Below are 115,022 nucleotides of genomic sequence, written 5' to 3' on the forward strand. Positions count from 1 at the left end.
ACCATTAACCAACTTCACACACTAACGTTAAAGGTGCACTATGTGACTGTATGGGTTACATGTTACTTCCTTGTTTCAAATGTACCACGGTGAGTTATTAAACTTAAAACAGTTACACAAGTTACAGTTCAAGGGTCTCATTTCTAAAAAAATATTCAATTATTCATCATTTATTGAACATGTTTGGATTTCCTCAAACCTGATTACTTCACATGTATGAAAGTTCTGGATGCATGCACTCTTCGCACAGTAAGAATGCGTGCTTCCAAGGTATTTTTGAGGATTAAAAACAACTGTAATTATATAAATACACAATGAGATATGCTAAATTCCATACTATAGAAAATTCCAGGCAACACATTAACATTTCCATAAAGAGAGGCACCCCCTCGATCACCAGAACAATTACCAGTACATAGTGAACCTAAAAAGAATTCTACTGTAATGGGGAATAAGCACTACTAAATAAAAGTTTTATTACTGTTTTTACATAAACTGTTATAAAGGAAGTTGATAAAATAATTATTCTGGATCAGCTTACAAAATAAAATCCATGTAACCCCTCCCCCAAGACAAAGAATTTGTGAGTAAATCAAGGATGCTCTAATGGACCAGCTCATTAATTCAGTTAAATGAACTGAGAGATGGGATACAGGGTGAACTGAAGAGGAAAATAATATTTCCTGTTACAGTCTATGGAAATATCTCATATCTCTCCCATTTTCTAATTCTTGTCTACTCCCAAATATATCCTATGTTACTTTTCAGAATTCAACTGTACAATCATTTTGGTTTCTTGCGCCGATTGCTGGTTCTCATAATTGCAGGGTCAGTAACTTGGGCTCCTATGTGCTGTGCTTTGGCTTGGAAATCTAATGCTTTCTGACACAAGCAGCTCTGTCAGGCCAGAAACCATCATTCTAGTAATCCACAAGTCACTGGGTTTGTGGTTGCGTGAGGGCCCTCATTCGGAAACCGCATTCACCTTCTTAACCTGGTGCTGAAAAAGGTCAGAAATAATTATTAGTGTGTTATGTATGCATGGACTATTAAGATGACTCCAGGAAGCTTACAATAAAAACAGAAAGCAGTTATAAATAGACATCAGGGTTTTAAGTGGCATTTCAAATTATAATTTTAGGCCAATATCCTCCCTGTATTACCATGTTTTTTTCTACGGACATGGATGTAATAATGAATTATAAACAAATACGGGAGAGAGAATCTGCACTCACTCATGCCCTCTGGAAGTCAGTAAGGTCCCACTGCTAAGGAGACACTAAATCATGGCCTCAGCTAAATTCTGTTTAAATGTTCCTCCAATCTGTTCTATTTAAGGTCCTATATTAAGCAAAATTGACCCTTGTGAGCTTTAAACCATGTTAGAATGTTGTTACTTCGTCAACATACCCGGATTTGTGTTTTGTTTCATTCACATAGGTTTGAGTAACTCTTTATTATTAGTCTGTCTACATCTCCAATGCTCATAATGCTCTGTTCTACCTTGTGATGTTATGTAGTGGTAGTTTTCAAGTTAACAGCTACTTTTTACATTTTGTTCAGCAGAGATGAGCAATCCCAGGCCTGAAATTATTCAAATGATTGTACTGAAAGTATGTGGAGTTTAAAAACACAGTGGAGAACTTCCTGTATTACCACATGACATCATAAGGTGGAACAGTGTTTTCGTTTTGAGAGAAGAACTCATGTTAAATAAGCAGGATTTCTGTGTTAAATATGCGTGAATGAAATGTAACAAAACACAACTCTGGGTAAGTTTTTGATGAGGAAACAACATTATAACAGATCAGAAACCATCGCAATATTAGCCTTTTGAATGTAATAATTTATAAAGATTCAAATGTTTGGTCAAACGTGTGTCAGTTTTGCAATGTCACTAAAACAGCCATTACTTCTGCTATTTCTTTACATCCCCAGATCGGTCCAGTCAGTCATCTCTCGAAAGCATAATGTAAAGAAGATATAAAAAATCTTGTTTGCTTTCTGTGATGCTATTTGGCCTTTTCCAGTCATTCTTTTACAGGCACATCACTGAATTGTTGCTTAACCTGTGCAGTGAACCTGTCAGAAGCTATCTACCTCCTTCCATCCCACTCTGAGAATACAGTAGGTACTTTTTGGGCACTGCTTTGCGATTCATGAACAGAGTTCCAGCCCTTCCAACAAAAAACTCCATAAAGCTTGTATGAGGAATTAGATAAAAGTGGGCACCAGTGCTTACTCATCTGTTAAAAGCGGCGTGATCTGCAAAGTTTGTACGAGAGGGTTTTTGACGGTGCCCTGCTGCTCTGTCAGAGCAGCACATGCTCTAGGCACTGGCATCCCCTATTGCCTTCCAGGTCATTGGCCAGGCCCGGCGGGTGGTCAGCCTCCAGCCCCATGACACGTCCCTGGTTCACAGCTGGATCTGTAACAAGGTATCATAGCAAATGAGTCGGTAAAACATCACTGGTTTGATGCCCATGAAAAATTGTCATGATATCATTTGTAATATGGACTGTAGGCTGGCGGAGTGGGCACAAACCCCCTCCAACACCGCTGCTCACGCTGACCTTAGAACAAGTGCCTGGGGGAATCGGTCCAACCTAATGTAAGGAGGCAATAATTAAACATCTTGTGATTTTTTACGGTGTGGGCCAAGGTGTTGCTGTCTTAACATGACAGCCTTGTGACGTATTGTCCTATTGTTGAATTTGAGCACTGTATCTTATAACATTAGACAGACAAGTGCTGGGGAGATGTCGGATTAAGGTGTTATAGCAATGCCTATTTGGAACATAGCATGTCATGTTCAAGTGTAATTTATAACATTATAAATTCCTTACCAATTCCTTACCAGTCTAATTAAATAAGGATTTAAACTTCCTAATAGCCAATATATATTTTTGCTGTATATAAAACTGACAGCGTTTCTACATTGCATGCCAAAACAATCAATGACACATATAATTAATTACAGAAATTTTTTCTTATAGTGTGCTGCAATTGTAAAATTCAAATAGTAAAAGTCAAAGCATACTTTACATCATATACTGTATTATGCAATAAAGTTACTTAAGCATATGATCCTTAACCTTTTTGTTGAGAGTACAGTTGCTTGTGAGCCAAAGTCCTGGTTTGATGGATGCAAAGAATAGACAAACACGAGCTTCCTCTAAAACCACAATGGAGACCTTGGATCTAAATGTCATGGTTTCATAACGGATACACTGACATTTGTGTGATGGGATTTAGCCATGGGTTAATATAGCCATTGCTGGCACACTGCATTGATGTCCATCTCTCTCGGGCTGTGAAGTCTATCTCACCTTTTTTGGCACCCTCAAAGAAGTTTCCTTCAAATGGTTTGTATTGGATTCAACGCTGGTTAAAGCCAATTATTTTGTCAGAAAAAAAAACTGTTTGATATGTAGGTTTGCTTCATACGATGCTAATGTGCCTCAGGAGCTGCTCAGATCATTGGTTTTTGGTGAGTGTGAAGCTGAACTGGGGACTGTAGCGGGAAGGCAGGCAATCAGCATTAAAATCAGAGCCATGTAAATCTAATCAATTATACAGTTTTTCAGATAAAATGTTGGTAAATCAAAACACATTTTCCAAAAGTCACAGTATAATGAGAAATTTAAATTGGAAACAGAAAGCATTTGTTTATTATAAATGCCAGGGAGCGATGGTGACTCGCCATCCATAAATTTCCTTTCATATTGCTTTTATCTATGACTACAGCTTTGGCACTGGTTCAAGATTTTAATGAACCCAGACTTCTGAGGCATCAGGGCCCACTGATGCATTGTCCATTTGTATCAGGGCGTACAAAGAGGGGACAAAGAAAAAATGCTATTGTCTTTGACATATCTTTTTATATGCAAGTGACTTACAGAGGATTATTTGATGATAGCAAATAGACTTGACAAGAATAACATATTCTGGTATATTTCATTAACTGTCTAAAATGGAGTGGTGTACATGTGCATGTGCATGTCTGTGGTCAAAGGGTGACTTGAATGAAAAATTATTTTCTTAGCTCTATGAGAAGACAGACAATCCTCCTGCTCTGGCGCGACCTGGTGTCGGCTCCTTTCTTGGTCTCGGAGGTTCCTAGGGGAGACCAGAATGGAAGTTGAGCATCTTGCTGTGATCCAAAGAAAGTGTGCCAAATGCTATCAAAACTGGATTAGTAGACAACAATTGTGTTCGATGAACCAAAGGGGGAGGGAACTGAATAGTTTCCAAGTAACACAGAAATGGAATTTTCAAATAGAATAGACATTTTTTTCCCTATCCCACAAGAATCATTTATGTAAGTTAATAATAATAGCCTATATTTTTGTTCATATTGTGATCTTATGAATTCAGGTCTACATATCATATATTAATGATTCAAGTTGAGATTCAATTTAAATATAGGTGTCTTATTGGTATTGTGCATCCCCATGCCTGTCCAGTGAAAGATGACATTTAGAATAGGTCCCCTGCTGACTTAATCATGGCAAATATTGTGTGTCATTGCTGCACTAGGACCTGGCTGATGGTAGTGGTAGTAATTCGCCACTGCTGTGAGAGGGAACTCCTAGGGTGGCACGCACTCTCTCTTTTATACTTCCCTGTCTTCTTATGTAGTGGGGTTCAACCTGTCTCTGTTCCTCCACTTTGAAAAAGCCAAGTCTCTGAATGAGGACACCATCTGTGATCATTAAGCACAAATTAAGTTCAACCTTTGCAAGTACATTCACATTTCAAGAAAAAAAAAAAAAAAAAAAAACATATCTTAGCACGCTTGCCATACTTTTACTAATTGTTTTGTTTTCAATCCCCACATGTGCTCCTTTCATCCAGACCCCGCCCCTTTTGCTTCTACAGCCAATAGTGAACGTCAACTCTTTCCGGGAGAACGCTGCTGCAGCCAATCACCGCTCTTTGTGTTCAAGGAAATATGGCTGCGCACATAATCAGGACTACCAAACGACTTCTTCCACAGTGAGTCTCAACAGTTTTGATATATAATGTCTTTTCTCTGCACAAAAAGCGTTTCTGGTGCGCTGAAAAAGAGATCCCCTCTACCGTACTAGCATGTGTCTGCGTGCCAGTGCTTTTGCTAACTGGCACGTGCAGGTCTGTGGGCTAAAGGTTATGCCGACTCTTCCAAGGAAATGTAAATAAAGAGTTTGGAGGAGCTGTTATTGCGTTGCACAGTAAATCAGAAATCACCCAGAGCATGAACTGTCTTTATTGCGCCGCGTAAATGTTTGGTTGGTGCTCCTGTTCTTCATTTTTCTGTTTTTCTGTTTACTGTTCAAAACATTTTGTAAATTGATGTCTGTGTCCTTTTTAGTTCATTTTAGCCATTTCGCTTTTTGTGTTGGCTTATTTGTAGAGTATAACACAATGGATCTTTTACAACATGCTGACTATTGCTTGCTACTATAATTTTGAGACTACATTTTCTAAGAACAGCCTGGTCATTTTTTTTGGCGGGACAGTATGCATGCCTGTTGTCTGTTGTACAGTAGTTAATCTTTATTCTCAAAATGACTACATTAGGTGTTAATTGAAGCAATAATAATAATAATAAATCATTTTTAGATGTCTGCGTAATTCCTCAGTCATCCTGGTAAGATCCATAGCAGTTTACAGAATTCAGAGTTTTTCTTTTGCTGCATATATTTTTTTAGATCTGACATAGGTTTGGCAAGTAATAGATAGCCTGCACTATCAGTCATGCGATCACAATGTAAAGTTTTCATTGTTCTAATTGTGGAGTTAACACCCATTGTTGTACTAAAATGTGACAAGAACATCATAATAACTTTTGACAGTTTGAGTGTCAGTTGTAAAAAAATAAGTGTGTTCAATATTGTATTAGGCCTATGTGTCTATACTAGTCAACAACACTCTGACATGTGGCTCTAATTCAAGACACATGCATTTCCAGAGGCACAAAGCTGATGATCCTGCGAGAGAAGAGTGTGAAGTGACTGTCACGCCACGCGCTTGTGTCCAGTAGTGTAATGGACTACAAGCACCATGATTTATTACACTGTCTCCATGTTACTTCATGGTGATGGGCTTTATGTTGATTTGCAGTGTTTTCTATGGTTAAATGTAGCTGCTTCCCTGGCTGTAGTGGAATGTGTGTGCATGTTTTATAGACAGCCCCGAGCCTGCGCGTTGGCCATGGCAGCGGGCTGCTCTTTGTCACAAACACCCTCATGTCAAAGATTCAACAGCATCCTGGAGGAAGCATTGAGTGGCGCTATGAAGTCGACAAGTGATGAAAGTAGCCTAGAGGTTGTCAATTAAGCGAGCCAAGGCCTGGACCTTATAAGTTAATGGGCAGTTTCCCCTCTCAGGGCCTGCTAGGGCTTTATAGCACAGCTTATAAAAACCCCAAGTGTAATGCACCCCTATAACGTTTTCAATTAAGAGAAAGGGCATAACGCAGCGCAGACACTTGGCAGTCATGCAAGAATGTTAATAAAGTGACATTTGGCATAAATTGGGAGGAGAATTTTCAATTGCTCCAGTTGTTTTAAAGCAGCAGCTACTGTGCAGAATTTTATTTTGATGGCACTTCATGCTGACTAGAAGCATTACAGACTTCCTGGTGTCTTCCCATTACCAGTTCTTTTCAGCTGGGGCCGTGTGGATGCACGCCCTCAAGTTACAAGCCCAGCGTTTTCAGTTGTAAAACAGATCAGAAACAAGACAAGGTTGCGTTGTAATATACATTTGTAACACTTTAGTTAATTTATAGATGCCATAAATCTAAATGAAATCCTCAGTCAATTACACTGATACATGCTTCAGGCATTACTCTAATTCAATTTTGTTGTAGTTCTTTATTAGTGAGTCCAGTCCTCACGATGTTTTAAGTCTTTTCTCGCAAACATACACAGTAAAAGATATTCTGTAAAATTTGGTTGCACACCTCAGTTGCTTCAAGGAGTATGCTTGCATAATATTCTTCACTAATTAGATTAATAATGATGATTATTTTTTAATTTGATCATGTTTATGTAAATAGAAAAAAGACAGATTATGCTATACTTTCACACTTCTTATAGTAGTTTGTTGTAGTTTTTATGCATCGTGCAGGAAAATCCACTTTATAGACAAATTCCCACACTTAGTAGTGGCTTTTGCCTGCCCCTTATCCTCATCTGGTATCTTCAGTGGCTGATCTCAAGCTTCAAGTAAGAAAATAAATGAGTGTTGAATAAACAGCACTGTGCTGACACCTCATTTCCCCATTGATTGGTGGTTAGAGGTGTGTGGCCATAATCCAATCAGGCAAGAAAACAACCATGGCCACTATGTAACCAAATCCATGTTGTGGGGTAGCCTGGCATTCCCAATACTCAACTTTCATTTTATTTGCTCTGTTAGAGACTTTTTTTCATGTATAACATTATATCCACTTTAAATTTTTATGGTTTAGATTCCTTCCAACAATAAACCTCCTTTTACCGAACCATTTCATTTTTCTTTTGAAATTTGCTACAGCACATTAAGCTAGCACATGTTGCAATGAGAAAACACAAATCTGGGGGTCCGGTCTGGAGCCAGCTGAGTAAACGAGGTGCAAGGAGCAGAGTGGGATGGGAAGAAAGACAAGAGAAGCCTATACACTTGTCCTATAAACGACCAAGGTGGCTGCATACGGTCAGCAGATGGACGTGTCACCCTGTATCCCCAAAGGAATCCAAAAGAAAATAACCAAAACAAGTGTCTGTGCACCGGAGCCCAAGCCTTTGATCAGCTGCACTTCTCTGCCTTAGGAGATGAGTTCTGAGGAGCCTACAGCGCACATGGAATTGCATCTGTATAAACATGGCTGGCTGGAATGTGTGAACAATTCAACAAAAGAATTCTGTTCTCCAAAACTCTGCTAACGGTGCTTTATTTGGTGAGTTTAAGCAGGATGGTCAGATTCAGAGAGAGGCTTTATAGAAATTCACCATATTTCCATGTTATTTACTCACATAAAAACAGCTGTTGCAGTGCTGTCGAAATGCTATTGTCAATAATTTGTTAAGAGAAACACAAAGATTAGTGCTTTTAGACTTTCAATAGATTTTAAGCTTAAAATATATTCTGTTTTGTTCGAGCTCAAGTCTGTTGACTATGTATTTTATACAAAATTCCACTTCACACTTTACCCTTTCTTTTTGCCAGGTTTGATTCTTCTCACGGCATAGAGGTTGGCCCATTGCCATGGTGATGGTTTGCTTGCTCTGGGTTGATGAGGTGTAATTTACTCAGCATTTCCTGTCTGATACACTGCGCCACAATGATTAGGAGACCCACTTTTATAGTGCTTTGTTAAGGAGAGCACGTCAGCACAACGTGTGTGTTGGAGATATTCGGTGTTGGCTTGTTTGATGAGGCACACTGTATGTTCTATACTAAAAGGTGAGCTGTTACTTGTACCGCACTTATAGAAAAGAGCTGCAATTCCACAAGGAACCTCTAGGTGTCTGTATTGTTGCTATAAGGAGATGGGTTTACAGTGGCTGTTAAGAGGTCAAATTTACTACAGTGTTTACAATCATAGTGTTATGCATTAATATGCATGGTTTATAAAAAGTTGACATTGCTTTTATAGTTTATTGTCTGTCCATTTTCAATTCATATACTCAACATTAACACAATATCATTAGTAGTAGTAAGAAAATGTTTGGTGATTTTATTTTTGTAGTGGAGATGTATTTGATACACATGCTCTTGCTCACATCTTAGTTCTGCTTCATCAACTATCATTCATCACTGTCAAGTAGACAGTAATTCAGAATTTGTTGTGAAACATAAATGAATATTTAGAAAGCTTTGGCACATTGAACATTTTGAAAGTTCTTGAGTCTCATCACTGGCACTAGTTTGCAGACAGGCTGCCTCCAGTGAGCGTTCCTCTTCATTAGAACCAGGTTTAGGTGCTACCACACACATTCAAAGAGCAGGGCCATCCTCAGCATCAAAGGGGCCTGGTACACGGGGTCGACTGGCTGTCTGTCTTCCCATCAGCGTCTGCTAATGAGCCATGCCCAACACGTTTCTCAGACATTGATGCTCCTCTTCTTTCCTTTCACTCATTGACAATTTCTGCTACATTAGCCTCTTTCCCCCTCTATGGCATTGGTAGTATTTGTTTGGCTGCTGGGTTTTGTTTGTTTATTGTTTCCAGATGGCAGACGCAGACTTCATTTGTGTGGCTTTCAAGTTCCCAGAGAGCTTTTTACTGCCTTGGCTCAAGCGCTTATCCTGCTTCCTCCAGCCAGGCTTTATGATGGGCCCTTTATAATGTTGCAACTGGAAACAACTGTCAGTGCCAGTCTACATAACACACAGCTAGTCACATACAAGACATGTTTTCATCACTCCCTTCAACTTTTCATCAATATAATTCACATACTGGTGTTCCGTTGAGATCTGGGAAATTGTGCTGTTCAAAAGTATTTTTCTGAAATGCTCTGATTGAAAATAAGTTAAAACATATTTTTAGAAGCAACCTCAGTCAACTGTCCTCTGAATTTTAGTACATAAATGTGATCATCTTTAGGTGAAATGCTGTTTCTATGGATGCACAAGCAACACGTCTTTCTTAGCTATGATGATCGATATCTGAAAATAGTGAAATAAAAATACATTTGAAAAACAAACTTGCTGTTAAAGTGAAACTGGTTGTTGACATGGAGGTTATTATGAGCTGTGTGTGCTAACAGTAGTGCTGCTGTTTTTCAGGGCCTTGCTGAGTGTAGTCTGGGCATCATTAGGCGCTGTGACATCACTTATTTACAGGAACCCGGGAGGGCGACTTGCCCAGTAAATGTGGGGGGAGAAACCAGCGCACGTCTTTACTCATCGGATGCGGGTTTTAAGATGGAGTCGTAATCAAAGCTCCTTCGCTATATAAAAACCTGCCCCTTCGCCTTAAGGAGGTCTGTTTTGTCCTGGCTGCCTCTGAATGAGTGATTACCCTGGCATTCCGACCTGCCTAATCCCATTCCGAGAGGTGATTTAACACAAAGCAAGGTTGGCCAAAGCTCCTTCTCCCTCCTCACAACAACTACTGAAAATCGCGTCAGCCTCGTTTTGGCCTCAATGGCACAAGTCACAAAATGGTGACGGAGCAACAGACCGACAAGTGAGTCAGCCAACACATCCTTTGAAACAAGCACAATGTTCTTCAGTCTTCTTTGCACCCTTGATTCATTAGCACTGATGTAAAGCTTGTTTGGCTTGAATTTAAACTTTTCCAAAATATAAGTTTCAAGTGACAAGCTTAAGTGTGGTTGGCTGGAACTTGAATCTTCATGTAATCAGTGGCGTTTGTGTTTTACCAGCAGTAAGCGCCCGGTTCGACCAGTTAATCTCATCAGGGTTTGGGCTCTGGTGCAGGGGTGAGGGAGAGGACAGCGTAGCATGACCCACATCTCTGTGCCAAGGATGGCTACTACAGCTCTCCACTGTGTAGAACTTCTACAATTTACTACGGGGCCCATCGCCAGTTTACTACGAGACTGTCTGGCTCACTGTGATAATTCAAGTACTAGGAACTCAAAGGATACAGCCATTCTCACCAAAGAGGTACAAATATTTAGTATACTTTTAAAAATGCCTGTCCCAAGCCCAGATAAATTGTTGAGATATATAAATCTCATTAGGTGACAAGTTATGGGGCCTGTTAGGATAATTACTATATCGGCTTGTTTAGTACATAAAAGCTGAAACTATATGTTTTGGGGCTTAGTATTTACTGTATGTACAATTTCAATGCAAAAGTGGGGAGCTCTGGGGTATTTTTGTTGTAACCCAATAACATTTTAACTGTATATCTCTGTAGCAATGTCTCATGCTTCAAGATTTGTTATCGTGACAGACCTACAAGTCATTTATTTTGGCAGTGGTTAAGCTGGTTCAAAACCTGGAAATCTTGAATGAGATTACATTATGAGAGAAATAATCAGTGAATAACAATGAAGTACTTGTGGGTGCTTTTCTATCTTCTCTTTTGATGTTTTTATTGAGCTATATCAGATTCAGGCCCAGTCCATATCATCCACTCTGAGCCGCCCTCTGTTGTACACATTGTTGTTTTAGAGAACTGACACTGTTGCGTTTGGTGGGCTGCACCCTTGGGAGGTCAACAACCTGCTCCATCCTCTCTTTAACTCTATCCCTCCATTGCACTCCTCTCCACACAGGAACCCGTCTGCAGCTGGCCGTTTGATGGGCTAATTTGAACCAGTGGATATTTTTGAGTCATAGCATCTCCCTGACGTCGAAGTGAATGTGTTTCTATGGACACCAGGGCATCATAAAGGAAGCTGATTTATGTGGGGGCTTTGGGGTTGGATAGTTTTCCTATTTTTCACTGATGATCTACTCTAAATATTTGGTTTTCCATTTCATCACAGGGCTGACCATTGATATGAATGCCAGGAACAACTCGCACCACCCCTTTGTGAATACCTCTTCACCCACAGTTCATGTTCAGACCAAAGAAACACTATGACACAATTTATAATACTCATTGGCATTATCTGAGCTCATTGAACAACCATTTGTTTAAGACAAATTCAAATTAATATTTTCTTTGTCAAAAAAGCAAATGAAAACTTTAAAAAGAGCCTATTTTAGTCATAAACAAAATAAAGTTCTAAACTATGAGTAAACATGTTTAAGTAACCTTTAGAGTTGTAGGCCTTTAGTCGTTTACTTGAGAACTCGCTCAGTGGTGTCTTAGTTGACTAGTCAATGAATCATTTTATTTAGATTATAAATTAGTGAGTGAGTTGGCTAATGATTTGATATTTGATATGATATATAGGCATATAAAACTCACATTAATATTACTTTATACAAATACATTGTTTCCTAATAGTTGTTTTTGCATGAACCCCCGCACAGGAATAGTCTTATGTGTGCAGTCTGGCTCAGATAAAACTAAAGAAATAGTATTGACAGCTTTTATCATGCCCCCTTTTTAGTTGACAAATTGATTGGTAGGACATGGCTTTAGTTGACCAAGTACTTCAGTCAACTACAGCCATAGTAATGCTTTGCTTTGCTAGGTAATTATTTTGAAATGTCCAGGTTAAAAAACAGACAAAATATAAAAACATGACAAGAGGCACCTAACCTCCTAGGAGACAACTGTACCAATATTCTCCATTCAGCATGCACTAATATTATATATATATTAAAAAAAAAGATTAATGAAATTACAGTGGTAGTAAATGGCTTCTCTCTTCATGAGAAACAATACTAGTAATGAGTTTGTATCTCTGTGCTTGATGTCCATGTGTCATTGTAGAGTGGTATTAGCAGTGACACATTTGACCATGAAAAGTGACCTGAATGAAATAGCAGGTTGTGGCAGACTGAAGTCAAATTGGAACGCCTTTTAGTCCCATCTTGCGTGATGCGGTACTTCCTCGGCTTTTGTCTCTAGTTTGGGGCACAGCTGTCTGGTTAGGTGCTCTCCTTGGTCCCCTCCCAAAAACCTCAGGCCACGCGCCGCTGCACCCAGGGCCTAAATAGGAGCATTAGACACACTGTGTTAGGGGATGATGGTGCGGAGCTGTGGCTGCACATGCGTGTCTTGTCCTTTGCTGGAGTCATGCTTATTATGAAGTGCACACAGACCTTAAGCTGCACAAGTTATCCTCTGCTCGCCTTTTCTCTATTCTTTTGTGTCCACTCACAATGTCCTCCCAGCACTGGCCTCTGTGACCCCTCTGCTTCAGACCTGAGCTGAAAACAGACCAGTGCTCTCTGCTCATATGTAGTGTTTCACTTTTGGATTATGCACCAGCAGCATCACACCTCAGCAGGGTACATCCAAACATGAAAATTAATTCACAGTTAAATGCTGCTATATGTATTCTGGCAAAGGGAGCTGAGAAGAAATCAAACACAGGTTTACACCATTGAACTAGTCTCATGCATTAAAAAAGACAGCCTTAAGGCACAAGCAGAATGTTCATTAATGTGCAAAGCAAATGGACTGGTGCTCCCACCCCAAACTACTCAATTGAACCAGCCTAGCATAGCCAGGGTAACTGGCTGCCCCAGTGGTGGAGGCTCTTGCGATTTGTGGAAATGCAGAAAGTCAATGTTTCATGCCCAATCAACTAAAATAAGAATAAAGTCACCAAAGCTACTTTCCAGATAGAAGTAGAAGATGAAGCTTCAATCTATGAGCAATGATTTTATTGTTGTATGTTTTAATTTAACAATATTATGAGTTTATGAGTATTATTTAACTGTACACTCTGAATCTTTAGCATGAAGGTACTTGAGCATGACTTTGTCACACAGCGATGCAAAAGGAATGGCCCCCTGATGGTTTGGAATGCACCCAGCTGGCCTTTAAAAGGTGATAATTGGAAAATACAGGATGAAGCCACAGTCAAAGTGGAGAGCTTGTGGGGCTCAAAGTTAGCCATAGCTAAGGTAGTGAAGACCAAAACACTATCATAGATAGATATCTGGAGTTTTGTGTTTTTGAGGTCACTTCTGAGCGCCTGATGCTGAAGTACACATTGTTCAGTGGTTTAGCGTCTGTGTCTGTGTTGGGAAGGAAGTGCACAGGGTCATAAGGCAGAGCAGGAGCTCCTCCTGTTACACAGCACAATTCAAAGGACTTTATCACCATCTCCTTGTGTTAGCCTATAGCTCTGCGTACGCTCAGACTGCATCCGGCCTGTACTCTTCAGGGAGAGGAGGGATGCAGCTCTTTTGAAGTGCAGCTTTATTACGGCTTTACAGTCAAATGTGAACAGAGTCACAGGTTTGATTTTAGTCAAAACAGCTTACACGTGTCATCAACCATGCCCTGTCAGTTTGCAGATTTCCATGCACTGTGTGCCTACACCCATTCAGGGCAGTGTTCAGGAAAACCTTTATAAACTCAAAATGGAATCTGTCTAATGGCTTCCTGTACCTGCTGCCTGTGCTGTCTAAAATAGTACATGGGCTGTCTGACCCATCCTGTCCTCACTTTTACCTCCTGAATTCAGTATTGTTCCATTTTGAACAGGGCTGGACAATATGGCTATAAAAATAAAATCACACACTTGGATGATTACAAATCAGTTTTAATAGAAGTCAGAGCAGGGACTGCTTATGGATGATTCTATAATTAGGGGAAAATTTCATGTCCGCTCACTCTATTTCTGAATTGTACAATTATTTCCTGGAAACAATGAGAGTTTTTACCACTGGTCCATCAGAGCCTCTTTGGACAAAATTTAGTGATCTAATGACATTATTAATTATTGCAGAATCAATCAATTTATATGCTGAAAATAGCATTTTTTGCTTGTCTGCTTTTCAGAAAAGACTGATTTAAATGTTTTAAAACTTTTGTGCCCATTACTTGTATATTGAATACTTTCATATATGCTCATCCAAAAATGCTTTGTCAACTGGGTAATGCCTTGGATAATCCCTCATAAAACTGCAATGATTCACTCTCAATTCACAAACTCAACACCACAGTGAAGCCTCAGCCTTCCTGGAGTGATATCTGAAAAGAGACTGCTCAGGTTTAACCTGCATCTTTGGAAGAATCATCTTATTTTACTGCGTACCCAGCTTCAGAACTTTTCAGATGTCAGCTGGGTAATGCACATATTTGTGTAGAATTACATTAGATTTTAGATTTGGTATCAGGTATGGAATGATCTTAATAGCAGCAATATGTCATGGTAATGTTGGGGTTGTCTCACCTCTATATTAAGCACAACATTCTAAAATGTCAACCGAGTAACGCATCAACTGGGTAACACTTCCCATAGACTCCATTATAAAATCAGCGTTATCCAGTTGACATTGCTGAGATTTAGTCACAATTGTTTTTAGACTTTTGAAGCAGATACATTGATTTTTCTTACTTTATCTGAAGTGTTAAATGAAAAAAAATCATGTTAGATTATAGATTTCAACAAACACATTTGAAAAATACTCATTATCACAGACAGCAGAGCGTCAGTTGGATAACATTACCCAGTTGACGTGTTTTCTATATAATCTGGATCTTTTTTGAGCCATAATTTCTTAAATATTTGGTTGTACTGCATAAAAAATGACACAGGGCATCACTCCAATAAAACCCTTTACCAAAACACAAAGAACAATATGTATAATTTTTATGCATGAAAATAAGTATCAGTCATGGTCAGTATTCTGCCTAATGAATCATTAAACCGTTACTCAGTATTCACAGTTTTAAAACTGTCACAAAAAAAAAAAAAAAAAAAAAAAAAAAGAACTACAGCCAGTGCCAAAAGGACAAAAAAACTTTCAAACAAATGTGATATAAAAAGTGTGGTACTTTGAGTCATATCAATATAAAATGTCAATGGCCCATTCCACACCTGAAAAATTAGTTATTTAAACACTTTTATAACATGGAAAATTAAAAAATAACAAAAGTTTAAGATGGTCAAATCATTCTTTATGTGTAAAATATGTAATTATTTTAGCAAAAAAACAAAACCTATTTTTTCCACTTTTTATTGAAGTTAAATGTACCCCTAATTATAGACACACCCGTATAGTCTTTCAAACAGGAGAAGCTCTTTACATCAACATTCTTATCATGTCCTATTATTTAGGACCTTTTAAAGGGCTTTATTTATATTTGCATTGATAAGTAATCTAATGTAGTTAGTTTAAATTAGAATGAGTCTAATTTTAACTAAATTTAATAGCCCAATAACCCTTCTTTGCAAGTAAAAAAAGTCTGTAGTAATCTTGTTTCATAATAATCCTTGATTTCACAATTTTTCTAAATCTTGATTATTAAATCATATATATATATATATATGGACTATTGCAAGAGTATGTCAAACCAGTCTCAGTTTCTACTACCTGTTTATCACTTAAAGCCAAAAAGAGATGGATAGGCTTTGTCTTGTCACTTTCACTAAATATTTATAATTTTTACAATATTTTTATTGCATCAAGTTCACCATAAAGATCAGTTTCAGTGATGCTTCATGTACAAGCTGTTGCACAAATGTAACAGCTTGGATGGGTGGACTTCTCCTTCAGGCTGTCCTTTACTTAGAACTTAAACTCTTCTCCTTTCAACCGCAACATATCACCAGCCCTCCTCTTGAACATGTCCAAGGCCCTCAGGTTGTCAAACCCAACTGCTTCTGAATGGGCCAGTGTGGCACCTTGGTTAGTATCCAGAGTCACATTCTCTACTTTGTCCTTTTACCACAAGAAATGTCATTGTCACTTCTGTTTTTCCATAAAACTCTAGTGTAAAGTTGACAGCTGGCAGTTGTGGTCTTTTTACACATTTATGAGCGTCATTGAAGCGGCATTGGGGATGTTGTGGTAAAAACCAGTACAAGAATTCTCTCCATGTGGTGCGCACACTTTACATGCTCTGCTGGCATCATTCACATGCTTTCTTATTACAGCTTTCCTCAAGGAGGAGGCTGATTTTAAGCTTTTTAATAACTCTGTGTTTATTTAAATGTGTATTTTTGTATTGATAATTGTGTGCAGAAAGTGACTAATGTGACAGAGACAAAAGATGTAGAAAGTGTTATCGAACCCAACCCTGGTGTCAAATATGAATGACATCCAAGGTCTAAGTGCACTCTCAACTCGTAATCCTTTTTTTTAGTGGGGGTGTGGAGGGGCTCTGGGCAGCTACAAGGGGGGCTGTGGCCTATATAATACTTCCACAGTTTTGGTAGTCAGATTTTCAAGAAACTTCCTGGTGTGTCAGGATCAATCCAGCCTAAGCCAGTCTTAATTAAAGGCTTGGGGCTGGGCAGACGTTGAGGGCAAAAGGCATCCCTGTCGCTTAAAAGAATGAAGTGTCCGTCATCATGGCACTACAGGAGGCATCAGCTTTATTACTTAAAATTCCTCTCTAAGGAGGCATGCTACGATGGGGAAGGGACAGACTGAGTGCTAGTACTTAAAAAAAATACTCCCATAGATTTCCAAGATAGATTTCCATAGATTTGGGGTATAGATTAGTTGTGGAATGTGTGTGTGTGTGTTTTAATTTATTTTAAGATAAGTCTTTATGGCTATAGGTTTCATGTTGTTTGTAAAATATCTTAGTTATTAGCAAGTTGTTGTGTAATTTACCAGTATTTACCTATATTGATTCACAATTTTCCTTATTATCAATAACGTTTATCTTACTGTATTAAAATATTTAAACTTTTAAAATAATAAAACTAGTCCAAAAATTACTGCATGTACTGTATTACACCTGATTATTTCAGAGATGTGAAGATAAACTGTGCCTAAAAATACAATGCAGTTCTCCTTTTCCACCACTTGGGGGCACAGACAACTTGCATGGTAGAGAGAAGCTTTGAGCCAGAGCGTGAGTATGAGGGGGTCCATTAATTAAAAGGAATGTGTTCCAAAAGTCTCCATCATGACACATCCTGTCCCACATGAGAGGTAGTACGACTACAATCCACAGATGTCCCGTTTTTAACTACTCTGTTTTTCACCAAACTCTAGTTTCTCTCCAAAATCCAAACGTCAGGCAGACAGCACCATTGCATGTTCTGGTCTCCTGAGTGGATCTTTCCAGTACACCCATCTGTCCGACTTTTTCCAAGGTCCAAGGAGGGGTCCAGGGGGCGTGTTTGTGCCTATGCCGAGAGGGGAGGGGGCGCAGGGCACATATCACATTGTAGGCCAAATATCCCCATAGTCTGATGTAGTGTCTGATCTGATTTCATGTTCAGATCCAAATCCAGGCACACCCCAGTCCAGACTGTCATTTCAAGTGGATATTGTTTGTTATCCATGACCAGTGCTTCATTCACTCTTGTTATGTGTACTACTGTGGGTTTTGTGTTCTTTGATAGTCGCTCAGGCAGGTTTTTGCAGTTCAAACTGAAGTATATTATAAAAAAAACATATAGGGAAGGATCCGGTCCATACCTCGCAGTAATTAAACAATTGATATTCACAACAACAGAACTGGAACAATACTTTTTTCTTAACATATTTCTTAACATATTTATCACCCCCCCACACATAACATTCTTTAAAAAAACATATTTTTAATATTTTTTTTATCATCTGTTTGGGCTTAGACTGTAACTGTACAGTGTTGACTCAGGACACCAGGCATCAAAATTGTTATTATAAGATTTTTCTGGTATCGGTACTGTACTATCCTAACTTTTTTATGCCTTATTGAAACTTTGTAACATTATTCATCTCTAGTACCCAGCCCCAACAGTAGGTAATTTTAAATTGTATATTATCTTTATATCAGCAGCTTCAAATTCAGAAAATAATGGCTTGTGCAGATTTTTTTTTTATTTTTAGGTTTTGAGCTTTCTGGGATGGCGTGCCTTTGATCTTTAAGATGTAGGGTTTAAACTGCCATTCAGTCAAAAAGAAGATATTCATTCTTTGTCTCCTCTATCTTTTTTTATTCTGAAATTGAGGGGTTTTTGCAGCCGTATGAAGACTAGTCAAGTAGATCCATTTATGCAAGTGTCAAGAAGACTGTACCAATAAACACCGGTTTCTTTGCCCGTTTTTGAAAGCCCACTTAAATGTAAACAATCATTAATCATTCCAGCTCACTGTCTCCTTTCTTTTCTTCCCACAGCCATTACGACGGGCCCCTGACATGGGTCCCCAAAGAAAGAGCGGCGGCCCCTCTCTCTCTCCTCCTCCGCCTCCTTTCACTCGCACACTGTAATCCTGACACCGAAATCCACCCCTCAGAGAACAAGTGTCAGAGCGTGCAGCCTGTCTCCCCTTTTAGCCCCTCTGGTTAGCATGTTACAGAGCGCTAATGTTGATGCAAGTGACAATTTACTACACAATGATCAGAGAGTTTGGTGCTTGTACTCTAGCCTCACAGCCCTTTGCTAAAGAGATAAGTGACTGATCCTGGCGCTACTGGGGCTGTGCAGATGACAGATAGCCACATAAAGCAGGACAGCTACTTTGGATGTAGCTTGCTTACGCCAGATGTTGAAAAGCACCACTGCGTATTTGACTTGCTAATACCTGCTATTTTTAGATGTCAACGCTTTGAACCTGGATAGAGAGTTTTATCATTTTACATGTACTGTATACATAAGAAGTTGTTTTATGTTAAATGTTTCTCTTTGAAAGTAAGATCCAAGCTTGAATTTTTATCAGAAGGAACTCGGTGGGGGAATACCGGAGTTGGGTGAGGGGAGATGAGCGTATTATGTTTGGTGGAGATTTGCGAGTATGGAAAGTGGACACATTGGTCGTTTTAAACCAGGTCTGGCTCTGAACACTTTGGAGTTTGCGTTTATTGACCACCTCAGGGCCCCCACTGTCAGCTAGTGAAAACATTACCAGGCATTAAAGGACTGGAGCTTTTGAACACAACTTACAGCTCACCTACGCTTGCTCCTGTGGCCTGTTGTCTCAGTGTTAATGAAATGCAATAGAGGTAGTTAGAGGTAAAAAAAAAATTCTTGTAATTATAAAATATCAAGTGTAAATAAAGTATAGTTTTACAGATTCATCTGGACAAAACATAGGGGGCAGTATGTAAAAAAAAAGCCTCATATTGGCAGATTCCAATTTTTGATTCAGTTTATTTGATTATTAAAAACTAATTCAGTTTGTTTCAGTATTTATTCCCTGCACATAAACAAAAAGACAGTATTTTTTCTTCTTTCAAAGTCTGAGCTACAAAACACAGAGGACTGGCTTTAGACGTCTCCATTAGAAAGAGTTTAGCATTGATGATTAGAAAGCCTGAATGTCAAAAATTGTATGTGTCACATATCTAAATCTACAGATAATTTATGGATCTTTATTGATCCACAGGTAAAATGTTGTGTTTCATGATCTAATAATATAAATCTTAATGTAAACATTAAATATTCTTAATGATGAGGCAAAATATTCTCTCATTGATAATTATATGTCATATGGGGCATGCAGATGAAGTTAACCGTCCCACATGTTGAAAGAGGGAAGTTCAGGGGTCAAATCCTGAACACCATAATATTCATCTACACTAGAGTTGTCTCCCGTTCCATTTACTGCCACGGTGACCCTCTCACCCTGAGCTCAGCGCTGTGATCCTGCATAGCTGCCATAATGAAGCAATATAAGCCTGCTATTTGCTGCTTTACAGCTTGTTTTATGAAGGTGAGCTGACAAGCAGCTCCCAGAATGGTTCCTGTCACTTTAACAGAGAACATTACCAAAAGAAAAGAGGTGCTGTGGTGGGAGGGCAGGGCCGGACGGAGAATGGGCCAGGGCCTTTATGTTGGCCTGGCCTGAGCTTTGATGGGTAGAGGTCTGGCTGCAGGCTATCACTGGTACATTTTACGTCTTCCACCTTTTGTTGCGGGGACATTATTGACGTTTGACCTATGTTCTTATTCCCACCTCCTCTTCACTAATCAATTACCACATCGATCCATTAATCAGACTGGATGATGGTCAGTGAAAGAGTCAGTGGGCATGTGTGAAGAATTGTGGGAGAGGCCTGGGGCTATCATGGAGGAGGGCCTTCACTGGTGGAGCACACTGTTCACTTTTTAACTTAACAAGTAGTACAAGCTTTCATAAAGGGTAATGTAGGTCATATTTGAGGAAGACCAAACCAAATTTCTATGATCACAATGGCAGACATCCACTCCCACGTCCTTCTGTTTGGTTATTTATAATAGAAGGAAAAACACATTTGCATGAAACCCAACTGAGTGAAAATTGCCAGGAAGCAATATTATTAACAAAGTGTTAGTTACTATGCCTTCTCAAATGATGGCGCAAATATAAGCAGCCAGTGTGTCATTAAAAACAAAGGCGGTTTTGAATGAGAGCAAACATGTTTTTGTTGGCCTGGCTGTTTCCATGGAGGTTAGGCACCAGCATAATTGTGTTTATGGCACAAACAGAAATGGATCTGACACGCAGACAGCCAACAGATCAAAACGGAAACTGCAGGAGCGGAACCCAACATGCTTTGATTAGGTTTGGTTTTGGTGTCTGGGTTGAAGGCATCACCCCAGCCCATCACTGACCTTGCCAAGTTATTTGCCAAATGGGACACAAAAGATTGTAAGAAAGAATGCTGGACTGTAAAGTCGTTGTTGGCTGATGTCGTCCAACCCCTGGCAGGCTGACCGGGGCCAGCAGACACTCGCCCAGCACTTGTGGGTTTAGTCAATTGAGAAGACAACTCTTGTGTGGATTTTTCAATTCTTCAACGTGTCATTTGGCCGAGAGTGCCATTGTCCTGCAGCCCTTTCTCCTCGCTCCTTCTGCCGAGACGAGTCGTGTCATCCCCTCGTGATCAGCACTTTTGTTGCCTTTGTTTTTGGGCCTACCTCAGAAGTCCATCTTGTCTTTTATGTCCCTGCCTTTCATGCATAAGGGAACAGTTGTGGCCTGTTGTGGGGCTGTTCCACTGCATTTCCACCAGTGGGGTTTCCTTTCATTCTCTTCAAAGTACTACAATGGGGCTCTGAAGGCCTGAATGGCCAATGCAGAGCGCACAATCCTACAGAGCCCGCTCATTTTGTTTTGCCAGAGTCAATAAAAATGCTAAAGTTAAAAGCTAACCCCCTTGTGCCCTCCTCCAATGGACTGACTTCTTTGACCTTTTTCAACTTCCCTCTCAATTAACTTTTAATGATAAATTCATTAATGTTGATAGTCATTGGGAATCATGTGTGAACAAAAATATCCATTCAAGTACTGGATGTAGCTGTAACTAAACCTACTCCTACAACTCAATACAATGAATACACATTTCTACAGAGCTCTTTGTATGAAGTCAGATGTATGTGGTGAGTTGAGTTGTGCGCGATAAGTGTTCCTGTGAGGAATTAATTCAGAGGCCTACTGCCAAAGAATATTGTACCACAAGAAAGTTTTATGAGCTTTGGGCAGGATTACACATAGTTTGGTGTTGGCTACTGAAGATAACATCATGACTTCATCGTCATTAATGCATAAAGCAAAATTAATGAGAGGAGAAATGTTGGAGAGATCATAGATGGGAGGAGCTGTGGGGCTTGTTTTGATTAGTAGCAAAAGGTGGGTCATGTGGCAACAAAACAAAACCTAACCCTAATTCACAATTTTTAAAGAGCCATTCAATCTTAGAAAACTTTATATTTACAAATAAAGCCATTTTCTTCTTCTGAATAGTTTCTGAAACCACCTGTCACTCACTGAGGCTGACCAGTATCACCCAGCCGTAATTGAAGGCATAGGTTACAAAATGCTTAAATGCAGGCACGTACAATTTTCCAGTAATTTTGATAATGTCTTTGAAATCTACAGAAGTCCTCAGGGATAACATTTATAAACAAAACATTGGGGGAAAGTACTTGAAAAGTGTGTTTGTTTTGTTGCTTTTCTGTGTGTCTGGTTAATTATTCAGAGATTCTCTCCCATCCAATTGTGTCCACAGACCCGAGGCAGTGTAAAAAAAGCATCTAGCAGACTCATGCTGAGAGAGGGGCTTGTGTGGGGAATGCCTTGGCCCCTGTCTTCATTCTCCAAAGCAGAAGTGTCAGACAGGCAGGTGGACACGAGCCTAGGTAAATATTGATGACTTTTTGACCATTTTATTTCCCACCTGCCGACAACTCTCTGCTGATGGAGCGCTTGTTTATGCCCCAGCTCTATCGATTTCCAACCTACTCTTTATTCATTGTTATTTTCACCAAATTTAATCTGGAATCTTAAGCACAGAAACCCAGACACCGTAGTTTGCATATTAAGACGTGGCTGATTATTGCAAGCCCGAAACACAGATCTTTAATTTTGTGCATTTTCGACACAGCTTCGGACTGCATCCCCACGCTGGAGATCATTTGGAAAAATCTACATATTGAAATGGAGACTGTTTTTGAGTGGGCTTCTTGTTATCTGGGGTAATTTGTGTGGTTGGATGAATATTACTACCTGAATTAGGCTATTATTGTGCCAGGTGGAGGCCGTTGGTAGTTATACAAAGAGCGAAGCTATGATAATGAAGCAATTACCCTGGCTTTCATAATGCAGCAATGACAACCATCGTAAACAATGGTCAATCATGGTCATTAATAAATCATGTTTATTTAGACAGGGTTTTACAGTTGTAATAGGAATGTTTCTCTTGTGTGAGTCAAGTTTTACTGGAAGTTTAAGGTATAAAGCTGTCTTGTCATCTTTTATAATCTGGACAATATTAAGAAGTGTTGCAAAACATTCTCTATGTGCACTTAAAATTGTGAGATTATTGTTTAGTTGTTTTATCACAATTTGTTTAGTCTCTTGAAAGACACAATATCTCTAGTTTTAGTTTTCCTCAGTGCCTCCCAGTCTCTAGGCATCCTGGTCCACCCAAGCTACAATGGACTTGTCTTGTGTGATACCAGTGATACTTGCAATGGAGAGCAGTAGGTGTGATGCACCATAGTATTTGTGTTTTAATGTTATATAATGTTATGTTATGTAATGTTATACATTATATTATTATGTCTCACAACACGCAATGAAACAAAATAATATTTTTTCTGTTTGGTAACTCATCTCTTGTGTTTCCCCCATCTACAGGCCTGGCTGAGCTGTTAATAAGAACCAGCTCCATTTGCACCATATTAAAACCCAGGCTCTTTGCTCTGATTTCAGACCTGTAAATGCTGTCACTGTGGTGAGGTCGCAGCACTTTATAGCAGTTTATAGCTACAAATGCAGCCACACTAGTTTGTTGTTATAACTCACTAGATACTTGCAATTTGCCCACAAGGCAGTTGACATAGTTTTTTCTGAATATTCTGATATCAACCCAATTGGGGCAATCAAACATAAACTAGAACTCTAAATCCAAGTTTCAGTTTTAAAATAATTCAAAACATGCTTTATTGTGGTGCAATTTTTGGCAAGCCATCACACTTCAAAGTCTGTCTCCTAATTTTCTATTTCTTAAGAGTCATTTCCTCTTAGTTCTTGGCTTTATTGTGTAAAATGCAATCACCTTTACCTGCCTGGAAATTGAATTTCAAAAATTGCCCTACATATTTACCTGGGAGCGATGAAGTGGAATTGCTTCAGGCATTGTGAATTGTTTGCAACAGCTTGCTACAAGCTCTTCTCTTTAGGCCAGATTAAGTTTGGCTGTCTGGAGGGCATGTAGGAGCCCATTGACAGGATTAAGTAGCTATTGAAGTGACTTTAGCTCCTCTAACTCTCAAAGACAAGACAACAGAATAAAGCCTACTCCATTTGTAGAAGTATACCTCTGTCTAGGCCTTATTCCCTTTGTCCTCTAGGCAAAGAAGGGCACTATCTGCATATGTGATCCCTCAAAGGCTTTTGTAACCCAGAGAGTTAGTAGTGGGAGATGTGGGTTCTCTGTAATTACAGATTTAAATGCAGATTGACAGAACGAATGATTAAGACAAGTGTGCAGTCCTGATGATTGTTGGTGTGTGCCTCTGTGTGGGAGTGTGGCCATCAGGAGGGGGGCACACACCAGTTGTGCCATGCACATGTCTGAGCACTGAGACAATACAATACAAATAAGAAGGCTCTTTTTACAATAGTTTTTTAACTATTGTAAAAAGAGTCAAAGTACTAAACAAACATCAAGACAAAGTACTAAACAAATACAGTTTGTCACATGCAAACTAAGAATCCAAACTGGAATTGTGACAGTGCTTGACAAATTGTGGTACACGCACCACTGGTGCTACCCAAGATGGCTCTGGTGGTATGCAAGGCCCTCTGTAGTTTGAGACAATTCTGTGAATGTTTTTGTTCTCTTGTGGGTTTTATTATTTTGTTTATTTGTGGTTTAGTCTCTTTTTTGACTTGGTTTATCTTAGGCATGGGATAATAATAAAATGTATACTTAAATAAATAGTGGGATTTTTTTTCTATTACCTATATTATCTCAATAATTACTGAACCAGAACTTATCATTTTAAAATGTATTTTACATGAAATTAATAATGATTTGAGAGCACATATACATAATGTGTCCAAAGGACAGTGTGTAACACAGGGGTGTCAAACTCATTTTGATCCGGGGGCCGTATCCTACTTTGATCCCAAAGGGGCCGGATCAGAAAACTCATGCCATATAAAACCCAAAAATAGCAATAAGTTCAAATATTTGTGCAGAGAAACACAAATCTATTACAGATTTTTTTTTTAATTGATGAACTCTTTCTTTTACAAAATATTATAATTTTATGAACAACCTGTAACTTTAAGAAAAATGCAATTTCAACACAATGTTTTAACATTAACTTGTATGCAAATAGGAATAAGTTAATTTTTCTTGGAAAATTCTGCACTTGGCATCTACTTTTCTCATTTTTGACATTTTGCTGATGATAGTGTCACAGTCAACAGTCAAAATGATCGTCCTTTAAGAACATTTGGAAAAAGGCAAGTCTTCATTTGTGCTGCTCTGGTGGGAGGGGCCACGCACAGAGGCTCTGGAGACGCTGCTATGCTAAGCGGCGCAGAAAATTACCAATATTTTAATAGAAAATATAATTAAAATATTTTAGTAGAAAATCAGCCGAGGGTCAGATTAAAGGTCTTGGAGGGTCAGAGCCGCCCCCCGGGCCGTATGTTTGACACCCCTGGTGTAACAAAATGTCAGAGTTTACATTATTCCTCATTTGGGCCTGATTAGATCTAACAGTACCTGGAAAGCCAAGTGTTCTCGTAGGTGGTAGTTGGAGTGAAAAGTTTGAAATCAAATCTACACCGCAAAAACTGGAGGGTTAAATTTGAGGGTAAAATATTTCAGAGTTGCTTTTAACACAAAAAGTGTTATTTTAACTATTGGATGGTTGAATTCACCCTTTTCATATGGTTGTGGTGCCCATGGGCAATTCATTTTACTCATCTGCGTGAACATATACGACCATTATAGCAGTGAAGAGGCACATAAAGAAATAAACATAAAGGCACTTTGGATATTGTCACACCTTCATTGTCACTTTATGTTATATAAAGCTATATTGCTCTGCTTTATAACAGCAGGAGCTTTGGCTCCTTGCTACTCTACATGGATGTAGCATTTGTAATATGCTGCATCTTGTGCAGTCATTAACTCAAGATCAAGGTCACAACAATACAAGCAAAAGAGCTTGTACTGGTAGAGCTTAAAGTAATGTTACTGTATTAGCAGTTGTAAATAAAATTGGATCTGGAAGCTGTTAAAGTACTGGACATTGCGTGTAAATGTGCTTTTTGTCTTTGGGGGCCTTTCCAATTGTTAAATAATGAAGGATTATTGTGAGTGAGCTTTGCCAACACTTGTCACCCCATTTGCACCTTCAGACCTGCCTCCATATTCAGTAGTGTGCGAGTATTAGCATATGAGTGGTGAGTGTTTGGGAGTGTTTGTCCTTAACAATAGTGCTGAAGTACAGGTCAGTGTCCCTCATCCATGTCAATAGTCCTCTGAAAAGAAAACTTAACACCTTAAATAAAACGTTTCCAGCCCCTCTCCCTCCACTCAGCCATTTCCTCATGTTTTTACCCCATTGTTTGTACAGGCCTGGGGTAAAGAAGAGAGTAAAAAGCTGATGTTTTTTAATATATATTAAGTAAATTACAAAACTATTTACTTCATCATACTAACTTAATTAATCTGTGTTTAAAACAGGAATATCATAGCCCAGATTCTTGATTTGTTTAAAGAGAAGAAAGACACAGCTGTATCTAGAAGAGTACCGGAAGAGTAATGTGCAGTGGTATTCTGTGTCAAAAACAAGAACTACATTCATTCATACATAAAATAATAAATTATTACTTTAGCCATTGGGGACACTAGAAAGAAACTATCCCCATACTTAAACTTCGGTCTACTAAGGGCCTGTATTACCCAAAATTAACTCCTGTGAGGTTTAAGACATGTTTGATTGTTGTTACCTCATGAAAAATATCCGGAGTTGTTTTTTGTTTCATTCACACATTCTTGAGTAATCCTTTATTATTAGTCCATCTACACATCCCAACAGAGTGGAACAGAGTGTTTTCTAGTTGAAAGAAGAACACAGCCTAAATATGCAGAGTTTGTGTTTTAAACGTGTGAATGAAACAAAACAACATTAATACAACATTATAACATAGGTCAGAAAAAAGCGTAATATGGGCCCTTTAAATTTGTTAAAAGTATACCATATATTAAATGTAAGGGCATTCGTACTTTTCTGACCTGTCTTTGTTCTCTTTGTAAGAAACATGGTAGATATTGTGTCTGTTTTTCTTTTATTAAAATGTGTGTGTTTGTGTTGACAGGTGTAACAGGCAGCTCCAGTCTTCAGTCTGGCAGCTGTTTGGAGGAGTATGTCGTCATCACCACTGCTCGGGCCCCTCGCTGCGCTATATCCCGCGCAGAGCCGTCCTCTACTGCCCCGGCAATGATGAGCGAAAACTCAGGAAGCTGGCCTCGCTAGACGTCGACTGTGCCGTCTTAGACTGTGAAGATGGGGTAGCCCTCAGCAAAAAGGTACACAGACAGACAAGTGTATGTGTGTAATAGAAACACAGCATGAAACCCACTGATAAGAAACACAACACTATGTCAGTTTTCTATGTTTCCGTATGGCAAGAACTCTCAATTTGTGAATGCAAGAAGCTGCTGCACTGCTTCTGAAGATGCTATGTTTTAATTATAGTTATACATGACATGTTGGTAATGAATCCGTCTTGGACCTTTTTGACTGTCAGCTGTAGCTATGCAGCAGTAGATCAGTTGTTATTCAAGGGAACTGTTGTAGAATGTAATCATCAGTTTCCACCAGAAATCATTATTTTCAGTTTAAAAAAAAAAACTTTTTTTTGCAAAATTCATATACTGAATGTATTATTAAACAAATATTTGGATGGGACACAAGCAAGTAAGAAGTTAACCTTTGCTTGATTACATTTTACCCTTTGTTAAGTATTACAAATCAATTTAAAGCTGTAAATTGCTGTATGTGGGCTGTGGTCATACATACATTTCGTTTGTGAGTTTAACATAAGGTTATTAATTTGAATATCTAGATAAGTAAAACAATCTTTTGAACCTTTAATCTTTAATTTCTACCGCCCTCCTCCAGACAGGTGCTCGGGCTTTAGCCAGGTGCTTTTTCTTAATCACTGAAGGGAAAACTACCTAAGTAAGATATTTAAAACAAGCGCATTTCTCCCCATTATGATCACATAAAGGCAGTAGCTGCCCCCTACGTGGGCCCTTTAAAACAAGGTGACCACGTCCCACTGGGTGAGCAGCGGGAAAGCACCAGATGCAGCAGGTTAAAAGCATTCTCCTCCCGCCCACTCCTCCTCCCCATTGGCCCACATGAACTGCCCATGAAATCCTGATTGGAGAGTGAGAGAAAGAGGAGAAAAAAGTTAACAAACAAAAGGTTTTAAGCCATGATAATAAAGATGATTGATTCGGCTTGAGGCTGTTCCTGTAGCCCAGACAAAGACAATGAGATGATGATCGTGTGACTGACAGGCCAGAGCTGTGACCCTGCGTCGGAGTTCGGAGGATGCCAGTCTCTTTATGTGAGAGAGAAATGTGGAGAGGAATGCAGCTCACAGCATTTATTCAGACGTGAGGAACTCAGATGTTCGTCTCTACAAACACAGTTCAGTTATGTTCTGTTATTTAATTTAAAATGTTTGAAGAACTAATACAAAAAAAATCTAAATACACATAGGTACTATAGACTGAGTACATACAAACTTGTCACAGTCAATAGGCAACTATATGATGATAAAAAACTACATTATTCTTTGCAGTAAGCATACAATTGAATATGTGAATGAGTTAAACTACTAAAAGCATACTATTGAATGAATTATGCATTATTATCCTCTTTAATAATACTTATTTCTTATATTTAATTGTGATTGTCCATTAACAAAGACTCAGCAGCATGTATATTTTCCTGTATTTAAAAGAAAAACTATTCTTCAGGCACTTTCTAACTTAGAATGTCACTCAGCAGGTGGACCCAGCATTTAGAGTAATTGAATTGAAATGCCGACCATTAAACCAGTATGCAGTAGTGGAACTGTTCTATGCATAAGACACTTATTACTTTTCAGTCTATACATTAATGCTATATCCATTAGAAGTGTGCTACTAAGAACCCATTTTAGCTCTTTTTCCCCTGAAAAGAGTCTAGCCCAGTGTGTGTCAAACCTGTCGCTTTTTCTCCGCATGTGTCAGGTCATACTGTGTAATATAAAAATTAGTTATTTACTCGATAACATAATGCACTCTTCCTACGGGCACCCTTTCTTCACTTCCCACACACTCAGCTTCATTCTCTACTGTGGCAATTGGAAATCCACGGGGGTTGTTGTGTATTATTTGATTCCTTCACTTAAGATCATTCACCAGATGTTTGTGTAGAGGCTGCCCAAGCAACCCTCCTGGTTCCTTTTCGGAATTCATCCTATGATTTTAAAGAAAATATTTCCACAGTGCAAGGTATGAATAACAATATTCAATAATACTTATATTTGCTATATTTGAGCAATCCCTATTCATACCTTCTTTTTTTTCCATTTGGGGTCAGCAAATCAATAAATCTATGCCCAAGCTGAAGTGTGCATACAGACCTGGCAGACCTGTAGGTTATGCATGATACTGCCTTCATTAATTCTTTCTCTTTTCTTATTTCACTCGCTACTTTTACATTTCCACAAAACTCTGTTATAAAGGAAGATACAACCAGGCAATTTAGTAGAAAATTAAGGTCAAGAGGCAAAATTTTGGACTGGAAAATTTTTGATCTGGACAATTGCAGGGCCTGCACTTTTTTTGAGTTTGAGAATCTGTTAGAACAGTGTTACAGTGATCATACTCTTTTTGTAGAAGACAATGAAAGATATGTTCCTACTAAATGAACCAACTACTGTTCCAACAGCGGGTGGTGCTTGGTCAGGTGACATCTGAGCTAGCTTCGTTGCTAGTCATGCATGGATACACCTTAAATTGAAACCACACTGTTCATTAATATATTCTTTTCATTATGTGTCACCTTCACCTTTGGCACCTTACAGGCCAGAAGATATTCATGACAGAAAGTTCTTGGAGGAGATGAGAGGAAGAGTAAAGGCTAGGAGCCACCCAGAGCTTGCTAACTGTCAGCGCAGAGCCAGAGGGGAGGCAGACAAGGCTGAGTGCTCTAACACTCTTACACATATCATCATATCTGTATGATCAGTGGGGAGGGGGAGGTTAAACCAGGAGCGGAACTGACGGCTACACCTGTCCTCGCCGTGTTCCCTCGCTCTCCCCTCACTCGCCTCTCGCTCCCCGTCACTCCTTACAGGGTTCCCAGGGTTAAGATTGTTTATTTCATGTTTTTTCTTTCTCTCTCAGTGCCCTAGGTCCTGCAGCGTTCTACCCAGCCTCTTTTCCCCACATGGTTCCCTCTCTCTTCCTGGACTGCCCCCTCCTCACTGCCTGCCGTAGAGATTCGCTCCTAATCCCTGGAAGTTTGGAACTAATGAACTAACTGCTGAGCCGCTGCCACGGAGCTTGGTCCCAAACTATACTGTACTTCACACTCGATTTCCTCTCCAGATGGCACGGTGGCGCGGCCGCTACAGCAGGGAGCACCTCTTACACACCAGCACGCGCTCACCACGCATACAAATACACAGGAATATGCACATCTCCACAGAGGCCCATCAGCCCTTTGTCAACGTATATCTTGGATTTACTTTAAAAACTTAGCACACATCTGTCAGTTTCTTAAATACTTTTCTATCAATCAACTTATAGCACATTACAAAAGTAAATTAATATATTATAAATTTTATATATTTAATTTATAATAATTTCTTAGGACTGACTCTTTGGTCCTACACCCAGATTTACAAGAGGATTTTATGTGTGAAAACATTCATAAACCCAAGCCAAACAATTCAGTTGTTGGGAATATTCATATTTATTGCCAATCCAGTTTCCATTATCAGTGTTGTATGAGGATGGACACATTCTTTGTTTGATGGAAGACATCACCCGACTTCAAAATGCATGTTGATAATCCAGTACAAGGCATTTTGAAGATTAATATAAAGAGGCTCTGTTATCATGTGCTCCATGGCTTCAGCACTCTGGGGTCTGTGGATGAACCGTGCTTGACACCAGTGTTTTTACCATAATATATTCAGCCAACTGTCAAGTGAAACAACCCCAGCTCAATGCTCACTGTAGGCAGATCTGCTCTCCATTTAAGTGGATTCAAATGACTAGGGCCTTGACAGAAAGAACTCCTGGGAAATAATGTTAACCAGTTGAATTATGAATACTGAATATTTCCATTTAGTGTGTGGCAGTGCGTTGTTGCATATACAGGGTCTAGTGTGTGTGCTTAACACCTCAAAGGGCCCTGGAGACTGGAGAGAGAGTCCCAGTCAGAGTGCCAAGGCTCACACAGGGGATGTAAGGCGCTCAGCCATAAAATAGACCCTGTCCATATCCAGAGCAAAGCAGGCATGTAGTCCAAGGCTCCACACTCTCACTGAGGACTGTGTGTGGAGCTGTCATGTGCTGCTATCGATCAGGTCCTTTGGGAGAGTATGATGGGTGAACCTGAGGTCAGGGTGCACACCGGAGTGGTGACAGCAAGTCATTAGCATTCTGGGATGGAGGTTGGGTGGGGTTGGAAAGTTTATTTTATACAAACATTTTCTGCAGTTATGTATAGCAAACAGGTGTTGAAATTCAGATTTTCTCTTTTGCTTATGTGATGACTGCATTACTTGTAGTGGATCTGGGTGTAAAATAGCTTTTGTAAAATGACCACATTTGGCACTTTGAATGACTTGTTTACTGCACATGGAGCCCTTTGTTGCCCTCATCCCACTTTTGTACATTTTGTACATTATATTTGAAAGGGCTACGGCACTGTGGCATATAAGGTACTGAGCTTTTTTCTCCATGCGAGAGCTGGACTTTTCATGTTCCCCATATTTAGGTTACTGTCTTCTCTAGTTTCTCCACCAATAAACAACTTCAACAAAAGGGTCCCACTGGTGCTCTGGATACCTTGCATAACGGAGTCTCAGTGGGAAAGTTAGTTCCTATGTAAATAAATTGTTAATATCTTTTTCATTATACTTTTCAGATTTTTTTCCATTCACTTTATATGGAACTCAAGGAAACTGGGTGTGTATTTGAGATATTCCTCTGTAGAGTTGTTTGGGATCTCGTATCATGTCTTGAACTGTGGCCGAGTTTTGGGGTAAAATGTGGACATTGGGTGAACAGAGCCATCCTCTCTCCCTCGCTCATTATCCTGTTACAGTCTGGTGTTTTCACTGGCACTATCACAAGGCTGCATGTCTCAGGCCAACATGGGCTATGTAACACACCCAGAGCTCAGGAAAAAAACCCAGCCTGATGAAGTGATGATGGAAGAGTGGAAGAGGAGAGCAAGATACCACTGCACCATAGAAGCAGGAAAGAATTTGGCGCATGTGGATTTAAGTGGTCATAGCTTTGCAATTTGTCTTATAAGTTGTATGTATGTTACAGAATTTGTGTTTCACCCTTCTATATTGGTATATGAATATGTTAAAGCTCCTGTATTATGCAAAATTTACTCTTGTGAGCTTTAAGCCATGTTCAAAAACAAAACATCAACATCAAAAACACACCCGGAGTTTTGTTCATTCACAAGTTTGAATAACCCTTTAGTATTAACCTACCTACATCCCTACATCTCCAAAGCTCAAAATGTTCTGTTCCACCCTGTGATGTCATGAAGTTAACAAATACCTTTTACCTTTTGTTCAGTAGAGAAAGACTATTCCAGGGCTGAAATTATCCAAATGATTTTAGTGAAGGTGCATGAAATTCAAAAACACAGTAGAGCACTTCCTGTATTGCCACACAACATCACAAAGTGTTTTCCGCTTAAGAGAAAATCTCAGCTAGAATTGCAAGATTTGTGTGTTAAACCTATGTGAATGAAACAAAACACAACTCAGAGTATATTTTTGATGAGGAAGCATAATTATAACAGATCAGAAATAGCTTAATGTGGGCCCTTTAATATGTTGGTTGTTGTAGAATAAACTGAAGTAGGCAGAGAATTGTAAGAAAAGGCATGAGACTAGAGTTCTTACACAGGAGGTGTTTATTTACCATCACTACGTGACCTGGGACCCAGAGATACGAAAGCGTAACTCTGGCTGTGCTTCTGTTATAGGGAGTATTATGCTTTATATAGGCCAAGATAACAAGGGCAAAAATGGTAGGATAATGAATTTTCTCTGTTATTATTATGTCATCATATTACACTGTTTGCCGTCTTTTGAGTGCTTCTTCAGACATGAGGCTTGCAGATTATAATTGAGCAGATGTGATGATTCATTTTCAAGGCTCATTTAGTGTACAACGAGATGAGTACAATGTGATGTGAATGACTTCCATATTTACTTTGTGCTACCTCACTGGTTTTGTCTTGTTTGTCTGACAGGAAGCAGCTAATACAGTGTCTTTCCACCAGACAGAATGAAGGCTAAAATCTTCCTCCGCTTTGACTGTTATCAGTGTAGCCTGAATTAGTCAGTCATCTCGCCCAGGTTTTTGTGAGAGTGGTGTGTACTTGTCAAAACCTGAGATAACTTGAAGTCTGCTAACACACATATATGCATGTCCTGACAGCAGTCATAAGCAGTGACAGTCAGTCTTCACCTGCGTTACTACAGCTCATTTGAAACAACATCTCAAGTTTCACAGCAGGAAGCAAAGAGCGCTTTCTCAGAAAACAGATAAACAACCTCCTAGTGACTCATGATCTCCCACTCTTTACGACAGCAACATTTTGTACAACTTTTATCAGATTGAATCACACTGAAAATATCAATGCACAAGGAAGTCCTCTTGGTTTCAATATGCTTCATCTCTATTACCATCTCAAAAACTAAAGGATTCAAATTGTGAGACAAAGCATGCATGCTCAAAATGTCTTTTAAACCATGCATTTGTAGTTTTGACAATGATAGTTATAGTGAAACAGGAGATTAAAGTAAATGCCCACAAACTGACATTGCATCATTGGGTGAGATGCATTCATATTGAAGAATTTCTAGCTGCGTGAAGAAACTCCTGAATTGCTTTACTATTACAATGTGGTTGCCTTGTTTTATAGGTAAAGGGTTTTCCTCCTTTGTATTTTAATTCATAATTCCTTCTGAAACTGAGTTCTTTTGCACATTTTCTATACTGTATTATCTTTATCTTTATAGTAGCTAGTTGTGTACTGCATCTGAAGCATATTGACTGAGAGTCCTCTGAGGGCATATCCAGAGGCAATGTTTGACGCTACTTGTTTTAAACCTCACGGCGAGCGTGCAGGACGTTGCTGATCTGATGTTGGAGAGGAAAGTGCCCCCCGCTGTGGCCTGTACACAGAGTGGTTTGGGCATTCGTCTTGATGTGGCGTCTGCCCACGCTGGTGGTCATGCTGTGTCACGTGTCCAGCGCTCTTGGTACGATCCTTGGAGCTTTGGCCATGTTAAAGATATGGCCCGGTTAGCCTGGCAGGTCAGCCTCTCACACTTGAAAGGCCTCTCATGTGCATCTGTGTGTGCTCTGTCCTGACTGGCTGCCTGGTGCACGGCTAGCCCGCTCACTAGCCTTCCCCTGTGTCAGTGTCTAATGATGGACATGATAGAGGGAATCAAAGAGGAGATGGAGCTGACGTTGGGGCCGCCGCTCTGTGGGACACCAGGTGATTGGGGAGGCAGCTTTGAAGCAACTTGTTGGATGGCTGTCTATTAATGTAAAATATCTCTTTTTCAAAGGACTTTATTCACGCTCAGAGTAGCTGCGCCCAGAGGGGTCAAGGTGTCTGGCAGAATAATCGTCTTCGCTTGAGAAACAGGGTGCTAAAAAAGACATAATATTTCAGAATGTCCATATCCTCAGTCCATTTTGTTTCTAGGTGGAGTTAGGCCACATTTACACAAGGTAAAATATAAATCAAACAGATTTTGAGTCTATGGTATCAAGTTGTAATGTGGTCAAAGTTGAATGAAATTCTTCAGGATTCACTGATATAGATTGTTCTCTCCACTCCAAGATACTTCTGTAGCCACAGCTGCCCTGTTATAGACTGTTATTCTGTGCCATCTGTCCTTTATACCAACACTATTCACAAGGGCTGCCACAAGTTAATTGATGAATGAGAACTAATCAATTATTGAAATGGTGATTGAATAATCATTAACTGGTTTATGCATAGGCTCTAACGCCCGGTGTACACTGACTGCAAGTGTGGTACTTACAGCAGGTTACTTGCAGATTTCCTGTTATGGTAATAACAAACAAATGACACTGTAAATTTGCAGATGTTGTGTTTGTGATGAAAACGTAAAAATGTGCCTGTAAATATTTTCCATCTGAATGTCCTCAAGTGGCTTTGCTGCAGCTTTATTTATATTTAGGGTACAATTTAGAAAAATCTCATTTTCACTGGCCTTTGCGTTGTAAACAACTTATCAGTTAATCGAAGGACCAATCACTAGGTTAATTGATTTGCTAAATAATTGTTAGTTGCTGCGCTTCTACTTGACTCACTGACACAATACTCAAGAGGTCCAGGGTCAGCGTAACTTTCCTCAGATCAGATATCTCTTGTCACTTAAAACCACTCAATGACAGACACAGTTTTATTCCCCAAGTAGCAGGTTTATGAATAGTGAATTACAGCTTCATAAATTGCTCCATCCGTTTTAAGTTACCAAGATACAGTTACAGGTCTATCTGGGCTTATGTGGGCGACAGTAAGACAGACCAAACAGAAGGTTATTGGCCGACATGGGTGAAAGATCATAGTACTTACTCATATGGTGTGACAATCCCTAATGTCTCATCCTATACTGTAGAAGTGACACACATGATTCTCCAAAGCTAAGCCAGCCCATGACCCCAATAAAATGTGCACGAATCTTTGATATGTACTTTGATACCATATTTTATTGATACTGGAGGCGCTTCCATAATATCATGTACAGTTCTGCATTCCAGGAGATCAGAGAGAATAGCTGTTCCCTGACCCATATAAGCTCTGGGTCTGAATTCGTCCTGTTTGCCTTTTACTAGAGATAGGCTGCTTAAGTTATGTCTGTCGACGGCTTTCTTTAATGCCCCCTGCTCACATAAAGTCAGGATTTACTGCGGTAATAATGAGTCTGTTTGGATAGTCTACCCTTCTGTTATTAGGTCATAAAAGTGCACAGAAGGTTTAGAATTGGCATCATTTATGAGGTTAGATTATGTGAAGATGGGTTTTACAAAGACTACGATCATCTGTATTACTTACAGTATGTGATACTGTGCAAAGCAGCTCTAGCGTATGGTTCATAATTCCCTAAGCTGTAATCGTATTGGTACCAGCCAGACTACTCCGGCATCAATCAGTGAGCAAATGTATCTATTAACTTTTATGTTACTATTAGGTAAAGACATAAGCCATAAAATTGGTGAAGATTAGGCCTGCCACGATAATTACTATACCAATGTATTCTTCAATATATGATAAATGGAACATTTTGGTGGTCAATATTTATCATCTATACATTTTCTTTGCCCTACTGAGAAATGCTTGCTTATTTATATGATAAGATTTGAGTCTTAGAAGATCGAATTAATAAATTCTATGACTCATTGCAGATGCAAAATAAGTAATACATTGTAAAGAGATTCTGCTATTTATTTATTGTAGATCATGATTTTTTATTAATGTTGTAGATTTAGAATAGTTTATCCGGTTTAAATCTTCTCACGGGTTGTTGTATGAATGGCATAAATTAGTTTTATTATTATTGTTTATCATTTATATTTAATTCAGCTATATATTTACTTCAAAAGTTGTTATTGTGTAGGTCATTTTATGTCTACACTTCACATTTTTCTTTTTGTTCTTTTATGCAAACCAAGTTATTTTAAAGACTTACTTGCAGGTTTCTAGTCAGGCTGGCGCCACCTAGTGCCTCCGCTCAATTTCATTTCTCTCCCGCGACTAGGTCAGGAATCAGAATACACTAGAGGATTCGCAAAAACCAAAAAAAGTTCGGGCACCAGCCAATCAGTGAAGAGCCATACATTCTGTTTTGGAAATGATTCTCGAGATTGAGGATTTAAAGCCGAAACAAAAAGAATGTTGTTGAATTTTATCAAGAGGAAAGATGTTATTGTCCTTCTTCCTACGGGATTTGGGAAAAGCTTAATATACCAGTTACCCCCGTTAGTGGTGCTTTACATACTGTATGTCATGATCATATAGCAGCGACTGGTTAAATTAAAGAAGTACCCGCCTACCACTGAACGAACAAATTCTAACTCTGTGAGGTCAGACGGTTTCTACAAAGTGAAACCGGCTGATGAATCAGGCTTGCAGGTTTCTTCCACATCCATTGATGGTTAAAGGAGCACTGTGTAACTTTTCTAGTGTAGAGTCCACAATCTATTTGTCTTCATGTAACTGTTATCGCATTGCCCAGAAATGTTTCACGGTATTACATTTGTCTTTCTTCGTGAGAAAAGCGTGTGGCGGTACCAGACCAAGTTATAAATCAAATCTATGTAGAAGTGACCACACTCACTATACGAAAACATGCTTTTTCTGTGTAATATTTTAGCATTAGAAAGTCAGTGGTAAATAGATATTAGATTGATAAGTTTAATGCCTCACTATGAAACTTTTCAGACAGCAAAGGAGACCCAAACACCCCTTTAAGTATATCAACAAGTCTCCATTTTTACTATGAACTACGTTACTACTACAAACATCTCCTAAAATATACACAAAATATTTCATAGGTAGCTCATTTTCCCAGTATATTTTGGTATATGTTGTACGGTCACTCCCTGCTCACCCACATAGCAGCCCTCTGTGGTTTGGCTCTCTGATCTGACTTGACATCTCCTAAGCTTCTGTTGCCTCTTGGTTCTTAAATGGGACCACATTTCTCCCTGAACGCCACTCTTTCAGACCAGTCCATCTCCATTTCTCTCTCCTCTGCTCTCTCAACATCTGCTTTGAATCTGGCAACGTGTGCTACTGTGTTTTGGGTCTAAAGGCCTCTCTTTGATTTTTTTCCCTACTTTTCCGGTCCAGCTCATACAATGCTGGTTTAGGAAGACTTCCAAGGTGAGCTGTGCTTTTTTTCTGGTGTGTGAATCAATAGTTTCTCCAATATAAAATCAGTTTGGATTCAGCTGAAAATTTTTAAGTAAAGATTAATCATAATGACTGAAATTACATGCATTTTTGTCTATTAAAGTAGATCTTTTTGTCAGATAATAATGAACACAATAAATGGAGCATAAAAGAAAGAAAAGAAAAAAATCTAAATTAACCCTGAATTGTTCTTGTTCTTTCTGTTTGCAGACAGAGGCGAGGGAGACCATACCCAGGATGCTGGTCGAGCTGGATCTTGGCCGCACAGAGAAGTGTGTCCGGGTGAACTCAGTGTCCAGTGGTTTGGCTGATGCTGACCTCCAAGTCCTTCTGCAGGCCCAGGTGCTGCCCCCCGCCATCATGCTGCCCAAGGTGGAGAACACAGACGAGGTGCAGTGGGTAAGAGCCTTCATTTTTAAAGTCAATATGTTTAAAAATAGGACACATCTTGATTTACACTAAAGTCAGTGACCAAAATTCTCAAACTTATGCTTTGGTGATATTTTGCAACATAAAACAAAGGCTGACAATAGTAAAATATAGGCTTTGACCGAATATAAGTAAATAAAAAAAAATTAAATAAAAAAATTAAATTACCAGTTCAAGTAGATTAAAGTTTGTGAGTTGCTCAAAAGTGACAGATGAACAAAAACAAAACTGGTAAAATAACTGTCAAACATGTCTTACTTTTTCTGAATTCAGTCAGAAGTAAACAGAGGAAAGCCACAAAGTTTTCATTGCATCAAAATTTGAACTTCCAGCCAAGGTTTTGACTAAAAGTGTGATTCAAGAGGTAAACATCTGCCAAGACAGCTGAGTTGTTCCATTTTCTATTGCCAAATGTCAATATATTTTACTCATAAAGAATATATTTTACTCATAAATGCCTATCAAATGTTATTAAAAGCTAACATACTTTTATTAGACTTAAAAAGGCAACAACAAACAAAAGCATAGCTACACTGAAACTACCAGTGTTACATTTCTTCTTCTTCAACATGTACTTTTGCTTACCTATTACCTCGAAACTAACATAAATCTTCTGATATTTAGACTGATTAATACTGAACACTGAATGGATCTAACTACACCTAAGTTTAAATAGGGTTTCTTGCCCCTCTGGCCTTTCTGTAAAGAGTGCAGCCTGAACGTCAGAGCTAAAAAGGTCAGGACACAGTGACATCATTAATACAGACCTGGTGTATCAGATACATGTGGTAAAACTAACAAGACAGCACAACACTTTTTATGCATTCACTTGTTCAAACTAAATGTTTAAGAAAGAACTCAACATTTTCCAATTAGCCTATTCTTCAGCATTATGAAACGTCATATAAATATAGTCGTACATGGTCTTGGGGCAGGAGCAGGAAGTTTTTAACTAGTGCTTTTAATTAGAACAGGTCTATTTCCTGCCTGGTGCCCTTTCTTTCTTCTGACTATAATTGCTGACAGGTGTTCAATGAAAATCTCTCCTCCCTCTTCCATTTTGTTCATGTCTCACTCTACAATGTCATTTGGCATATTGATATTATGTTATGTTTATGAATATTTATAGACTTAGCTGAGCCCTGTGAGCTAGCCTGTTAACTACCGATTATCCTTCATTTAACGCTTCTATTATGAACTGACAAAACAAAGAAAATGAGTTTGTATTTGTTTATTTTATACTTTTAGGGTTGGGTCTAGTGATGGTAGTTTTGTACAAATAATAATAATAATAATAATAATACACAAACAAAACACACTGCCCCCCCCAAAAAAAAAAACAACAACAACAACAACAACAACAACAAAAAACAAAACAAAACAAAACAAAACAAAACAAACAAAAACAAAACAAACAAAAACAAAAATGGCATATCTTCACAACTTAAGATCTGATCTGATAAACAAAATAAAAGCCTCCGTAACACTTTCAAACTGTTCGTGTTTGCTCTTCAGTATACATTATTCTTTCTAATATGAGGACAAACATCTTTCACATGCACTGACCTGTAGTCCTGTAGTTATTTACCATAAAATATAATAAATATAATAAAATGAAGTAAAAATTCATTCATTAAATAAAGCCTTATGCAATATAAGAAGGTGAAGTGTTGAAGTCAAATAATTTAAGTTGAGTACCGTAATATGGTTTTAGGTTACCCTAATTCAATTTTCTTTATTTAATCATAGGTTCAGTTTAAGTTATGATAAGTTATAACTTTGCAGTAACTTAACTTAATAAATCTCATGTAATCTATTTCATCATAATTTATAAGTTCGCTGATCCTATCCCAGTGCCAAGTCTATTTGTCTTGTCAGAGCAGCCGTAAATCCTCTTGCTTGGTTTTCCTCTTTTTTTTTTCATTGATATTATCCGCGAGAAGCTCCGGTCTGATTTGTGGCTAAAAGATGGACTTGCATGTTTCCCTTTGTGCTGAAATCTTTAAGCTGGGCCTTCCTCCTCTTCCCCCAGCTCTTGTGTGACTGACAGCCCTTATTGGTCCATAACAGGCGTAACTCCCCTCCTTTGTCTAAGCAACAATTCTCACACACATTCGGAGCCGTGTGCGTTCTTTACCCGTCGCACTATTTGGGACTCAAAGCAAGTCCCCTAGACCCTCCTCCTGTCTCCTCCCCCTTTTTTCTCTGGGCTTCCCCTGTGTGAAATGAACACTTCAGCAGGCCGGAAACATTTAATCTGGCCTCCTTTTGAAGAAAATTAATTGAAACTTGTCCCACTATAGGCCCTATTCTCGTGGTCAATCTCGCCCTCCTTCTCTTTTCATGATGGGCTGGTGGAAATTGTCAGAGGGCTTGTTTGTAGACGAGAGCTTTTGAACGACAAGAAAAGGAGGTTATTTCTTCTGCGTCTTTTCTATTTTTAATTTAGCAGTGAATAACGGCTAAATGAGGTCCTAGATTTGAGAGCCATTGATGGTTAATAATTTCTTTACAAGGACGAAGCACTAAAGATCTACTTGTACAGCGTAAATGAGGCCCTCGATGTGGAGAATGGGCACAGAAGAGCAGAAGTACACCAGAATAATAAAACCCATTCTCATGTGATTTACTATTGAGGTTAGTGCTTCAGTGTCCTGTGTTGGCATTAGTTTGTTTGGGTAACAGTCTTTGTGGAGCCAACTGAAGCTCTACACATGTCAAGTATCAGGCCTAATGTATCTTAGGTTGTTTAGGTTCTATTTATTTACTTTTGTACAGAAAACTCCCTCCTCATTATAGCGCTCCATTGTGTAATATACCTGCATATGGTGTACTATTAACTCTACCCCTACAATGCCTTGGCAAAGATTTGAGGTTTAAGCATAAGTGACTGAGTGACTGTTTTAGACTAAAAACATTTCTGTGCAGCACATAGGCCTGTAACAGCACATGAACACGGCATCAGCTGAGATGGTTGGCGCCAACTCCAGATTGGTGTTTCGTTTTCTAACCCCACCTATGCTTTTTACCATTGTGTTTGTTGGCAGGAACAGCTTGTATTCAATATATTGCATACTCAGGGAAACAATGTGTTTGAGAACGAATGGTGTCTTTGAAACTTTGCACCAAAATGTATGTATTTGACAGTGCAATGTGTTGACCCAAAGTACAGTAGTGTTTATCTTTAGATACTAAATCCAAATGTCTCATTCTCCTTTTGCCCCTTTGGGGGCCCAAACAACTCCCAACTTGTAGCTGTGCAATAATCAGCTGGCTTTTCCGCTGCCATAACTCGCATCTGCCCAGGTCCCAGAAATAGGTTTATCCACACCCTCTTTTCACACTCCCGGTTTAAGCCCCGCCTCTTCCTGTGTTTTAAGGGGGTGCAGTGTATTATGCTAAGCCCCCAGCGTTAGTTTTTATGTTGCCATAGCAGCCCTGCTCCCACAGGGTTGTGACCTCAGATGATTACAGTACAAAGCCTATTGGGTCTCCAAAACCTCTTTGAAGATGAAAAGTCTTTGATGGTTTGTATTTATGCAAATCTCTCAGATATTATTTATCCAACTGCGATTGAATGGAGAGATGATTAAAATTGCCCCCATTTTCTTAAATCCGTCAATTGAGGCCCTGTTTTTTTTAGGTGAACAAGAGTTTGTAAGTGCCAGGGTTATTTGGGTGTGCATTTTGCAAAATCTTAAAGCTTCACCTGAGGTTTTGTCCAAGGAAAGAGGACATGGAGTTAGACAATTCTACCCCTAGTATTTTTTTCTTTCTTTTTTTTAGACTTGCTTTCAAAGGAAATATCTAGCGGAGGGGGCTTTTGTGTGTTTCCAGATGATAGATTTTGGAATTTGGGCTACCCCACTGGCAGTCCTGGGCCTCGCTGTGAACTGGTCTGTTGGAAGAAGAAAAAAAATGGAATGCTTTGGTCTTCAAAGAATTAAACTCAGTTTTAAAGCCCTACTTAGGTGAGCTTGCATATTAGCAGGAGTCGTGGGGAATAAAGGCCTCAGCAAAGTGTCACATCACACTCTTGATTGTGGCTCGGGTCTCCCTGTTCGCCACCATGGAGGGTGCCAGGCAAAACTGAATAATGTCGCTGGAAAACACTCAAAGACATACCCCATATCTTGTTTTGTCTTCTTTTTATTCAGAATTTAGTTTGGTGGCGTGTGCAGGCTCTCTCGAGGGAGCTGTACTTGTCTGTCTAGAAGACTTCAGACGAGAGGGAACCCTGGTGATAATGTAAAATATTTCATTGAATTTGCTTTTCTTACTGCTGCCGTTCACTCTCGCCCACATGATCTGAAGTGTGTTTTTCAATGAGGACGCAGGAATACAGGTAATGGAAGTGCCAATATTTGTATCATGACTTTCTTCTCTTCATATCTCAGTGATTTCAAAAGTGTGTTATAGTACTAATGACTCACACAAATACTTCATAACTGCCTATGATTTTCCCCCATTTCCTTTTTGAAACTAATACAGCATTGATAGTCTGGAGCACCTGCTGAGTGAGCTTCAAACATAACAAACTGCCTCAACAGCTTGTTGATCCTGGTTATTTTATGTTAATTGGGTTAAAGTGAGTGATAAGCACTGCAAAGTATTCAAAAAAGAAATTATATGACAATATACATGAATGGCATACTGCGATTGGGTTTGTATTAATAAAGATGCACAATAACTTCTTTGGTGAGGGGATATTATTCATTGTATTATTCATGGTTTGATATAATACTTTTATACAGATTCAGGTTTTCATTTATTTTGTGTGGAGAAATTTGGCTCTGAACAAGGGTCAGTAGCATTAACATAACATACAGACATGACATAACAAGACACACTATAAAAACATAGAGAACTGGACAATATACAATCATTAAAGCTCAACACATCAGTCAGTCCATGTCACACAGGGAGTATATCCTGTATATATTTTAGAAAAGTATCCCGTCACCCTCTGTTGTTTAAATAAAAAAGCATTTGGTAACATAAATAACATGCACCTATCCATTTGTATTAGTTTGTATGTACTGTTTGAAACACTTTTTGCCCCAAGTTCATGTTGTACTCCAGCTCCACTCCAGTGTGGTGTGACAGTAAATACAATGAGGCACATTAAACACTATTTAGACAAAGTTAATTAATCGTAATCCTCTGGAGGTTTAGTCCCCCATTTCCACGTAAACAGTGAGTGCAGTTAATGAGTGGAGATGTTGTTCTTTGTGTTTAGTTCTTTGACAGGTTTCAGCACCACTTGAAAGGCCGTCCGCTGACAGAACCCATTCGCCTGGTCACCTTTGTGGAAACCGCTGTGGGCCTGCTCAATTTTAAGGTAAATTACAAACAATTCCCGCCTCCCAAAAACTGCATGCGTAAGAGGTTTTGGGCTGTTTGTCCATTGTTCACTTTAGATTAAAGCCCCCATCGGCGAAACAGGAGCTCACCACGTGTCCAAATACAAAAAAACATTTCAAAGTATTCGGACAGTCTATCAAAAAGCACGCCTTTTTCTGTCTGCCTCTGTCTGTTCCTCTGTGTCCCTTCCCCAGACATGTTTTAATTAGAAGTCTATTATTGTAATCATAGTGAAAAGTTGTTATTAATATTTTGGCAGCATCAAAGCTACTGCAGCGTGACCTTCATCTGCATGGGGAAAGTGCACGATTCGGGGGCATTTTGGGGTGTTACAAGCTGTCCCCAATCCTTGTTCATTTGTCTTGTACTTTTCATTTTGGTTGCGTTGCCGTTTGAGTTTGTGTACAAAAAAAATGTGTGTGCGTTTGATTGCGGGGGGGAAGGCGGCTTTGTATGTTTTCTTGAGAACACCCTGTAACTGTGCCCAGAACGAGCCCTGGTTCTACTCACGCAGTCACTCGCACATAAAAAAACAGTGGCACAGCTAGTGGTGAAATTAATTTGGAGTCCAACAATGGCATGAGACGTGTTCCTATTGTTTCATGTGCTTCACAAGAGACAATCACAGTCCAGTTATTTGTCATTCAGTTGTAATAATTGTGGCTGCTGATTTTTAATGATCTATTCTGTTCTACTTGGGAGCTTTTTCACAATGAAGCCCTGCATATTTTCTTTATCTACAAACACCATTGCAAATTAGGACTCTCTTTATATTGCAAATCTCAAAGATCAATATTTCATTGACTCAAAACATAAAAATCGTAGAAGTTGTTGAAAATATTAACTAATGTTGATTATAGCAATATACCTCAATACGGACAACAAATACCATTCAAGATTATTGTCTTCTAAGTTTATATTTTTGTCTTCCATGATTGTAAATCCAATATGTCTTTGTATATAAATAGAATATATATTTTTTCTGCAATTAACCATCATCATTTGTTTTTCTCTCCAGGAAGTGTGTGAGAAAGTTCATGAGCTCGCTCCTAAGGCCGGCCTGCATCACGATGGCGTGGTCTTTGGTTCAGATGACTTCTGTGCCAGCATAGGTATACAGTACTTTGTTGTGTTGTTGTCTCTTAAACTGTTTATACAATCTTTAAATCTCTAGTTCGTTGTTGCCAGGTGCTACCCGGACAAAAGACGCCAAAGAACTGATCTATGCCAGGCAGAAAGTGGTAGTGACCTGTAAGGCGTTTGGTCTGCAGGCCATTGATCTAGTCTATATCGATTACAAGGATGTGGACGGGCTGCGGCAACAGGCCCGAGAAGGAGCTCTCATGGGATTTACAGGTAAAACTTTTTTTTACATGCATTCTTATCTTATTCTTCTCTATATGGTTATGTTTGTCATCAGTTACCACTCACGATACACCTTTAGCATTGTTAGTAATGTTTTTTTGAAATGTAATGTCAGGTGTGTTACAAGGTAGTTGACATAAACTGAGCCACCTCTACACTAGCCCTGTGTGTGTCAGTGTAGCCAGGCAACGCTTCACTGTGAGTGTGTGTCCTGCAGACTGCTTGTAGCTCACCACTGACCGCTGGACATCCTGTTCCCAAATACTTACACCAGGGATGTATCTATTTTGTTTTTATTAATGTAATGTCAGTGCAAGCAATTATATAGTAAAGATACTGTACTGATCATAGTATGCTATGTAAGTATTTAAACCAGTGCATTGCTCTCCTAACCACTACAGACCTTGTAGATTTAGGTAGTGGAACAGCACAGCCAAAATCCTACCTGTGCCGTAATTGACCTTGGCACCACTTAAGCTTTACTGCTCCTATTAGCACTGAGCGCCAAATCACTGGTAAGACATGAGGACACTGTGTTCTGGTCACCGGGCAGATGGGAATGTATACTTGGCAAATATCAAGCTCTATATATTAGTTTGATATTTTTAGACATCCTTAAATTGTGTCTGATGTTTTCACTCCACTATGAAAGCAATACTACAGATTAATGTCAAATCTGTGTCTCCCAAATCCTCTGTTCTGTCACCACATTTCACTTCCGTCCTTCTAGACCTTGCCCATCATTCGTCTGAAAGCACTTTGCTAAATAGCAGTCATCCAATGAGCTCTGGACCCCACATGGCGGGTTTTGATTGGCTGTGGGGCAGGAGTGATGCATTTTGGGAGAACCAATCGCCTGTGACCAAGGGTACCTGAGTAGCCCTGGATGTCTTTTCACTGCTCTGATATCTGACACATAGGACATTCTAAATGCCACAAGCCTCTTTCCCTCTGCTCTGTACAACACATTTGTTGCTGTATATTTAGTAAATTTGAGATGCTGTACACTGTATTGTTTTATGCTGACATTTTGCCTGATTACATTACTATAAAAATGAATTAAGGGATCAACTCCATACATTCCTTGAGTACCTTTTATTTCTTTTTTTAAATATACAGACTGATTTATTATTGATGAGAGGACAAAGCCTGTATTTTTTGAGTCCCTGCTAACTTCACTGAAATAATTTTATAACATTAATTTATCGTTACAATTTTGATCTGACGAATTATGACATTGCCATATGCCCTTATTTCAAACTAGTGTTATAGGTGAACAGGAGGTAAACACTTGGACTCAAGATTTTTTTAAAGGATTTGTTTTTATTTAATAAAATATCCTGAGAGTGTGTGTCCAGCCTTTTATGTCTTATGCAGTGATAAACATATGGTACTTTATATTTAGCAGATTTGTAGCTATTCTTAATATTATTAGATATAGAATATTTGGTTTTATATTATTATTATTATTTATTTTCACATTTAGCTTTAAACATGCATACCAAATCATAATGTGAAGTGCTTAGTGATTTGTTGAATGTGCATGACTGGGCACAGTAATGCTTGAATGGAACGCAGAAAGCCAATGGAGCTCAGTGTTCTACCCGGCAACAGGAAACATCAATATTCTATATAGAACTGCTTTTAGACTGTAAACTTCAGTACTTTATTTCCATGATCCACATCTAAATGACCAAAAAGGAGTACATCCTGGAAATATCTTTTCTCATATTGTGTTTTTTATGTTCTTCTGTCTTGGCAGGAAAACAAGTGATCCATCCAGGGCAGATTGCAGCAGTGCAGGAGGAGTTTTCTCCCAGTCCAGAGAAAGTCCAGTGGGCCACTGAACTCATAGCTGCTTTTGAACAACACCAGAAGGAGGGGAAGGTATTGTACAATATTTTTGTGTACTATAATATTTTCCAGTTGGTGATTAGTGTTTAAAAAGAAATTATTATTTTCCTATTCTGAAAGAAAGTCTAAATGCTCTCTTTACTGTGTGTCAGCATGGCATGATGTCTTTCCCTTCTCTCTAAGTAATCCTTTGTGTGCGCTCTTGCACAGTCCTGTAGTTTTAAAGAATACATACTGTACTCCCTGGGTGATTGCTACAGATTCATTGGAGATAGAAGAGGAAAAGGTTGGAGGTTTTTCGGGGGGTCGGGCAATTAAGTGTCCAATATTATTGTTCCTAATTTAGTGCATGGTTGGACTCTGTGTGTTGATCTCTGTGGGCTATCTGCTGAGGTAATACACAATCTGCCCACAGTTCCCTCCATGCCAGGGCTGCTCTCAGTCAGCACTGCCCGAGGGAATCATCTCCGGCCCAGCCCTCTGCCATTCTCCATGTTTAATGTGTGTGGAGCAGGGAATGAAAGCTGCAGCCTGTAGTCAAGGGCCACATTTTCTTGTCATTACACAAGGCAGGTGCTTGCCTTTTCAAAATCCTGACCTCAAACTTTTGACTCTTTTAACCAATGAATTTTATGAGGTGTAAATCTTTTAAGAAGAGATAAAATAATGTTTTGCAATGCATTTTTCGGTGTATGAATGACATGAACATGCTGTCATCCAGGTAGGGTACATTGCAAAATATTTTTAGAGCAAAACAGCAGTTGACAGAATGCATTTATAAAGTGTATATCTTTTTAATATTCCAAGGTAGAGTCAGTGCCTTTAGATAATCTAAAAGTGTAAATGCAGCTGCATCTAAATTGGGCTGAGTTCTGAGTTGTGTGTATGTATAAAACATTGGCTCAAATTGTGTGTGACTTTTTAAATTCTGTGATGATCTATCAAAATGTCACATATTTATGGTAATTACATTAAATTAATTTAAATATTGACCTTAATTGTCCTTTCTCTTCACTTTGAACTTTTTGTGCAGGGTGCTTTCACATTTCGTGGCAGCATGATCGACATGCCGTCTCTGAAGCAGGCTCAGAACATCATCACATTGTCCACGGCAGTGTCCAGCAAATAAGTGAACTCCGGTGAGAATCAGAACACCTCCTCTGCTTTACCAGAAAACGGACATAGCACTGGCAACTTGGACATGGTGGACTATAAGAATAACATTACCTGATAATGAACAATGTAGTTTTTAAATAATGGGTTCTGAGACTGGTAATCTCCCCTTCATAAACACCATATAAATAAAACTCCTAATAATGGTATGGCTGCCTCGTGTTGCCACTTTCCTTGGACACTTCCAACTGGACGGGACATATGGTAAACAAATACAACCAGCTATACACTCAATCAATATAACTTTTTACACATCAAAGTTGCAATATTTTGTTCAACTACAGCAACTTAAGTCATGACAATATTTCAGATTTATCAATAAACAACAAAGATGCCTAAGTTATCTCCCCTATCTTGTCCCTATAGTTGTTTTTACCCTTGCAGCGTTCCCACAACCTGTCTACTTTTCCAGTATAGACATAGACAAACTTTATTGGTCCACAAGGGAAATTATTTAGACACAGTAGGTCAGACATCACAATATTATTACAATAATGAAGAGCAAAAATATAAATGGTGATGATAATAGTAATAATAAATTAAGAATAAATAGCAAAAATAACAAGAGACTATTGTCAAATAATGCATCCTTATCTAAATGTATATGCACAAGTACAACTTAAATAATACATCTCAGCTATATACAAGAGGCTGGAAGGAGAAACTGCGCAAAGATGAAATAATGATTTACAGGATATAGAGTTATCTGTTACATTAAGGTGAGTTGTGGTACAGTTGTATGAAGTATGGTATGTAGTCCTGTATCTTTCACCGTCTGAGCGAAGCTGCAGGAGTATACCCACTTGTAAATGAGTACAGACTTGACCACTTTGTTGTGTTGTTACAAATAAAGGTACAATAGGGCACTTGTGCGCGCCTGACTTCCACAGACAGTGAAGTGGGTGTGATGTTGGAGTGAGACAGATTAGTGGCCATGTTGCTCCAGCAGACCAGGACTGGCCCTTTGTCTCTGCTGACTGCGGATGGAAGGATAATTGGGGGGGTGTTGAATGGTTAATAGTGCCATTGGTGACCATGGTAATGAAAAGCCCGAGCATGCCTCCCCCTGCGCCCCACCTCAGCCCTCACTGTCCCCCTCGTCCCGCTCGCTCCTACTGTATGATCCATTGTGTCTGGGGCCGGAACTGGAGTTGGGTCCGGGGCAGAATCACGTCACAGTTGCTTTAAATAGGAATATTTTCATGATTTTGACATTTTTAGCCTGTTGTCACAATTTGTTTATTTATTTATTTATTTATTTATTGAATGGGGCATTAAAGAGTAAAAATGCAAACACAATTCACAAAACTGTTAAATTCAATGGCAGCTACACTAACATTAGTTATGAAGAGCTGGATAAATAAGTACTTTTGCACACTTTCCAAATTGTTCCCAGTTAACATTTATAACACGTCCATAATACTTTTATTACCATCACCTACTGGGACAGGCCTTTTAGTGTCTTTTCACAACTTGAGATGTGGTGTCGCCAGATACATATACCAGATATAAATACTGTATATTTTTGCAAAGTAAACATGGTTCAAATATGATTGTGATTTTATTCATTCCCTCATGTTTCGCATTAGTTTATTAATTATACACAACAAAACACTAATGATTTAAAAGGCTTATTCTTAAATTGGATTGCAAATATTCACTCACTCTTCAACAGAGGCTCCCTTGGTGACTTCAACGTTGAGTCCAGAGTTTGATGGCGCTATTTCCTGGGCTGCATGCCACCAAGAGAGGTATTCCCCCCACAGACAGGAAAGCAGATCTCAAAGCAGAGGAAGTTGTGCAAGACTACATACTGTGATTAAGTACAAACTAATAATAGTAATGAGGGTTACAATGCCAAAACATGCCCCTTTAAGGTATCACATGCAGTTGTTGTTATCTTATTGTCACATTTCCTTGCTTCTAAATTCTATATTACATTTCTATTCTGAGAGGAACTGGTTAGAACTCCTCAGTTTCTTCTTAAAGCTCACACCTTATGTAAATACATTTCGCCATTTCCCTCAGAGTGGTAGATAAATTACAATTAACACGATTATAACCTCACTAAATTGTGTCAGGAATCAATTAGGCTGGGAGCGGTGCGTTGCGCAGGGGCCTGTAATGTGTTGCTTGAGATTGCTTTTCATAAGTGATGAGGGGGAGAAGGCACGTATGCAAAACACTGTCAGAGGAAAATTAAAATGAAATGTTTTACATATTTTTCCATTAATCTAAATGAGGCCCGTGTGGCTGGGAGTCTTTTTTTAATTCGCGCCCGGGGATGCCCAATAATAATGACTTGATGTTTTAATAGACTTCTAATGACGATATATGACAAACTAATTGCGCCATAAGAATATTTGAAAGCCATAAAATAGCCTACAACTTCATTGACCACGTAGAGAAGTATACAAAACAATGATTTAAATCGAAGATCCTTTCATATTAATTAATGCTGTTTCAATATTGTATTTCATATGAGCTAAATCAAATTATTTTTTGGACTTAATGTGTTCCAACTTAATGCTGGCTCTTTTATTAACTGTATTTCCGGAAATGTCTTCTCCTTTACGCGCACAATAGAATAAGAGAACTCTACCAAGTTATTGTGGCCTGTCAACGTTATTATTTCCCTTTGAACGTAACTGAATGGGTCTGTTTCATTTTTTAAAATTAAAATATGAATATGTGTCAACTAAATTTGCGTTTTTTTTAAATGATTATTATTATTATTTTATTTTATTTTACGCATGCCATATAATCTGGAAGGTTTGTATTTATTCGCGCTCCTTTTCCCTAAATTGAGATTCGTATTCTTGCACTTTCACATTGAGCGCGGTGGTTTAGTGTGGCAGCCGCCGCGCCCTTTGCTGTCTGTCTATCTGTGCCTCTGTCTGTCCGCCTCTCTGCCTGCATGAGTGATCCACATCATGCGCACATGTGGACCATTACTAACTTCATTTGAGGCGAGCTTTTGTGCTCCGCGTCACCAGACTTCATGGTTGTAATGGTACCTTATTTATCATCATTGCAGCCAACCTTAAAACCCATTCTAAAAAGGCACCTTAGGCTGTTTTATTTGTATTACTCATTCTTTATTATAATTTTATTTGGTCTTAAATCTTGAAAATGTGAATGCGCTTTGCACTGGTACTGTTTTGTAACGAAGATCAGGCCTTGTTATAGGCCATCGTTTACCCCCTATTCTTGTTCCTATTTTTTGAGCTTCTGACTTAAAAATAAAGCCAAAGTCAAAGAATATCCCAGCAAACGATGCCCATATGTACCTGTGTGTATTGAAAGTGTTGTTCTGATACCATAAAAGAGAATTTTACAGGCATATGGCGTAGGTGATTCTACCTTGCGCACTTTCCTCCTGTCTCCCGTCACTGTCCCTCTTTTTAACGGGACTGAGATCAAAGGCGCGGACACATCTACAAACCCACCCGCGCGCGCTTTGTTTGCTGTTGCCAGGAGTGAGGAGGAAGACTGAGGAGTGAGGAGGAAGACGACTGAGGAGCAGGAGGAGGAGCGGCTGACATGGTAATGAGACTTGTTACAGCGCGCGACAAAAAGTCTCCGCAACTTTTTTGGACTTTTTTTTTTTTCCTAGTGTCCATCTGTCGTGACGCTTTTAAAGTTAGTCTGGCTCCAACTTTACTGTGGCCTGGGTGGATTAAATCACTGTGTAATTTGATGAACTTATTTAAAAAATAAATAAACGAAATAGAGATTTTTATATGAAAAATCGTGATGCAGTTTTGGATATTCGAGCCTAAGGTCTAAGCATAAAAGTACGAAATCTGTTTCTACGACGTACGCCATTATGGCTTATCTCTAAAGAAAAACTTAGCCCAGAAAAAAAAAAACACGTTCAAGTTTCACATCAAAAATGTCCCACAGAATGATCTGCTAATTGTTTGCTGTTTTATGGTGACAGAGGCTCCCAGACTACGACACCCACAGACCAATAGAAAGTTTACGCGTCCGGGCACAGACACTTTGAGGTGCAGGGAATAAAGACAGAGAGAGGCTCGTAAAATGCTGCAGGTCGCAGAAATTTGGAGCCGGACAGGGCTCGTAGGGAGCACCGTTCTCACACCTGTCACCAAACACACACTTAAACAATCCCAAAACAAACTAAGATAAAATAAATCATAGGATATTTGGCTAAAATATTATTCCTTCTAACCTCGTCGCGTTTGGGGACTTATCCAAAAACCGCTAAAATAAATAAATAAATAAATAAATAAATAAAAGATAAATAAATAAAAAAGGATTAAATGTATGGTTAGTCTCTTTAAAAAGTAAAACGTGGACATGTCTAAATAATGGTCCTAATTATCCAACATTTTGGGCTTTTTTTTTTTAAACAAATTGTTTATTGTATTTTTATAGTTAACGGTGCCCCTTAATCCTCGGGCCTTCTTCCTGTTCTCCCAATTACGTCTTGGTCCGCCTCTCATTTCTTCATTTTTCCTGCCTTTTTTTTTTTTTTTTTTTTCCTTTTCTTTCTTTGGCGCGGAGCAGGTGGAGGCCGCGCACCTGCACGCACAGCTGCGCGCACCTTGTTATTGCTGCCGCTGCGTGACGCACATATGAGCGCAGCGCACAGCCAACAACACAATCCAGAGACAGTCTCCAAAGGCAGCTTTAGCAGAGGACAGTTAGTGAATAAACCACTCACATATGTAATGGATTATCTTATGAAACGTCTCCGGTTTAAAAAGCGCGTCTTCTCTCAGTTTGCTTGTATTTTGTCATGCTTGTGCGCGACACATTCTAATCCAATTAAAGACGATAACCCTGGACTCACATTATTCTCTCGCCCCTGTCTCCTTAGACTCGCTGACAGCCACTCGTGGTTCAGTGTGAAAGAGAGTCAAGAGCCTCCTCTCTTAATCCTGACCACGACTAGACGTGATTGAAAGACTAAAGTAAGAAAATGCCTCATTGGCTCTAGTCTTATGTGTTTTCTTTGTGCTCGGCTCGGACCTTTTTGTTTGCAATATTCATCACGTGTAAAACTCAGTTGATTTTGTTTTTTGAATAGGGACAATTTATAAAGTAAACATGCCCTTTTTAAATGTTAACATTTGAGCAGAGCTTTTTGATAAAAGTTTCAAAAGAATGCCGTAATTGCACACACCTCTACATTGTAATTGTCTTTGGTCTTACTTTTTCTTTTTTTATACTGCGCATGGAGTCGCAGTAATATATTATAGGTGTAACAAAATGACAGGTAATTGACATTAATCCGCTCGCTCTCAGACTCAGGGGGGATCTAAAGTAAATGGGGATACGGTTAATGAAGCACCACTTGCCCTTTGCATCTCGGTCACAGTGTGCAGCGGGAAGTTTGCAAAACTTCTCTTTTTTGGTTTGACATCGGCCGCTTTCCAGCCATGAGTCTCATAGGCCTAATATGGTGAGATTTATGATCGGGGCATGAGTGGAGAAAGTTTGTGGAAACGAGCGCATTATACAGTGTAAATGATGACTCAGTTTGTTTGCATGACATCTCCAATGGAATAGATGCTTTCCTGAGTGGCTCCAATAAAGCGGCATTACCATGTAGAGTTGCTCATACATGGCCTTGTTATTATGCTTATTAGGATTCACATCGGCGTGTGCTCTCTATAGGAGAGTGACAGACAGGCAGAGGCCAGGTGGGAGAGGTGCACTGCAAGTGAAGGCACTCGTAGCTCTCCTCCGCGCGTGCGGCTACAGGGGCCCGCGTAATGAGGGCACCTATGGGGACCTCCCGGATGGAGAGGTGTCCTGACCTCGCCTCGACCGAGTTCACAATTGGACTACGTCGACACCCACGTCCCCCCTCCTCTCTTTCCCCGAGCAGTGACTGCCAGAGCACCTCGTCAAACCGAGAGTTCAGGAGGGAGCGCGCAACTTTTTGACAACGATAATGATGTGCGTGGTGATGCTGAAAATGTTAGGAGGGGCAGTTGTAGGGAAATAAGGCTTTGAGTGTCTTATTTTTACCTCAGGACCTATTCACTTGTGATGGAAGAGCAGCACGCCAAAAGCCTCCCACTGAAATGATGAATACTTAATCTCCTGGATAGATTTCACCATCCAAGAAACCCTTCTATTCACGGGCTGTAACCACAAGGCAGATATTTTTTATCGAATGTCTTTGCTTTAAACAATTTGAAATCATGCGGATGAATAGAACATGGTCCACAACTCAGTGTGCACGCCTTCCCATGGGGTCATTTGGTTTTTTTTTTTGGTTTCTGCCATAGTAAATATCAAAAACCTTGCATAAAAAATCGCCAAAATCTTTGAAAATTGGAAGAACACTTCAGCAATCAACATTTATGAAACTTTTCACTGTCACTCAAACATTTGAGCAATTTCATGTCAGGAAGAGACAGAATAAAAATGATCTCTTCATTTTCTGCATATTTCCATGAAGCCTGTAGGATTATCTCATGTTCCCATACTTACAGCTCTATGTCCTATCAGTCATTCTAATAAAGGCTCAGCATCTCTTCAGGTTTAGTGTCACAAAGATGGATAAGCTTTGATAGTTTGTGAGGTACACTGTCATTTACAACCGCAAATGTCTGCGATGGGTCAAAAGGTGTTCATCCCCAATGGAGCTGCTCTAATTATACAATTAGTCTTGTGATTGGGATGGTCCGTGGCTAAGTGTCCTGTGGGATACCAGACACATTATGGCTGTCATCAGCATCTTCACAGTGAGGAAAAGAGGCACATTGGACAAATAAGTGTTATGGTCTAAGCAAAGAAACATTTGGAAAAGGTGCTTTCATTGATAATATCAGATTTTATATCCTCCATTTTGATGAAACTGATTAATGACAACTTGACCTTGCATGTGCACACAATAAAATGTTGAGCAAAAATTGAGAAACACTTGGTGGCGCTCTCTATATTTGGAACCATGATTCTGAACTGGAACTAGTGCATTTTCAAAATAATTGTTTCCAGCTCTTGATATGTTATAATGTTTTTGTGTAAATTCAAGTGGGCTTTGAATCCCACGGTCCCCCCATAAGGCTCATGGACACAAGTGTAGGGCATCTATGCATTTAATCATTCGTATCATTCACTCCATATGCTTCCTGTAGGCCCATTGGAAGACCCACTTTCAAGTCATGTCTCTTTGCCTATCCAGCCATAATTCCTTTCTGGCTTATCCTCGGAAACATCAAACAGCGATATTTCGGTGTGCTGTGCGTTGCCATATCTGTTATTGTCAAACCTTAAATGTGGAATGGCCTTGTGATGTTCCTGGTTGCACACAGACCACTCCATAATGTCCAAAGGAGGTCTTGGGGTTGTGCATGGATGAGGAGGCCACAGTCCCACCACAGTTAAGTATATTTACTGTTGGTGCACTGTCTTATCACGTTGGATTAGAGCTCCTACAGTGAGACTAGAAGCTGGGGATGATTGGTTACAAACTTTTGCCATAATGGAGACGCAGGTACATTTGAAGACCTTCAGATGTTGCCTTATCTTTTGTGAACACATATTGTCTTTTCATTTTTTTTTTTTTTTCCATTTTTTTTCAAAGTCCATCTGGCTCCTGCCTTTCACCTAACCCTGACCTCACCAATTCACCACTGCTTCCCAAGGAGAGCCGATCCACCAACTCCCCGACTGTGGTAGAATGATTTCTCCTCAGCTCTTAAATGCTGACCTTTTGGCAACAAAACAGGGTGCATTTGAGGCCAGGCGTCTGATGTGGCAAGCACTCTGCACGTTCTATTTGGTGCGGATTCTTATCTCAGGGCACAATAGGCAGTGGTAGAAGATATCCTGATGGATGCCATATGTCTTAATGTCACAATTGTACGGTTATGTTGGACATTTGTAGTGTATGGGTCTTATATGTAACTTTTCTGGTTCAGGGACTGCCACCTGGGAATGTTCCACAGTATAGCTTGTCTTTTTTATAAACTCTTTTATGTATTCAGTTACAGGTGTTTTTATTGCTAGAAATTTGTTGAAAAATATGCAGGGTCACTTCTTTATGCTCTTGTATTTAAGTTGATTGTCCAACCATGATCCTTTGGCATACGAAACATTAAGTTACAGAAGACCATGTTTATTTATCCCTTTCACAGCTAGAATCTTTGGAGCAGTGGCACAAATTCAAATGCTGTCCTCTCAAAAGTCCATTTGTTACTCTTCGATAAAATATTGACTTCTTCATTTCACCTTGTCCCGCAGTCAGTCCCAGTCCAGTTCCCAAGTACACTGAAGCTTACATCCTGCATTTAGAGCCTTTTAGGAAAGCCCTGTCATTGAAAGTGAATAGTGAGTAGCTACCGCTTATGTCGTTTTTAGTGTGTGTCCAGCGATATAGCCCAGGTAGCAGGGCCCGGCTCACGTGGTTGTCCATGGATGACCTTGCTCCCCTCACCTACCCTACTGCCTTGGAGTGGCTCCCAATCCCGGGATGGGGTTTTTGGATCAGAACCAAGTCTCTTCCCCCACAGATGTTACTGAGCCACCCAATATTATGTCAGTTTGTGAGGGATGTAGTGTTGTATATGTGTGGCAAATTGATTTCCTGAAACATTTTGAATGAACTTGACTTTGTGTGTTATGTAAAGCTTTTATGGATCTTATGATCTTTCTTACACAACATACTGTTTGGAGAGCCCTGCCTCAGCACACCCTATTTACTTACTGAAACTTAATTTATATTTAACTAATATGCTAATTTCTTGAGTAAGTTCGTGAAGAGAAAAATACTAACTCCAAAAAGTAACACACAGACAAAACAAAAAATAAATAAATAAACTTATCCCATTACTAATTCTTCAGCAGTTTTATTTTTTCACAATTCACATGTGACTAGATCATGAATCCAAATAAACTGTGTTGCAACCACATATCGGATTATTTTTGCTATTTAATTTATTCTGATGTATAATTAATAATTCTACGTACATTCAAATATTCAAAACATTTACAGGCGCCCTCGGTTACACATCATTATACATATAACATACTGTTTGTTGTCTTGGAGTTGTGACATGCTCAGGTGGTAATTGATTTAATGAAGATCCTATGAAAGTAAAAGCACGTACAGGTCAGCGGAGTGACTCCCCTGCGCGCCTATTGTCAGATGTATTACTCTCTGGGCTCCACGGGGAAAGACATCGGGGCTAATAGGTGAACGTGCCAGAGCGCCGTGTTCAGTCCCCTCCAAAACGGGACAGGAAAAGTCTGCTCCAATTTCACCAAAAAGTCGTGTTTTGAAATGTATCCAGTACCTTCCAGCACAGACAAGTAAACGACCTAAAACACTCGTTAGCAGACTTACGGTTTTCCTCACGAATGAAGTGACATCCAAAGTAACCGGTTGCGCACGGACTTGTAGGCACAGTCCAACTCCATGGTGAAACTTTAGATGGGCAGCCAGGTAGGACGGCTTTGGGATAAGGAAAAAAAGTTGGCAAGACGCCTGGTAAGAAATGTGGGCCGTTGAGACTGGTGTGTTTGTAAGAGATGTGGCGGAAATTATAAACACATCATTAGTTTAAATAGACAAGAAACACGTAAAGGTTACAGCCCTTTGCTTTGTAGTGTAACTTCCCTCTTTAAAACTGGCATGACATGTTTTAATTCCTTTTTATGTATAAATTCATTTTCATTCTCCTATGCCTGGACAGTTGTATTCTTGTGGTCACTGAGAATGTCAGTTTCCAAATTATTAACAGATCTGTACTCTCTCTGCGTTAATAAAAATAAATAAAATAAAAGGTTTGCGAGTAGTTTATTTTCAGCATGTTAATCATTCTCTGTTCTGCGGCATTAATTGGCAGTGAGGCTGTGCTGTTAGAACTTTATTCAATTATCTATTAACAACAATGGTCTCTTTTTGGTTCATGTTTTGGAACCTTTTGACTTGGACTCCCGGTACGGTCTTTCCAAATACAGGCTTCTTCTTACATCGCAGAAGCCTCTCATCTTTCTGTGGTTTCTTGGATTCGGTAAGTTGCAATCAAGGCGTTTTTATCATCGTTACTGTCGCGGTTTTTGACGCAGGTGCACGGATCAAATGACCTGTTGTCCACGCTCCTTCTCCTTAACTTCTGGCTTCTATAACGAGACTATTTTGTGCGCAGTGCTGGCGCCATTCAGGAGATGGATAAAGCTTGTAAAGTCTGACAAGACAGCGTTTGTTTTGCCTTTACGCTCGTCTGAGAAATTATCTTTCACCCTTCTGAAAAAAAACGTGCACAATTGAGAAGCGGTGGCCGTGTTCTCACTGCCGACTTCTGGCTTTGTCCCTTCTAAAGTGGCGTCTGTGTGTCTGACTCTGCCAGTTACTGATTTGCAGGCAGTATGTTAAGGTGGCCCATGTAAGTGATTTCCACGGGCATCCCACTAAAGGAGAACAAATCGCTGACAAAGGAGCGCCTTTCCCATTCAGCTGCGTCGTTAGGACAACCAAAAAGTATTCTTCAGATAATAAGTTCTACTTCAAAGCGTTTCCCAGTGAAGGGTGACTGCTTCACTCCTTTTATTAAGTCCGCCTCTTTTCTAACGCCCAAGGAACTGTCCTCTGGTTATTTTTCATCATGTTTATTTTGTAGCATTCATTGAGCTCTTGTTTCCAAACAGGACTTACAAGAGCCGAGTCTTCGAGGCCCTTAGTGTTATAAAAGTCCACAGAAGAAAGGCTGAGCGGAGGCCGCGAGTGCACGTGAATGAAGGGTTTGATGAAGTGACGAGGAAAGCAGAACCTGAGCTCAAGATAAACAGTGCTCTATTATTATTTGAACCTTTTATACAGTGGACTGTAATATTTTACATGTCCATTCAAAGTGTGCATAAAAGGGGCATTACGCAGCCATCCACATAGTCTCATATATATTTTTAATAATAAAATGTTTATGTATGCTGGTTTATATTTTATAGTTTCCTCGTGCTTTGATTCTCCTAAATGTAGTGGCACATTGTGGCTTTTCCAACAAGACATGCTTCCAAATCGAGCGTCTCCCCAATTGCTATAGAAAAGCTAACTTACCATGAAGAGTGTTCCTCTATTTTCTCTGAGTCTCTTTGATGTGGTGCAAGACTCGCGTTGGTCAATTTTCATTCTATAGGCTGGACAGCAAGATTTTTAATGGATGGAATAGAAAGGCGGCTTGTTTTAAAGGCTCTATACAAGGTCCTCCTTATTGTCACGTATCTTTTTATCTTTTATTTGGCCTTTGAATGATCCATGCCTCAGCACCGCTTTGTGTTTCTCCCGCTTCACAGGGCCTACAAGTTTTTGACTCAATAATAAACACAGAGTTGGGCCGAACAGGCCCTTAGACTGGTCAAATGTGGACATAAATAGTAGAAATACTAAAAAAAAAAAAATTTTTTTTTTTGTCATAATATTATAAAACGTTGCATTTACAACACATTCAGTGCATTAATTTAAAAGTATGATAAAATCACACTGGTGATTGCCATATTGTATTCTGAGTTTTATTATTAAAATTTACCATTATTTTTGTGGGAAATTAAAATCGAACACAATTTTTGCACACTTATCCACATCCTTGTTTTTTTAAGCACCATGCACCTCAAAGAATGAAACCACTACAAAAAGGCATGCCTGAAAAGGAATGGAATGTTCACATGAATCTGCCTATTCAAATAAATGCTCTTTACCCACATATAACAATTATAAAAAATAATCCAGTACTTTGATGGACATTAACAATAATATTAATGAATAAAACATCATACTACCATAATCACCAGAATGGTTATTATTATTCTTTGGTGTTTCTGTAATTCCAGTACAACAATAATTATTACCAGCAAATAAATTACATTGTACAAAACAAAACAAAAAAAATCTTCAAATGAATAAAACTACACAAACATTCAGAAGCCTTAGTACAGTTACATATATACAAATCAGGGTTTAAGTCTGTGATGTGGGCTTTTAGGGTCTCCAGGGACTCAACACTTAAATCAGCGTGTGTTTTTGCATAAAATATAATCTTAAATAGTTCTTAAATATTACAAAATTCCTTCCAAACACATGTATTGTATAAATCTGAAAAGATAATTCACAAACCCTAAATCCCATAATCTCTTCTTTTGTACCACTGTTGAAACACACATTTTAATAAAAAGCATAAAAAGATGCCGGCTGCTTGGCCACTTGTAACAAAGTGAGTTTGCCCTTGTGTCTGGAAAATGACAGTGATTGATCATGGGCCAGTTATGAATCTGCACAGGGATGATGAGAGGTCATTCCGACAATGGCACTGGAGCGCACCAGTTGAATCTTAATATTTTACACAAATATGAAAATAATTGAAATTTGATATTAAACTGTGTTCGCTGTGACACCCTATATGGTCCCTTAGACAGATGCTTTAAACATTTCATAGTACAAGAATCTCCCTCTTTTGGTTCAAATAAAGCACTTAAGGCGGTATCATTTTTTAATTGAATTTTTCATACTTAAGGCTGAAATATCTCAAAACATTCTCATTGGGTTTTATTCATTCTAAATGCAAGTCTGTTGGTCTTTTTAAAATAATTGCTTCTTTTAGCCTTGTTCATCTTGAACATAAAGGGGAGTATAATGTTCTTATGTCAAAATGTATAGCATTAAACTACAAAATATGCTTATCTTTTAGCTCTCTTTTCTTAGTCCTGACGATAATAATGCCCCTAAATCACAAAATCACGACAAGAGAAGAGCACTAAGGGGGGAAATATACTTCACCTGTTTAGTTTTGACTACATTTTAGTCAGTATCTAAAATGAACTGAGTGCTTTTAGGGAGGGATATCCCAAGTGCTATAGGAAGCCACAGTGGACTTGATACTGTATGGATGAAGAGCTGATAAACACATACAGGCACAGTCACGTGGTTGTAAACAAACAGCGTCACAGCATCGTCCGGGGGTCGGAGTTTCTGAAGGAGTCCTCATCGTCTGACTCTGACGTGGGCACGTCGCTGGAGGGCGTGTGCATGTGATTGGGACCCCCGCTTCCTTGGCACACGTACCACTCGTTTAAGTTGGTCACCTGGGGAGAGAGGTTCGACGAGCGGTTCCGGTGCGTATCTGAAGGCGATAACGGGTCGCCCAGGGTGTTGGTGGATGCAGAGATGTACGGCGTGCCAGTGGACGCGGGAGGTGGAGATTTGCAGTGCACTTTCATGTGCTTGCGCAGGGAGCTCGGGTGTGTGTAGGACTTGTCACAGCCGCGCACTTTACAGTAGTAAGGCTTATCGCTGGTGTGCACGTGAGAATGCTTCTTCCGGTCGCTGCTGTTTGCAAATTTTCTGTCACATCCATCGAATTCACACTTGAAGGGCTTCTCTCCTGATAGGGGAATACAAAGAAAAATAACTATACAAATCAGTCAGGAGCCTATGGTAGTAACCAAATAATAATATATGAACCTCTTGTCACAAATCAGAGTTCTTCTTCTTCTAGGTAATTAGGTAATTTTGCCTTTTATAGTTGATATTATTAATAATTATAATTTAAAAAGTCTAACTTTTAAGCACGAGTTAATCACCTGTCAAAAAATAACAAACAGCCTAAACTATTTTCAATTAGCCCACTCACACCTTTGAGTGTACACTACGATGCTCCATACAGTTAATTACACGATGCAGCACTTTTTTCTTCCTCCGCTGGGGCTCCATCTCAGTTTAGTCGTCCACACTCACTCCCACTTGTCCAAAGCATTTTCATGTGTGAACACGTGTAACATGCCTTAAGGCCCTGTGGTTACATGTAGACTGTGTCTGTCTGGATATGAGGGGAGTACAAGCAGGAGGGGCTGCGCTCTGGAGACCACCAGAGCACGTTTAGTCATTACCCAAAACATGTTACTTGCCAGGGAAACAAATGTGATTTTATTTTAAAGGTGGGCTATTCCTCAAACATAACACAAGTCTGCATTATAGACTAAATACGCGCAAGTTATGTATATAAAAAAAAAAAAAATCATTCAAACATGTTAATAGTGTAAAACAAAAGCACAATATGAAATGTTATGCTAAAACTTGACTACGGGCCTACTTGACTGTTATAGTCTAAACTATGATATTAAATGAGTAAATACTTTCTGTCAGAGGAAAGTGCAACATTTTTTACGTGCCATTTCTTTTCCTTGTGCCACGCGTAGTGTTCCATGTGTACTGTCACTGTCATAAAAACTAACACCATGTATACACATGCTCAAGTAATGTTTACTTAGCAATTAAACCTTTCAATGTTGTATGCAAACAATATTGTGCACTTGTATCAAACTTCTCTCAACTTTTATAACACGATTATTAATGCAATTTATTTTATGCAATTATTTTTAGTACATGTTTACAGACCTGTGTGGGTCCTCTTGTGAATCTTTAAATTCTCCGAACGCGCGAACACTTTTCCACAGCCGGGGAACGGGCAAGGGAATGGCTTCTCTCCCGTGTGAACTCGTATGTGATTTATAAGTTTATACTTTGCTTTGAACGCTTTTCCTTCTCGGGGACATTCCTCCCAAAAACACACATGGATACTCTGCTCAGGACCACCGACGTGCTCTACCGTTACATGGTTTACTAGTTCGTGCATGGTGCTGTACGTCTTGGAGCAGGGCTTCTTGGGACTCTGTGCGTCCTGGTCGATCCACTTACAGATGAGCTCTTGTTTGATGGGCTGCCGCATGTAACGTAGAAACGCGCCTGCAGCTGCTGCGTGAGGAGTGGATGCGATGTTAAGATTCATGGAGTTGTACGTGTGTAGAGAGGAAGGTCCATAGTGCTCCGGCCTATGCGCGCTGAAGTGATCCGGCCTTGGATAGATGTCTGCCGGCAAGCCCAAACGCATCTGACCGTTGAGACCATGGTGATGGTGGGCACCTGGGGACCCCTGCTCATGGAGTCCAGTAAAAAGGCTGCCACTGTCTGCGTGCCCGTACGCACCTGTTGGGGAAATGAACATGCCATGGTGATGTGGGGAGGAGGCGGAACTATGCTGGTCGCCAAGCGCGTGCATAGCAGAGGCTGAGAGTTCTCTCCTGAGGATGAAGTCCCTGCTGCTCGAGTAGCCTGAGTGGGGGTGGTGGGCCACGGGGAAACCGACCGTGTGCGTCGCGTTCTGTGTCGCGGTCTGGGCTTCAGGATGGTGCTGGTGGTGGCTCTGGATGTGCTGAGACGGGCTAAGTTTCAGAGCGTTTGTCTGTGCCATGTGCTCGGGTCCAAATGGAGTGAGCGCCACTCCGGGGTCGTTGGCCAGCTCCCCAGGGTGGAGGTGGGCATGGTGGGAGAGAGGGTGATGCCCCCCTAGCCCCGGGAAGCCTGTCATATTCTGATGAGGAAGGGCTTGAGTCGCTGCCAAATCCGCTAATCTTATCGTTGGATTCCTCTTGCTTAAAGGGGGTTCCATAACTACTCTGACAAGTCCATCCGCACTCCGCGATATTGTTTTTACACCACACCTGACTCTCTAAAACATTAGGGGAATATGTATATAAGGGCCTATAACTTCTTATGTCCGGCTTCTAACTCTGCTTGCTCCTTTCCCCACTCTGTCCTCAAGCGATTGGCAGAACATACAACAGTTGGAGCACACAGTGGGGAATACAGTTTAGAAATGGCACTGCGGGTATTGGACGGATTTTGGTGACTGGCAGTTAGGAGAACGAAGCGATTGGCTGTCGTTCAGCGCAGGGGCTCAGCAGGGTTCCGCCCCCTCACTCTCTTTATCGCTGTCGACTCCAAAAAGTTGTACTCTACAAAGTTGCCAGCGGATCTGTTTTCATCTCTCCGCGCCTTTGTGTGCGTTTACTCCTGGACCACTAATGTCAATGTGTTTATGGGACGATTACGCCCAAAATTTCTTGAGTCCTGGCTCGGTTCGTCCAATCAGCATTTGAAGTCACCATATGTGGAGAAAACTGAACCGTCCTGTCCCAGAGACCGATCTGGCTGCAGTGATAGCGGTAGATGTGTCAGAGGCGCCACGTTTAGTTATTTAATTTACCTTTCAGACTAACAAGCGTTTCAAATAGCGGTGCGTTAAGACAAAGTAAGTGTAAAGTCACACACGTGTAAAAAGCGACTACTTTTTAAAATAAACAACACGCACTGTTTAGGATCTTTGCGCTAAATACGGAGCTGTTTTGCATTTTGGGGGGAGACGACACAGATGTGATCTGCAGATATATACAGTATTGTTTTGTGATAAATAAGTGCTTGACGTTATTTAGCGAAAGTTTACTTTTTGTCTGTTGATTCTATTGAACTTATGTAGAGTCAAACTATAATAAAGGCTATTGTTAAAAATAATAATAATAAAATAAAATTGCCTGAGTAATTTGTAAAATATAGTGTATGATTAAGTAGTCTATTTTGTATTTTGGAGAATAAAAAATACCAGGAATGAAAATTTAAAAAAAGACTGAAAAAGATAAACATGGTCCATCAGCTGCTTTCCACATGTAGTAGGATCAGTATTTTTATTTTGTAGTTTCGGTTGGGTGACCATGGACCAGTTGGTAATTGTTAAATTTTACGCAACTTAAATTGTTGTGTTTTTTGTAAACACGTTATTTAGGAATTAATCAACACAATAAAATAAATTAATAAATACAATAGCATAACTTATCTGGAAAACACTGGGTTATTGCCTTGAATTTCCACTTCCAGAGTCAAACGGAAGCCGACCTGTTCCCTCCTTCTTCCACTCTCGCTGCCTCCTCTTTAAAACAAAAGCGCTTTGTCATAAACGGACTTATTTTACCAAGAGGAGTCAAGGGGGCAACATATGTGGTCTTAATGGGTCGGAGGTCAAACATCCATGAAACACAAGGTCATGAAATGGGCACAAGTAAAAGTTGTGGTGTGTCAACATATTGATACTGTCACATAACAGAGAGAAAGATATAAACGACTCTTGGCCCCTAAGATTGTCTGCAGGCAGAGTGTGACCAGCGCTCCTCACTCCATTGATAACCACTTCCCACATTCACTGCCAGCTTTATGGTTCATATAGTGATTTGTGTTACATGCCTGGGCTATATATCAGCCTATATTTCCTGTGTAAAACCTGTTGAAATGGTCTTTGGGGATAGCACAGCCCCTTTCTTCTACATGCTGAAGGGACAACGCATGCGTCCCCATGTATGAGATTTTTTTCTCATGTTTTAAATTTCCCTTTCGCTTCACTATGCTATCCACTGAAGGTTTTGTGGTTTTGCAAAGAAATAAAGAACTTCTTATATGAGGTCGGTAGACGTGACTTTGAACTTGGATCAGCTCCTGCGCTTCCTGTGGTGCAGTTTGAAATAGACTTGGGGGAATGGCACGCACACACACAGATGCACGTTACGCATAACGCAGAGCCCCACACAATCCGAGCTAACGCAAGACATTAAACAAAGTTTGAAAACGTTGCCCATTTGTCTTGCGTTAGTCAAGTGGCATAGGAGAAGGAATGGGACTTGACTGGTGGCGTGAGTAAAATGTAAGTAAACCTTTTGTGCTAAATAAAAAACAACAATTGGAAAATGTGTTGGCTAGGCCTAGTCTGACCATGTAAACGCTGTGCTGGTGAAAATTTAAGTAGACAAAATAATTATGTGCCTAATTTCATTTCAATAACATTATTTATACATGACAAAATGTGTCGGGGTATGCCTTGCGTTCAAAAAAGGGTTTTGTGTGTGCTGTATGGTTAACCAACACAAATGTATTCCATGCGCCTGCCACCGCCATACCGTGTTTCTTAATTGGTGTGGTGATTTTCGAGAACCACCAAAGAAGCACAACCAGTAACATATGGAACCATTAAAGACTGCATGTACAGTGCGGCGTGAGCACCTCTTAAGGCCCAGATGTGGCTCTACAACTGCTCCAAACCCCCAGCCAAGCCGTTAAGATTTACAGCATTTGGACAAAACTAATATATATGCAGGGGCAGTTAAATTATATCATTTTCAAAACTATGTCTTCTTTGATTGAATACACTTGGGAAAATAAACTCTAGAATACAAAATACTTGATGAGTCTCTGAAAGCTTACATAGTCGAGGCAGTCTAATTTTATGTAGCCTATCCTAAAGGCGTCATCTAATTACCAAGTGTTTGTGTACAAGCCTATTGTTATAGCCTATTTAGAGTTAGTTATGTTGTGCGCATGTGTGTAGGTGTAAGGATTTACTGCATTTCTTCTAGACCTATCTCTTTGGTCCAACGTCTTAATTTTATTTTATCGTGAGAAATAATTACACATTTGTAAATTATGAATTGTTCAGTAGGCCTATGTCCTATTTCTGTGTCCAAAGTCAATAAAAGTCACATTCTATTCTACGCAAGTTGGGGCGTACGTGACACCAAATACAAAATAAACACTCTTGTCTCTCGTACTGATCCTTTCTCCTGTAGCCTATTCCCCCAAACCTTCTCCTAAAAGTAGGCGGTAATTATTAGTGGAAAATGGCGTTGCACTATTAAATCGTCCCAGCGCAACTAGCCATTGGCCGGGCGCGAGGGATTGATGAGATCCGTTAGCCAATCAGAACGCGGGATGCGAGTGGAGGGGCTCCAGTTAAAGGGGGCGGAAGAAGAGGTAGAGTCAGTCCACGGAGAAAGAGGGACCCTCTACGATAAACACTGCGAGCTACAGAAATATATAGCCATCGGAAGAGCAACGTTTGAGATGCTCCAGCTGCTCTTTGGCGAAGGACACCTAGTAAGATAATTAATTCATTTAGTGCTTTTTAACCAAGGAGCAGTGGACACAAGGAAAGTCTGTCTTGTTGTTTGGATTTTTTCTTAGTCTGACGTTAAAGTCGCATTTATTTTTATTTTCTTCATGCGCGGACCACTGTTTTGACGCACGCCTGATGCTGGTTAAAAGGCTGGAAGTAAAGGCGTTGCTTATCAGCACCGTGTGATTTCTCGGTTTAAAACTTTCCACTGAACTGAATTAAAGGAAAGTCGATTTTGTGAGAGTGCAGTCATGTTGCTGGACGCTGGTCACCAGTTTCCCGGACTGGGAGTGAGTTCGTTTGCAAGGCATCACTCCGCGAGCGACATGCAGGACAGAGACTTGGGTTTGGCTCAGAACAGCTTTGTAGACTCGGCACACATGGGTGCCTTTAAACTCAACCACGACCTCTCCCCGGGACAGAGCTCTGCGTTCAGCAGCCAGGCGCCCGGTTACCCCGCTGCGGCTCTGGGCGCGCACGCTCATGTCACGTCTTATGCTAGCTCCCCTTTCAACTCAACCAGGGACTTTCTGTTTCGCAGCCGCGGCTTTGGAGAATCCTCTCCGGCAAGCGGCCAGCACACTATTTTTGGCCCCACGGCGGGATCCCTACATCACTCCCACTCAGACACTCAAGGCCACATTCTGTTCCCCGGGATCCACGACCAACACGGCACCCACGGATCCCCCAATGTGCTCAACGGCCAAATGCGCCTCGGACTACCCGGCGAAGTGTTCGGACGCTCTGACCAGTACCACCAGGTGTCCAGTCCGCGGACCGACCCCTACTCCGCCGCTCAGCTTCACAACCAGTACGGCTCCATGAATATGAACATGGGTATGAACATGGCAGCACACCACCCCGGTGCCTTCTTCCGCTACATGAGGCAACAGTGCATCAAGCAGGAGCTCATCTGTAAGTGGATCGACCCCGAGCAGCTGAGCAACCCCAAGAAGTGCTGCAACAAAACTTTTAGCACCATGCACGAGCTGGTTACGCACGTCTCTGTTGAGCACGTTGGCGGACCCGAGCAAACGAACCATATCTGCTTCTGGGAAGAATGCTCACGAGAAAGCAAGCCTTTCAAGGCCAAATACAAACTGGTTAATCACATTCGGGTCCACACGGGCGAAAAGCCGTTCCCGTGTCCGTTCCCCGGCTGTGGAAAGGTGTTCGCTCGCTCCGAAAACTTGAAGATCCACAAACGAACGCATACAGGTAAAACGACAACCATTATACATATACATTTACTGTAATTAATGCATTAGGTCATGTTTTATAATGAGGCTAACGTGGGTTGTCTAGAACACGTTAATAATTATTAGATTATTTTATTTGCTAAAGTAACAATATTTTCCAAGGTATCAAAATGCATACGTGGGAAATTGTAATTACGCACCATGTTGATATTACGTATTTGTACCATAGATACATTTACATGGATTCCATGTATTGTGTAAAGTTTGGAATGAGGTCAAATATGACACAGGGACAATGCAGGCCAAACGATCCAGGAATCTTTAGTTATTCTAATTTTTATCCCAACTTTTCCCTCTAGAAATTCACTTCATTTGCATTGCATGGCATTTGCAATTCATGCATGCCTTAGAGTCCTCTGTTGTGTTGTAGATCCTCTGCCCGCACTGTTTATGCGTGCCTTTTGTTTTTCATGGTGCGTTTTCCCCCCTCTTGAATGGGAGCTTATAAGGTGCTAGACAGGGCCATTACCAAGCTTTCACATTTGGACTTGTATTTTCTTGGGGGACAGACTGGCGGTGCCATGCCATGAAAATGGTCAGGTGTTAATTAGATTTTTATTGTCTATTTTAGCAAATGGTGTGGGGTTTGAGGGATGAACTTATGTCCGAAGTTTTCCATAAAATATAATTTAAGTCTGTTTAGCCTACTTCTTATTAAATATTGTTTACTTGGAAATGTTTCTTTGAGAATGGGTGAATATCTGTGTTAACATGGTCTCCTTTGCCTTGCTACAGGAGAGAAGCCTTTCCAGTGTGAGTTTGAAGGCTGTGACAGGCGGTTTGCAAACAGCAGCGACAGAAAGAAGCACATGCACGTGCACACTTCAGACAAGCCATATCTCTGCAAGATGTGTGACAAGTCCTACACACACCCCAGCTCGCTACGGAAACACATGAAGGTAAATAGCCTTTACTTCTTCTGTCTCAGTTGTTGTTTTAAGTAATCACACTAAATCCAATTTCCAATGCAATCTGATCTAATGTATTTCTTTAATCTATTCCAGGTTCATGAATCCTCTCCACCCGGCTCAGACTCGTCCCCAGCTGGCAGCTCTGGTTATGAGTCGTCCACCCCCCCAGGCCTAGTGTCCCCCACCACAGAGACCCAGAGCAACACAACCCTGTCCCCTGCCTCAGTCGTGCACAACTCCAGTGGACACAGCACCCTCTCCTCCAATTTCAGTGAGTGGTACGTGTAGGACTCTGGCTTGAGCCGAAGCCACACACACTCTTTAAAACAAACACAGAAAAGCACTGGACCATCCTGCACGAAAATGGAACACGTGCACGTGAGAGGCACACAAATTTTGTTTATTTTGTATTTTATTATAAGTCTCCTCATGTGAGGGGGTTAATCAGAGGAAATATGTATCATATAGTGAATAATGTAAATAAAATTGGAAAAGCCCACTTGCCCATTGGTTGTGATAGTTTGTCTGTCCTTGGTGTAGATGTCCCTTCAATGGTAGCTATTTCTCTATTTCCAACTTCTAGTGCACATATTCCGATAACGCTGTATCATGTTGAATATTGTGATCTTAAGGCAAACTGATTGTACTATGCTAAACATCTATGAACTGCAGAGTGCCAAAGTTAACATGGAACTGGAACAGACCACAATATATTGCTTGTGAATGTACATTTGTTTTTATTTAGTTCGGGCTTAACTTGTGATGTTTTGTGCTTTGCAAGTTTTGAATTGTGAATACTATCTGGAAGGAAAATAAACGTTGTGCCGTTGGGTTTTCTGTAACTACATTCTTCCTGTTGTAAATACCAACTGCCATATTTATCCATTTGTAATTAAATTATGCTATTTACTTGCTACAGATAAAACAGTATTTATAAAGAATGTTTCTTTACTATAAATATGTACATTTACGAGCTTAACATGGGCAGTTGTTTTCGATTTAATGTGCTTTTGTTCAAAGTTTTAAGAGGTGTCCTTCCTAATTGTGATAAAAATTTTACTGCATACGAATATAATAAAATGTGTTGCAAGTATAAACATGTATTCTAGTGGTTATTTTGAAATGGCTGGTGGTCGGTTAAAAATGTAAAGCCGTATTGCGCAATTTAGTTTATAGAGTAACACAACTGAATATGACACTAAAAAATGATGCAAATAAAATAGAAACAGGGTGAAATATTGTGGCTGTATTTAATAATAATAATAATATAATATTGCATTTAAAAAAAAAAATATCAGTTCTCTAGACTGTCCCACTCACAGCTCCACCAACAAAGTGAACTTGAACTTCTCGTTTTATCTCATATGCAATTCCTTTCACTTGTTGTTGTCTGTGTTTATTGGATGTTAGGATCTATGTTTTGCGGGTGATGCTGGAGGACGCATATCTTTTCCAGCTACTTTTCTCTTGTTGACCTTAGACAGGAGTTTGAATGATGTCTTCTGTTTGAGACAAGATTCTGTGGCGCGTGAATGGCTCTGGTGCACGTTTGTGTTAACTCAGTGCTGCTGGTATTGCCGGTGCTTTCTGTGCTGTAGGCCAAGTCTTCGCTGTCGCAGCAAGTGGCTCTGTGTGTGCGTAAGAGGCTGGAGGCAGTGTGGGCTATAGTAGCTGCTTACATTACGCAGCTCGTATTGGTGATGCGAAAAATAAATATGCTAATTTGAAGTAAACATTGATGCGAGCATAAATAGTCTATCTGAACGTACTAGAGCGAGGGGTGTATTTTGTGAAGTGTAATTGCATAAATGGTTCTGTACCGAGGCTCCCCGTTCAGTGGCTGGCCCCGTGACCTCTTGCCGGAGGAAGGCATGACCTATGGGGAGTGGGAAAGGTCAGCTGCACACAGTGCATCGATGCCGGTTCCTGTTCGGCCCCTGCTGTTGATATCGATCCATGGAATAAGAAGAGTTTTTTTTTCTTCTGTCTTTCCCAACTGTTTGCTTTTTCTCTGTAGTCTAGTGTAGCTGTTTTGTACGAAGTTGCTCCTTGATGTTTGCGTTTTGTGGTCATGTGCTGCTTTCTCCCAAGTACGGAATGTCCCGCTTTGAGTAAAGTTTTTTTTCATGTCAAGTAAAATATGCTATATATTTAACCTAATTAGAGTTATGAGTTAAACAATGGTTATCACAAATATTACTAATATTATATTACTAAATTCATGTTTGGCTTCAAAGATACATTACAAAGTAGAGAGATTTAAAGTGTGCTCGTTTATTCTTTTATTATCTTTCGTCCCTATAGGCCTAACTCTTCATTCTTTTACTGATATATGTGTGCGTAAAGTGTGTCTTCCTCTTGTGTACGCACATAGGTTTTCTATATGCTGATGATTGATATAACACCAATATTAGTCAATTAAATATTTAAATGAGATGTATTTTACAAGTCTTCTCTTAGATAATGTGTGCGCAGGAGCAAATGTTTTTGATGGTCGCTATAGTCACGGGCACCTGAGGCCAAACTGCGCACCAGTGAGTCTGACGTCCCCTGGCTCTAGGCCTGCTGTAGGGCCCCAACAAGCACACTTCACCTCATTTATACACACGTCTATAGGCCTTACTTTGTTTAGTTCTGGAAATCTTATATTTTAGAATACTGGTATGCCTTCTGGTCACACGCAGTTACGCAAAGCTGACTAAAATAACTTTATTGCTTTTAATGTTTTTGTACCAATACATCCCACGTTTAATTAAATGTCTTTATGTAGTTTAGTAAGATGAGCTAATATAAATAAATAAATAAATAAACTCTCAGTAATTGTCTTGTTTGGCATCTGTCTCACGTAATGTCTTGTTTGGCACCTATCAATAGCTCGGTAAATCTACTGTAGCCAATTAGACATAATGCAGGATCAGACTTAGATCGCTTGGTCCCAAATTAACTCTAAATTCTTTGGCCTGCTCCGCTTATCTGGAGTCGCTTCCATTAAAGGCATGTCGGGCCTTTGTTTGGAGAAAAACTTTAAAACAAACGCCATATCCTCTGATTCATTTGTGGAGCTGCTTTAATGAAACGAGTGTGTGCGTGCACTTGCGCGGACCTGGAACCACCGGTCATCCGCGTGGTTCTGGGTCAGCATTGCGCCACTCTGGAGGAAAAGATACACTGAATACATACAACTTCAAAAAGAAATAGTTTAAGAGAAAAATGTATTATAGTGATTTATGTATTATACTGATGTATTACAAAGATTTAGTGAAAAGTAGCTCATAACAATGACTTTGCAATAACCAAAACAGCTGTAGCTGTAGTTAATACATATTTCGCCTAATTAGTTATATTCCTGTGCTGTTGGTTTCTAATGATCACTTTGTATGTTTGTGTATGCTTTGTTTTTTAAAAAAATATGTATGTATGTATATATAATGTTTTTTTTTTTTTTTTTTTTTTTTTTGGCCCATTATTTTTTTCTCCCAAAATCAAACAGAGACCACAGGGGCAGAGGTGCAATGCAGTGTGAAGTCTGCATTTTATTTTATTTATTTATTTTTTGTATTTCAGTGGATTTAAGTATTGCATTTGCTGTGGTTCCAGCAGTGGTTTTGCTTTGCACTGTCTAATTCTGGCATAAGATACTGAATAGTTGATTACATTACAGTCCTGGATATGGGACATGTGAGGGCCAGTGTGCACAGCATGGTAATTGACAATGTTTTTATTTTTTTTATATAAAATGGCATGGCACTAATATGCTTTCTATTCACTTTTTTTCGCACTAAATTCAAACATAAATGTTGCTTTTGTTAACTTTTGACTGAAACAGTTGTTGTCTATCTTGGTATTTGTGTGTAGGTCTCTTGCCTGTCTCTGGTGTTGAACTATACAGTGTGGCTTCCTGTGCACCGCGGCTCCATGGCCCTTTCATCTGAGTTCAGCCGACTTCTTTTCTCACACAGATGAATGTGTGTGTTTTTTTTCTCCTCCTCAATTCTGTGAAAGAGCCGGAATGGCTGTCACTTCTCCTGGCACCACGCAGAAACAAACAGAGCCCCCTACTCCTTTAAGGAAACTGGTGCAGGCACCTCCCATCGGACACAAACACTACACAGGAGTCAGATGCACAAATAGCCTCAAAAGCTAAACACTCACTCCTTTTCATGCACAAAGTGCTTCACTGTGATTGGCCCATCGCTGCAGTAAGTGGAGATGCCATACTCCACTTTGGTATTGCATTCTCCTGTCTATCCCAGAACAATATGGTAAAAATTAACCCAGCAATGTAACCAAACAGTTGTTGTTTAAATGGTCTTATGCTCTTGCTGATTTGGATCTTTTAGTACAAAGCTAGTTTTCCTTCTCTTGACCACAACAGGTGTGTGTCTTCTAGCTCAAAACTATAGGGGGCGACAGTGGCTATGTTCACATGCACACCAAAATCTCATTTCTGGACCTTTAAGTTTATTTAAATTACACTATGATCAGAAAGAAATGTGATTATTTTGCTGATTACATGTGATTTTAATAATCTTATAATTTATAAAAATGTATATGATTTGGATAATCAGACTTAGAGTGTGCATGTAAACACTGCCAGTGGCTCCGTGGGAAGAGCATACACTGACCCAAAGGTCAACCAGTCGAACTGCGCTCGGACCAAGTATTGTCATTGTGTTCTTTTGAAGGATATTACACCCAACTTGCCTGGTATGAATAGTTTAAGTGAGTGATTTTTTGGCGGTCCGTGCAGATGGCGCAGACTGACAGACTTGCTTCTTGTCAGACTAGCCCAGGGCAGATATGGCTGTACTACCAGTGAGTGGTGAATGAATAATGACTATGGAGTGGTGATTTGAGAGGTTTGCCTGGGCTATAAAGTGCAAGTGTTAGGCATTATTATATAACTCTTTTCCTAATAATATGTCTAACCTCAACTTCATTTAAATACATTTCCATACAAACTATTGAAATTTAAATTGGCATTATGTGTAAACCAAAATCACAACTGTTGGGGTGTTATTTTTGGAATAGTAGTGATAGGGGCTGGCATGTGAATCCAACAGGTGAGCTGGAGGAATCTGTGCAGGTTCTGACTTCAGGTTTGTTTATACATGAAAGTGATAACTTCATGACTATTGGCAAGTATAAGTAAATGCTCCACTTACAACATACATACACACAAACATACACTCTTGTTATTATTGCATTGACATTCTACTTGAGCTATATATTTTAAATTCAAAATTTTTAGGCAACATTGTTATTTCTGTAGGGCTACTACCAACAGCTCATCTCTCAAAAGCACAACTAAGCGACCATAAGTGCCTCATAGACCCCCATTAACAAGGCCACAGCACATGCAGACTGTGTGTTGGTGTACTTCCTCTAGACGCACACAGCCAAGGAAATTTTCAATTTCCCCACACCTGTAAACATGCTGTTTTACCTCAGACGCTTTGATCTTCAAACAGAGCGGGCCTGCCCTGGGGACCCGGGGAGGAGAGGTGATTGGGTGGTGCTCTGTTTTATAGGAAGCCTTTGCCACAAAGTGGAATATTCCTTCTGGCCACTTCAGCTTTTAATATTTAAGACAAATATATGTCTTATATGTTTCTAAGAATGATAGAAAATCTGGAACATATTGATATTTTGGTAGCACCTAAATAATAATTCTATAGGGTCTTCCACTTTGCAAACTATGTATGAGTGCATTCTCTCTGGTGCATTGAAAATAGAGCTTTATAAGTCTAAAATAGAGCTAGACCCCAGCCATTTGTGAGCTGTGAGGGAGCTGTGAGTAGAAAATACATCATTTTTATTACACTATAATAATATAAAGTAATATAATTTTCTCAAAGAAGACTCAAGAAGGTAATCTGCATTTGCTCTTTGACTTAAAACAGTAATTGGTCTTATTTTGTATAATAAAATTCAATGTAATATTGACTTTTCATGTTCATTTTGTTTTTTGTTATTGGGTCAACAGTCAACTTTAACATGTTATCTAAGCAAAAATAATAACTTCTCGTTCTTAGTTCATTGCCGCTCTTGAACATTCATTTTGACAGATTAGAAAAGTTTCTCAAGTATTGAGATGATTTTTTTGGTCATAAAAGACTGAACTAGAGTGGCCCCCTCCCTTGGCTGTCACTCATGTAGTGTTCATATGTGATCACAAAGTACATTTACGAGATGTGACATCCCAAGCATCTGTCACCTGCTACCTTTTCTCTTCACTTTATGTTTATTGATATTTTTCCCTCAAATCTTACCAGACAACCCCCGTGACATGAGCCTAATCTGGTTTGAAGAAACATTTTCCTTCAATTTCCACCGGGATGATTTTATTTATGATGTGTTGTGACACCGTCATGTCGACTGTTTAAAGTCGCCTTTGACTTCACACTTTTTGTTTTACAAAAGAAATAAAAGGGGGCTGGGGTCCAACTAAGTACTGATAAAATGACATTCTGAAAGCCATAAACTGATAAGTGGCCTTAATTCCACAAAACTTGAGTCTTTAATTTGTAGTTTAAATAAAGACACAGTATAATGTATAAAACTAATCTGGTGCTAAAATAGAGTTTGTCATTCAATTTGACGAAAGCAGCAGAGGCCCAGCAAATTGGAGATAATTAAAACAATTCCTAATACATCAGCAAGAGATTAATCTTAGGCTGGTCCTAGCTTTGGTCCCAGCACTACAGTCACCCGCTGATCCTGCCCCCATGGGGTTGCCCCAATGGCACTTAAGTTTGGGTCAAATGCAGAGGTCAAATTTTCTCTACAAGGACAATAACACACCAGTACCTCAATTATCGAATGTTGTGATTTGACTATATAAAACTATAATGGCAACTATATAGGACTTTTTCTTTTACACTTTGGAGCCCTTGGGTTTCTTGCACATCTGTTTGCAGAAAGGCATGCTAAAGCTCGATAATTCAAGGAGTTCAAACTTAACATTGTCCTAATGTCTGTACTTATTTCAAATTTGATCTAGAAGACAACCATTTATCAGACAGAGAAAATATCTACTCCGGACTCCTTCACTTTTGTGTAACATATATATATTGATTCTATATTTCATGATTATTGTTGATGGTGCAAGAAAGTCCTGTGCGTTGCCTCCAGGGTAGTCAGTGCTAGCCTCCTCAGCAGGAGGCCGCTCCCCGTCGACTGGCCCTCTCTCTCTGGAGCCTGTGTTGCTCGGCTGTACTTGTGCAGCTAGTGGGCTGGAAGAACATAATTTGATTGACTTGCAGCTCCCTGCGAGCGTGTTATTTTTTCTGGCCTTGTACCTCACAGTCCCCTGACAGTGCAGGACCTTTCTGGTCAGTGAGTGTATTGACAGCTAGTCAGTTAGCACTTGACATGTCAATGCCCTGTCCATTCTGCTCCCATTACGTCCGGTGTGTTTTTGTGTATTTCTCAGTCTCTGCATTGATTTCCCTGTCAGTGATGTTACAGAGGTTGGGAGATTCTTTGAAAAAGTTGAAGCATCATGGTAGCAAATGATGACAGCTGTTCATTTCCATACCATATTTCTCCCCTTCTTTATTAAGCTGCAGAAAAACGTGTAAACAAAATGATACATACTACATGAATGACTATGAGAAATATCGCCACAGTGGGGTTGTTGTAGAATAACTGCTAACCAGCATTTTATTAGTTTTTTTGTACCTAAACATCCCTTGTTATCTCACCTTGATCCTGAACAAATATTGCATCTTGTTATGTATATACCATTTCTCTGCTCATTTACTATAACAGAGTAAGCTAACTATTTGGTGGGTAGCAAAATAACTGTAAGCTTCTAATCTACTTCGACATGTAGTATTTAGCATGGTGAGAATAAGATTGGATAAGATAAGAAGCTTAAATAGTCATGTACTTCTTAAATATTTTCCGTTAAGCTGTCTGTTTTATTTCCTAATGCTTTTTCAAAATACAGCCGTTTGGTGTTCTGTGACTGGCAGAAGTGTATTTTGCCACACAACAGCAATAACACACCTGCAAATGTGTCAGATTTGTCAGGTGTCAGGCCCCGCACATGTATTTTTGACTACTGCGTGTCTGTGTTGTGCAGAACATGAATATAAACATGAATTTTCAAACTCAGGTCTTTCAGAAAACCATGCGCCGGCTACTCCCCTCCCCGCGCCTGTTTCTTCTTCTATTCACCTGCAAAGGAGGTGTGTATGGGTGTCTGTGTATGGGTGTCTGTGGGCTCATTCTGGTGCTCCTGGTGAGGTCCGGGAGGTGCCGTGAGGGCCTCATGTCCCACCAACACTTGAGAAATAAATCAGACACAGCCCTGACAGCCATTTATGGTGAAGCAGGAGCTCAGGGAATTACAGCCACCTTCATTGTATTCATGACAGGGATTTTCACGCTTGTCGGATGAAAACGTCCCTTGTGTAGTAAATATTTGTAAAGTGTCATCTGGAGCTGTTCTGCAGATGTGTCCGAGAGTGGCCCCGGGGCCAGTTGTGTTACGGCTGAGATTTGAGATGGCCCCAAATAGGCCTGTCACGATCATTAAAATATTGATTTATCGTTCTGTATATGAAAGATAGAGAAATCATTTTTGGAGGTCAGTATTTATTTAACTACAAAATCACTTTTTGTTATTTTTCTGTGCATCAATATGACGTGATGTAGAAGGCAAAATTACTTCTATTGCTCACTATGTCAATGCAAACTAACTGCTAATTTTTTGTTGGTCATGTTTCTTTTTACGATATTGCTTACACTGAGTGGTTTTTGGAGAGAATAATCCTTCTTAATGGTCATATGTCAGTGGCACAATTTTGTTTTTATATCATTGTTTATCATCTATTTTGTTACCGCGACAGGCCTAGCCCCTAAATATTCTTGAATCTTTATGAAGCATTTTAGTTTTGTCCTTTCCCATTTTTAATTCATTAGTTTGATACTTGGCCTTTCTATAAAACATAAACTTCAGTCAAGTTTAATGCGGGCTTAACCATGTGTGTTGTCTACCAGTTTTTAAATCCAGCTCTTAACAAAATCAGACTGCAATATTTTCACTCTGAAGTAACAGAAATCAGAGTATTTCCACTCTCATTTGCACATGTCTTCCTTGCTGTTCACATACTGACGTATTGATGAATGTACTTTATCTGTGAAGTGTGAAGCTGTGTAAAATGGGCGAAGCTTTAACAGTGGTACCTGTGGGACTTTAGGCCTTAATCAGGTGGAGTTAGCATGATGACGATTGTGGCGTGTTAGCACATGTCTGAGGCAGGCTGCAGTGGACAGACAGAGGGATGGATTAGCTAGCTCCCATGCTGATCACTAACTACCAGCGGGCCCTCTCCCTGTCCTCCTGCTCAGTGGACCCCTCATTATAGGAGCCAGCAGAGAAGTAATGCTTAGTGTACATATGGCGGGCTTTAAGAGTGGTTTGAGAAAGTAAGTGCTTCGTGGGTAGATCAAAACCGACTTTTCCCGTTTCCCAACTCAGGGCCTTTAAATTTGTTTGAGCTCTGAACATCTTTTATAAAATCTTTTATTTTAACAGTTTTAAATATTTGAACTTTTATCAAAGCTTATGAGGAAATTCAGATATTTGTAATTGCCAAAAATTCAGATATTATTACTGAAAGAACATACACGTTTGAGATACCGTAACAGCTATTGAAAAACTGTAAAGGTTTAATGGCAATAAAAGTAAAATTGCACTTTTATCCATTGTGCACTCACAGCCCCTGCAAACCCTACCAAATATACAGTAAAATAAATTACTGCAATAGTGAGGATGTGTTAAAATGCTGCGTTCATGTTCATGTGGTCCTCGAGATCTCAGTGAAAATGTTTGTCAGAGTTGAAAAATGCACATGAATGCTCCCACAAGTCGGAAAAACATCTCAGTAACTCAGGTGAAAACGATCGGGCCGACTTTACCACCTGACATTACCTGCTGTGTGAACACGGACCGGATTCAGCTGATTTTTCACTTTATCTTAAACATTTGAGCTAACTTTGACTAAACAGAATCATGTTTACAGAATTATTGTCAGTTGTAGTTGTCATAAGAGCAGCAGATTTGCACAAGAAAGACCCAACACTACAGTTAAATTATTGCAGAAAAAAATTGCAGATAACGTTATAACTAGCGTGGGCAAACTCAATTATTTTATTATTTCTGACAAAATCCTGACATTCTGAGATAAAAGCACATGGATTCAAACAAGTCGGAATCCTGAATCCTGAAGACCACATGAGCGTAGCAAAATTTGGGCATGAACAAAATAAGATGGGTAGAGCTGGAATTGAACCACCATCCTGCTAAAAAAGGTTAGTTAGATCAACTTATTACAGTTCACCCATCATTTTCAAGAAATGGTAACCTATTGTGTCTGATATTTGTCTGATTCAAAAATGTGTTTATTATCAATTTGATGAAAGCAGCAGAAGGACAGAGTATTAAAACAGACGCTAATACATAAACAATAGCTTCATCTTAGGCTAGTCCTCACTTTAGTCCGATTCTACAAGTGAACACAAGAGCTGTTCTGCATGCACTCTTTGCTGTTAAGTTTAGACAAAAGCATGATGAGAGGAATAATCATGAATAAATATGAATATACCCACCAAATCCCACAACTGTCCTTTGCAGAAACACTTTTAAGGTCAAAAATAAGTTGTGTGAATTCCACTTCCTCATCATGACTTTGCTGCATGACTTTGTTATTAAAAATGCATAATGCTTACAAACAACCTCTAGGAACAAACCACAATTTCCACTTGTCTTTCAACCCTTGTGTGTGTAAATCATGCTTTCTGACCATGTGTGACCCTGCGTTGTCAGGGAAAAGTGCACTGTAAGCTGGTAGGCATGTCAGGCCACAGTATGGGGTCCTTACTGGTGCTCTAATCCCAGCCATGGCCTCTTAACCTCGCGTTCTCCACTCCCATCGCCGCTCCGCCTGGGCCTGACAGTGGAACATGGAAAAACAAATGGAGACCTTGAAAACCATAAGGCTCTTCTTATTTGCCCTCTAAGGTGTGTCATTTTGTAAAAGAAAGAAAAAACAGGAAATATTTTAGAGTGTTTCGCTACATTTAGTTTTGTTCACAGAAGTTGTATCTTTGGAGTTTATATTCACTCTCCACCTAGGGAAGCTATTGATTTGCTGTTTGCACAAGGCATCTCATCTGTGATCCAGAGGCTGGGGCTTTTTACCGGAGATGTTTTTACACCTGTCAGAAAGTCTGTTTAAGATGCATATGGGAATGGGATTCTTATGCACATGGACTGTCAAAAGAGCTGTATTTATGTTATTTAAACAAAACTAATTTTGAGTTGCCCCTAAGTTGGGGCACTGTGTCAAATCAAGAACAAGTCTGTTTCTGGATCACATGGAGCTTCAGGCTTATATAATAGAGTTGCACATGTTGCTCTAACATTTATGCATGTGAAAGCTTGACAGTCCTTAAGATGCACAGTAACTAATACAGAGGGAGTTAAAGGTGCACTGTAACTTTTCTGGTGGACGGTTCACCACCTGCTTCCATAGAGATGATATTTATCAAAAATACATGGTGATGTGGTGGTGGGGTGTTTGTCTCCATGGTAATAGATATGTGAATGCCACACTGTGAAACATTCTGGGAAACATAACATCTGAAATAATAATATATCCATGGAGGCAAACAGGTTGCATACTCTCCATCAGAAAAAGTTCACCTTTAATCTAACAAATTTATTGTTTTTTTTCCCCCCTAAACTTAATTTCGGTCCTGTCCCTCACAGTAAACTCCCCCTCTACATCTCCACCACTGGCTCTGCGTCCCTCCTCTCCCCCTCCCATTTTACTAATAAAGCAGCATTCCCTGCTGATGGAAAATTGTCGGTTTACCTCTAGCCGCGGGGAGCCTGGCAATCAGTCCTGAGAAAAGCGGTGCCAGGTTAACCTGCTGTGATGGTGGACTCTGGGGACAGTGCCCCACCTCAGCTCCACACGCAGAGGCTGTGCTCACCAATAAGAGCCATGCCTAATGCACAATAGACTTGTTCTCAGCCACTACAGCATTATGGAGCTTCTGCTCAAACCTGTGCATGTGCACTTTGCCATTATTCCCACATCTACTTTGAGTGGATTTTCATTTCCATCAAGGACAATGCTTTCTGTGTTTTTAACCATTTTCTACCACTTCCTAATTTGATGTGAATAGTTGATTGTTTTGATTGCCTCTCTTTGGGCTTACAACAATTTAGGCTTAAACCAACAATAGCACCATACATTAGAAGCACAAAAGGAAAGCATTTTTTCTGTGCCAATCTGTTGCCTATCTCCTAGAGGAACTGTTAATGGGACACTTACAGTATGGGGGTTCGCAAGTCTACGAGAGGGAGAGATGCGCAATAGCAAGGTGCATTCTACACCTATCTGTGGTGAGGCCAGCCATGAATATAGTGAATGGACTGGTACAAACAATAGGCAGTAATCCAGAGGTGTACTCCGTCACTTCTAATGCAGATGCCGCTCTGAATTGAACCGAACGAGCGCTGGAATTGGACAATTTGTGCGTAGTTGAATTTCAATTCAGACAGCACACAGATACATTTACATCACAATAGGCTAACACCAATCCAGCTGCAATGCAAATCCACTGTGTGCAGGTGAAGTGTGTTTGGGAACAGGACTGCTTTTGTTTTGACATGTTCTATACCGTATCTTTCTTTCTTTTACATGCTCTGCTTACGGTTAAAACTATCCTTATTTAAACCTGCTTCTGTGATCTATTTGTCACTTTTTCTGTAAATCCTAATGTTTATCCAGCATTGTTTTAGTGCATGAACTGAAGTTAGGCCTGTCACGATAATTACTATATCGACACATTTTTCAATATATGAAAGCTGGAATAATATTTTTTGGGCTTAATATACTAGATAGTATATTGTGTGTCATTTTCTTTGCACTACTAGGAAAGTTTTGGTTATGTTTTGGCTATATGATGAGATCTGAGCCATAAAAGGTTGAATAGATAACTTCTTTGACTCATTATAGATGCAAACTAACTTTTTTTTAACCATATTGTACATTTAGAATAGTATTTGTGGTATAAATCTGCTTTTGGTTATTGTGTCAGTGGCATAAATTAGTGTCAGTATTCTTTATCGTCTATATTTACTTCAGCAATATATCGAACTTCAATACTTATTATCGTGACAGGCCAAACTGAAGTTATTAAAATCTATCTGTGGTGCTTTGTGAAAGTGGCCAACAAGTGCTCCCTAAGCCAGTGTAGTGCGCAGTATAGATGATGGGAGATGGGATGCTGAGATGATTCCTCCCCTGTGAGCTGTTTTCTGTCATTAAATTAGCTTGTACTCTCTCCACTCGCTCCGCAGGCCCTAAATCTGTTTGTATTTGTGTGAAAGGGGCTGAACGATGTCGTGTTCTTACTGTGATTGTATAGCTGTCTCACTATGAGTCCAAGCATGCACACAAAACGTATTGTAGTCTATTTACAGAACAGTATTCAGATGTCGTTCAGAACACTTTCATGTACTTAGTGCCTGTTACACAGTTTTAAATAAATAAACTGGACAGTGGGATATATTGGGGAAAAAAACAACATAAATTTCAGTACTGACATGAGGCAAATTGGAAAACTGTTGGTCAAAGGAGTTTATGGACAGATCTTTGGAGATATAAGACTCTTAAAATGACATCTAAACAGCAAAATCGTCCATTTCTTTCGGATCATCTCTCCTTACTCACATCACATTACAATATGCCTTGAATATAAATAATCTTAAAGGTCCTTTATTACACAGAATTTACTCTTGTGAGCTTTAAGCTGTGTCAAAAACACACCTGAAGTTGTGTTTTGTTTCATTCACATGTTCGAGTAACCCTTTATTTTTAGTCTGTCTACATCTCCAAATCTCAAAATGCCCTGGTCCACCCATACACTGTATATGAGTGGACACAGCTGACGCACTAGCCACCACTTGCCAAATAGGAAGTTTGCCAGGAGGCTCTTCCAGCTCCTCCTCACCCTGGCTCCAATTGACTTACATTAAGATCTTGTCGCTACTCTCTCTGTACCTGCTGCAGTAAGGCTTATCATTTTGGTCTTAAACAATTCTTATTAACCTGCTCTACATGATCCTGATTTTTTTTTCTTTGCTCCTTTGTCCGTCAAAAAAAAAGCCTATTTATAACATAGAACCTGGCTCCAGATTCACTCCTATAACCATTAGCATCGCGAGCCTCATTTGAGTGGTTCTAAACACTTGTTGAGTCCACTTCTTTTATTCAGTCTATGGTTCCACCTTGTGATGTCACATGGTGCTAATTTTCAAGTTAACAGCTACACTTTATCTTTAGTTCAGTAGAGATGGGCAATTTCAGACACAGTATCATTATCATGGGCTGCTGTATTGATATATCAGCAAGAGATTTTTATGAGTTTTTTGTATTGCACAAAAATTTTCTTTCTTATTTACTGTAAGGAAACTTGTTTATGCAATACACTTGAACTTTGCACAGGTAGTGGTTTAACAAAAAAATATTGTTGCTAAAATGTGTTTGGGTCTTAAAAATAACAATATATCAGAGAGTATCATGTGCAATATATTGATGATCACACATATCGTATTGTATCACAAGGGACACTTCGATTCCCGGCCCTAATCTTTATATATTGTCCAAACATGTTAAATCTAATTACGTGATCCATTCATCTGTATCACTAAGGCTCAGTTAATATTGACCTTACTTTACTGCTGGCTCCATTTGGAAGTGAGCCTGCACTGACACTGTTCTGGGATATTTATTGCATCCCTTTTAGTCGATTCATTAAATTATGCCATTCTGCCCAGGGTGCCACTGCTTAGGCGAAAACAGCCCCGCTCTGCATGTATAAGCACTGGTCCAACTTATGCTTCGATATGGCTGCAGCAGGAATATTTTTGACTCTTTGCACAAAAAATAGCTTGAAATTTTGGTGAGGATTAAATGGGAAGAGGCATCAACCTTGTTAATTGCAAGGTAACAGCACTTGGGATTAGTGTGGAGATGAGACCAACGTGTAATCATTAAAAGGCTCCCCTCGGTCTTTTTAGATGTTGTAAAACACATTGTTTTCACACTTACTGGTGACAAGGTTTTTTTATCCATTCCCATCTTTTCTTTTCGCGTGTTAGCATTTTTGGTGACATAAGTGCGACAGGCGCCTTCTCTATTGTCTCTTGCACATCTGCACAGTCCCGCTGTTCAGTTGAGTTCACAGGTGTGCACACGCTCCGCTCCGATTCAACTGCGGAAGAAGAAAAACAAATTAAAGCTGCAATAAGTCATAACAAGTGGTTTTCTACAGTCTGGGCTGAATGCTGAATGTGAGGAAGCAGGTTAAATAAGTGAAAATGAGAGAGTTTATTTCAGAGTGAAGAGATTGTTCTTTTTATGGCACTCAGAACTTTACTTATGTTAGATTATATATGCTGTGGTGCAGGTTTCTACAGAGGATTGAAATAAAGTTACATTGTACAGCTACCAACAAATAATATTGAACCTGACAATAGCACAAAAAGAATGAGAACTTTGTACATCAATTACTTGAGACAGGTGCATTGGAGGAGAGGGAGCAGCCCAAGAACATAGAGAAAAATCCGACACACCGTCTTACTTGCAAATTGTGAGATTTATGAGGACAAATCATGCAACTTTTCAACACTAGTTTGGTTAAAAAATGTTAGTTTGCAAAAATATCAGTTGGGCCTATAGGGTTTAGAATAATAAGTGGTGAATCCAATGGGTTTATTAGTGCTGTCATTATAGAGGCCATGCTATTTTCTGATCTACTGTTGTTTCCTCATCAAAAACATACTTGGAATTGTGTTTTTTTCATTCCCATGTGTTTAGCTCTCTAATCCTGTATATTAAGACTGAGTTCCTCTATCAAACTGAAAATACTGTGTCCCACCTTGTGATGTCATGTGGTAAAACAGGTGCAAGTGCTCCACTGGGTTTTCAAATTCCATATACCTTCACTAGAACCATTTGGAATTTAGCCCTGGGTTTGTCAATCTCGTCTGAAAGGAAAAAAGGTAGCTGTTAACTTGAAAACTACCACATGACATCACAAGGTGGAACAGAACATGTTGAGCATTGGAGATGTAGACAGACTAATAATAAAGAGTTACTTAAACACGTGTGAATGAAACAAAGCACAACTTCAGGGTAACAATATTATAACATGGCTTAAAGCTCACAAGAGTCAATATAGGACCTTTAATGACTGAGTTTGTGTTAAAATTTCTGGCCTCAACTTCCAAACTAATTGATTAATGAAAACAAATAAGCCCCCATTCCTCAGCACAGAGGATCACACACACAGCACAGAGGAGCAGTAGGCCACACAGAAACATAATTACCATTTCCTCATTTTGATGACAAAAGAATAGTATGGCCTACTTTTCTCTTTGAATCACATTGAGTTGCAAATTCTCTCTGTTTGGGATGTAATGCATGCACTGGCCATATCAGATCAATCAAACAAACTGACTATTGGGAGTTTTATTCTCCCTACCAAATTATTTGCTATCTCACAAAGGTGATTAATAATTGTACACATACTTAGCCTGTTTTTAGGTAAAGCATTTGCTGCAACTCAGATTATGAACATTTGAAATTTCTCTTTGTTGCTGAGGGACTTTACCTCAGTGTAAAGCGCTCTGAGCTGTATTTTATAAATTTGCTGCAAAAACTTAATAATTTTATCATCATATTTTGTGTTCTATTCATGTACTTCAATTAAAAACAGTAGGCCAGAGAAAAAAACAAACACCATACAAGATGTAGAGAAAGTTTCAGTGGTGGTCATCTGGATAATGTTTTTGCTATCAAGACCAAACAAGATAAACAGAACACTATAACACAACGGAGAAGTTTACATCTTTTAAAATGTGATCACTAAGGAGGAAATGTTGAAAGAGGAGGTACATTACTTCTGTAGAGTATAAACTGCTAACACACTTATTTTAAAAATACTATATTTGCCAAAACAGTGCATTAAAATGTTTTATCATTTTCATTTTTGACACTGAGTCTCCCCTCTCTTTGCTCCCTTTGCAAAGTCACTCCCCCTTCAGAGTGCTTTCTCAACATAATCTCGCTAATATACTGCACATCACATCAGGTTTGTTAAGGTAATGTGTACAATTTTGCATCATATTTTTGTATATTTATGTGGGATTGTCATGTGGAATAGATGAAGTAGACTTGTGGGCTGAGTATTGCACCGAATGTTACAGCCAACCTTAAGGAGAGTTCAAATAGGGCTTTAGAGAGATCACTAAAACACTCGCTAAAACATGTATCGATCTAAAACCTCTTTAGGCATATTTTTGTTGAGAGAACAACTTTGTAACATGGGAGAAAGCTCAAAAAATCTACTTTGGATAAAAAAGAGTCTGTTAATGTGCCTTAATCTTAGGCACAGTGCTCTTATTGTACTCCAAAGGTCATACTTTCATAAATTGGTTTTACATTTGTTGATTAAAAAAAAAAAATCATCCAGTAGTTACACTTTTGGTGAGCAGTGAGGACACAGGTTGAACTTTAGCCTCTCAAAACAAGTGAGACTGAAGGCCTGAGTACGAGCTGTGCATGTGAAAGGGGACTTGCATATTCTCCAATATGGCCACAACAAAAAGAGACGGACCACAGCAGCTTAGAGCGTCAGAAAACCGGGCTGCCTTTCTGCATGGAGGTCAAAATGGGACTGAGTGAGGGGACATGACAAGGATGCATTACTCCTGTGCCCAAAAGCAAATGGGTTTTCAATGGAGTGAAACAGAAGGTGCCAGAGTTACAACTGCAGATGCCCTTACAACACGAACAAAGGACAAAATACATGGGGGGTAATGGGAGAACACGGTAATGAATGGCAGATGGGTATACGCTGATGGAGGTTACCCAGAGAGCCTCTCACTAACACAAGAGAGAGCCATGATTCAAAATGACACACGACCCAGAGAACGGTGCTCACATGACAACGCTAAAAATATAACACACTAAATATAGGGAAATCTGTAATCCTGATGAGTTGCATGTAAATAAAAATCTGTTATAATTCTGGTAATATGGAAATATGGAAATAAGGAATAGGATAAGAGGTAGGGGAGCTGACTTAATCCTTTTGCTAGAATATTATGCACATTACATAACATCAGATGGCCAATTAAAAGAAATAAGACATGATATTCTTTTAAATGTTGTACCTATCTAGATTAATAGTCCAAAGTTATTTTCACATACTTTATGCTTACTGCCATGAGTGAAAGTGCATTCCGCTACTTTCAGGGGCCACAGCAGAGTTTTGCCATCAGAGTAATGCTAATAACGACTTGCATGCTAAGCACTTCCTGATTGCCTGACAAAAACACTTTATAACTAGATGCCAGAGGTGGGACCAAGTCATTTTTTTGCAAGTCTCAGGTAAGTCTCAAGTGTTTGACCTCAAGTCCGAGTCAAGTCCCAAGTCAAAAACAGACAAGTCCAAGTCGAGTCTTGAGTCACTGGCCCATAAGTCCAAGTCAAGTACTAGTCATCTGCTTTAAGCTTCAAGTCATTTCAAGTCTTTAAACCAAAATACCAAATGTAGCTTAGATTTTTGCAATTTATATGAATTTTAAACTAAGTTGTACTTAAAATAAATCATAGTATATTTATATATGAGTATTTATAGAGTATATAAGAGTTGTAGAAATGTAAATTTTTCATTTTTAAATGTTTTGACAAGATCTTATAGTGAATCATTACGGACAGAATAGAAAGAATTCAGATGTAAAAGTACTTCTCAAGTCTTCTCAAGTCACAGGCCTCAAGTGCGAGTCAAGTCCCAAGTCACTGACCTCCAAGTCTTAGTCCATTTTATTAAGTGAAATCTCAAGTCCTAAAAATAGTGACTCAAGTCTTACTCGAGTCCAAGTCACGAACTGCAAGTCCCGAACTTCTGCTAGATGCAGACGACTTATTTGGACTTGAAAAGCTACTTTTACAATATATTTGTACTGTGACCAGACAAAATTATTTCAAATACCTGGGAAGAAATCAGATACAAGCCCTTTAATCTAGTATATATTTTTGTATTCTTTGGTCTCATATGCCAAACCCTCATAAGCACATTCACCGCCATCTTCCTCTTGCTCCTCTGCATACAAAGGTATATATTATTGTGAATTTTTAAAGGCAGAATAAATTATTTGACAAAACATGGGGGATGTGAGGGAACAACAAAACCACTGCGGGTGGTAATTCAGAGCAAAAGGGAACGGAGACCAGCTTGTGTTAACTGAGATTAAGGCTGGGTGGCTCAAATACAGTGCACAAATTCCACTGTCTTCTTGGCTTTCATGTGGAGGATGAAAATGAGATGTGTTCAACCAAGTCGTGCAGTGGCAATGTGGTGATAAACAAACAACACAACGCCACGTGAATACCCAATTAGTGGTCTGACTGAAGCCATAATAGCATGTTTGGGTTGGGTTTGGGAGGTAACCAGAACCCACTGCTTAGTCACTCTACATGGAACCAACGCTGGAAATTAAAGTTCATTATACCCCATTGTTGGCTTTATTGACTAGCTCAGAGATGGATTTAAAGGTAGACTATGTAACATTTATGGTGGTGAGTCACCTGCTCATCTGCATGGAGATGATATTGCTTCTCCTGGAATATTCCACACTATGGTATCAAGCTTCTCCATGGAGAAGAGAACGATGTCTGCAGGCCAGACTACAGCTCTATGAAGAGGTGACCCTTTTTTTTTTTTTTTTTTTTGTTTTTTACAGTTGTTTTATTAATGAGCAAGAATATACCTGTAATTGAATAAATACAGGTTATGCAAGTGTATTGCTATATTGTGGGACATTTCAGGCAAAGCAATAATATGTCCATGGCGACAAGCTGGTGGCCCTCCCGAAAAAATTATAGAAAGAATGATTTTTGCAATTTGGAAAAGGACACTGACAACATTTAAGGCTGAAAATATACACAGCACGGAATTTACAATTGTATATATTGAAAGTAATATTTTAATCAGAGTGTATGTGACAATTCTGGTGTTAGTAGGTTTCTTCATGAATGCAACAGTATTCTTTACAGTGCATGGACTGAAGGTGGAATCTGAGGACAAACTGTGCTCTTATTGTACAAACTTGTAAAGATTTGCTTTTTGTCTAAATTGAGACGTTAGATGAAAGTCTTAAGCTCCCGTAGGACAGAATCGTCAGCTTAGTACAATGCCGCTGTTTACTTTGTGAATATGTTTTGGTCTGTATTGGATCAGTCCCTCAGGTTTTGTATTTTCCTGTCGTCTTTTGGCGACTAGCAGCAAGAAACAAGTTTGTGTTTGGAATAAGCACGTGTCCTTAATTGCGGAGTTGATTTGGAGCCAAAATTATAATGGGGGTCAGACAGGTTTACTGTTGGAGTAATTTGAACAGCAGTCCAGAAACATCTGCGTTTTTCCTCAGTTTGCCCTGTATTCTGACTGTTTTCAAAGGGGAGAGTGTGTTCAATAATTAATGGGCTATTGCTCATTCTTTCTATACACAACCGTAGCTTTAGTTTTCTACATGGTGTTAAATCCAAAGGTTGATGATTTGGTCCCATCTCCAACCATATCCTCATAACATTGTGTAATTTGGCAAGACAGATCTTCCTTGCCCATGGAAGTGGTGTGTGAATGATTGATTGGTTGGTTGGTACACTGTCAGTCCCACAGCAGAAGTGCTACTCCCATATAGGGAAAAGAAATAAATATTGGCCTATAGTGGCGCTTTAAGAAGTTTGTCAAAAAAATATAAATCCAAGCTATTGTTATATTAAGATGAACTGCACTATACATTACTGATGACATTTCTTGTGGAGAGCCCCCATTCTCTGTTCAGTACCTGTGCTGTTTTAAGAATGTTAAGAACACGGCAAGGTCTGGCAGGTTTATTTCAAATGGCTAGATGTGGCAATTTGTGTCGGACTGAATATTAGGCTATGTTATTAGGTTATTTTTTCAGACCGTTCAATACACGAAAAAAGGAACATAGAACAAAATGCGAGAAGGAAACAGCGAAGGCGTGCACACGAGCTACAAAACACAAAGCAGAATAGGAACAACTCAAATCGGCCATTTCTGACCACTGTAAAAGAGAGAACCACATTATGGACTGGGATGGAGCAAACATCATTGGGACAGCGGAAAACAAACATCGTCGCTGGATTAAAGAAGCAATCGAAATACAGAAACGTGCCCATAGGACTATAAACTGGGACGAGGGGGCTTTTTTACTCTCACACACATGGGATACTGTCTTGAGGAAGTCGGACTGCAGATGGCGCTGTCATCTTGCCTCCACCGGTAGGAAGACGGCGTCAAAACCTGTTTAAGTCAGCTGACCGGACACGTCACAGAAACATCACCTGACCACTCTGAGGAAGACCGCTAGTGAGCAGTCGAAACTGTCGGGTATGAAGGTCTGAAAAAAGAACCTAATAACATAAATTTTCAGAAGACCAAATTAACCTCATTGGCTTTTTAAAGGGCCCATATTACGATGTTTTCTGATCTGTATTATAATGTTGTCCTCAGACACATACCTGGAGTTGTGTTTTGTTTCAGTCACACATGTTTAACACACAAACACACACAAAAGGTTGAATTCTTCCCTTAAACAGAAAACACTGTGATATCATGTGGTAATACAGGAAGTGCTGTTTAAACTCTAAACACCTTCACCAGAATCATTTGGATGACTTCAGCCCTAGAATTGCCAATCTGTGCAAAACTAAAGGTAAAAGGTAGCAGTTAACTTGAAAGCTACCTCTAAAAGACACCATAAAGTGCGAGCGGGAGATGTAGATAGACTAATAATGAAAGGGTTACTCAAACATGTGTGAATGAAGCAAAACACAAGTCTAGGTATGTTTTTGATGAGGTAACAACATTATTACTTGGCTATAAGCATCAATTTAGCATAACATAGGACTTTTAAATCTAAATTGTGTGTGATTTGTGTACGTTTAAGCTGTAGATCATACATTGAACTGAGTTAAACAAAACTGTATGAGCAAAAGTTTATTTCCCCATATAATATAGCATGTTTTCTTTGCACATTACAGAAGTGCACTTAAATAGCAGATGGCCCTCATTATCAAAGCCGCTCACATATGCCGCCACACATGCAAACTCAGAGTATTCAGAACTTAACTAAGACTGTGAATATGTCTGAGTACAACGCTGCTCTCGTAATCTACAGATGTCAGAGTTCGCACATAATGGAGGATGAAATTATCTGCAGCTGCCATGGGGGCCTTTTAATTCCCCTGTTCTCAATATTATCTAAGAGTAACTGTCTATTCCTGTGCCCAGCCTGTCAAGTTTCATTATCATTGTTAGATTAGCCTCTCGTCTTCACACACCTTCAAGTGAAAATAAATTGAATTCCACTTTTTCCAATACTTTACCTCTCTCACTTCGACCATACATAGACACACAATGCATGTTTCAATAACCAAGTCTCCGGTTTCCTGCTTTGTGCATTAACCTTTGCAGTGGTATTTAATTAAAGATCCACACCTGTACCACCGCCTCCTCCTTGCTCCCCCATTCTTCTCTCGAGCCAAGACTAACTGAAGACCGGTAGTACATCCGTGGCAATTAGCATGACCTTAGAAAGTCCATAAGTTTATTGGCGCCAACCCCCCCCCAGCTCGTTTCCCGGTGCCCTGTGGAATGGTGGGCTCTGGTGTGTCCTTCCAGCTGACCCTAGCTAACAGTGGCTAACCGCGCAGTGGGGTCCAGGTGATTATTGTTGGCCCAGGCGCTTGATGGGGTCCTAGGGGATCACATCAGGACGCAAGGAGAGGTCAGGAGGTCCCTAGGTGCCTTCAGGGGGCTTCCGAGTGTCCTATCCCCCAAATCATAGTCTTGTTAGAAAAGGAAAGGGGGCATGCAATTAAATGTTTAGTTTCAAAATGGTGCTATTGTAATTTACATCTGAATTCTTTTTTATTTAGTTTTACTGTGGGATGAGAGAAACCACAAATTGGTACAAGACGCAGTATTAGATCCACAAGTAGAGCAAAACTAAATTTAGGCATGAAAAAAATATTGTTTACATTTTGTTCATAATTTTCTAGTGTGCTTTTTTATCATTATCATGTTATTTTCAATAAAAGCATTTTTTCCATAACAAACTCTTTTTAAGAATATTGCTTAGGCTGTCTTATTTTAAACTGGTTGCTGATATTACATGTGATTTTCTTGTGGATTTTTTATCTTGTGAGATCTTGTAGCATGAAATCCCTCACTTTGAGTAATGACTTTTGGCAATTATCTGGCTTTATTGTTGAAAAATGTCTTTATTTCACATTTTTGACTATACAAGGTTTATAATCAGGAGTCTGAATTAAGTAGGGGGTAGGTGAAAACAAAAATTCAGGAGCACACAAGCTTCAACGCAATACAATACAGGATTACCCAAAAATGCGTGAATCAAACAAATTACAGCTCTGTTGAAGCTAATGATGAGGAATCGCCTGTCCCTTTTAAACATTTTATTGAATATGACAGTGACTTAAAATGTATAGAGACATTTTTAAGAAACAAGCAAGATTTAGTTCAATCTTAAATGTAATGATTAACATGATATTAGTAGTCTAACCTGAACCTGTGACATTCTGTTTCACATAGAGCAGATCTCAGTCAGAGCCTTGTCAGAAGTGCTTATAATACAGCACGGTGCCTGCAATAACAGTGATAGCATTTATTGACCAGATAAATAGCTGCTATAGACTCACAGCGCACACATGATTAGCCCCTCATATGAGCGCCCATGCACACGACTGGTCTCTCACTCGCTCACACACCTCCGGCCGCCTCCATGGACCCCCCGGGAGGTCAGGAGCACCAATGGACCCCCCACACCAGTGCCCCGTACCCCCGCTGCTCTGGCTGCTCGCTGCTATCATGCTGCGCACATATTCCCGTCTGCTTGGATGGCTCCTTGACATGGTGTTTATTTGGATTGGCAACTTGTTTTATTAGAATCGATATGCAGCGGAGACAGAGCCAGACAGTCAAGATGAGTGTCTGGAAGCGGTTACATTTTTTGGTAAAGTTTGGAGTAGCCTCATACTGTACCAACTACTGCTTTGGGCCTGTTTACTGTGTTTGTAACTGTTTCTTTTCAGTAGTAGCTCAATTGCTTTCAAATCCCAATTTTTTGTACAGTGGTTGTGGCACAAAGTGTAAATTTTTATAACTCTTATCCATCCGATATTGACAACTGTTTTTCTTCTTCAGGTTGACAATAAATTAGTAAATATACAGCAATTATGACTGTGTGCAACCTAGAGAGGCTATAAATTAGGAATATTATACCTCTTATTGATTGTGATTATGGCACTTTCAAACATTTTCTTTTCACAAATTGTATCTTTAGTTTAATACAAGTGTGAAAAATACTTTGAGAATTAACTAGATTTTTTCAATATTGCTGTTAAAAGGGCTTGGAACACATTAGGCATATTATTATCTATTTCTCATTTGCTCAGTTTAACTATAAATGTGTTTCACGGATAGTTAAACACACACAATATTAGATCTCCGAACTAAGTATCTTCTCCCAAATCTTCATAACCCTCTTTTCATTTCATCTGCTTGGCAAAATCTGGGCCGGGTTGTCACTAATGGACCATGTGGTCACGAGAAATGCATGAAATGAAAAGCCAAATGAGGCCGCCACCGTACCGAGGGCTGAGAGGGCTTTTTTGTTTTGGTGATTTCAGAAATTTGCATGATCTTGTATTTAGACCGAATGAGCACTGCGGTGGAAGCACTTGGCTAACCCTGCAGATCCGCCAATAGAGGGCTAATAAAATGTCATCAGGCTGAAATAAAGAGTTAAGTGGAGGAGAAAAAGCTGAATATTCACACTCATTTGGCCTGACACCTGGGGGACGGCAGTCACTGTTGATGGCCACATTGATATGCATTGTATTAGGAGCTCCTCACCCGTGCACATCAACAATCAGCGGCTTTAACACGTTGCCTGTAATTGAATTAAGGCTGCGATTGTCAGGGTGAAAACTTGATTTGCACACACATACGACAGGCCAGTTAGGACCAGGATGCTTGTCGGCGCATATGCACACAACACAAGGGTCAGTAATTACTTTAGCATGGGTAATTAGACAACTGCAATGGTTGTTTTGGCTGAATATACTTGGATAGTACAGCTTTGTGAATAACTAGGAGATGCCAAATGATATTACAGGCAAAAGTTGAAGTACAGTACTTAGACAAACTATTAACATTTATTAACACTTTTCTGGTGAAGGGTCCACCACCTACTTGTCTCCGTAGAGATCTTATTGTTTGGCCTACAATGTTTCATGGTGTGACTTTCAACATTTCCTAAAATTTTTTCAGTACTTGCTCGAAATACAATAATTCCTTTTGTGAATAGGGGCGACTCTCGTCAGATCTGAACAGTAATGTTGTGTAGTGCTAAAAGTAGCTTGGTTTCCTTGTGTTAGAAAGCTTTAGGCTACGTTCACACGACAACGCTCCTGGATTTTTATTTTTTTTTTGCGGGTAAAAAAAAAGTGCGTCTACACACGTGTCGGATCAATAAATATTCGCGTCCAGACGACAACGAAGCATTGAGTGAAAACGATATAATACATCTGCCACACCTGTATGTGGTGCTGTTAACAATGATAATAATATTTAATAATGCAGATCTCATCACTGTTTTTTTTTAACTTTAAGATAATTTAGCCTGTTTTAGATGTGTCCCAGAAATATAGCTGTTAATGTTAAACATAAGTTTTACTTTTTAGCCCTAAGATTTGGATGAGAATTATTATAATAACTTGGTCTCCAAATCCAACTGTTTAATTACTCATGCATAATCTGTGTGGTACGTGTTGTTAGTATTAGCGCTAGCAGCGTGTCTCGGTTTCTGGGCGACGAGAGCGGCTCTGTAGGCTACACCTGTCCCATTTCGGCAACGGTCTTGTGGTCCACGGAGGCTAGTTGGAGGGCTGCGGCCTGCGCTGCATTGGAGGAACCTGGCAATGACGGGGTTTTGACATCATTGTTTTCCAAAAGCTGCATTTTGCTTGTCCACAAGAGAACGTAACGCCGGCATTTTCAGATTTCTCCACTCTGGAACTCGTTCTCAAAAAACACAGTTTTTGCCCACCCAAAATGCCGGTTCCGAGTGGACGAAAGGCCAAAACAAATGCAAACTTCACCGTTTCAACCAAAAAAACCTTGTTGTGTGGACAGGCCCTTAATCTATACTGAGGAACATTCTAGACAAAGCAATAACATTTCCATGGAGACATCAGTAGGCAGACCCTTCGAAGTGCACCTTTAAAAGTGAACAGCTTGTTTGCCTCCATGTGGATGTAATTATTTTGCCAGGAATGTTCCACAATTCAACATTAATATTTCTACCTTGCATTTCTTAAAACTCAGGTGTTTTCATTGCAAAGAAATGTCTTGCTCACCTTTCCATTTATCTGACCTGTAGTTTGGCCTGTTTTTCTCCTTGGACATAGATATGGTTAATGTCATTCTGTGGAACATTCTAGGCATAGAAATCACATCTCCATGGAGACAAGCAAGTGGCAGACCCAAACCAAAAGTTAGATAGTAAAAGTGCAATTTGTAAGTTTTGTTTTAGATTGTACTTACCTAACCTTACGTGTTGAAAAGAATGAAAGACTTATCTCCTCCGCTAGGGAAACGCATTTTATAGCTCAAAGTGTAGAGCTAAATTTACACCCAAATGAAACAGACTTGTGTTTGGATACATACTAGTATAGTATTTTTTGAAAAGCCACTGCTGTTAAGGGAGTGATTTTGCGCCGGAGGACAGCTCACGATCCAGCCGCATCAGTAAACATATGCAAATGACACAGTCCCACAATCAAACATTTCTAAAATCTGTGGTCATCTTTTTAATCTTTGTTTGAAACATGTTCTTGGTGGCATTTGTGCAACATTAAAGCGGGCCTGAAGGAAAAGGGAAAGGCGAGGTGATGAAAGTCTTGTCAGGTTTTCTCTGAGCGAGCCCCATCACTTTCATTACACAGGGCTCTTGTATCTGCTCTAATGACTGCTGTCTTTAAATACAGAGCTGTGTGCATTTACAGAGGCCTGCAGCATCTCTATGTCGCATGGGATTGGGATTATTTTAATAGGTTTTACATGCACAGTGATTTGCATTATGGTCTGACTAATACAAATGCTTCTCCTGTTGAATCCATTTAAGTGTATGTAGGCTTGGAACAAACTGAAAGATAACCAGTTGATGTTAATATCTGTGGGTTGTGTTGTTGATGCCTCTTAGCCAGGATTCCCTTAAAAAAGAGATCTTTGAATTTATGTCCAAAATCCGAAATAGCCAATATGAGCTCAGAGGTAGAAATAAACGTTATGAAATTTTGCATATCTGTAAAAGAGGAGGACCTCTGGAACAACTGTACAGGAAACCTAAAATTGTGCACCACTCTCTTCCAGTTTATAAAGAAGTTTAAATGTTTAACTCTGGGCAGATACAGGAATAATAATACTTAGTTTGTGCTGTAGTACTTTTTTGTACTGTTACTGATTTGTAAGTTTCCTCTTGCTATATTTCTGAAGATGAACTGGTGTCAAGATGATGCTCAGATAAAGGAGTAAAGGGTAGGCATAATAAGCTGAAGCTTCAGTTTACACCTTTGCGGTCTGTGTATGTTAACTATGTATGTGAAATAACGTCAGAATATACCTGTGACCGAAATCAATCAATCAATCACCTGAATCTCAGTGGGACTTTCCTGGTTAAATAAAGGTTAAATGAAAGGAATATAATAAAAAAAAACTGTATATATTTCTGTTGTGTGCATAAAAATCTACCACAGCTGCACAATGCCAATTACAACCACTCTCATTCTTCCTTGTAAAGATTTGTGATTGTGTAACTGATCATTGTAAGTAGTATTAAGTTAAGTGAAGAATATGCAAAAAACGTGTGATTTTTACCTGTCAGAAAGGAGCTGTTTGGTGATGATTTAAGTGTGATATTTGGATTACCCCATACTGTGGCATAACAATATGTGGCCATCATCATCGTGTTTATAGTTTGGCAACTAGAGATTTAGTTTAGAAACTTGGCTAAGGGATATTTTGGCTTCAACTTAGATTTTTTTTTGTTATTTGGAGTATTATAACTACCATTACTACTACTACTACTTTTACTATTACTTTTGAAACCATGGTTACATCTTCTGCAATGCATCCGTTATTTACACCATACTGAATGTGGTCCAGTTTGTTGAGGATGTGAAAAGAAAGTAAAACTACACTATTTTAGTATCTTAAAGGTGTCACTTGTGTAACTTTTCCAGTGGATGATCTGTCAAATACTTTTCTCCAGGGAGATGTTATTGCTTTGTGTTGCGGCCCCAGGCCTTGGATTGTCATTTGTTCTGTGTGTTCTAAATTATTCTGCTGACACACCTGGATTCCTGCTGTGGGAGCCCTCGTTTGTGATTGGTGGGGCAAGTCTACGCCCACCTCACCTGCAGCCACCGCCCCCTATTTAAGGAGATTGCCAGCACCTGTTCGGGGCTGCAGGCCTTGGTGGCCAGTCTGCCATTTTGTGTTTGAGTGTGGTTTAGTTTAGTTCTATTTTGTGCCTTTTTTGATTTGGTCACTCGGTTCTGTTTGTGGGCTTATGTGGTTTAATTTGGGGAACTTGTATTTTGGTTTCATGTGTGTCCTTTAATTTTACCACTCGTTTTTTTCGTAAGCCTGCGTGACCCCTTTTGTGGCACAAAACTCTGTTTATTCTGTTGTTCTGTTTCTTAGGTTAGGTTGTTTTTGTTATATTTTTAGTGTTTTGTTAATTTACCTTTTACCTTCCTGTTAATTAAACATTATTTAATTTATTCCATTTCACATCTTGGTTTTATTTTTGTTACTTCCTTCACCCCAAGGAGTTGGGTCATCACACTTTGTCTACAATGTTTCACAGTAGAGTATTAAACCTTTCTATCTTCATGGAGACCAAACCGGACCAAGTTACAAATCTGATCTTTGGAAAGGCACCCTGCTCACAGTCAGAATGGACTTTAATTTTTTTTTCTAGTTATTTTTGAGCTATAATACCACCTGTAATTTAATACATGTAAGATTAAGCTGTTTAATGTAAAACTGTGGAACACTTCAGGCAGAAATGACAAATCCAATCCATAGAACAAGAAGGTAATGGACCCCGAACCAAAAAGTTACATAGTTCAAAGTTTGAAAAAATTGTTCCAAAGACGATAATGAGTTATTGTAAGTATAATTAGGATTTTATTTTGTTCCACACCTGCACTAATTTAGGTGTTATTTTATGAACCCCCTCATCACGTCAGTCTCAGGATACACACATACACTTGTATAAATAGACTAACACTCTCCCCGGGGAAGCCCTTCGTTCGTTTCCCAATTCTCACCTACTCCTCTTTTTGTCATGTGCCTCTCATTTGTCACAACAGTCACATGTTACACTTGTACTTCAATTTGATGTGTGAGATGCAGTCAAAACCCGGCACACCAAACAACCCCCTGCCCCTCCCAAACCTACCCCTCCTTACCCCCCCTTACCCCACCACCACTGCAGTGCATGTCGCCCCCATCCTGTAAACTCAGGCAATCTGCAAAGAACAAACAAAATCAAATCAGTGTTTTGCATGCGCCGCTCATCCCACCAAGTTTCCCACTGCTAGCATAATGATTACCTCCTTTATGAAAATGGCCGCTTAATCTAAACTGGAGCTTTTCGCCTCCTCTTCCTCTCTCCTCCCCCTCTCCAGGTGAGCTGTATTGCCTTTTACCTACATCCCAAACTACCAGGCCATTTATTCTTTTGAAAAAACTCTGTTCATCTCACAAGCTGCAGTTTCCTGTGGGTTTCCAAAAGCAGAGAAGGTGTGCATGGAGTGAGGAACAATGGCGCCTCCTCCGTGGCCTTTTGTACCCCCTGAAGCAGACTTATCTTTGGGATTGTAATGTAATGAGTGGCCCCTTGAAACAAAAGGCCTGACAGCTCGAGCTGCTCTGTGGCTCCCTGGGACCCAAAGCATTGTTATTAGAATCCCCAGGAGTGTTTGTGCAGAGCGGGCACACTCGCCCCTTCAGGAGCCTCGCTCACCATAATGCCACTCCAAATGAAATCGAGGCTCCAAAACAAACAACCTATCCAAAATGTGTCAACAAAACAATAAATAGTCCATTTCAAAACTGTTTATTAAACTAAAGCTACAATTCAGGTAATACTGATATTTTCTTCTGATTTGAACTCACTAACCGATCTGAAGTTGGCATGGCACAACCAAAGATAACAAGGCAATATGGTCCCAATTCAAATGTATTTACAAGTATGAGGTGAACACATTTTACTTCCAAGTGAAAGAAAGATATGATTTGTAAACCTTATCCACAAGGGAAGATGTATTTTACCTTTAGTAATTTATAACATTTCTAAGCTGCTTTGGTAGAGGTTATACAGTATAGAACTGATATTTTTAAAGTATTATTATTTGGGGTAGAAATTACCTTTGAGCATATAAACTAAACTAACATAAATCATTAACATTTTACTGCAAAAGCTTTTAAAATATCCATACACATGATCCTAGCCTGAGGCCTAGTTTTTCTCCAGTGTCCCACGTTGATTGATGACATAAGTCAAACTTGTGCCTGCACCCCAGCACTGACCTCCCCACTCCCCCATTCATATTGTCCTTGTCCCGGGCGACAATAGGCCACTGGGGGTTTTGACATTCATCACCTGTTAGGCTCTCTCATTCATATGAATCTGCCACTCAGAGCTATAGCACGGACTGAGGGCACGCAGGAGCACAGGACGCAGGGGGTGGATTAAGACAATTGAAAAACATCCTCACCACAAGCCAACAATAGTACAGGATAACTGACAATATCCAGATTTAAGGTCACGTCAACACTACTGGGACTTTTGCTTTCATTCACTTGCTAAAAAAGAGCTGGAGGGCTTTTATTTGAAGTCAGTGATAAAAAGGGATTGATTTATAAAGCTGTTCAGCATGTGGTTGTTATAACAATGTTAAGAAAAGCCACAAAGTACATTTAAGTCAGAAAGAAAACTTTATGCCCTTACTTAATTATACCAGAACAGATCCAGAAGACGAGGGCTAGAGAAAATGTTAATTGCATGTATAATGTTAAACTATAAAACGAATGTAAGGAGGTCTAAACATACCATTATACATAAAGACTGTTACAAATAAAAAGCATATATGCACTGCAAAAACTAAAATCTAGCCAAGTTAAGATTACTTGAATTAAGAACATTTTATCATATTTAAGTAAAGTTTACTTAACACTTTATAGTTAAAATATTGTAATACATCTTGCTACACTTAAGGCAGGAAAAACACTACTTTGCATTTACAATAAGGAACAAAATCGAATGTTATTTGAATTAAGAAAAACATTTGGTAGATCCATTGGTAGATCATTTTGCTTGTCAAGTTGAATTTACTCAAATAAAGTAGAATGTTCTTAATTTAAGTCAGTTTTAACTTAACTAGATATTGTTTTTTGCAGTGTGCTCTGAATTTAAAATGTGTTTTAGTAGCAAATGGCATTCAACTCCTGCTACTGGTTGTACATTTTATATGACTACTACTGATGCAACAACAATTACATTACTGCTGTTCCTCCAGATGATTTAGTAACAATGCAAACTACTGTACATACAACTGGCACGCTTGTTCTCCATCATGGCCTTTTGACTGTGTGAGTAAATCTTCAGCTCGGAGCTATTGTTTATGAGCTCGTGATGGTGCGTGCCAGAGTGTGAGGGACCACTTTGTTTTGTAGCGGGTGACAGCTCCCCCTCCTCTACGCGGGGCCTGGCAGATGTAGAAGTGTCACCATGTTGATTAATTGTTTACGGTCACCTGTCTACGCGGGCTGCCGGGCTGCCGTGTCGCCCTGTGCTGTGGAGGATTTAGGGTTGAGGGGTCGCAGTGAGAAAGAGAGGGGTACAGGGGGCGCTCTGACGATGTAGGGCTGTGGAGTCTGCAGCTATGTCTGTCCAAACAGCCGCGTGGGCTTGTCAAACATGCGGCACAGGCCTGGTGGGACGGAGGGTTTGTTATGCTCCAGCAGGGGAATTCTAAATGTTGTGTGTTTTTGTTTATTTCGTGTGTGAGAACTGTTTCTTTCTTTTTTTCTTTCTTTTTTTTTTTTTTTACAGAATTCCTCTCAGTCGTGAACTAGTTTTAAAACCATGAGAGAGTGTAGTTGAGTAAGACATATTTGTTTTTTTCTACTACTTGTAATTACATAATCAGTTTATATTTAGTTCATTGTAACATTCAGAACTGCAATATTTATCTAGAACAGCAAGAGAATTGGGACAAGTGACATCCTGTTCAAAACTTCAGAAGATAAGAAATAGTTCAACCCTGTAGGTTTATGACACAACTAATGGGTGGGGACATTTTTGAGTACTCAAGGACAATACAAGATTACTCAAATATGCATTCAAACATGACTGACAGCATTATAACAAGCGAATGAAAGTCAATTTTGTTTAACATATCTGCAATATACAAGATAGAGAAAGACATATAACATCAGTCTAAATATATCGCATTAAAAGTACAAATGCATGCTTGAAACATTACATTTTATTACATTTTTTGTCATATTTGTAACTTTTGACTAATTATTATTTTCCATTTTGCTGTGTTCATATAATACCTACTACTGTATGTACAACACAATTGCAAATAGAATCATTTGAAGCTGACCTCTCCTAAATCTTAAAGTGTTCTGGTCAGTGTCTAAACATGAAATCACTATTCCTTGAGCCATAACAAGTGAATGAAATTAGCAGTGAGTTAGCACACTTTAAAAGGGTTTTCAAGTGGATGCTTTAGTGCCAGTTCTCCCGCTGTTTTAACACTTAAAATGACAACATTAGTGGCTTTAGTGAGTTTGTTTAAAGAAACCACCATGACACTTTGACTAATTATATTTTCCATTTTGCTGTGTTTACTGTATGTACAATTTAGTTTGAAGCTGAAGTGTTCTGTCAGTGTCTAAACATGAAATCAATTCCTTTGAGCCATAACAAGTGAATGAAATTAGCAGTGAGTTAGCACACTTTAAAAGGGTTTTCAAGTGGATGCTTTAGTGCCAGTTCTCCCGCTGTTTAAATGAAACCCCACCAGACTACGTTGTTTATTTGGTTTATTTTAGTGTTTAGAAACTTAAAATGACAACATAAAGCTACTTGGTGTATTTACTTATTCTGGCTTTACCTTTCTTTAACATTTTCTTCACAGGGGATTGTATTTTGATTTGTATAGCACATTTTTTGTCTGGTCTATTGGACTAGCACACGTGTATGTCTTGTAATGGTTTAGCCTGACTCATCCTTCCAATACAGAAGGATATGTTATGTAAGTCCTACAGGGTATATGTTGTATTGAGCTCGATATTCTACACAGAGCAGATTAAGTCATGACAGCCCTGTACCCTCAGTTTGTGCCCTCATGAAGCGAGGAAGCCACGTCGGACCTCTGCATCTCTGAGAACACATATCCCATTCGCTTTGAATGGCTTTTGATTTAGCCTATATTATCCATTACTTACTTATTCATAGGCCACTAGGTTTTCTTCCCTTCTATCTATTCAAATCAATATTGCAGAACCCAGTTGTGAGTGTGGGTTGGGGTTTTCTTCAAAGTGGCAATTCTTTCAACCATCTGCGCCTCTCTCCCTCTCTCTCTCTCCTTCTCTTTCCCTCCCTCTCTCGCTCTCCCTCTCTTTCGCTTTTGCACGTTTTTTAAACCCGCCCTTAGTAACAAGCCACGGAGAACCAATCTGTGCCGTGATTCGGCCAAGCCCTGCCTGCCGACTGGGAAGGAACATCATCAAAACTATTCGGTGTTGCCATGGAAATAGAGACCTCAATAAGTTCATCTTTTTCATGTGTGTGTTTTTTTTTTTTTTTTTTTTTTTTCGGCAAAAGGGGGCTCGCAGGCTTGGCATTTGGTTTGGTAGCTTGTGGTTGTGTTTTGGTTGCAAGCTGTTATCGCTCACTCTCCAATATTTTCACACTTTTTCAAGATTGTAGTTTATTTATTGTGTTTTTAAATATTCAAAATAATATATGTGTAATCATAGCACTTCTCTTTAAAGAGCTGGCTTTATACAGAATAGGTCTATGGAGCCCCTCAGTGATCAAAATACTTCAATGGAAAAGAATATAGGTCATAGGAATACATTTAATGCACACAATTTTGATGATGCATGTTGCAACATGTGGGCTGTTTTGCCAGTTTTCTCTTCTGGAAGGCACACGTTTGACCCCAGAATCCACCATTGAAGTCTTATCGGATCAGTAGTACTTGTAATAGTAGTAATAGTATGGGGGAAACAGTGTCTTTGAAGTAAGAAATCTTGCCTTACGCTCAGAGAATACCAATGGCACTGCAGGCTCGCTGGTACATACAGTAGGTTATGTGCATGTAGTAAGGGAAGGGGGTGGGTAGGAGGGGTTTCTGTTATAAAGCATGTCACAGCAATGTATGATACAGCTTGATCAGATGGTTTTCAAGAAATTCCCTTTGATGCTAATATTATTCGTGTGAACTCTGTGAGGTAGTGAAGGCAAGCTCTCACTGGGGGAAAACGTTGAGTGATGTCTCAGTTATCTTCGCTGCATAAGCCCCCCTCTAATTCAGAGAGAGAAAAAAAGATTTTCTCAAAAACAGATTTTTGGGGAGGAGTACTTAGTTCGGGGCAGAATGGGAACAGCTATATTCCATGTAATTGCGCAATTAAAGTGATATCTTGGCATCTCTTGGAGCCTGCAAGGCACTGAAGAATGAAAAAAAAAAGCTTTTGCGGATTCTCATTTTGATACAACAAAAATAATAATGTAGCTGGTGTGATTGTGCGTGTTTGAGTGGGAAGGTGTGCGGTGAAAGCAGTGGTGGCAGTGTGTTTTGTGGCCTTTGCGCTACTTAGCAGTGTTAATATAATTCAGGACGAGATGAAAGCCAGTGATGGGGCTCTGTGGGTTACTGCTGCAAAGAAATGGGAAGAAGTAGTCGCCAATTATGTCCTTCGCAAATGGCAAGGAAAGATGGGATTTTTTTTTTTTTTGCTTTTACTTTTTTAAAATTCAGACTCGAATTGAATGCCAAATTGTTGTATAGAATGTATTGTAGATATAACTTTTAAATGGAATAGAATCAACTTTATTTCTCCTATTGCTCTCCGTAACACATTTAGTATTAAGTGTAAGTACATTATTGAAAAAAGATATAAAAAAGCTTTTAAAAAAATGACAAAAACAAGAAGAGATTTGTGATTTGCACTAAGAAAAATGTACAGGGCAATATAAGACAAAAATAATATATAAAAGTGATTAAGATTGAACATAGGTTATAATTTAAACATAATTATAGTATCATTTTTGTGTCATATTAGTAGTACTAGTAGTAATAGCACGTTGACAGCTTTAGAAAATAGTTTCACAAATCAAAAAGAGCTAAGCTTACCATAAAACAAATTCACACGAACATGAAGCAAAATACAAAATTAAAATGAAATAAAATTTGTAAAGGCATTTGTACTTCTGTTACATAATAAGGCAAAGTTATTGAAACTGCGCCACACTTCTTTACTTACTTCTTTATGAGTTCAACACATTATGAAAAACATATTGAACATTATTATTTACTAACACAAACACACCTTAAGTCAGATTTGACATTGCACCCGTCCCATTAGACACAGGATCTATGTCATTGCACGTCCCTTTAATCCCCTCATGCATATAGGCCAGTGAAGGTAAAGTGTTTGTTTATGTCTGTGCTTATCTGCTTGTAATCACTGCACTACTTCCACCTCCAGACCCTCTCCTTAGCAGCCCCTCCGCATCTGTATGCCGCTCCCATTGTACCGGAGCAGAGATTGGGGAAGAAAGGCTGGGCTTGAGTTGAGAGCTTGAATCTCTGAGGACATGGCTAACCCCCTGTGCCTTTTCCTGAAATGGAGATGTTATTACATTAGCAGCTAAAAGGGTTTATTCACAGTTAGTGCAGTTTAGGCATGCAAATGGAGGATTGTCAGTGTGCTGTGTTGCCCGGAGGTATAGGACAGAAAGCATGGGGGATTTGCAAGGATTAGTTCCACAGGTTTTCCTTTATTATGGAAAAGCAGCCTTCCTCAATTGTTTAAAAAAAAAAAAAAGGGGGGGGGGGGAGGAAAAAGGTGAGCTGGGAGAGAGGGTGAGGGGGAGATGCAGTGAGGGAATTTATTTTGGAGGGAAGTCGACTGATGTTTGACATGTATACTGCGAACGAAGGAAAAGTGAATAGGATAGAGAGAGGTGCCGATGTACACAACCATGTATTTTAAGCTCTTAAAAAGGCGCGGAAGTTCACAGCGCTGGGATCTGAACTTCAAATTATTCTTTTTTGATTAGTAATTTATTGTTTTCATCTTCAAGCGTTTTACATGTCAGAATGGTAAATAGCTTTTAACGATTTAATCATAAGCCCCTGTTACTTATGGCTAAGAATCTCAGCTTTATTTCTTTTTTGCATTGCATTTATTTTTTTTAACCTTACCTTAAAAGTCCTTCCATCTTTGTCTCAGTTGTAAAGAGATTGTGAAAAACTGATTTGTTGGCCACTACATTAATTCAGATTATTTTTGGCATTATGTAAATTAGGGATGGGACAAGATCTCGTATGATAATATTGTCACCCATACAGAAAACAATATTTTTTCCCATCTGTTTAGATTGAAGTTGGACAAAAAATGGGTTAAGTTGGTGAGTTATACCTCTTGCCATTCTACAAAAACAATGCATGCACAATTCATTTATTATATATTAGGTCAAAATATTGTCTTGTCTTTTTCTCGTGGACTCACTCTGATCTAACCTTATCTCTGCAATGGTGAAGACCCCAGTTTTGTGTGATTTCTACTGGTCTGGTCTCAGCAGTGCAGTGTAAATCAGGACTCTTGATGATGGTTGATTGCTTGTTTTAACAATCTTAAGAAACGCTGGTTCTTTCAACCACATTGTGCAAACCCTAAACCTGGATTAAAGAAGATGGTTGCACCAGGGAGGGCATCTTTCCTAAAACAACCTGTTATACTTTTTATGTGTACTCATATGTCAAGAGATTACACACACACGTACTTTTATCGCCAAAACGGTTAGAACTCAGTATGTCATCTCTCCTTGAAGGGTACCACTCCCCCCTGCCTCCCTTGTCTCTGGTAAAATAAGTGATGGTTATGATGATAGGGCTTTTTGGCGGATTTTCCATCGCCCGTTGCTCTGTGAACGTAAAATTGAGTTTGACAAGGCATCCAGATCAGTCATGTTGCAGGTGGATGGTGGGACCGGGGCGAGCCAATCTAATGTTTGGGGTTTTAAGTTCAAGCCTTCATTATCTCAACATGGTGCTCATGGTGTCACCTTCACCAGGCCTGGGTACCACTCACACAGGTGTAGGCAGGCTGAGGTACGGTGCCTGAGGAGGGACAAGTCAAGGTCAGATTGGCTCCTGTGTATGGCTTTATGGTAAAATGATTGTTTGGTGTGGGGAGGTCAGGTGATATAAGTATGTGGTGGTTAGCCCGGAGCACATTTACATACACATTTACATGTAACACAATACCAAAAACAGCTTTGCAACAGTTTCACAGGGCCATATTCTTTAAATTATTCTATATATGACTCAGACTATGGAGACATTTTACATAAATGGCACAAAATGATTATTTGCCATGAAAATACTGTAGCCCCAAATCAAATAAATACAGTGGTTTATTGCCAGAAGGGCACCTGATGCAAAAACAGTGTTTGCCATCTGTTTCATAACATAGGACCAGTCCAAAGCCCAGATAACTAAAGAAAAAAGTACAGAAATACATTCAGATAATTAGCTGTGGCTGAGATTTGCGACAACAACATAAACAAGTTGCTTTTACACATATCAGAACTTTCCATTCTTAAGACCTCTTGATAAACAGAATGTTTAGAGGGTAGAATAAAGTAAATGACTGTGTCTTATATCCACATGTGCTGAAAGTGTGCTCAGTGGCTCTCAGCTAAAGTGCTGCGAGTCTGTTTGAACGGCTGTGTTGCATAAGAAAAGGAAGTGTGAGCGGCTGAATAAGGCTTTCTCTGCCCCGCGACAGAAGCCATCCATCTCTGTGCCTTTGCTCCTCTTTAAACATCCACATTCGGACTCTTTCACACTTGTGCTGTTAACAGCCATTAGGCCTGAGAGTCCTCCTCACACAACTGTGAAGGAGGGACCACTACCACAAACACACACAGACACACACAGTGGAGTGGGACGCACTGGGAGGGCCCAGTCTGTCGCTAATACAAACAAAGTGAATAGAAATGACTTGTACATTATGATGGAGAGTAACATGTGTCACTGCACTAATGTTTAGTATGATTCGTTCTGCTTGATAATGGTTTTGAAGGGAAAACTCAGGCAAATCATTCACTGACACAAATAATACATGAGCTTTAAAGTTTGTTAAAAATGATTATGAATTACCTTTATTCAGGCTGTATTTGTGTTTATCTCAAAATAATGTGGTGTTAGCACACACTAAATCCATGTATTTGATATAATTATGGAAAAGTACATGCCTTAAAAATGTTTGATGTGCCAAATGTGACAAATTGTGTCATGTCAGTTTTGCCATGAAAGTCAGGTATATCGTATCTTAAACTGTATCTTTATTGTAAAAAAAAAAAAAAAAAAAAAAAATATATATATATATATATATATATATATATATATATATATATATATATATATATATATATATATATATATATGAGAGACTTTTTTTTCTCTTTCTTTGCAGCACTTAGTAGAAGAGTAATCAAAGTAACTTGCTGAGTTAGAGTCTCATGTAGGGCTTTTATTCTCCCTAATTACATTTCTCAGTCCATATAATATCACTATTAGAAACACGTGCAGTCCACCAGTCCTTCTCAAACCGTGTTCCCTCCCGCAGCCCAGAGCCGTGGGCCTGGTCCACTCACAAGTACAGTGGAGCTGCTCCCCCTGCTGCCACCCAGAGGAAACTGCCTCTGGCTCTCTATTCTCCTGGCTCGGCGTGGGACGGTGCATCTCAGGTAAAGTTTATAGGACGTCTTTATAAAACTTAGTCTGGTGAATAACAGTTTTGATCTATACTATATCGTCTTATGCAAATGTGTGCCATAGTCATGCTGCTAATGAATGTGTGTGATCTTGCATGTAGTTTTGCTCGATACAGCTTGAATACATATTTTGTAGGCTATTTACCAAAAATGATGACTATGTATTTTCAAGCTGTTACTGTTCTAAGTCTTCTATATATAAATATATAACATCACGCTTGAAAATTAACTACTTTCACAGGTGTAAGTTTGTATTCCACATTTGTCCATTTCATATATTTCACACAGCACAAAAGTAATTGTCACAGATTTTTGGTGGGCCATATGGTCACCTGTCATGTTGACATGACCAAATGATCAAAGCTGCTCTTTGGTTTAATTGTTCCCCACTGTTCGACTGCAGCCAGAGGACTCTCTCCATCTCTGCTGCAGCAGGTGGTGTGTTTGTGTGTGTGGAAGCATGCTCGATTGGACTCAGCTATCAGCAAATATACTGAGGCTGGTCCTCCCAGTAGAAGAATTAACTATAGTGAAAGAGTAAATTGCCCATGTCCGTAATCATAATATCTTTTATGTACCTAGACCTTTTTTATGTTACTACGACCAATGTACACGAGTGAAATCAGTTTTATTCTAACTTTTAGCATTTATTTAAACCCTAATTCTCACTCTTTCAAACTGTAAAATCATCCTATAACACATTTTCTGTTGCACTGTTTTCATTGCTTGTAACCACTTTGCCCTGTGACAAAACATAAAGATTGTTGCTGGTAAGATCCACTGGTCTACTGGTTGGAAGTTTGATCCTGTCTTTCACAGATGAATACTGTTGATGCATCTTAAGACTCTAAATCCATTTCACTCTCGGTGTCTGGTGTATGAATGGGTGCATGGTTCCTTAATGTAAAAAGCCTTGAGTGCCTTAAAAGGTAGAACATTTCTGTATAAATATGGCCATTTAGCATTTTTTATTTCTTGTCAGCAACAGAATAATAATAATTTGGAATATAATTGTCTTTTTCCCCTAGCAGGAGAAGTTCTTTGTTTTTCTGAAATTTTGTTAAAACAAAAGTTTGTTCCAAATCCCTGCTGTTTATTTTCAGATTTTAGGTGTTGTTCCTTGATGCAGGCCTCAGTGAGATGGGGTCGTGGAGAGCGCCATAGCGGGGGCTGTAGCGGGGGCTGTAGCGGGGGCTTTAGCAGGGCAGTGGGTGGGGGAGGGGCACACAATAAAAGCAGGGGAACAGCGAGGGGGGAGAGGGCTTTAGTTAGCTTCAGTCAGAGAGGAGCTCATATCCACATTGATTGGGTTTTAATTTTTTGGAGGACCCCTTTGAAAGGCCGCTGCAGGCTCCGCCCCCTGCCCCCTCCCTCCATGACTGTGAGGACATGGGCTGGCCTGCGTGGGGCTGGTGCGGGCAGCTGATAGGAGTACAGCACTCAGCAGGCCTGTTGTTTGTGTTTACTCGGAGAGCGTGCTGGCATATGGGAGAAAAGAGAGAGGCCAGAGTTTCTTCACACTACTGCACCTTTAAATACCTTCTATAAAAACACCATCAATCACCACTACTGTCACATCCCAGCTCATTTTTTAGATACAAATATAAGAGTAGACTTTTAAAGAGAGCAGAGTTGTGTTTGTGTTCAAGTGGAATTCTGTAACTTAAGATTTAGAAATAGTCCCCCAAATAACACACAGCTTGGACTCCAATATTTATTTATTTGTTTTACTCCCATTCTTTTGCAAAACATTAATAGCACATTTTTGGAATAAACCAGCATGGAGAGTAAAATATTATTTCACCAGCCATATCTCAGCACTTCTAGAAAAATATTCCTCTTTTGTTATGTGATATATATTGGAAAAGGGTTTGGTAGGACAATTAATAGCACAAATAAATGGTAAATCTGTGATAAATACACACAAAAACACTTTTAAATGGTCCTTTTGTTTCTTTCAGAGGGTTCTGCAGCTTCAAACAGTTTAGGGCTTTTAACACGTAGTCCCCCTTACATGTTTACTTAAGCAATCTAATCTCACGCCTAATCTTCGACAAGTTTTTCTTTTTCATTCCTGCATTTACAGCCTCAAAGCAGACGGAGGTGGAGGTCCAGGCGTAATTGGGTTAGTTATCTCGTGGCCAAACGGATAAAGTTCTCTCTTATGGCGTCTGTTTCAAATTAACCTAATTGGATTTTTAAGAAAGTGGGCAAATATTTGGGCTTAGATAAAGACATGGACCAAATGGAGGGAGGTCACAGGAGCAGAGGAGGATGAGCCTGAACTTTTGGAAGTTCATGATCAAGTTGTTTGCTTTTAATTACAGCAACAAACATAGAAAGAGGAGGATTAGAAGAGAATTCGGCTCAAAGCAGTTTTAAGCAAGTTTAAATCACTATCTACAACTTACACATACTATACACAGCATTAAAAAATGTAAATGGTCAAGCTAAGTTCTTCCTCCATCTTCCCCCTCCTTGGGGCATCTGGAGGAAATGCGTGAAAAGTCACAGGTCTTTATACAAGTGAATGGGGTTCGTCAAGGCGCTCAGCAGGAGACCGACACAGGGTGGGGGGTGAGCCTCATGTCAGGGTAAGCTCATAAAGATGTACCTTCACATTTTATTCAGGTGTTCTATCTGTATCAAAAAACAGTATTTAAGTTGCTCTCAATAAGCGTCACTACATTGGCCATCAAAAAGAATCTGTTTGCTCTTGTAAAAGTTCTGCTTGATTAACTGGGTCAGAAACATTCATAACATAAAATAAACATAATCTTGCACCTCCAAAACTGGGATAATTTTAGTTTTAGTTTTTTTTTTATTCAAAAAAGGCTGTCAAGTTCAGTTGAATGGCAGGAACAAAGTATGTTATTGCACCATCATATTCTTTCAAATTCTCTTACTGCACATTTAGGTTTAAAGACCACATTCTGAGAATTCAATTTGAACAATAAGATTACACACTTTTAAATATTTCTTGTCCCTGAGTGCACTTTTTATGAGACAGTGTAGTCCCTCATTCATCTAGGCGTGGGTCTTACAATGCACTATTCATATTTTGTGATAATTCTTTTCATAATCTTTGCACTGTTGAAAAATTTGATTAATTTACTTGAAAATGGACAGTGCAATTTCATCTAACAACTGGTAAGGCTCACGGAGTCAATATCCTTGACTTTTTCAAATGTCCTAAAATAAATAACACATTTTCCCCTCTGAATTGGAATTGTATCAAATTAGCACTTGCTAAAGAAGCTGGGGTTGCATTAAGAATCTCAAGTTCCCCACCACGAGGAAGTGTGAAAATCTTGCAGGGGGCAGTCTGATCAGAAGCAGGCAGGAGCAGCACACACTATTCCCTGTTCACGATTCTCAGGGTGAATTAATTAAACAGAAGAGCAGCCAGACATGTGCGTATACCTGGAAACCTGCTTAAGCTCCTCACAGGTGAACCCTATCATTTACACCACACCTCCCACATGAGGGGTCGCAAATTCAATGGCAGGAAATGAAAGAACTACTTGGGTTTGATTAATAATGGCATTCTGAGTCATACGTCAAAGTATTTTATATCATATATTCCATTATCTTTTTAATGTTTTCTGAGTAGCTTGTTGGAAGGTAATTTGAGTATTATGTGAGAAATACAAAACAGATGTATAACCAGCTTATCTTGGTTTTGGTTCACTGACTTTTTCAGCTCCACTTGTGTGATGTGAAAGTTGATTTGTTTATCTATCACAAAAAGATAATACTTTAAAAGGCCAGTGGTAAGATAAAAGATAAAAATAGTTTGAATTTCAACTTCACACAAATACAGAAATATTACATGAATTTGAGATATAAGCCACTACACTTTCACCATTACAAAATAATGTCAGTGTCTGTGTAAAGATCTATACAAAGAATCTTTCGTATAAGCTATATTTATTTAACAATCCTTCGTTTGTGTGTTTGGATATAGATGCCCTGAAAGTTTCTATGCCGATTTGTAACAGACCCCTACTGTTCATCAATTGCATGAATCATATTTTCATAAATATTTCACTGGAATGTGTTCAAAGTCCATCTCTCTGAAGCCTGTTTTCTCAATTGCTATGAATAGTAGAGTCATAGAAGATATCCTGGGCATATCCTTTTGTAAAACAATATTATTATTGGTTTGTATTGTGTCTACAGTCTAACATACTGGTAAGAAGCTATTCATTTACCTGTTATTGCCTATTTGATTATAAATGCAAGTCGAGAAATGAAAATTGATATACTAGGTTTTTTTTTTATTATTATTTTAAGTTGGAGTTTCCTTGTATATTAATGTATGGTCATCATTGTAGTTGATACATTCCCACTTAGAATAATAAGTTTCTATATGAGATTTTGGTTGAAATTGAATTATTCATATATTCTTATTCTTGAATACTTTCTTTACAGTTTTATCAAGATTTTGCAGGATTTTGGTAAGTTTATGTGAGCAAAAACCCATGTCCTGATTCTATAACTGCTTTGTGAGTGGTCAGACCTTTAAAGGGCTCATATTACTCTATTTTCTGATCTACATTATAATGTTTCCTCATCAAAAACATATCTGGAATTGTGTTCTGTTTCAATCACACATGTTTAACACACAAATCCTGCATATTTAAACTGAGTACTTCTCTCAAACAAAAAACACTTGGTTCCACCTTGTGATGTCATGTGGTGATACAAGATGGTTTTAACCTCCATACATCCATCATTGGATAATTTCAGCCCTGGTATTGCCAGTCTATACAAAACAAAAGGTAAAAGGTAGCTTCAAAACTACCACTTCATGACATCACAAGGTGGAGCAGAGCATTGTGAGACATAGAAAGATTAATAATAAAGGATTACTTAAACTATTAAAAGCGTAAACCTTGTGTAATATAGGACCTTTAAACTTCAGTGTCTCAGATATTGAATCAGTTTGCCCATCCCCAGTAGTACTTTTTATACTCTCAAACTACTAATTGTTATCTTTGCTATATATCAAGCGAGTTGGTTGGTGATAAATACCCTGTTTACCAGGATTGATTCACCCAGTAATGAGCACCTCACCAGGGCTTTCATCCTTTTCATTTCTAAACACATCTGCCAAAGTGTCCAAACTGTGCCATTCTTTGTTCAGGCCCTCATCGTGCAGCAGGCCTTTAGAGAAAACATTACTAACTATTTATTTATTTTCATTTTTCATTTCAATGTTTTGTTTGGATCGTTTTTGCCCTTTATCTGTGGTCACCCCCCCGTGTTAACTGCCCCACAGCTATTTTCCTAGTGTATCCCCCCTGGTCTCAGCATCAGTCATTTATTCCAGTATAAACCCTTGTGTCATATTCAGCCATAACCTTATTGGTGCATTTTTAACTATGCAAATGAGGGTCACCAGCGCAGTACTGCACATAGTGGGCAGGGAGAGGATTCACGCTGCTGTTGTGTACCACTTTATTTGGCACCTCGGCAGCTCGCGCCACACACGCCACTTTCCCAGCGCGCCGTAGTCTCTCACTTCTCTTTCAGCATGATGAGATCACACGCCATGCCCCGGAGCCCATGTTTATTATGGATGAGAGGGGTGGATGCTCTAGGTGCGCGTGGTGTCTAGGTTAGGGAGAGGGAGGGGCGGGTCCTTTGTAAGAGTATATGAGCGAGGGGAGGCAAGGTGTGGCCAGGGCCAAGCTGGTGATGCTCGGTGACTCCCAGGCCGATGTGCTCGCTTCACTCTGGCACGGCTTCAGACAAGCTTCCTGTGGAGGTCACCTGTGATCAGTGTTGAGAGCAAAGAACAACACACCTGTCCACGCTATAGGACACACACAAAGAGAGCCAGAGACACGAGCATTGTGACAAATAAACATCACTATTTCAATGTTATTATTACTTTACTATATATTTTTTTATTATTGACACAACAGTGAAATACGAAATTACAATTCCCATACATGACCAGAAAACTTTCTTAATGATAAAGTCAAGTTTGTTATTGTGACCAGTTATTGTTTAACCAAATAACCTTGACATAAAACACTAAAATCATGCTGCAAGTTGCAAACTCATGAGATGTTATATCTCTTCATCCAGAGAACCTTGGTCAAGATGGACAGCAGGTTACATAATGTTTACAGGTGGAATGTGTTAATACGAATGCTAGTCATGTGCCTGCGGTCAGCCTCAGGGCAGCTGTGGCTCCATACAGGAAAGAAGGAATAACTGCTGCATTGTTGTCAACACAGTCAACATGGCATAACACAAATGACATGTTACTTTTTTCAAGATATAGCAAAAAAATACACATTGAAAGACATAAAAAAAATAAGCAGAGAAAAAAATTAAATTAAAAAATGTATATATTTGTGAAAAAAATAATAATAAAATTAAAATTAAAACAGAGTAAC

General features: G+C 39.4%; 3 protein-coding genes across 5 annotated transcripts; 2 read left to right on the forward strand and 1 right to left on the reverse strand.

Moving 5' to 3' along the window:
* The first annotated feature begins 4,942 nt into the window (after positions 1-4,942).
* On the forward strand, positions 4,943-69,145 carry clybl (citrate lyase beta like). 3 transcript variants are annotated; one of them, XM_055151278.1, is made up of 9 exons: positions 4,943-4,998; positions 27,295-27,505; positions 38,415-38,603; positions 43,873-43,974; positions 45,016-45,109; positions 45,186-45,353; positions 47,125-47,249; positions 48,250-48,355; positions 69,127-69,145. In XM_055151278.1, exons 1-8 carry the CDS (start codon positions 4,955-4,957, stop codon positions 48,343-48,345), a joined length of 1,029 nt encoding a protein of 342 aa, XP_055007253.1. In that variant the 5' UTR covers positions 4,943-4,954; the 3' UTR covers positions 48,346-48,355; positions 69,127-69,145. The 3 variants fall into 3 exon arrangements, with proteins under 3 accessions (XP_055007253.1, XP_055007249.1, XP_020791860.2); XM_055151274.1 differs by lacking the exon at positions 69,127-69,145 and adding an exon at positions 50,065-51,092; XM_020936201.2 differs by lacking the exon at positions 69,127-69,145 and having other exon boundaries at positions 48,250-48,732.
* On the reverse strand, positions 61,305-63,808 carry zic5 (zic family member 5 (odd-paired homolog, Drosophila)). Its single transcript, XM_020936303.1, has 2 exons — positions 62,758-63,808; positions 61,305-61,744 (listed from the first exon to the last, which is right to left on the reverse strand). Exons 1-2 carry the CDS (start codon positions 63,806-63,808, stop codon positions 61,305-61,307), a joined length of 1,491 nt encoding a protein of 496 aa, XP_020791962.1.
* Positions 67,384-70,284, forward strand: zic2a (zic family member 2 (odd-paired homolog, Drosophila), a). Its single transcript, XM_020936281.2, has 3 exons — positions 67,384-68,350; positions 69,127-69,290; positions 69,396-70,284. The coding sequence occupies exons 1-3, from the start codon at positions 67,384-67,386 to the stop codon at positions 69,588-69,590; spliced, it is 1,326 nt and encodes a 441-aa protein (XP_020791940.1). The 3' UTR covers positions 69,591-70,284.
* Positions 70,285-115,022: the final 44,738 nt, after the last annotated feature.

Source organism: Boleophthalmus pectinirostris, unplaced genomic scaffold (assembly GCF_026225935.1).
Source record: "Boleophthalmus pectinirostris isolate CB_2022bp ecotype Guang Dong unplaced genomic scaffold, ASM2622593v1 HiC_scaffold_1, whole genome shotgun sequence".
NCBI classification, from domain to species: Eukaryota; Metazoa; Chordata; class Actinopteri; order Gobiiformes; family Gobiidae; genus Boleophthalmus; species Boleophthalmus pectinirostris.

Excerpts from the sequence above, each read along its gene's own strand:
- zic5 (XM_020936303.1), bottom strand. The coding sequence starts at position 63,808 with ATGGAACCCCCTTTAAGCAAGAGGAATCCAACGATAAGATTAGCGGAT. Across the intron at positions 61,745-62,757 it reads TCACAAGAGGACCCACACAG|GAGAGAAGCCCTTCAAGTGT; the intron begins GTCTGTAAACAT and ends TTCCCCTATCAG.
- zic2a (XM_020936281.2), top strand. The coding sequence starts at position 67,384 with ATGTTGCTGGACGCTGGTCACCAGTTTCCCGGACTGGGAGTGAGTTCG. Across the intron at positions 68,351-69,126 it reads CCACAAACGAACGCATACAG|GAGAGAAGCCTTTCCAGTGT; the intron begins GTAAAACGACAA and ends GCCTTGCTACAG. Across the intron at positions 69,291-69,395 it reads CGCTACGGAAACACATGAAG|GTTCATGAATCCTCTCCACC; the intron begins GTAAATAGCCTT and ends AATCTATTCCAG.
- clybl (XM_055151278.1), top strand. The coding sequence starts at position 4,955 with ATGGCTGCGCACATAATCAGGACTACCAAACGACTTCTTCCACA. Across the intron at positions 45,110-45,185 it reads TGACTTCTGTGCCAGCATAG|GTGCTACCCGGACAAAAGAC; the intron begins GTATACAGTACT and ends CGTTGTTGCCAG. Across the intron at positions 45,354-47,124 it reads AGCTCTCATGGGATTTACAG|GAAAACAAGTGATCCATCCA; the intron begins GTAAAACTTTTT and ends CTGTCTTGGCAG.